The sequence below is a fragment of the Lepidochelys kempii genome, chromosome 14 (assembly GCF_965140285.1).
Source record: "Lepidochelys kempii isolate rLepKem1 chromosome 14, rLepKem1.hap1, whole genome shotgun sequence".
NCBI lineage: Eukaryota > Metazoa > Chordata > Testudines > Cheloniidae > Lepidochelys > Lepidochelys kempii.
The window spans coordinates 46710451-46849355 of record NC_136393.1 but is presented as its reverse complement, the minus strand read 5'-3'; the positions used below and the strand labels follow the sequence as shown (position 1 = coordinate 46849355).

Below are 138905 nucleotides of genomic sequence, written 5' to 3'. Positions count from 1 at the left end.
CCTGGTGGAGAACCAGTGGTCTACAGAATAGTTTACCAAAGGGGGCATGCGAGGTCTGTATCAAGGGCCAGTTTTAGGTGAAAAATGCCTTTTTTAGGTGAAAAATGCCAATTCAGCAGTTTGCGAATTCATGTCTGGTCTGCTGAATTGTTCACGTCCAGCCCTTCCCCCCAGTTCTTAAAAAGTCGAAGCATTTCGTTTAGACACTTTCCAAACAAACCATTTTGATTTTTCAGCTTGAAACAATTTTTTGTTTAAAAAAGTCCTTCAGTTTTATTTTAAAAATTCAAAAAGTTACAACCCTTGAAATGTTCCTGGGTCTTTTTTTTTTTTTTAAAGCTTTTCGGTTCATCAAAAACTTGGAAAAATTTTAGTTTTATTCAACCTGCTCTAGGGGCAGGTGAGGATTTTAGTGGTTTATATTTTGGGTCTCTGAGTCTCCTTGTTGCTCAAAGTTTTCTTACCGTAACAAATGTATTTGGGATGAGGGCAGGATGGGCAAAAGCTTCCTAAAAGTGGGGGGGCTGCTGGCACCCAAACTGTGGCCCAGCCCCTGTGCCAGCCCTTCTCCTCGAGGTCCTGCCCCCTCAAACTGCCCCTTTCCCTGAAGCCTCCCCCTCACGCCGCCTTTCTCCCTGAGCTCCCACTTCACGCTGCCCCTTGCCCCCAAAACACCGCCCCCCCGCTCCTTTCTCTCCCCCCTCATCCAGTCGCTCACACTTATGGCCAGTAAAAAGTGGTGGGCCCTGGTCTCCCATGCATGAGAGTGGGAGAGGATGAAATATTTCAAATATAACTCCCCCCACCTCACAAAAGCACAATTCGCCAGCAACAGCAAAACACGCACCTAACCAACCCGGGCCAGTCACGCTGTGTTATGTGTGACATTCCCGTCCTGGGGCGGTTTATGTCTTTGAGAATGTGAACCCTGCAGGCCTGGGTGTTTCTCTACGTAATGTGACCTCAGCGCTCCTGCTGAGAGCCATTGTTTGTAAATGTTTCAGTAGCAGACATATTTATCATTCATGGACAGACAGACATTTATTCATAATTAGAACTGGTCAAAAATAGCGGGGGTGGGGAGGGTCATGAAAATGGAAGAAGAAACCACTCTTCCCCCCCCACGATATTCTTCAAACTTATTTGCAAATGTTTTTAATGATCAAAGTTTTGTTTAGTTTTGGTGGGAAAAACTCCACGTTCTCTCTCAAGTGGGCAGAGAAATCCAAAATGTTTTTTTTAAAAAGGGAACTCTTTTCAAATGATCAATGTAATCCAAAGTGGCATTTCTAGTTAAAAGGTTGCATTGTGAGTGTAAAACCATTTTGAACCAGCTCTATTACTGTATAACAAGATGAGTTTATTTTTCATGCTGCATTGTTTGGGCCAAGTTGCAAGTGGTATTTCAGTTTTTGCACAGATCTTCTCTTCTTGCGTCTGCACCTCTCATAAGCTGTGGCCTTAATCTCGGCCCTGGAAACATTTACGTGCATGTTTAACTTTAATGACTGCTGTGAATAATTCCATTTCAATGGGACAACTCTGAGGTCGGGTTTAGGCTACAGCCCTATATCGGTGTAACTACGTCATTTATTTAATTTTCTTTCTTTTATATGTGAAAGTTCTTGAGAGGTTAAAGCAGGTAAAATACATGAACAGGTTCAGACAGTCCAAGTTTGTCAGTGCAAAGTGACAGCAGAGATGTGGTATCTGCTAGTTTTCCATAAGTCTCTCAGGGTCACCCAGGACAACTTTGGGGATCTCTGTCTTGCATCTGCAATGTTCCCTGAAAGTGTCCAAACAGCTCAGAGATACAGAACCATTCCCTGGATCCATTCTTACAGCTGTCTTCCCCGGAAAGCAGTCTGGCAAGTGTTCCTGTCAGCTCATTGCTAGGTTATCTGCCAAAACACTAGAGTTTTCAGGTGCCTAAATAGCCCCTGGAATCATGGTGAAATTATCCTCCCCGCCACCACCAAAATTTGAAATGGTGCCCTGAGTACACGGGACCCTACTGTGCTTCCCCCAGAGGAGCTGCATTAACAGGCAACTCTGCAAATTCTCTGCATGCCTCTGCCAGTGACCCCCATGCCTCTCCATTTCCTTGGCCACATGTATCCTGTCCCCTTGCTGGCGGCTAATCCAGAAAAAGAGGGAAAGAGCTCACCACTGCGACCACCTGAGGGATGTGTTGGGGTGAGATCAGCTGGTCAAAGCAGGCAATAGGGACAGAATCGGAGACTTGAAGCTCCTCGAGTGACCTCTGACCTTTCCAGACCTGCCCTTCAATCAGACACAGCGATTGTAAAGTTGAATGTGATAGTAACTAGACCCATTTTAAACCCTTCACCACACAAGACAAAGCCTGTAGGATTCATCATGAACTATTTATTTCTCCTCCCCTGGATTCCTGCAGCCACCAGCCACCTTGGAGCTTTCCCTCGTCTCTCCCAGGCTGGGCTCACTTGATTGCAGGAGCTCAGCGGAGGGTCCAGCTTTGCTCTTTCGCTTCCTTTCTTCACGTCTTTGGGTGGCTGCATTTGCAGCTGAGCAGCCTGATGGAAACACTGAGTCCTCTGTCTCGGCAGGCAGGCCCAGCCGCCAAAGCCAAAGACTCCCTGAGAACAGGGGCAGGTTCGCCTCAACTCTCAGGAGTGGAGGCTGGACCCATAGGGTAGGATTACCATATTTGAAATTTCAAAAAAGGGGACACTCTGGGGGGGAGGGAGTGGTAGCCCTGCCCCCTATCTACTCTCTCCCACTTCCTGCCCCCTGACTGCCCCCCACAGAACTGCCAACCCATCCAACCCGCCCTGCTCCTTGTCCCCTGATCACCCCCTCCCAGGACCCCGTCCTCTATCTAAGCCTTCCTTCTCCCTGTCTCCAACTGCCCTCTCCTTAGACCCCCCCAACCTAACTACCCCCCTAGAACTTCCCCCTCTACCTGTCCCCTGACTGCCCCGCCCCCTATCCGCACCCCTGCCCCCTGACAGACCCCCGGGTCTCCCACACCTATCCAACCACTCCCTGTCCTCTGACTGCCCCCGCAGAACCCCCGACCCATCTAACCCCCCCTGCTCCCTGCCCCTGACTTTGACCCCAAACCTCCGCCCCATCCAACCCCCCCTGCTCCCTGTCCCTTGTCTCCCCCAACCCCTCTCCATATGCCCACCCCCTGTCAGGCTCCCCCCAGAACCCCTGACCCATCCGACCTCTCCTGCTCCCTGTCCCCTGACTGCCCCTTGGGACCCCGTGCCCCTTCTCCAGCCCCCCGACCCCCTTACCCTGCTGCTCAGAGCAGTGTGTCTGGGGTGCGGAGCCAGACACAGAGCCACGCTCCCCCGCAGAGCGCACAGCTCCCCCCCCCCCCACTCCCAGAGTGCTGCATTGGGAGGGAAATCCCGGACCTTTGGAGAGTTTTACAAATTCCTCCCGGAGGGCGATTTAAAACCCAAAAAGCCGGACATGTCCGGGAAAATCCGGACGCATGGTAACCCGACCACAGGGACTCCAGGATCTGCAGCTGCTGCCACCTCTATGGTGAATCCTCCGACTCATCACCAACCAGCTCTTCCCCATTCTGCCAGCCGGCCCCACGGTCTGACCGTGCAGGAGAACAGAAACCCTTTGGGACAGCAGGAGAGTCTCCTCAATGCCGCATGCTTTGCATGGCTTCCCGCGGTCACCGGGAAACACAACTGCCCTGCCCCCAGGAGTCTCTCAAGGAGCTGCTGGCGCAGTCACTGGGCACCCACTCCTAATGGTCTCGGGCAGTGGCATTGCAGAGGGAGCTGAGCAGACCGTCCCTTCCGTGACTTCCTGAATTTCTGCCAGGGCGGACTCTCCTCTGCGCTAGGGAGAGTCCCCGAGGAAAAGCAGCCATTGGTGCGGGAGGGGGCAAGACAAGCTCCACCCCTGAGCCCTTGACTAGCAGGCAAGCAGGACTCTGGGAGCCAGGGATCGGTGTGTCTTGCTGGGAGAGAAGAGCTGGAGAGCAGAAAAGGGCACTGGAGGAACTGTAGAAAAGTCAGTGTGATGGCCAGGTCATGGGCAACCAGACCTAGTGGTCAGAGGCAGAGTCCACACTCACAAGACAGGAGTTGAGAGTCAGCTGGGTCAGGACACGGGAAGAGCAGAAGCAAAAGACCAAATTGTGTTCAGCACCTCAAGTCAGATGAGTCACCCCGAGTCCGCATGCCAGGAAATCAAGCCTGGGGACCGGGAGCAGGAACAGCCAACACGGTCCAGAGGGGGCGGGTGGGAGCTCGGGTGTTCAGACAGCTTCTTGTTCCTGCTGCTGGTTTAAGGAGGTCCTGGGGGCCGATTAGCTGCTCTGGGACTCCGCCAACAGAGCCTCAAACTGGGTCTGGACTTCATCAGTCCTAGGTAAGCAGTTTTTCGTAGGCTTCCAGGTGGCGTGCTGGAGGGTGGCTGCTCCCAGGAACCCTGCAGACCCGGGTTAATGACCCATGGGTCATGACAGTGACTGATCTCTCCCCGCCCAAACCTCCTGCACGAAACAGTCTGCAGGGTCCCGGACGCATCCTCTGAGAATAAAAAAACCACAGTCATGAGGACAAATAGGCTATGGAACAGGAGCCCCCTCTTTGTTGCAACAGCCCCAAGTGCCCAGAAGAGTGGACGGTTCTTACCTCCAGGAGATGCCTGGGATCTTCCATCTAAGCCTCATTGGGACCCCTGTTTCTTGGTCTGACAGGATGAGACCATCTGTCCCCCCTGCTCCCTGCGCTGGGCTGGCTACAGCACGCATCTGTGTAAGAGGCTGGGCCAGAGAGATGTTACAGTCAGGGTCCGGGCAGCCCAGAAGGAGAACAGAGGGTCTGAAACCAGAAGACGAAGCAATCAAATCAGCGGATTCGACAGAGAAGTTTTGTACCCTACAGGGACATCAAAGAAGGTCTGTTAGGAAAGCTGAGATGTTAGTCTGGAAACTGCTAAGGCAAAGATTGTGACTTGTTAACGTTCAGTTTAAGTCACTACAAAGTGTTTTTTGTTTTGTTTCTCTGTTTGAAATTTGTCTTTTTCTCTTGCTTAGTTTCACTTAAATCTCTTCTTTGTTACTGTGCTTCCCAAAGCACCTCAGTGTCGTGTGTTCGAGTGAAGTGTGAGTCTCCAGCCTACCCAACAGGCTGAGCTGTGCCCTGTCTCTCTGAAGGTAGCGAATAATTTCTGAGCGGTGCTGGGCCCAGAGTCCAAGGGCAGTTCACCAGACATCTCCTGTGAAGCCCAAAGGGACCAAAGGAGCAGGAGCGATTCAGGCCCCATTGACCCATGGGAACTTCTCACAGAAGAGGCCACACTGGGCTCCAGACACAGCCAGCAGGATCCCTCCCACAAGCTGGGCCATGTCCTTCCCCTTCCAGCCCCACAGCTTCCTCCTCACCCCAGCCTCAGAAACCCCTCCCACCTCCCTGCTCTCCCCAACCACTCTCCAATACCAGGCTGTTTCCAGAATGGAAGCAGGTGCGTACCAGAGTTCACTCACCGCTAGATGCTGGCCAGGCCTCGTGTCACCGCTTTCTCGCTGGGCTAGCAACCCCGCTGATACTCACGCTTGCAGTTTGTTGTCTGGGAACTCAGCCCTCCAACCAGGTGATTGGCCTTTAGTCTACCCCTTCCTGGAGTCGTGCTCCTTCCAAACAAAGTCCAAAAATGTCTTGAACAGAAACAAGGCCTTCCACCCTCGTGGGGAGTTCTTCCTCAGCCTGATTTTGGCTCGGCCTGCCCTTCTTGGGTTTCTATGGTCTTCTGTGTCCCCTTCCTTAGGGACGGTGAGAGAACCCAGTCCTACCCTGGACTCCAGGTTTTGGCCCAAGGCCGTCAACTGAACAGTTCCCTCTGCTTCTGTACTTTTGCTGCTGTTTCCCCTTGTTTCCTCTCAGGTGGGGCTCACTTGGTCATCAATTTGGCCTAGCCCCAGGCTAGGCAGCCATAGGCCAAGCCACCCTGTTAGATATCCTCCTCCTTCAAATCCGGTCCAGCCCGGCTGACAGGTTTGCTGAGGGGATGGTGAAACCCGATTGCTGATCAGAAGGAGGTCAGAGTCTTTTCTCTAGGAGCTGAAGGTCCGTTTGTCCTGCTGCGGGAAGTGGAACTGGAGAGCGGAGATGTTAGGTGAAAGAGACTGCATGATGGAGTTGGAGACTGAGGGACGGGAGCCTCCTCCCAGAAACGCTCCCAGGAGAACAGGTTTGAGGAGTTCTCTGGGGAGCCTCTTGCTAGGAAAAAAACAAGGGTGGCACATTGCTGGAGATGTCTCTGTCCCAGGGATGGGGGAAGCTCCCAGCCAGGCTATGCAGCAGGGATCCCATTTCTCCCCCAAGAAACCCATATGCCCAAAGAAGTCAATGGCTCTTACCTCCATGAGGGAGCAGGGTCTTCCCTCTCAGCCTCTTTGAGAACTACCACTGCTTGGTTTCCTCGGACAAGGGACCTGCCCCCACTGCTCCCTGAGGTGGTTCAGCTTCTGACTACACCCATCTGGGAGGCTGTCAGACGCTCCAGGGCCTAGAAGACATGGGCGGAGGAGGCTCCTCTTCATGTCAGACTCTGAGAGCCCATAGAGGGGCCAAAGGAAGAATAAAGGGCAGGAGATGAAGCTAGCCCTGAGCCTCTGTCCCATCCTCACCTCCTCAAATGTGGAGCTTCCTGAGCTTCAGTTGGGCAGACAGTCTGTAGCCCTGACCCAAAGGTCCTTCTGCGCCATATGGGGCAGGAAGATCTCTGCCTGGGAGCACGGGGAATGGGATGGGGGTGAGATCAAGGAAAGAGGGGAGGGGTATGGGTGTGAGGGAAAGAGCTCCTGCCCCAGATGAAGGAATTTGGGGGGCCAAGGGAAGGACTCGGCTCCACAGAGAGGGCAGAGAATTTCTGTGAGTGCCAGGGGCCTCCATTTCCGCTTCCACTAGCCCCGCATTTACAGTGAGACAGAGCAGTACCTGCAGCAGGGAGCGGGACTTGCTGAACAGGGAGGGGAACCTTTCAGAGCATCAGAGGAGCCACAGCCCTTGCAGCGCCTCGGGCATCTGGTGCAAGTGCCTGATGATGTGAAGCTGGCCCATGACCTTGGCTGTGACATCCTCGTGCTGCAGGGGAACGAGAACATGTCAGAGACGGAGACACTCCCCAGGAATCAGGGAGGATTAAGGGCACCTGGAACCAGCACCATCATTTCCACCCAGCAGCTGCTCATGTCTGAGTGGTGGATTCACCCTCCCGACCCCCAGGATGGAGGCTTGCTGTCCTCTCTAGTGACCTCCAGTGCCAACCCCCCTCCTTGTCGGGTGAGCTCCTGCCACCTCCCCATCAGTGCCCCTGACAGCTGTTCCACCTCCAACCCACCTGGGGACACCGCTCAAGTTCGTAGAACCCTCTCCTCCACCCCCACCTCCATCCCCACCCAGGTAGGGCAGGGAGGGGGCTCTAGCAGGGTGGTGGGGGGCAGGAGGGATTCTGGCAGCAGTAAAGTGGGATGGGGAGAGGTTGAGACCTTTCCCCAAGTCACCCCAGTGACAAAAGCTGAAGCCACAGGATGGCAGCCCTGGTGAACGAGGCAGGTCAGCAGCCCCTGCTGACTGAATCCTCCCAATCTCTCGAGAGCGGGTCCAGCCCTACCAGCAGCAAGATCAGCTTCCCACGCCCATGTGCCTCAGCTCTTCCTGGTCAGTCGCCATCACCAGTCAGTCCTTGGCCTCCCAGGCTGCCGGGAAAGGGAGCAACTCTCGATGGTGGCTCAGGTGACATGGACACTAGGCTATGGGGAAATGGGTGCAGCTCTGTGGGGCAGGAAAGGTTCCCAGAGGGCTCTTAGGGGACTCTCCTGTCCTTTCCAGGAGTGATAGCAGAGCACCACATCCTAAGAAGAGAAGTCCATGAAGTCCAGAAGTCCCCACTAGGCTCCTTGCCACCAGGCCAGCGAATGGCGATAAGATGGGAATGAGGCCCTGGCCTCCACCCCAAGCTCCTGAGTCGATTGCAGCTGCTTACCGTGACCCCCATCAGTTGCTGGGCTTCCCCCAGGAGGGAGTAGACGAGCACCAGCCCAGCCTGGCTGACACGTAGCACGGGGTCGTGGATAGCCAGCACTGCTGTCTGAAGGAAGGATCTTTTCTGACCGATGGAGAAGAATTTTCCAAAGACCTAAAACCAAGAGGACACGAGGCTCAAGCAGATTGGCCAGAGCCAGCCTCCAAGTCCTGGCCGTACAATGGCATCACCGTCTAGTGCCCCAAAGGGCGGGGAAGAGAGCTGCTGTGGCCAAGGCAGTTCATTCCCCAGGAGGCTTTCAGGGTCCCAGGGCTCAGGGAAGCCCCTTTATTAAAAGGTCGTAGATGCTGAGGGACCAAAGCCTCCAGTGGCTCTTCCGGGAGGGCAATTTCTGGCAGGGGCCAGGATGGGCTGGAAATGGATCTCTAATGTGTGTGAGCAGGCCCACTCTGCTGTGCAGGGCACCGAGATGACAGGGGACCCTGTGTTGCTTCCAGCAGAGAGATCTCCTGCACCTCAGCGGCTAGAGGAGTGTGTGTGTGTTGTGGGGGGCGAGGGGGTTGGAGCTGACAGACCAAAGGTCTCTTCACCCCAGCTTAGTGATTTCTCTCATTGCTGGGAATGGCCTCTGCATCTCCTTGGTTTCTTCAAGGGGAATCCAACCTGCAGCCTGACAAGGACAAGGAGACTCATGGCCCAGTCCCCATCCCAGACGCTCCTCGGAGACTTTTCTTCCGCTGCAGCAATTCAGCTTGTGGGAGGCGGGACAACCTCACACAGTCTCTCTCACGGGGCGTCTGTGGAGCAGCGTTCTGTCGATGCCCTTGTCGATCCAGGAGCCGCTCCAGGGCCTCCTCTGTGATGTTGTGGCAATCACCCATTTCACCTTTTACTCCAGGCTGGGGGCACTGTGTTACGGTGTGTTCGAAGGTTTGGATATTCTCACCACAGTTGTGAGATGGGGGCGGGGGGGTGTCTTTGATTTTCTACTTCTGCAGCAAGTAGCCGCAACTTGGGTCAGTGACAATGTGCTTCTTTGGAACAGTGGCTGAGGTCCAGATACTCTGCCATTCCCTGGCTGGGTCTGGAGATATGAGGGGGGCGCATGTGGTCCATATTGGCTCTGGAGCTCACTATGTCCCCTACCCAGTTCCCAGGTTGGGGCATTCTGCTTCCTAATCGGCAATGGAATTGGGCAAAGCCCACCTCCTTTCTCTGCTTCTACAGGATGCAGGGAATTAAACAAGGGTCTGATCAAGCAATCGTGACTGACTGACTCAGGGCTCTCCTCTCAGACACTTGGGGATCAGCCAGGGGGACAAGGAGCAGAGAGACACCCAGAGCCAAAATCCTATATTAACTCACCCACCCGGGGATCCTCCTTATGCTACGTAGCAATGCAGCCATGTAAGACACTCAAATCACGGCAACTAGCGAGGTTCCAATGTGGGACCTTTAGCACCAGCCTGTCCCACTGGTTGCTGGATGAGGAGCTCTGAGCTGGAAATAAGGAGCGGGCTCTTCTCCTGTCTCCAGGAGGCATCCACTGCAGGGAACCCAGCCAGCCCCACTCCCCGGGCTGTGTCATGCCCTGGCACAGTGCCCTTACCTCCCCCACTCTGGCTGTATTTTTGTAGCCCAAGAGCCTGCTGTCCTGGTGCCAGTCATAGCACCAGAGATCTTCTGCGTCATGTATGGTCAGGCCTGGAAGAGAGAGAGAGAGAGAGAGACTTTTCTCCTTCTGGTTGCAGTTTCTGTGTCCTTCCAACCCCATTGGTGGCTCCACAGTGGAGTGGAGAAGAACAGAGGCAGAGAGAGACTTGTCCTCCAGCTGGGGTCAGTCTGAGAGAAATGGTCTGGGGTCCCATTATCCACCTGTGGTCACTCTTAGTCCCCTATTGGGTTCCGTGTCCCAGCTGGGTTTCTTACCCCTCTGTTGGAGCAGCAGCTGGTAGAGCCGGTAAGTCCCCTCCCTGGCCTGCCGGCTGATGTCCTTGTCTGGATCGCTGACCAATAGAGCCAGCTGGGCCACATGGTGCCCCATCCTAGGGAACTCGGCTGAGATCTAATGGAAGGGAGAGGAGAGGGGACTCCATCAGCATATTCCTGTCAGCTCCCCTGGGCCAGAGGGCTCCTTCCCCTTAGCTCCTCTGCAGGAGATGCTGGGGGAGAGGAGCTTGAGATCGACCCTTCATTTGCTCTGCTGCCAAGGGAGCCTGGAGCTGCTTTGGGATGCCAAGCAGGGGTGGAGCATGGGCTCCTTAAAGGCCCAGGGACAACACTGAACCAGGACAAGAAGAACTTGACTCAAGCCTAGCTCAGTCCCTGCTCTGCCTCTGCCTCCCCATGAAGAACCCTCCTAAGCCACAGCCCCGGCCGCAGCAGATCCTGCAGCCCGCTGGAGCCAGCCCGTCTCCGCCTGGAGCCAGCAAGCTGGGATCGGAGGTCACTTACGTCAAACTCAGGGAGGGTGACCGTGTATCTCAGCAGGGCTGTGCTGCTCCTGATGGCCCTGGCTCGCTCCTGCGACACCCTGGACACGACCCACAAGTTGATATCCTGTGGGGAAAGGAGGCAGGTCAGACTCAGTGGCCAGGTGCACCTGCTTTGCAAATGATCCCCCCATGCCCCCAGCCCCAGGGGCCTGAGACATTCTGCACAGGGGGGAATATCTGAGGCCTTGATGGCAGATGGTCCCATCCTCCCAGAACTCCTGATTCCTGAACAGTTCACCAGAAAGGAGACTGAACCCTTGACCCTTCCCTGCTACGAAAATCCTTGGGGGGATGTAGGGACTGACTGAGAACACAATTCCCCCAGGAATTTCAGAGCAGATCAGAGGGAAGGGCTGATTCCCTGGGGTCCTCCTGTTTCTCTAGGAAGGAGTGTGTGCCTCTTCTCTGAGAACCATCTCTCGAATCTCATGGGGTGTGTGTGTTGGAGGGGTGGGGGAAGGGTGGGTTTTCAGACTCTCACTCCCCAAGACAGCCAGGAGCCCTGTGGTTAGTGCTCAGCAGAACCAGGCAGAGCTCTGGCTTGAAGTCCCAGCTCCTTCCTCTGTCCCTCAAGAAGGAAGGACCTGACACTGCATTGCACTGACCTCCCCAACCAAGGACGGCCCACTGGGGACCCAGCTAGGAGGACAGAGTGGAAAATGGATCTTCCAGTCTCTCCTTACCAGTCCCCCAAAGAGTTCAGGTGAAACGGGGCTCACCTCCAAGATGAAGTGGAGTCTGTCTGTGTCTGGGGACTCTGCCAGCAGGTTCCCCAGCATGGCATCCAGGACCTCTGGGATGACTTTATGCAGAGCCTGCAAAGCATGGGTCAGAGTTAGGGAACCTGGGCCTACACCTGCCACAGGATGGGAAGAGGGGTCGCTGGGAAGCACTGGGGAGACTCCAAACACATATCCTGGCCTCTCTCCTTCACATCCCACTGCAGGCAATTCGCAAGAATTGATGACCCCTGGACCTTTGATCCATGAGCTTAGGAGGTCTCTGCAGAGGGCCTTGTAGGCAGAAGAGTATGAAACAGCCAAGTTGCTATGGATGGAAGCTGGGATTCTGGGCAAAACACGGCTTATGGAAGAAAGAAAGAAAGAAAGAAAGAAAGAAAGAAAGAAAGAAAGAAAGAAAGAAAGAAAGAAAGAAAGAAAGAAAGAAAGAAATCTTGTGTTTGTGTTTCCCAGATTAACAGGATTTAGGTGGGAAGGCTATGACAGATTCAGAGGTGGCAGTGGGAGTGACCCATGTAGCAGATGACACAATGAAGATGACTGGATGTGGAAGCTGTGGTATGTACATGATCCTGGAGGGGGCACCTGGTAAGAGTTTTGTCTGCATGAAATGCCGTCTGATAGAGCTGATGGAGGAAAAGATCAGAGGTTTGGAGATGCAGGTGGAAAGTCTGGTAGAGTTTAGGAAGGGGTTTGAGCAGATTATGGAGCAAAGACATGAGGTATCTGAAGGGAAAAGCTCAGACTTGCAGATGGAAGCAGGACTAGGGAATTCTGAGGGGAGACTGGGTGAGGAAAGTGGTCAGTGGAAGCATGTGACTAAAAGAACTAGGCAGAGGAAAAGACGGGCTAGTGAAGGAGAAATAGAGCTTCAGAATAGGTTTGCAGAGTTGGAAAATGAAGAAGGGGCTCAGCAGGTAGTCACTGAAGGTGACAGGGCAAGGAAGAAGAGAAGAGCGGTTAGTCCTATAGGAAAAGGGGAAGAGTTAATGGAGATTACACCAAATATGAGCCCCAGGAGGATACAGGATGGGTTAAAAAGGATTACAAGGGAGAATGGGAATGGAAAAAACTTGCAGCCAGAGGGAACAGGGGATAGACTGGAGAATAGCACCGTCACTAGGAAAAGGCAGGTCTATGTGATTGGGGACTCTTTATTGAGAAGAATAGATAGGCCTGTAACCAGAGCTGATCCAGAAAATAGGAGGGTGTGCTGTCTTCCAGGTGCTAAGATACGGGATGTAGACCTGAGGTTAAAAAGGATTCTAAAGGGAGCGGGAAAGAATCCCCTAATTATCCTTCATGTGGGAACAAATGATACGGCTAGATTCTCACTGGAAAGTATTAAGGGAGACTATGTTAGGCTGGGGAGGACGCTTAAGGAAATTGAGGCTCAGGTGATCTTTAGTGGGATTCTGCCTGTTCCTAGAGAAGGGCAACAAAGGTGTGACAAGATTATGACTATCAATAGATGGCTTAGGCAGTGGTGCTATAAGGAGGGCTTTGGGATGTATGGCCATTGGGAGGCATTCATGGATAGAGGACAGTTCTCTCGGGATGGACTTCATCTGAGTAGGGAAGGAAATAGACTTCTAGGATGGAGGCTGGCACAACTGATTAAGAGAGCTTTAAACTAGGAATTTGGGGGAGATGGTTGGGAGATGTCCAGGTAATCTCCACGCCAGAATTTAGCATAGAGTGGAAAGAAAATGAAGTAAGAGTGGATACAGCTGTAGGTAGGAGGAAGGGCAGTGTAGATACAAGTCTAATAGGTTATACTGGTAGTAAAATAACCGTGCCTAATAGGGTACAGAATGTGAGTGAGGCCAAACAGCAAAAATTAAGATGTTTGTACACTAATGCAAGGAGCCTAGGTAATAAAATGGAGGAACTAGAGTTACTGGTGCAGGAAGTGAAACCAGATATTATAGGTATAACAGAGACCTGGTGGAATAGTAGTCATGACTGGGCTACAGGTATTGAAGGGTCTGTGCTGTTTAGGAAAGACCGAAATAAAGGTAAAGGTGGTGGAGTAGCACTGTATATCAATGATGAGATAGAATGTAAAGAAATAAGAAGCGATGAAATGGATATGACTGAGTCTGTCTGGGCAATAATTAAATTGGGGAAGAAAGCTATTAGAGCCTCCCCTGGGATAGTGCTTGGGGTGTGCTATAGACCGCCGGGATCTAATTTGGATATGGATAGAGCCCTTTTTAATGTTTTTAATAAAGTAAATACTAATGGAAACTGTGTGATCATGGGAGACTTTAACTTCCCAGATATAGACTGGAGGATGAGTGCTAGTAATAATAATAGGGCTCAGATTTTCCTAGATGCGATAGCTGATGGATTCCTTCAACAAGTAGTTGCTGAACCGACTAGAGGGGATGCCATTTTAGATTTGGTCTTGGCGAGTAATGAGGATCTCATAGAGGAAATGGTTGTAGGGGATAATCTTGGCTCAAGTGATCATGAGCTAATTCAGTTCAAACTGAATGGAAGGATTAACAAAAATAAATCTGCAACTAGGGTTTTTGATTTCAAAAGGGCTGACTTTCAAAAATTAAGGAAATTAGTTAGGGAAGTGGATTGGACTGAAGAATTTATGGGTTTAAAGGTAGAGGAGGCCTGGGATTATTTTAAATTAAAGCTGCAGAAGCTATCGGAAGCCTGCATCCCAAGAAAGGGGAAAAAATTCATAGGCAGGAGTTGTAGACCAAGCTGGATGAGCAAGCATCTTAGAGAGGTAATTAAGAAAAAGCAGAAAGCATATAGGGAGTGGAAGAAGGGAGGGATCAGTAAGGAAAGCTACCTTATTGAGGTCAGAATATGTAGGGATAAAGTGAGACAGGCTAAAAGTCAAGTAGAGTTGGACCTTGCAAAGGGAATTAAAACCAATAGTAAAAGGTTCTATAGTCATATAAATAGGAAGAAAACAAAGAAAGAAGAAGTGGGACCGCTAAAAACTGAGGATGGAGTGGAGGTCAAGGATAATCTAGGCATGGCCCAATATCTAAACAAATACTTTGCCTCAGTCTTTAATAAGACTAAAGAGGATCTTAGGGATAATGGTAGCATGATAAATGGGAATGAGGATATGGAGGTAGACATCACCATATCTGAGGTAGAAGCGAAACTCAAACAGCTTAATGGGGCTAAATCGGGGGGCCCAGATAATCTTCATCCAAGAATATTAAAAGAATTGGCACAAGAAATTGCAAGCCCATTAGCAAGAATTTTTAATGAATCTGTAAATTCAGGGGTTGTACCATATGATTGGAGAATTGCTAACATAGTTCCTATTTTTAAGAAAGGGAAAAAAAGTGATCCAAGTAATTATAGGCCTGTTAGTTTGACATCTGTAGTATGCAAGGTCTTGGAAAAAATTTTGAAGGAGAAGGTAGTTAAGGACATTGAAGTCAATGGTAAATGGGACAAAATACAACATGGTTTTACAAAAGGTAGATCGTGCCAAACCAACCTGATTTCCTTCTTTGAGAGAGTAACAGATTTTTTAGATAAAGGAAACGCAGTGGATCTAATTTATTTAGATTTTAGTAAGGCGTTTGATACTGTGCCACATGGGGAATTATTAGTTAAATTGGATAAGATGGGCATCAATAGGAAAATTGAAAGGTGGATAGGGAATTGGTTAAAGGGGAGACTACAACGGGTCCTACTGAAAGGTGAACTGTCAAGTTGGAGGGAGGTTACCAGTGGAGTTCCTCAAGGATCAGTTTTGGGACCAATCTTATTTAATCTTTTTATTACTGACCTGGGCACAAAAAGTGGGAGTGTGCTAATAAAGTTTGCAGATGATACAAAGCTGGGAGGTATTGCTAATTTAGAGAAGGACAGGGATACCCTACAGGAGGATCTGGATGACCTTGTAAACTGGAGTAATAGGAATAGGATGAAATTTAATAGTGAGAAGTGTAAGGTCATGCATTTAGGGATTAATAACAAGAATTTTAGTTATAAGCTAGGGACGCATCAACTAGAAGTAACGGAGGAGGAAAAGGACCTTGGAGTATTGGTTGACCATAGGTTGACTATGAGCTGCCAATGTGATATGGCTGTGAAAAAAGCTAATGTCGTCTTGGGATGCATCAGGAGAGGTATTTCCAGTAGGGATAAGGAGGTTTTAGTACCGTTATATAAGGCACTGGTGAGACCTCACCTGGAATACTGTGTGCAGTTCTGGTCTCCCATGTTTAAGAAGGATGAATTCAAACTGGAACAGGTACAGAGAAGGGCTACTAGGATGATCCGAGGAATGGAAAACTTGTCTTATGAAAGGAGACTCAGGGAGCTTGGCTTGTTTAGCCTAACTAAAAGAAGGTTGAGGGGAGATATGATTGCTCTCTATAAATATATCAGAGGGATAAATACCAGAGAGGGAGAGGAATTATTTAAACTCAGTACCAATGTGGACACAAGAACAAATGGATATAAACTGGCCACTAGGAAATTTAGATTAGAAATTAGACGAAGGTTTCTAACCATCAGAGGAGTGAAGTTTTGGAATAGCCTTCCGAGGGAAGTAGTGGGGGCAAAAGATCTATCTTGCTTTAAGATTAAACTCGATAAGTTTATGGAGGAGATGGTATGATGGGATAACATGGTTTTGGTAATTAAATATTCATGGTAAATAGGCCCAATGGCCTGTGATGGGTTTTTAGATGGGGTAAGATCCAAGTTACCCGGGAAAGAATTTTCTGTAGTATCTGGCTGATGAATCTTGCCCATATGCTCAGGGTTTAGCTGATCGCCATATTTGGGGTCGGGAAGGAATTTTCCTCCAGGGCAGATTGGAAGGCCCTGGAGGTTTTTCGCCTTCCTCTGTAGCATGGGGCATGGGTCACTTGCTGGAGGATTCTCTGCTCCTTGAGGTCTTCAAACTACAATTTGAGGACTTCAATAGCACAGATATAGGTGTGAGGTCTTTTTTAGGAGTGGTGGGTGAAGTTCTGTGGCCTGCGTTGTGCAGGAGGTCGGACTAGATGATCATAATGGTCCCTTCTGACCTAAATATCCATGAAAAAAAAAATCCCCCAGAGAGGGGTAATCTCTTCCCTGCTGGAGGGAAGAATCCAACCCTGCAGCTTGTTCCATCTCCGCTACCCCACCCCTAAATCTGGAGCTCCAGCGAATCAAGGGAGCAGGACCGAGGACCACTCTGGAAGAGGAGGAGGATGGAGGAGGAGGAGGTACCTGGATGTCGGTGGTGTCCTTCTCCGTGCCCAGGGTGAAGACGGAGTGAAGGGCAGCTCGCAAGAGGTGGGTCTCTAGGGCTGGCTCCAGGGCAGGTTTCATGGTGCTGGCAAGAGAGAGGAGCTGGGATTAGACTGTGCAGTATGGGGGTGGGACTGTCGCCAACACGGACACCAACCCACAGGGATAGAGGCACAGGCTGGCGAGAATGGAAACTGAGGCACTGAGCTCGGGAATGACAAGGCCAAGGCGTCCCAGACAGACAGTGGCAGGACAGGAATAGCTCCTGTTCCCTGGAGCCTGCGGCCGCTCCTGTATCTGAGCCCGGGAGTGAGCCCCTCCCCAAGGCCCCTGTCATGTTATGGGAGTGAAAAGAAGAGCCCCGCCAGGAGGGAGTGACCCTTCCCTCCCCACCATCTCTGCCAGAGGCGCCACTCTTGGGAGGTGACCTGGGTGGGACAGTGACGGTGACTCCCAGCCTTGGGCCTGAGCAGCACTGGGGTGAGGGGAGCCGGCGGGGTGGGGGGTGGGGCTGTCTCCGTACCAGAGGTTGCCCACTGCAGCCAGGGAGTGGGCGAGGACGGCGCTGGGTGACGAGTCGTCGGGAAGCTCCTCGATGAGCTCCTGTGAGACGCGAAGGAGACAAAGGAGCGTGTGAGATTCAGGCCCGACTGACACCTCCCAGTGAGGAGATGACACAGCCAGTGCCCCACATGGCCAGCAGGATCCCCCACCACCTCCCGCTCCCCCGATTCCTTCCTGCCCATCCAACTTGTCCCCCTTCCCGGATTCCTGCCCAGCTCACTCCCAATCCCCTTCTCTCCTCCTCCCTGTCAAAACTGCCCCCATTCAGCCCCATCCCGTTGACCGATCTGGGCCCATGGGATTCCTTGTCCCCCACTCTCAGCTGCCCTCAGCCCCACAATTCCCCCCCTGCCCACTACCCACCAATCTCAGAATTTCTCCCTTCTCTTCTCCCAAGTCTTCAGCCCCAGCAATCCCTGCCCTCTGCTGCCCCCTCCAACACCACCCAGCCCCCACCCATTAGCCTGGCCCTACCCCTGCCAATCCCATGTCTCTCTCCTCCCGCCAGCTGCCGTATGGCGTGTCTCACTCACCACGATCCTCTTCACCACAGCCGCCTTGCAGCAGCGCGGCTCCAGCGTGTCCTCCCCTCTCTCCCGTGCAGCCAGACAGGCGGGGTAGATGGCCTGAAGGAACAGGAGCTGCTGCCCCTCATCCTGGACCCACCAGGAGTGGGGGATAGCGAGAGAGAACCTGTTAGCGAGGGACCTTCCTGCCCCACCCACACCATCTCCAGGGCTCAGGCCTCAATGGGGGATTGTGGGGACCCGCCTATTCTCCAAATCCCCCCGCACTCCTACACAAGCAGGATCAGGAACCGGGACAGTGGCTGTGGGGGGAGACGACCTCGGCTGTTGTGGGACAAACACCCCCATCTGGGGGTCCCACATCATGGATGTAAAAGGGCCCCATTAGGGGTGGTGGATCAGGAGGGACAAGACCCTCGGCAGGGGGTGGGGATGCTGGGAAGGGACAGGGCCATCTTGGTTCCAGCCCAGGTGGGGAACATTTGTACCTTATCTCTGCACTGGAGCTGCTCTCGGATGACCTTGAGAGCAGCTTCATCTTTGGCCACGTCCACCCCTTCCTCCTGCTCCGAATCCAGGGGGCTCCCTGCACCCAGGAGAGAAGGGAACAGGGTGATGCCTGCTGCCACTTGGGGGGTGGACGGGGCGTGGTGGGCAGAGCAGGATTCAAGACCCCCCTTCCCACCTCAGGCACCCAGGGCAGATGGGGCCCCAGACCTCCCTCTCAGGGATGCCGTCAGCCCCCAACAGCTGCCGAAGCCCAGAGCAGAGCCCCCCTCCCCTGCCCAGGACCCCAGGGGAGGGGCCTGTTCCCCCCGCCCGGAGCAGCAAGGACCAAGGTGGCAGCAGCTCTTCACGCCCCCACCCCCAGGGCCCCGTGCGAAGGGGCAGCTGTGTGACGGCTGCTGCTGTCCGTGGGGTTCGCGGGGCTCAGGCCAGACACCTGGGCTGGGGACCCCCCCCCCCATATCCCTGGGAGAGCGTCTGGGCCCAGGGGGTTCACATCCCGTCCTCAGCCCTCCCGGAGCCCAGCCCGGCTCCTCACCTGGCACAAAGCCGTGGCGCCCGTCGGCCTGGCTGCTGCCAGAGGCCCAGGTGCTGCCGCGGTCCCAGGCTGAGCTGCCGGTGCTGGGCCAGGGACCTTCCCCGTCCTGGCCGGCGGGGGCTGGAAGGGCCTCAGAGACCGGGCAGGGCGATGCCTCCTGATGGGAAGGAGGGCTGGGCTCCTGGGGCCGCTGCTGCCCACACAACCAGCCCCAGAGCCACCCTGCCCGGCGCCCCTCCTGGGCTGGGTCCCGTCTGCAAAACCGCAGCCTGGGCCAGCTCCACCGGGGCCTGGTCGGGGCCGCTCCCAGCTCGGCGCCTGCGCCGGGAGCCGGGGTCCTTTTCCAGAAGGCCGGGCACTTCCGCCGTCTGGGCTGGACGGGACCTGCTTCCCCGCCAGCGGGGACGCAGGGCTTGCTCTGCCCCTCGGGAAGGCGGCAGCTGCTTCCCTCAGGCTCTGGGGTCACCTGCAGAGCCTTCCTCCGCAACATCCGCAGGAGCCTGGCCATCCTGGAACCGAGCGGGGAGCAGGGGTGAGTCTGGGCTCAAGGCAGCCTTTCACTCCTGGCCCTTTTCCGGCCCTCCTCCTCCCTGCTCCAACCACAGCCGCCCCCTCTGCCCCCACAGGAGTGCAGGGAGAGCCATCTACACACACGGGCAGGAGTTCGTTGCACGATCTGCTCCCAACGTTCCCCCTCGTAATCCCTGCTGCTGCAATAGCCAGGAAGTCTCATCCTTTTCCAGCAATGGGGTCAGTCCCAAAGACCATCGGTTACTCTGGACAAGCAGCCCCCTCCTGTCGTCCCAGGCCACTCTCCCACCCAGGCTAGAGAAGAAACAGAACCCAGGAGCCCGGACTTCTCCTGCGAAACCATTCTCCATGTCAAAGTCACAAAGACCCCAGGCACCGGAAGACCAGGGCCCTCCTCGTTCCCCATTGATTTCCAGGCTCAGCAGCTCACAGGGTCTGGCCCAGCTCAGAGACTCTCAGCCTGGGGAACAGTGTCCCACAAGGGAAGGGCTGGGAGCCCCATTGCTGGAACCTTTCCAAACACACTGGAGACCCCTCTGGAGAAGCCCCTGCCTGGCCTAAGAGTGAGGGGCTCTTGGGGGCTGTTTGCAAATGAAATCCCCCTTTGGAGATAGTCTCTCCCCCTGTTTCTCCTCTCCCCAGACAGACAGGGGAAGACACCGAGGAACACGAATGCCACTCACGTGCTCTCAGTGATGGTACGATGGATGGCGGATGTTCAGGGTCAGCAGACGTCCCTCGCCCTCCTCCTCACTCTCCAAGCCCAAGGCAGGCTGGAGAGGGTGATGACCTCAGGAGTTACCCTGCCCAGCCAGCAGGCAGGGTGATGACACGAGGGCGATCGACCGGCTGTGAAAACAAGAGTCTGTCTTATTGCCAAGGGACGGAGAAACTCAGCCAGCAGCAGGGGGGTGCAGAACACGGCCCTAGGGCAGAGGTGACACAGCGCCTCCAGGATCCTGACATCCCAGCACTTTACACACCTTCCTGGAGCCTCCCAACCCCGCTGGGCTGGAGCGATGGGACCCCAACCCTACTGATGGCAAACGGGCCTCAGCTACCAGCTCAGGGTCACACCGAGTGTCAGAGCCATGGATGGACCCCTTCACTAACCACTGCCGCACACTCCCTCCCACAGCTGGCAATTGCAACCAGGCCCTAATGTCTGGTCCCCCTGACTTTGAGAGGGAGGGTCACTTCTGCTTCCATTGCTGCCTCGTCATCTGTGGGACTTTGGGCAAGTTGCTCCCCCTCTCTATGGCTCTCTGGGACTCACATCCCTGAATGGGCTTTAAAAAAGACAATGGTTAAAGTTTGGCCCCAACTAGTTCTTCTTTCTCGAGACTAGCCATTTTAGCAAAGTTTAGAGTTCTTGACATTCAGCACCTGGAAACATCCCTTTCTCCTTCGCAGACGGCCTTAACATCCCTTATCTCACCCAGGCTCCCTGCTGCCTGGAGTTCGAGAATTGACCCTGTTCCCATTGGACCTACCCAAGGTGTCACACAGCAAAGCGGTGACGGAGCCAGAAAGAGAAGACAACAGTCCTGACTCCTGTTCTAACAGACAACAACCCCCCTGGAGGCAGTGATAAAGTCCAGGAAATAAGGTGTGAACATTTGCATGGAAACCGTTTTCTGTCAGAAAATCCATTCAGACGAAACCACTTTGTTTCTTGAAATCGTAACAAGTAGGATGAAAATTCTTTGCAAAAATATTTGTTTGCAAAACAAGAGCATCTCCTGTCCCTCACAGCGCATTAAACTGTCTCGTCGTACTCAAAGGGGAGACACGACGCTCTGGAAAATTAGACGAGATGCTTCAGTCTGAGCTAAGCAGTTGCTGCTTTTCACAATTTCAAAACAATAAAATACAAATTAAATCAAATATTAGGTCATAATCTGCTATGGCTCAGTGTGATAGGACAGCCCCTAGTCTGCACTGCTCCGAGTGACACTCTTCAGTGGATCCCCAGCATCCACCCATGGCGAGGTAGGTGGGAGAGGATTGTTATTCGTACTTGACAGAAGGAGAAACGAAGGCTGAGAAAGGAGCAGGGACTTGTCTTAGCTGATGCAGCCAGTCAGTAGCAGAGTTGCTCTCAAATTAGCTACAGACCAACAATTGTTCATAGTAATTATTCAGCAATTATTTCAGAAGAATTGGAATGTTCGAGAGGATCATGAACTGCTCCGAGACAATGAATGGAGAGCAGCATCCACATTGGTCAAACATCTAACTGGTTGTGACTTATTTGCTTGGTCAGAAAAGAGAACAACAAAGACCAGAGTTTCCTCCCTGTCAATAGCCCCCTCCTCAGCCAATCAAGGTTGGGACTTTGAGGGGTGGGAGGCTAAGGGTTCTCATCAAATAGCCCAAAGAATGGCCCTGGTCACCACCGAGGGGATCACTCTCGGAGCACTAGTCCAGCCTCACCTCTCTGTGAGGGCCTCCCACAGCCCCCCCCCCGGCCTCCGCTCCACCCACAGAACTCCTGGTGGTGGAAGGAGAGCAGAGGAAAAGGACAAAGGAAGCAAGAAGAGAAAGGTAGGAGGGACAGAGGAAAAGGGAAAACAAAAAGGAGAAACCCCAATGTCCCCAGTAATTCTAAGGGACAAAGTCCTAGGTCGGAAATAAAATGCTGCCCCCACAATCTAATGTTTTCCTTTCCTAAAAATCAGCCGGCACCTGATGGATCAGACTGAACAGGTTCCAAACCTCTCCGAGGCTCTTACCTTCTCTACAGGGACGTCTGTTTTCGAGCAAAACGACTAAAAGAAAAGGAGAAAACTCCGAAGAGGGTCCTCCTTGCGCTCGCGTACGTGAAAGTGAATGCTCTCTCAGTCCTCCAGGAGAGACCTCGAGAAGGAGACGTGCTGAAGCAAAGCCACAGGGATCTCCGAGGTGGCCCCTGTCCTGCACCCCTGTCCTGCCTGGCTGATGTCAAGATCTCTCTGTGAGGTCATCGCCTCCCCACCACCTTTGTCCAATAGGCTGAGGTCCTGCCAAAGGCCCTTGTGATCTCACTGCCACACCTACCCCTCCCCTGCAGTGCTGATGTCCTGCCCCTGTCCAGCCACATTGGATGTTTGAGCTGCTTCCCCTGGATCACCCCACTCAATGACTCTTCCTTGTGGGGTGACACCGACTACATAGTAGAACACAGAGGTTCTTCCCCAGGCCGCAATTAGGTTTTCACAAGTTAGTCGACTTTATGGCCAGAAGGAACTGTTCGAGCATTTAATCTGATCCCCTGCGTATCCTAAGGCCTCCTGTATGTCAGAAGAGCTGGGCTTTTCTTTTACTCAGACATTTTCCAGAAAGGCATCTAGTCTTTATTCAAAGAGATCAAGAGATGGAGAAGCCATCATTTCTCTTGGTACTTTGTGCCAATGACAAACCACCCTCTTACAAATCTGGATCTTATTGTCATTATGCTTTTTCTGATTTCTGCTTCCATCCATGGGGTCTTGTCATGCCTTTCTCTGCGACATAAAAGAGCCCTTTTATACTCAACATTTTCTCTCCATGAAGTCAAGCAACTCACTTCTCATTCTTCTCTTGTATATACTAAACAGATTGAGCTTTATCCATGCCTCATTATAGGGCATCATCCCCATCACTCAGTTATGAATCTTTTCTGCACCCTCTCCAGTTGTTTTAACATAATATTCAAAATGTGGACACAAGAACTGGATTCAACATTCCAGCATCAGTCTCACCAATGCTGTTTCTCTTCTCTTTCCATCCTCACTACTCTATCCAGCCAAGAATGGCTTGAACCTTTTTTAACACAGTTTCACATTGACAGATCATGTTGAGCAGCTTGTCCACTATGGCCCCAAAATCCTTTTCAGGGTCACTGCTTTCCAGCGGATTGTCCCCAATTCTGTAGGGTGCCGCCTGACTCCTTTGTTACTGGAGGTATGGGGTTGCATTTGGCTTTATTAAAACCTACTTATTTAGTAAGTATTTTAGAAGAACTAGCCCATTAGAGAGAGAATCGTGAATTACTCAAAGACAATGAATGGAGAAAAGCGGCAAGAGCAATCAAATACATGTTTGGTTACGACCTATTTCCTTGGTCTTAAAAGAGGGTAACAAGGACCTGAGCCTCCTCCCTCACAATAGCCCCAAGCTCCCCCAATCAGCATTGAGACTCTGAGAAGCAGAAAGCTGAGAGTTCTCACCAGATGACCCGGGTCACCACTGGAGGGAGTCACTCTTAGAGCACCATTCCAGCCACATGTCTTTGGGAGGGCCTCCCGCAATGCGAGTTGGAGTGCAACCCCCCATCCCCGCCCCCTCTCCATCCCCAACTCCACACGCACAAACAGGTCCTGGTGGTGAAAGGAAAGCAGGGGAAAAGGACAAAGATGCAAGAGAAGACGAGAAAGGAGGGAGAGACAGGAAAAGGGAAAACAAAAAGGAGAAACCCCAATGTCCCCAGTAATTCTAAGGGACAAAGTCCTAGGTCGGAAATAAAATGCTGCCCCCACAATCCAGTGTTTTCCATTCCTAAAAATCAGCCGGCACCTGATGGATCAGACTGAACAGGTTCCAAACCTCTCCAAGGCTCTTACCTTCTATACAGGGACGTCTGTTTTCAAGCAAAACCACTGAAAGAAAAGGAGAAAACTCCGAAGAGGGTCCTCCTTGCGCTCACGTACGTGCAAGTGAATGCTCTCTCAGTCCTCCAGGAGAGACCTCGAGAAGGAGACGTGCTGAAGCAAAGCCACAGGGATCTCCGAGGTGGCCCCTGTCCTGCCCCCCTGTCCTGCCTGGCTGATGTCAAGATCTCTCTGTGAGGTCATCGCCTCCCCACCACCTTTGTCCAATAGGCTGAGGTCCTGCCAAAGGCCCTTGTGATCTCACTGCCACACCCACCCCTCCCCTGCAGTGCTGATGTCCTGCCCCTGTCCAGCTACATTGGATGTTTGAGCTTAGATCCTGGGCAGAGAGGAGCAGGGGCCCAGCAGCAAACACCCACGCTAGAGCAATGACAGGGTGGGCAAAGGTTTTGTTACCTGTGAAGCATGAGCCAGAGATGTGCACACAGTGGCCCCAGAGATGGGAGTGACCAGCTCTGAGGACGGCTTTAACTCGGTGCACTTGTTGTTTAAAGAGGCACCCCTACCAGGCCAGGCAAGGGGCTCAGCAGAGAAACCCCAGGCAGCAACAGGGGTTAGTGACTCAGCTGTAACCAGAGACAGAGGGGAAGTTTGGACACCAGCTCCTCTATAAATAGTTTATGACCCAAGCACTGATCCAGAGAAGCTGGGGGTTGGGGGGAGTGAACATGAGTCGGACAGAGGTGGGGGGATGGTACACATGGAGCCGGGTGGGGGGGGAGAGGGCTGGGACCACCCCTGCCAGAGCGATGATGGGAGCCATCAAAGCTGCGTCTCGGCATCTCCGTGCGGCAGGAATCCCAGAAGCGCAGCTAGGCCAGTAGCCTGGAAGAGACGAGGCCGCGAGGGCACCTGGGGCAGCTGCAGTGGCTGGGGGACCGGAGTCCAAAGCTGCTGCCCGAGCACGTGGTGCAATGGCTCCTGTTATTAAATGACAAATTGGGCCATTGTTTTCCCCATCACTCCTGCTCTGACTCTCCTGGAGCCCCGAACCCGAGTGTGCCCGGGCCAGTGGTGCTCAGCTGAGAAAGGGTCTGACTCCCGCTGCAGTCTCTGCCCCCTGCATGGGGCCCAGACTCTGCCAGGGACTCGGCCCACATGCCCACCAGCCTGCCTTAGTCCAGACTGCTTCGGGACCCGCCGGGGGCGCTGGGCGAAGGACTCCCTGGCCCGCTGGTAGGAGGGGACGGCAGAATGTATTCAGGGCCAGAGGGGCACGGAAGTAGGGCTGCCAACTACGTAATATTTAAAAACCGGACATTCCAGCCGGAATGCCAGAACCTCTCCTGCCTCGCCCCTGCCCCGCCTCATCCCCTATAGGCCCCGCCCCTGCCCCGCCTCTTCTCCCCAAGTCTCCGCCCCCATTTGCTCCTCTTCCCCCCTCCCCGTCACTCACTGCTTTTCCCCTCTCCTCCCTCCCCTCCCCACCCCCTGGGTCAGGAGGGACTTGCCTGTGGAGCCAGGGCTGGGAGTTGCAGCCGGCCAAGGCAGGTAGGAAGCAGCCCCGGCTGAGTAGGGGCTGGTGCAGGTGCCTCCCCCACCCGCAGTAACTGGACTTTGGGTGTCCGGTCAGTAGCTCTGACCGGATACCATCAGGTCCCCTTTTCAACTGGACTTTCCAGTCGAAAACCAGACACCTGGCCGCCCTACGTGGAAGTGCCGCCCAGGTAGAGACGGCAGCTGCTTGCGGTCTGATAAAAGAAACCCTTTTTAGTTACAGCACAGATGCACTCGGTCGGGAGCACAGATTTTCCCACTCTCTGGAGTGCCTCACGACCTTGAGTGTCAACCTCAGGGCAGACTGTCAAAAGCAGGGCAGAGACCCCACACTGGTGGTACGTTCTGTGATTCAATTTCACCAACCCAGTGCCGAAGGTGAACTCCCAAAGTTTGACAATTGTCTTACAAGGGAGTCGCAGACAGCCTCCTTCGACACGCCAGGCTATCCTCCCACCCGGGCAAGCTGGACTGTGTGATCAACGGTTGCTTACACTGAAAATCACAAAATATTCCAGGTTACTCCCAGTCCCAAGAGACCACTCACTCCCCCAGCTCAATTTGCATCTCAGATCTCACACCAAAGACAACGCTGGTACCCAGTAGCATAACTAACTCAAGGTTTATTAGCCAAGTAAAAGGAATGAGAGTCACTGAGCGGTTAAAGCAAGTAAAAATATATGTAGAGGTGAGTCACGGTCTATAAATCCAAATGGTAGCAGAGATGTCGCCCTCGGGCACTTTCTCAAACCCTCTCAGGGCTCCCCAGAGGAACGCGGGGGATCTCCGTCTTTCCGTTCAGTTATTCGGCCCTCTGGAATCCAAACAGCCCAGAGATGAAGAATTGTAACTCGTGTCCGTACTTACAGCTTCTTCTCACGGAAAACAAGCCGACAGGGTCCCTACCCGCGTGGAGTCTTTCTTTGAGGGCTAAGAGAGAGGACTGCATTTAGAGTCTTTGATCTCCCGTCATCACCCACAACCATGACTTGCTTTGAAATTCGCACTGTCGCTGTTCGAGTTCTTCATTTGCGCGCCACACGGCGTCCGTCTCGTGCGATGGGCTATTTCGTGAGAGGGGTAGACACAGTGCGAATGTTGGCCGTTGCAGTCCGTCGGGATGCAGATAAGTGAACCCAGTGCATGCAGCATCCCCTTCGTTTTCATGATGTTTAAACACCAGATACACACTGATGCATTTGGTCTATATTAGTACCCAAGTGGATGGGCCGGCTCTTCCCAGCAGAGAACACCCCCATCTTTCTACCTGGTGCCCTTTCTTCTCCAGGACAGGATCCAGCTCTCTCCCAGGGCCAACTAGTCTCTGGCTTTGAGAGGCAGCAGGCAAGCCCTATGCTGCTCCCCTAGCGCTCCACCCTCTGGCTCCGTGTTCCCACCCCAACCCCATGGGGCTCAGCCCTCTGGCTCCATCTTCCTGGCCCATCCCCCCTGCTGCTCCGCCCTCTGGCTCCGTGTTCCCTGCCCAACCCCCCCACTGCTCCGCCTTCTGGCTCCATGTTCCCGGCCCAACCCCCCTGCTGCTCCATCCTCTGGCTCCATGTTCCCGGCCCAACCCCCCCTGCTGCTCCGCCCTCTGGCTCCATGTTCCCGGCCCAACCCCCCCACTGCTCCGCCCTCTGGCTCCGTGTTCCCGGCCCAACCCCCCTGCTGCTCCATCCTCTGGCTCCATGTTCCCGGCCCAACCCCCCCACTGCTCTGCCCTCTGGCTCCGTGTTCCCGGCCCAACCCCCCTGCTGCTCCATCCTCTGGCTCCATGTTCCCAGCCCAACCCCCCTGCTGCTCCGCCCTCTGGCTCTATGTTCCCTGCCCAACCCCCCCCTGCTGCTCCATCCTCTGGCTCCATGTTCTCGGCCCAACCCCCCTGCTGCTCTGCCCTCTGGCTCCGTGTATCCGGCCCAACCCCCCCTGCTGCTCCGCCCTCTGGCTCCGTGTTCCCGGCCCAACCCCCCTGCTGCTCTGCCCTCTGGCTCCATGTTCCCAACCCAACCCCCCTGCTGCTCTGCCCTCTGGCTACATCTTCCTGGCCCATTCCCCCTGCTGCTCTGCCCTCTGGCTCTGTGTTCCCTGACCAAACTCCCCTGCTGCTCCATCCTCTCGCTCCATGTTTCCGGTCCAACTTCTTGGTCAAGAACCTCCTGCTCTCTGCAGCCCCTGCCACAGCTTCCTCTCTCTGTTCCCCTCTGGGACCAGCTGCCCTCTCTCAGGTCCCACAGAGGTCAGGTGAGCTCAATTTGAGAGCCCATTGTTAAATATTTGTTCCCCATGTAGGTACTGACAGACTGTGATCAACTCACTCCTTCACCTTCTCTTTGTTAAGCTAAATAGTTTGAGCTCCTGGAGTCTATCACTATAAGGCAGGTTTTCTAATCTTTTTATCATTCTCGCGGCCCTTCTCTGAGCCCTCTGCAATTTATCAGCATCCTTCTGGAACTGCGGGCACCAGGACAGAATCCCAGCTGCGGTCACAGCAGGGCGAAATTCAGAGGTAAAATAACCGCCTGGCTCGAGATCCCCCTGTTTATACATCCCAGGATCACATTAGCTCTTCTGGTCACAGAATCACCCTGGGAGCTCATGTCCAGCGCGTTATCTGCCACAATTATCTGTCACTGCTTCCCAGGATAAAGTCCCCGGTCCTGTCAGCGTGGCCAATGTTCTTTGTTCAAGGGTGCCCGAGCCCCTGTCATTTTTGCAGTGTGGACGCAGTTCAAGCCACAGACAGGAGTCAGAAGGTCTGTGTGGTGCAGTACAGACTGGCTAGCAGTTGTCAGCCCAGGTTTACACTGCAAGCACAGGCTTGGAAACACCATGTCCACAAGGCCGGGGCCTACAGACCAGATCTGGGTTTACAATGCAGTGTGGACGCTCAAGTTCGGGTCCCACAGACCAGAGCCAGTTTACAATGCAGTGGGGATGCTAAAGCATGGGCTTGGAAACACCATGTCCACAAGGCTGGGTCCCACAGACTAGATCTGGGTTTACAATGCAGTGTGGATGCTCAAGGCTGGGTCCCACAGACCAGATCTGGGTTTACAATGCAGTGTGGATGCTCAAGGCTGGATCCCACAGACCAGATCTGGGTTTACAATGCAGTGTGGCTGCTCAAGGCTGGGTCCCACAGACCAGATCTGGGTTTACAATGCGGTGTGGCTGCTCAAGGCTGGGTCCCACAGACCAGATCTGGGTTTACAATGCAGTGTGGATGCTCAAGGCTGGGTCCCACAGACCAGATCTGGGTTTACAATGCAGTGTGGATGCTCAAGGCTGGGTCCCACAGACCAGATCTGGGTTTACAATGCAGTGTGGATGCTCAAGGCTGGGTCCCACAGACCAGATCTGGGTTTACAATGCAGTGTGGATGCTCAAGGCTGCGTCCCATAGACCAGATCTGGGTTTACAATGCAGTGTGGATGCTCAAGACCGGATCCCACAGACCAGATCTGGGTTTACAATGCAGCATGGATGCTCAAGGCCGGGTCCGACAGACTAGATCCGGGTTTACAATGCAGTGTAGACATACCCCCAGAGGCTCTGTTGTGATTAAGGCGTCCCTCTGGCTACGCTTGTGTCCCAGTAGGCTTCCCTCGATTCCCCAGCTCTCTTCCTACTGTACACTGATCACGGACCCTGCTGGGAGGGCAGGGTTTGGACCAGCCCACCATCCCCCAGCTTTAGCTCTGTCAGAGCAGGCCTCGGTCTCTGTTCCTATGTCAGTGCCCATATCCCTCCCCGCCAGCCCAGTCCCCGTCACTCTGCCACCTGCCACTCCATGACCAGCTGTCTCGTCCCAGATGAGGCACCGGCCCAGAAATAGCCCCCAGCGCCCTGTCCCATACCCGGCCTCCGTTTGTGGCTTGCTTGGATCTCGGGCTTTCCTGATACCTGGGAGCAGCAGCCCCCACCCCAGGTGAGTGAGCAGCCTGTTTGGCTTTACATTTCCCAGCCCAACTGGGACCCCAGCCACTAGGACCCCGGGCTGTTTGATGACAGTGGGAAGAGACAGAGCCTATTTTACCAGCCCCTTGAGCATTGCGGGGGCACAGGGCAGTCCTTTGGATGCAGGCTGGGGCCTGGGCTGGAAGGGTGGCTATGATGCACCTTGTCTAGCCATCCCATGCACCTGCGTTGGTGTGCAAATGAGATTTGAAGGGGGCTCCAGCCTTGGGCTGTCGTAACTTGCCGGGGAAGAGGATGCCCATCTGGTACCGTCTAACCAATGACCGATCCCCTCCCATTGAAATTCAGCCCCGCTGCACTTCTCTTTCCCGTCTAGGGTGACCAGATGTCCTGATTTTATAGGGACAGTCCCATTAGTTGGGGCTTTGTCTTATATAGGGACACCCCTATACCCCCCACTCCCGCCCCAATCTTTCACATTTGCTATCTGGTCACCCTATTCCCGTCCCATCCCCGCTCTGAGTCGGGAGCAGCAGAGAGCTCTTTGCTGAGCAATTGTCATTCACTGATGATTCTGGTCTCTCTAGCAACCCAGAAGCACTTTCCCCTGCGGGCCTATGGGGCAGAGTTTGCAGCCGGAGGCCTCCGGGGAGAGGAGTGGTAAGAGACACGGCATTAACAAACCTGACCATTCTGGGCCCTGATTCTGCATGGAGCCTTCTCTACATCAGCCAGTAACAATGGTTCACATCCTAGGGTCTCTCTTCAATTTAATGCATTTTTTTCTCCACACCCTCCCCCTTTCTTCCCTGAATCCGTCAGACTCACCCAGAACCCATCAACTCCACCCGGCACCCTCACCTACCACTTGCTATATTTGTATTAGAGAAACAGGTAGGTGACCCCACTGAGACCAGGGCCCCGTTGGGCCGGGCACTGCCCAGACAGTGAGAGACAGTCCCTGCCCCAGCTAAGATCAGGGCCCCATTGTGCCGGGCGCTGCCCAGACACACAGGGAGAGAGAGCAAGTCACTGCCCCAAGGAGTTTACAATCTAACTAGACAAGGGGAGGTCTGTTTTCCCCATTTCACAGCTGGGTTACTGAGGGCTAAGGAGATGAAGGTTCAGATGTGGAGCTGGGTGGGAAAATGTCAAGACAATGTGAGTTTGCAGGTCGATGTTAGAGCACGTAGAGTCACTGACCTTTAATCACAAGGTGATGCTCAACCATCACCATAGCAGAGCTGGGTCCCATCCATCTATCTGCCCCCTCTCCCGCAGCCATCCATCCCTCCCCCAGACCACAGCAGGTCTGGTGGCCCCAACAGCAGATACTCCCCAGCCTCCCAGCACATGGGTTCCTAGCTGAGGTCACTGGGGCTGGCGGGCCCACACTGACACCGTCTGCCTTTGCTTTGGAGGTGGAAGGAAGCCGGCTGAGACGGCTGGGGAGGGGTCTGAGCTGGAACGGGGCCTCTGTGTGATTGTGGACAGCTTCTACAGATATGCCGAGGGCCCACCTGGAGCGAAGGCGCTGGACCAGGTGGCTTTCCAGAACCTGCTCAGCAACGAGCTGAGCCATCAGCTCACGGTGAGACCCGGCTACTGGCTCCCCGAGGCAACCAGAGCCATAAGCCACGGACGGCTAGCAAAGGGGATCTGCTGATACCCCTCAGCCCTGCCCTCCAGCCTCCTGCTATCCCAGCCCTGAGCCTCCCCCGAGCTCTGCCAGTGTGCCTCAATCCCGATCTGCATCCCCCTGTTATCCCAGCCCTGGACTCTCCCCACCGTGTCCCCAAACTCTGTCGGTTCCCCTCAGTCCTGACCCAGAGACCCCTGCTAGCCCAGGACTTGGCTCCCCTCCCCACAGCTCTGCCATTGCCACTAAATCCTAATCCACTGACCCCTGCTATGCCAGCTCTGGCTCCCCACAGCCCTCACAGCTCTGCCAATGGGCCTTGAGCTTGTATCTCACCTCTCCTTCATACACACACGTGTATGGGGGGGAGCCCTGCCAGGTGGATCCTCTCCAGCAGGGGGTGGTATCGCTTCCATCCCGGCAGTAGAGCCCGTTGCTGATCCACGTGCCGGACGCTGCCCCGAGCGGTGACTCGCTGTTTCTTCGGTGTGTTTTAGAACACAGAGGTCGAGGCGGCCGTGATGCGCACCTTTGAGAAGTTAGATGCCAACAAAGATCAGAAGATCTCCTTCGACGAGTACTGGCAGCTCATCGCCTGGATTTGCCAAGTGATCCGGCGCCGCGATTATAACGAGTAGTGACCAGGGAGCTGTGGCTGGTGGGGAAACCGAGGCACGCACCTCATCGGGAAATGCCTCCAAATCCTTTGCCTTAAAGACTCAAAGCAAACCTGCACCTCCCCCGCGCTTGTAAACCCAGTGCCCTTAATCTATCTGCCTGCTGGGATCCCCCCACCCCCACCCCCGTTCTGCACGTCTCATGCTGCCCCCATCACCCTCTGCCAGGATCCCACCCTGAACACCCCTCGGCCTTTGCTCTCCATGCTGCCCATCTCCCCCACTGCTGGGATTCACCCTGTACACCCCGAATCCACCCTGGCCTGTGCTCCCCATGTCACCCACCTCCCCTGCTGCCAGGATCCCTCGCCATTAAACACCCCCTCCAGCCCTGGCACGGGACCTGCACCCCGCCCATCTCTCCATCAGCTGGGCTCCCACGCCAATCCCTGCCCCGTCGCTGGGATCTCTCCCCCACCCCCTACGGCCTGCTCTCCCAGCGCCACCCACCGCCCCGCTGTCACTCGGTAACACGGCTTGAATAAAGAGCCGGCTCTGAGCTCCGGCCACGCCTCTGTTCTTACTGCAGCCCAGATCCGACGGGTCGGTTCCGATGCGTGGACGCGCAGGACAGCGCACAGCCAGCAGAGGGCAGTGGGGCGCTCCCGGGCTGGGCACATCATTGTCACACTGCAGGGAGGACGTGGACAGGCCAAGTTCTGATGAAAAGTTCTGGGACCTTCTCAGCCGCCCTGGCCTCCTCCCCCCTGCCATCCTCTGGGTCCCAGCAGCAGGATCGGGGCTGCCCGCCCCAGGAGGGACCCAGGGGCTGGCCAGGCTGTTATATGGCGGGGCATGGGGCAGATCGGTGCAGCAAACAGAGTCAGAGCGGGAGGGGCCGCGTCTACACCAGAAGCACTTGCCTGGTGCGTCGTGCCAGCAAAGTGCTCCTAGGGTGCACGCAACTCCTGCTGGCAACGCCGTCGTCGTGGAGAGAGCCTGGAGCGCAGGGCCTGGGCTAAGACCCGAGGCCCTGCTGCGAACCAAACTTAGGCCCTGTGTCGAAGCAGGGGCCTACAAGTTCAGTATCCGGTACAGGAACTGGGCAGCAGTATCGCGAGTGCTGCTAAAACACAGGCGCCCCTCCGCCGTACGAGGTGCTGGGTGTTCCTCGGCACACGCTCCAGAGGCTAGGACAGGCCCAGCACAAAGCTAGGGCAGAAGCACAATCCTGACAGCTGGTACAGGCGCACACGACCCCAAGGAAAGAGGAGGCCAGGGTGATGGATGGGGCTGGCCACGGGTACAAGGCGCAGGGGAGTAACTAACCACGTCACGTGGGTTCTGCTGTGCCACTTGTTTGGATCTGGGGACCGAAGAGATCCAGAGGAGGGGGATCTTTGCCTGGCATAGGCGGCAGTGGAAAGTCCCGCCGCTGACCGAGCTGGTCCATTGCCACGGGCAGACACGCCTTAGAGCACCTGAGCACGGTACAGGCCACTCGTACCGTGCTCTGTCGGCAATAAACCTGGCCAGACACCTTCACCGCTGAACCGAGCGTGTGGCCGTTCAGGGCAGGCCGATGGAGGTCTGGCGCAGCAGACAGAGAGGGCAGACAGACACGCAGACAAAACTGACACCCCTGGAATGGCATTGCCCTGCTGCATGGTACACCAGCAATTGACGTAGATCCAGCTGTTTTCTTGCAGATGCTGCCTGCCAGAGAACCTACTGAATGGACAGTGACCAATTTATCAGGCATTGCGATCTCAGGATTTAATATTGGTACCCAGACACTGAACATGAGCGTTTTGAGGAACACGCGTCTGTTTGGAGGCAGTGTCATTGACCCCAGACTGGGACTGGGGCTAAGGGGGGATGTGTCCACACAATTTCTCGTCACTATGGCACTGCCCTCAGCAGTACAAATAGTTTCTTTCCCCCCTTGCCTTTATGTGGTTTGCAGCAGTGAGTTGGTTAATTTTTGCTTGCGTTTGGTGAAACAGTTCAGCGATGTCACGCGCACTGTAAGAGGGGTACGGCTTCTCCAGCAGCCAGCCCTTAATGCCGGGAATACCAGGCTTAGAGGGTTTCCCCCCTGCTGGTCACAATAGTGAATGTTCTGTTACGTACATGTATTTTTCCAAAAAGAAAAGGAGTACTTGTGGCACCTTAGAGACTAACCAATTAGTCTGTTTCCAATAGGCCTTCAGATCTGGATCATCTCGAAATGTAACCCATCATCCCATCTAGACTTTGGAGTCTGCTACTTGGAGAGATCCCAGACTGTGGAATAGTCTCTTACCCAGCCCCTTTGGCCTGGGCACAGTTCTGATAAGGGGCTAGTAGATCACGTCACAGAGATGTTTACAGCAATCATACAGTGCCTTTTACACTGTAGCCAAATGTATCCATATTTCAGCTAGAAACCACTTGCTGGGCCAGGTCTAACTGGTGTTTAAAGATGTATATTACTCAGCAAAGTGAGTTCCCGTGGCTGTGGTTTTAAATCTTTATCACTGAAATGAGGATAAATGTGGCTACAGTGTAAAAGCTACTGTTTGGTTAACTAACATTTTGCATAAGCAGGCATAGTATATATTGTTATACTTTTGACATCTTTGCTATAAATTTCTTATAATTATATTTGAAGGTGCAAACAAGTTTATAAAAACAAGGGCTGTCAATTAATCACAGTTAACTCATGCAATTAACTCAAAACTAATTAACTAGATTTAAAAAATGAATCATGATTAATCTCAGTTTTAATCACACTGTTAAACAATAATAGAATACCAATTTAAACGTCTTATAAATATTTTTGGATGTTTTCTACATTTTCAAATATATTGATTTCTATTACAACACAGAATACAAAGAGTAAAGTGCTCACTTTATATTAGTTTTGATTACAAATATTTGCACTGTAAAAAGAAACAAAAGAAATAGTATTTTTCAATTCACCTAATACAAGTACTGTAGTGCAATCTCTTTATCGTGAAAGTGTAACTTACAAATTCTACAAATGTAGAATTATTTGTTTTTTACATAACTGCACTCAAAAACTTTAGAGCCTACAAGTCCACTCAGTCCTACTTCTCGTTCAGCCAATCGCTAAGACAAACAAGTTTGTTTACATTTGTGGGAGATATTGCTGCCCCCTTCTTATTTACAATGTCACCTGAAAGTGAGAACAGGTATGCACATGGCACTGTTGTAGCCGGTGTTGCAAGGTATTTACGTGCCAGATATGCTCAACATTCATGTGCCCCTTCATGCTTCGAACACCATTCCAGAGGACATGCGTCCATGCTGATGACAGGTTCTGCTCGATAACGATCCAAAGCAGAGTGGACCGAGGCATGTTCACTTTCATCACCTGAGTCAGATGCCACCAGCAGAGGGTTGATTTTCTTTTTGGGGGATTTGGGTTCTGTAGTTCTCTAATTGGAGTGTTACTTTTTTAAGACTCTTGACAGCATGCTCCACACCTCCTCCTTCTCAGATTTTGGAAGGCACTTCAGGTCCTTGAACCTAGTGCTGTAGCTCGCTTTCATAGAATCATAGAATATCAGGGTTGGAAGGGACCTCAGGAGGTCATCTAGTCCAACCCCCTGCTCACCAATTCCCAATTTTTGCCCCACATCCCTAAATGGCCCCCTCAAGGATTGAACTCACAACCCTGGGTTTAGCAGGCCAATGCTCAAACCACTGAGCTATCCCTCACCCCTTTCCAAATCTTTCATTGGTACTTTCTTTGAGTTTGGTCAAATCTGCAATGAAAGTGTTCTTAAATTGAACAACATGTGCTGGGTCGTCATCTGAGACTGCTAGAACATGAAATATATACGTCAGAATGCGGATAAAACCATGGAGCAGGAGACATACACTTCTCCCCCAAGGAGTTGAGCCACAAATTAAGGCATTTTTTAAACAAGCATCCGCAGCGTGCCCTCTGGAATGGTGGCCGAAGCATGAAGGAGCACATGAATGGTATTCAATGATTGCTGAACAGTGCGATGAAAGCTGCGATTGATCACGATTCATTTTGTTAAGCGTTTGACAGCCCTAATAAAATAACCCCTGCCCCCCCCAAATTGACATTTTGCTCTTGTTACCTTTACATCAACACTGAGGTTTCCCCTTACATGGTTTCCTTTGAATAAAAAAGCTGTGATTAATAAAAAAGAGAATTCTTTTTGTTTGCAATTACATGACTTGTTGAGGCAAAAATATATACACATCTATTTATCACTCAGGCCTTTTTGCGCTTTGCAAACAAATGAATAGGTATGATAATAATTATATGCCAAACAGAGCGGTACCACGTCTGTTACAAAAAGTATAAAACTGACTTGTTGCAACACGTTTTTTTATTAATAGTCATATGACACAAACAACATACAACACAGGATAATATATACGACATGCAAAATGAACTTGCAATCGTTTTTAAAAATGCTATTACACGGAAATAAGACAAGGTCATGTTACAAATCTCAGTCCGTGTTTAGGATTAGAAGCAGGGTCTGCATTTCTGTTGCTTGGCAGCCCTATCTTCACAAAAGTTAGGAGTAATTCCAGCTGCTGCATTCCTGAAGGGTTAAAATAATTAATTCCCTGTGCTTATACACCTTGAATACGGCATGCAGATGTGGTCGCCCCATCTCAAAAAAGGAATCTTGGAACTGGAAAAGGTTCAGAAAAGGGCAACAAAAATTATTAGGGGTATAGAACAGCTTCCCTATGAGGAGAGATTAATAAGACTGGGACTTTTCAGCTTGGAAAAGAAGTGACTAAGGGGGAATATGATAGAGGTCTATAAAGTCATGCGTGGTCTAGAGAAAGTAAATAAGGAAGTGTTATTTACTCCTTCTCATAATACAAGAACAAGGGGCCACCAAATGAAATAGGTAGCAGGTTTAAAACAAACATAAGAAAGTATTTTTTCATGCAACGCACTGTCAACCTCTGGAACTCCTTGCCAGAGGGATTGTGAAGGCCAATACTATAACGGGGTTCAAAAGGGAGCTAGGTAGATTCATGGAGGATAGGTTCATCAATGGCTATGAACCAGGATGGGCAGGAATGGTGTCTGTAGCCTCTGTTTGCCAGAAGCTGGGATTGGATAACAAAGGATGGATCACTTGATGATAACCTGTCTGTTCATTCCCTTTGGGGCACCTGCCATTGGCCACTGTCAGAGGACAGGATACTGGGCTTGATGTACATTTGGTCTGACCCAGTATAGCTGTTCTTATGTACTTATTAAAAAGAAAGTTGTTAGCTTGTTTTCTTTGTTCGTTTGTTGTTTTGTTTTCAGTTGCTTCGTCTTTTTCAGCGAGGGAGGGTTCTGTAATAACTGTAACTTTTCACTTTTAAAAGGAGGAGAGGGCAGAAGTGAAGGGAGGCGGGGGGAACGGGCTGAGAAGCGACCTAGGAAGGGAGGGAGACCTGAGCCAAGGGCAATTAGTGAACTCTGTCACGTTGTCTTAAAGTACAGGCAGCAGCAGTGAGTTTAGCAAACGGAGAGAGGACATAAAGGAAAACTTAACCAGTATGGTAAAATCTTTGAGAATAAAGATTATATTATGAGCTGTGAGCAAGGAATGAGGCTCCGGGGGTGAAACACGTCGGGAACCCGCACCCCTGGTTTAGATCCTGGCTCTCAGCGGAGAGTGGGGGTTGTTGCCTGCTCTTGAAAAACTTGAGTTTGTTCCCCCAGTGTCTGTTGCTTTTGTCTGCCTGCCAACTGGATTGCAGGAGGGCCCTTGCCAGCTGCAGTTAACTGTTCCTGGGCACCTCCAGGCGTCAATGCGGCAATCCCAGGTGTTAACCCACTCACTCTCGGGTTTTCACTTGGAAGTTCTTTTTTATCACTCCCCTGCGATCAAATCACAGCTCCTGTCTCCTCAGGTGCTCTGTCACCTGGTCCATTTTTAACTTCATCTGATTTACCAACCCAGTGGCAGTATTGTTTGCTACTTCTCCCTCCTGGGCACTTACTGCTCCCGTTCGGTCTAGGTCTTGGTTCAGGTTTTACAGGAACCTGGCTCTTATCCTACGGGTGACCCCTGCCCGTGGCTTGTTAGGTGGCCGGTTTGGGTTATTCCCAATGTCCCCATTGCAGCACCCATTCCAATCATTCCATGTTCCAGCTTTTAATTCTGCTCTGGCCACCACGTTCCCTTTCTGTCCCCATTGTTCAGGCTCTACAAAAGAGCCCAAAGTGTGTCGCTGCCCAGCAAGACTCAGACCAGGGGGCGGCAGGTCTCTCTTTCGCAGTTTCTCTACAGCTGTTTCCACCCTTGTAGGCTGTTTTGGTGCTTGCCTTAAGGTATCATGTCTCTGCATTGCCTGCTTCCCAGCCTCTGCTCTTTCTCTTGTTTCTTTTAACTCTTTTTCTGTTCTTGTTACTAGCCCCCGGCATGTCGTCTTAACCATTTAACAGTCATGGCCATAGTTTGCATACTGTCCATTTCTAACTTACTACTTTTCAAGGCTACAGTCTCGGCCTGAGCCTTACAGGTTTGCCGAGCAGTCGTCAGGGTGCTCACACCCAATTCTCGTCTCTATAGCAAACCAGGAGCACTTTCCCCTGCGGGCCCATGGGGCAGAGTTTGCAGCCGGAGCCGTCCGGGGACAGGAGCGGTAAGAGACGCGTCGTTAACGAATCTCACCATTCTGGGCCCTGGGGAACTGGTTCGCTGAAGTTCTGCATGGAGCCTTCACCACACCAGCCAATAATAATGGCCCAAATCCTAGGGTCTCTCTTCAATTTAATGCAACATTTTCTCAACACCCGCCCCCTTTCCCCACAATTATCATCGTAGCAGAGCTGGGCCGCATCTGTCTCGCTAGCCCCACACACAGCGCCATCCACCCCACTCCCAGACTGCAGTAGGTCTGGTGTCCCCAGCAGCAGGTATTCCCCAGCCTTCCCAGGACATGGGCTCCTAGCTGAGGTCTCTGGGGCTGGTGGGCCCACAGTGACACCGTCTGCCTTTGCTTTGGAGGTGGGAGGAAGCCGGCCGAGATGGAGGGGGAGGGCTCTGAGCTGGAACGGGGCCTCCATGCCATCGTGGGCAGCTTCTACAGATACGCCGAGGGCTTCGAGGGAGCTAAGGAGCTGGACCAGGCGGCTTTCCAGACGTTGCTCAGCAATGAGCTGAGCCATCAGCTCACGGTGAGACCCGGCTACTGGCCCCCCAAGGCAACTGGAGACATCAACCACTGGCTCCTAGCAAAGGGGGGTCTGTCTGTGACCCTCAACCCTGCCCTCCAGTGCCCTTCTGTCCCAGCCCTAGGCTCCCCGCCAACTCCACTGGGGCCCCTCAATAGCAACCCACAGCCCCCTGCTCTCCCAGCCCTGGGCTCCCCCCACAACTCTGCTGGTGCCCCTCACTCCCCACTCAGAGACCCCAATTAGCTTAGCCCTGGCTCCCCACACACACAGCGCCCCGCTGGCACCCCTCAGTCCCGATCCACATCCCCCTGCTCTCCCAGGAGCTAGCTCTGCCAGTGCCACTAAATCCCGACCCACAGACCCCCCGCGATGCCAGCAGTGGGTCCCGACAGCCCTCACAGCTCTGCCAATGGGCCTCAAGCTTGACTTGTATCTCACTTCTCCTTCACACACCCTCACGTATGTCTGTGTGTGGGGAGCCCTGCTAGTCTGACCCCCTGCAGCAGGGGGCAGCAGCGTGCACACACTCACACAGACACACAAAGGGCAGCAAAGCCCCTTCCTGATCCAGGTGCCCGATGGTTCCCCAGCAGTGACTTGCTATCTCCCGGGTGCATTTTAGAGCTCCGAGGACCAGCAGGCAGCGCTGGACCTGTTTAAGAAGGTGGATGCCAACAACGATCAGAAGATCTCCTTCGACGAGTACTGGGATCTCATTGTAGAGATTTGCCGCGTGATCCGGCGCAGCACTTATAACGAGTAGCGACCGGGAAGCGGTGTCTGGTGGGGAAACTGAGGCACGCGCCTCATCGGGAAATGCCCCCAAACCCTTTGCCTGAAGCACTCAAAGCAAACCTGCACCTCCCCCACCACACCACGCCCCTGCTAAACCCAGCGACCTTAATCTGTCTGCCCACCCCCCATCCCCGTCCCCATCCTGCACGTCTCATGCTGCTGCAGCTGGCCCTGTCCCCCATGCCTAGATCCCATCCTGATCACCCCTTGGCCTTTGCTCCCCCTCACCCCCACTGCTGGGAGCCACCCTGTACACCCCGAATCCGCCCTGGCTTGTGCTCCCCATGTCACCCATCTCCCCTCCAGCCCTGGCATGGGAGCCCCACACTACCCAGCTCTCCATCAGCTGGGCTCCCCCGCCGATCCCGGCCCCATCACTGGGATCTCTCCCCCACCCCCTATGGCCTGTTCTCCCCGCGCCACCCACCGCCCCGCTGTCACTCGGTAACACAGCTTGAATAAAGAGCCCGCTCTGAGCTCCGGCCGCGCCTCTCCTCTTACTGCAGCCCGGACTGAATGGGTCGGTTCCGATGCGTGGACGCGCAGGACAGCGCACAGCCAGCAGAGGGCAGTGGGGCGCTCCCGGGCTGGGCACATCATTGTCACGCTGTGGACAGGCCAAGTTCTGATGAAAGGTTCTGGGACCTTCTCAGCCGCCCTGCCACCCTCCCAGCACCCGCCCTGCCATCCTCCCTGCCCTGCCGTCTCCACCCGCTCTGCTGTCTCCACCCGCTCTCTGACCTTCCCAACCTGTCTGCCACCCACACCTACTCTGTGACCTTCCCACGTGCTCCGTGACCTTCCCAACCTACTGAGATTGATGCAGTGCGAGTGTAGACCCTCTGTGACCTATGTCCGTCCTCCAGCAGCTGTCCCACAATGCCTGACAGGGACCACTCTGGTCACAACTGTGAACTCCACTGCCCAGGGGTCATGCAGACAGGAAACCCCCCCCCCGCCCCTGGCCCTTTAAAAATCCTGCATACTTTTTGAAATGTCTTTTCCTGATTGCCCACCGGTAATGGCCATATCACAAGTCTTTGCTTTGGGAGCTGGGGAAAGGAGAATCCATCACTCCTTTTGCACATGGATCAGTCCCTGTGGCCCATGGAAAGCAAGTTTTCTCAGAGCTGAAGGATAAGTGAGAATTAATAAGTGTGTATTAATGTTTCAATTTCAATTCAAATTTCCAAACAGTCACTAAATTGGCATGTAACTAGTTCACAAAACTACTCTCCTGCCTGAATACCCCCTCCCTCCCCGTGGAAAAATATCCCTCCCTCCCTGCTCAGAGCCCCCCCCCCCCTTTTTTTTGAGCTCCCAATGGAGGGACTTCTCTCCTCCATTCCTCACCCCCCCCATTAATCTACGCATACTCAGTTCTTTCCACCCCCCACCCAGTTCCATCCACCCACCCCTTGTCAGTTCTCTTTGTCTTTCCAGGTGTTAATGCTGTGCTCTACTGTCACAGCCCCTCACTGGAAAATTAAATAGGGGGTTCCTTGTCTTTCTCTGCTTCCCTCTCCTGTTGGGGTGGCCGACAAAGCTCCCTCTCATGGATTCAAACCGGACAGTTCTCCAGCCTGCAGGGGAGCTAGATTCCAGTGAATAAATCATGTGAACCAGCAGATTAGATCAGTGGCCAAAAAATCACCTGAGCATCATGACTAGAGAAGTCACTGATGTTCAGCCAGAATAGACGTTGATCATTCTGTGCTTGTGGCAAGGAGCGGAGAGATTCCCTTTCCTGCCATTCCACCTCTCTCTAGGGTACGTGACATCCTGCTCTGTGAAGAGCTTGGGGAAACAGCCTGGGATTCACCAAGGATTCGTAGTCCAAAAAGGAGACACCTCCTGCCTAGATCCCCCCCATATCCCCGCCAATACAGGAGTCACTGCACGCCCAGGCCCCTTGCTTCCCTGATTCCCCCAGTAGAACACCCTGGACCTCTTCCCTTTTCGATCCCCTTCCGTCCCTGAACCACCCCAGCCCAGTCGTTTACCTCAATGGATAGAATCCCCCAAACCTTCCAGTGGAGGAAGAACCTGCCTCCTGGACTCCCACTACAGGATCCTCCTCCATCGGGATCTCTCCCCACCCCCCCCCCCCGCCCCCGGAAACCTTCAAGGGAAAAGCTTCCGCCTGCCTGTTACCGGCGGTCCCGTCAAACCCAAAGCTCTCGGTAACTCTGCTCTCTACAAGGCGGTATCAGGAGGAAGGTATTCGGGGGGAGGGATAGCTCAGTGGTTTGAGCATTGGCCTGCTAAACCCAGGGTTGTGAGTTCAATCCTTGAGGGAGCCATTTACGGATCTGGGGCAAAAATTGAGGATTGGTCCTGCTTTGAGCAGGGGGTTGGACTAGATGATCTCCTGAGGTCCCTTCCAACCCTGATATTCTATGAGGGTGCCCCTGGGGGGAGGGTGCCCACCTCTCAAGTCACCCCCCCCCCCCGCTCTGCTGCCCTTGATTCACAGAACCAGGCTACCAACGCTTTGTTAATAACAGAGAGACCGGGGGGGGGATCCCCGCAGCAGCCAACGTGACCCTTGGGCAAGCGGCCCCGTGTGCCCCAGCCAAGGCGATCAGTCCCTTCCCACAGCTCCGCGCCAGGGGCCGGGGCCGAGCCCACGCGGACCCCGCCGACACGTGCGCTGCGTCTGGTCTCCCCGGGGCGCTGGGCAGCCCGGTGTGCGGGGGGGGGGTCGCTGAGGGGGTCCGCGCTGGGGCGGGCGAGGGGCGACGCTAGGGAGCGGGCCGGGCTCCTGCCAGCAGAACGTAGCGAGGGGCCCCCCTCGAGCCGGCCCCGCCCCAGCCGCCTCCTGCCCGTCACCCCCCCGGCCCCGCCCCCGCCGGGCCCTGTCAGCCAATCCCAGGCCGCCACTAGCTACAACTGCCGGCCGTTGGCCCCGCTCCAACCGCGCCCTCGGTGGGTTTGTGGTTAAGCTTCTGTCGCCATTTTGGCCGCCGCCCGAGCAGCAGGACGGTGAGTGTCTGTTACCCCCCCCCCCCCCCCCCGGCCGGGGCAAGGGGTGCGCGGGTCCGAGGGGAGAGACCCAGCCCCAGAGACCCCGGGGGGGGTGGCGGGGGGATAGTGGGGGGCAGGGGGAGACCCAGCCCCATAGACACCGGGGGGGCGGTGGGGGGATAGTGGGGGGCAGGGGGAGACCCAGCCCCATAGACCCCCGGGAGGGTGGCGGGGGGCAGGGGGAGACCCAGCCCCATAGACCCCCGGGGGGGATAGTGGGGGGCAGGGGGAGACCCAGCCCCATAGACCCCCGGGGGGGATAGTGGGGGGCAGGGGGAGACCCAGCCCCATAGACCCCCGGGGGGGATAGTGGGGGGCAGGGGGAGACCCAGCCCCATAGACCCCCGGGGGGGATAGTGGGGGGCAGGGGGAGACCCAGCCCCATAGACCCCCGGGGGGGATAGTGGGGGGCAGGGGGAGACCCAGCCCCATAGACCCCCGGGGGGGATAGTGGGGGGCAGGGGGAGACCCAGCCCCATAGACCCCCGGGGGGGATAGTGGGGGGCAGGGGGAGACCCAGCCCCATAGACCCCCGGGGGGGATAGTGGGGGGCAGGGGGAGCATGGGATTGGATCGGGGAAGGAGATCCCCACCCCCAGAGGCAGGGGATGTTTGGGGGGGAGGAGGGAGATCCAGTCCCATAGACCCGCAAGGGACAGGGAGATGTTGGGGTCAGGAGCAGAGAAGGGGGGGCTGGCAGTGACCCAGCCTGGGGTGCAGGGGAAATGGGGTGGGTTGCAAGGAACTGAGAAGAGAAGGGACACATGGTGGTGGTGGGGGTGCCACGTTGGTGACAGGGAAACTGACTCACTCCAAGTACATGGGGGTGGGGTGGAGGCAGATCCTGCAGGTCTCAGGATAATTTCTGGGGTTCCCCACTCGGCTGGGGACTGAGCTACCAGCATCTTCCCCAGGGTCCCCCAAACCCTGATGTAAGAGGCACTCTTTGCTGTTTGGTTTCTGAACCTTTCAGGAGGAATGAGGTCACATTTTCAATCCTCTGCATCCACTAGGGCTAGAAACTCAATTTAATTTTTTTTAAATGAAAGCTGAAGTTCTCATATAGCCATTGGATGTCAGCACCAAGAGTGGGCTCTTGGAAACCTCAAATACCATGAGACCCATGATAAAATCACGTGGTGGCAATATGGAGGCTGAGACTTTCCGAGCAGTCATTTAGTGATTTAGATGCGTAATTATCTGAATTGAAGAAATGCCTAGATTAGCAGTTCTCAAATGAATTTTTGCTCTGTCTGCCCACGCAGTCATAGCAAATTCAAAGTGGCCACAGTTTGAACAGTTAAAATATTACACTGACAGTTCAGTCACATGGTTATTTGGAAGTGTCATGCAAATACAATCATTTCAGTGTAAAGCATAAATTTCAGTGCTTCCTGTTAAATTTGATTCCAACAAAACTAAGGACTTTTCTTCCCACACACTAACTTACCCTCTTTATCGTGTAAGTCACTGCTGTGCTTTGCAAAAGGTAGTGCTGACAAGCCGGAGTTCCTTGGGTCACTCTTATTGAGTCTGGTGTAAGCTGGTCACTTTCCGTGCCTCTTTTTTAGCAAAAAAGTTTTGTCTATCCATTGTAGTGCACGCAAAATGTGAAGCAACTCTTGTGGTGCGGGCTGCCCTTGCTAGTGGGTTCCTCCCAACTGGAACCTTTGGGGAGACTGCTAGTGCCCATACACCAGGGTGCTCTGTGTGTTATGCTGCTGTTCTGGCTGGCCCTGGCCCTGCAGCAGTAACAGCCTGTATCCTCTCCCTGTTGGACCCATGCAGTCACTGCCGTGCCAGCCAGCCCTGGAGCTGCTTTTGGGGCTCAGCAGTGACCTATAGCCTCTCCCTGCTAGCATCTTCCTGCTTCTGCTTCCTCTTCTCATGCTGTATGATGAAGCAACAGCAGAGCAGAATCCTCCACTGGGTAACAGGCACCTGCTTCTGGCTGGCTGCTCCCCCTGAAAGCTGATTAGCTTAGAGCCATGGGCTCCCTTGATGAGTGACACTGCCCTCCTCCAATGGAGGTGAGCAGGGAAACAGGGGGGTCAGGCTAATCAGGGCCCTGCTGCTAGTGCCCCTTATGAATCAAGATAAGGCGGACATGGAGAGAGGGCTCATTCTGTCCCACATCCAGAAGCACCAGCAACCTTGCTACGCTCAGTGAAACATCCCTAGGCTCCCTGGGGCAGAGACTGTGGGAAGGAGCTCTGGGATCCCAAATGTTGTGGTGGCTGCTTGTGAAGTCTCTGGTAGCAGCACTTGAGAATCACTGGCCTAGATGTTCCAGCTGAGATGAGGGCCCTCTTGTGCACTTTTCGAGGTTCCTTCCCCACTTTGAACTCTAAGGTACAAATGTGGGGACCTGCATGAAAACCTCCTAAACTTACTTTACCAGCTTAGGTTAAAACTTCCCCAAGGTACAAACTATTTTACCCCTTGCCCTTGGTTTTCCACTGCCACCACCAAACATTTCTCTGGGTTCCTGAGAAAACGTTGTTTGGAAACGTCTTTCCCCCCAAAAATCCTCCCAACCCTTGCACCCCACTTCCTGGGAAAGGTTTGGTAAAAATCCTCACCAATTTGCATAGGTGACCACAGACCCAAGCCCTTGGATCTTAGAACAATGAAAAAAGCATTCAGTTCTTGAAAAGAAACATTTTAATAGAAGAAACAGTAAAAAGAAAAGGATCACCTCTGTAAGATCAGGATGGTAAATACCTTACAGGGTAATCAGATTCAAAACATAGAGAATCCCTCTAGGCAAAACCTTAGGTTACAAAAAAGAGACACAGACAGGAATATTCATTCTATTCAGCACAACTTCTTTTCTCAGCCATTTAAAGAAATCATAATCTAACGCATATCTAGCTAGATTACTTACTAAATTCTAAGACTCCATTCCTGTTCTGTCCCCAAAAAGCATCACACAGACCCTTTGAAGTTCTCCTCCTCCCAGCTTTTGAAAGTATCTTGTCTCCTCATTGGTCAGGTGCCAGCGAGGTTTATCCTAGCTTCTTAACCCTTTACAGGTGAAAGGAGTTTTCCTCTGGCCAGGAGGGATTTTAAAGGTGTTTACCCTTCCCTTTATATTTATGACAGCACTTCCTTTAATTTTAGTGGAAGATGTGACTGGGGTGGGGGGAGGGCATTAAAACCATGGATTTGGGATTTTTTGGAGGAGGGGGGAGGACTTCTGGAGCTATACCTCTTTCTGTCTTATTAGTGGCCAAGGTATCCCTACTCAATCCCTTTTTTCACTACATTTAAGTTTCTGGAGGGGGAATCACTCAAATTATATTTTCTGTGAGATGACATGGGGAAGATAAGCCTGAAGGAGCAGTGTTTATATTTTCCTTTTCCCCTGGGGAAAGATAGAGGAGAGCAAACTAAAATAATTTGACTTCTGCTCAAGTAGTTGCTTGATTGTCAGTGTGGCAGAGTTGCTGTTTCACTTCAGGTGATTTAAATGACATATGGGTCTCCACAGTGAGAGTGAGGACTTGGGCTCTGTTCTGGTTCCTGGGATGGGCATGAGGTCTAGCGGTTGGAGCACATACTTTATGCCCAGCTCAGGTTTGGGGCGTTCTACAATGGCTAAAGTAGAGGATGAGTGAGGATCTCAAATTCTAGTCCAAGGTTTGTGCTGGACATGGCCCACCTTGATTACCATGCACATTGTAGGGAGAGTGGTCACTTTGGATGAGCTATTACCAGCAGGAGAGTGAGTTTGTGTGTGGGGGGGGGTGGAGGGTGAGAGAACCTGGATTTGTGCTGGAAATGGCCCAACTTGATGATCACTTTCGATAAGCTATTACCAGCAGGACAGTGGGGTGGGAGGAGGTATTGTTTTATGATCTCTGTGTGTATATAAAGTCTGCTGCAGTTTCCACGGTATGCATCCGATGAAGTGAGCTGTAGCTCACGAAAGCTCATGCTCAAATAAATTGGTTAGTCTCTAAGGTGCCACAAGTCCTCCTTTTCTTTTTGCGAATACAGACTAACACGGCTGTTACTCTGAAACCACTCCAATGTCTGTTACTGCATTAATTATGTGAAGATGGCAGGGGGTTGGTTACTGCTTCTACCTTAAATTTCACCCTCTGGGAAATGGATGAAAGCATGCTCACGTTATCCAGACATCTCAACATGGTTCTGTTTAAGTGAAAGTAGAGATAATCTATTAGTGTTGTAAAGCCATTGGCACTCCTCAGATGAAGTTATATAAAAAGCTAATTCTGGCCTTGATTAACAAGAAGGGAATGTAATGCTGACACCTAGTGGAGTTTTACAGCATTGCAGCAGAGTGATGAGGGCCGAGGCAGTACAGACCAGATGTCACTCCTGCCATCAAGAAAAGCTAACTGGAGAGGAAATAAGCAGGAAGAGCAAGCCTTCGATGTAGTTAATGGGCTGTACTGGCCAGCTGTAGGCCCTGAGAATGGAGCTAGGGTTGCACATACCTTACGGAGCTCCAGCTGTTCTTCAGGCAAGCCCAGTTGGCTCAGTATTGCCCATGAGCTCATCCTACAGACTAATCCAGAGGAGTTAATAAGAAAAGAGTAAAAATGGGACCAAGGGCTACAGAATGGGGCAGCAGCAACAGGGACCAGAGTTAAAATATTGTAAACTGAAGAATTATGTATTTCAGAGTAGCAGCCGTGTTAGTCTGTATTCGCAAAAAGAAAAGGAGGACTTGTGGCACCTTAGAGACTAACCAATTTATTTGAGCATAAGCTTTTGTGAGCTACAGCTCACTTCATCGGATGCATAAAGTGGAAAATACAGTGAGGATGTTTTTATACACACAGACCATGAAAAAATGGTTGTTTAAATTGGTTAGTCTCTAGGGTGCCACAAGTACTCCTTTTCTTTTTGTGAATATTTTATTTGGTTGCTTCAGTGTATAAAGGGAAACATCTTAAATTCCTTCTTCTTTTCATGAAGATTGAGTATAGGATATACTGGCTCTTCATCCATCTCTTCCTGGACAACAACTTTTTACAGCCAAGTAATGACTGTTAAAACAATCGGAATGAGTAACAGAGCCCACCAAACTGGATCTGAAATCAAGCCAAACAGAACAGGAGTCAGATTAAACCATTTAGAGAACAGGTTTATATACACACAGCCACCTCTGCCTTCATTTGGTTGGAAGGCTGCAAAATACCAGTATTCATGTGGGTTAACATGGCTCCATAACTAATCTTCTTGTGCAATATTACGGGGACAGGGAGGATTTCCTGCTGGATTTTCAGTTAGCTAGTAATCGGCCTTGACTCTGGAGTCAGCACTTAAATTTAGCTGATGTCACTGCACTTCAGATAAGACCTTTGAATCCAAGGTAGTTGCTTGAGGAGTATTGACCGGGGAATGTTGTGTGGGAGTTTTACTGGGACTGTCTGCATTGGTAGTGGGATATCAGGGTGTGACTTCACTTGAGGGATGATACCTGAGCATATAATCTGAGCCCAGGATGGGGCTGGGGCCAGGTGACACCTTCTGCCTGGGGAAACTGGACAAAGGCTGGAATAGCCAGGGTGTGTGGCTGGCTGAGACTGCTGGAGGGGTTTTTTCAGTTTTGGACCTGGCTGGGGAAACGGAGGGAGGCCCAGGACTGGGGTCTAGGCTCCCTGCTCCCAAGATGACTGACAGGGTCCTGTTGTCTGTACCTACAACGCTCTGTTTAGGATTGTGTTCCTGTCATCTAATAAACCTTCTGTTTTACTGGCTGGCTGAGAGTCACAGTGAATCGCAGGAAGTGGGGGATGCAGGGCCCTGACTCCCCCACACTCTGAGACAAGTTCCACAGGTTGCTTTTTTTAAAAAAAAAAAAAATGTACTGTAAAATGAGCAGTTTGACATTACAGTAGATCAGTATCCACCCGAGTAATTATTTGCTGGTAGGTGGGCCATGAGGGACTTGCTGACAGGAGCTGTGCAAAAATGAGCAGTGAGCATGCCTGAAGGGATTTTAAAAAAATCCTTCATGTGTTTGCAAGATTGCCTGTGACTCCAAAAGGACTTCAAATTTGAATCACTAACCCTGCCCGGCACACCAAATTTTAAGAAGATCCAGGTATGCATGTGGATTTTAGAGCACTAAGAGGAATCTTCCTTTAAACAGCAAAGTCTTCTCACTCTTAACTGTACCAGAGCTGGCGTTCCATTATAATACTGTATTAGATTAATCATCACCGACTGCTTTGTTCTATCCAGATCCCCAGCACAGGATGATGCTGAAAGGGAGACATATTAGGAAGGATAGAGGTAGGATGGGGAGAAGGGGCTGATCTCAATATGACACATTCAGCTGAATGAGAACACCCCAGGGAGGAGAATACAGCCTGAAACAACAGCTCGGAGACTAACTGCCCCCTGGGTGTTCCAATCTCCCTTTCCCCAGTGTTGGAGACCTGTGATAGGCATCAAGCACGCCCATCCTCAGCGCCTCTCCCCAGTGTCAGTGGTGTGTTCTTGCTGCATGCTCCCAGCATGCCTGTTGATACTCAGCACATTATCCAGGGGGAAGGACTGCTCCAGATCCTGGCTTACGTGAGGGAGCCAGGGATAACTGTCAGGCCCCACAGCTGGAACCTCCAGATCTCAGCACACATACAACAGAAGGGGGAAACACTCAATTCCCAATCCTCCAACCTCCCCTCCCACACACACACTCCTCCAGATCCTTAGGTGCATGCACAGCAGGGAAGACTGTTGGGCTGACAGGCACACCTGCTACCAGGTTCCCCTTCCCAATGTCAGTCCATTTCCACTAGCCCTAACCTGAGCTCCCCAACCCCTCTCTTTCCCTACCTTCCCCTGGCTGCAGTCCCAAAACTCTGTCACCAGTGTGCCCTGACTGGCCACTATACCAGTGGTAATGAAGGCTATGACTACATGAGCACATTTTTGTCAGTCAGGGGTGTGAAAAACACCACCCCAACGGACATAAATTTCACTGACCGAAGTACCAGTGTGTGCAGTGCTAGAGCTGAGCTTTAGGAAAAGAATGAGTGCTTACGTGCGGCAGGAGCTTGGTTCCCAGCTATAACCGATGGAGGTGCCGCTTCAGCTGGAAGATAGAGGAGATCAGGGTGAGGATTTAAAGCACCTTGCAGGAAAGGGAAATGCTGCAGACTCTCCCACTTGCCACAAGGCTTCTTCCAGGAGTGTCCATACAAGTGGGCAGCTATTCTCAATACAGTGCAGCCCCTCAACTGATCACTGCTTTTAGCCATCCCCCCTTCAGGAGGCCTTGGAAATGCACGACATTCTGCCCCATCCCAGGGGTGGGAGTGTGGTGCAGCTGGAGATTTGTCATTTGCTAGCACATGCTAGCTGGTCCATTACTTCATCAAAGCAAACCTTCATACCCACTGCTAAGCCGTGGCGTTCATGGCTCTTCATCTGCAAAGTGCCTCACAATCACTAATGTGACACATGAAGTTAGGGCTCTAGGGCAGTGGTCCCCAAACTTTGATTGTGCCCCTCCCCCATTCTTCCCCACTCACCCCTCCACCCAGGGCAGGGTGGGAGAGAGAGAGCTTGGATCAGGTAAGGGGGGTGCAATCAAAAATCTGGGGACCACTGCCCTAGAGTCAATTGGGGTTATCAGGGGATCAATGTGGAACTTACCCTGCACTGTCAGATTTATAAGAACCACACATCCTGTAGACAGGGACCAGGTAACACTGTAAAGTCCTTGTAAAACTCTGCTTGCGTTCTTCACTATGAAATACCCCTGGGATACAGTGAACTGATCTGTGAACTTGCTATTGAAAAGATGAGACTTTCCATTGTTGATAAAAAGAACCAATTCCCAGCTGGAATTGGCAGAATTCCATTTCTCCACCTTCATCTGCGCTGATGTGTTGAGTGGAACAGCCACCTCCTGTCCTTCAGTTGCTAATTTGGAGATATTGAAACAGTCTTTGAAATCTAAAGAACACCAGAATAGATTTAGTTTGGCTCAGGGAGGCCTGGTCATGTCAGACACGAAGAAACTGATAAGAAGGGGTGGCAGCAAGTAGTGTTCAGGGTACCTGGACCGCACACCGTATTTGTGACATAGCTATTCGTTCTGCCTTCCTGTCCCTCACACTCTACCACCCTCTGAGGAAGCTCTCAGATGGATCCCGTGTCAGCTCCTCTTGTTGTGAGCATATGAGGCTGTTGAAAAGACTAGCAGAGACATAGGTTGTGGTGATGACTCATAGCCTTATATCCAACCAGAACAGTCACTTGTACTGGTCATTGTTTGGACGAGATTGCAGCATGGATAAGAGAGCTGACTGCCTGTGACTTAACCTGGATGAGACTGAGGTGGTGATGGTTGAGGGAAGCCTCTGGAAGTGTCGGGGTCAGTGTGCCATTTGATGCTTAAGTATGCAATCTGAGGAGGGGGGTATCTTGTCAGACACCCAGCTGCTTGCTGAAGATCAGGTGGCAGGAAGAGTAAAGTTGGCTCTATTAGTGATGTACAGCCACGATTTTACAACTGTTTCTTTATCCTCTATGCCATGGTCACCTTGCAGCTAGACCATCCCAACATGCTCTGCTGGGGGCCATAAAACCATTTGGAAATTTAAGATGGTGTAGAATTTAGCAGCTAAGCCCACTTGGCAAGCTTCTTTGTTTGTTTTTTTGGGGGGGGGGAATGGGGGATACCTTAAAACTCAGGCTCTACAGTCTGCACTAGCTGCCTATCAGCTTCCAGGTTGATTAAGGTGTTGGTTTTGACCTATAAAGACCTAAATGGCCTGGGACCTGCCTAAGAAACTCTCTCTCTTTGCTGTATTGCTATCATGTAGTCTGGGGGCACCTACGCTGGAGTCCCTTGAGCGTAAATCAGGGGACTGTCCGCAGTGTTTTGTTAGCTGCAAGCCTTGAGAATTCTCTTTTCGCCCCCCACATCCTGGTCTCTGACAGCCCAACTCTGTTCCTTTTTAGGGCATGCTCTAGGGCGCACCCTGTTCTCCCTGCCTGTGGGGAGTGGGTCAGGCTGACTCGTAGTGGGGATTCCGCTGAGTGGGGTAAATGAACAGTTTTGTTGGTATTCTGATCAGGTAGACTCTAGTCTAGAGTTTCTGTTGAAGTATTTTTTTTTAAACAGTTTGTGAAGGGCTGCCCAGAGCTTCAGATGGTCTTTGGTTGTAGATTGTAAAAGAGCATTTATTGCTATTTGTACTAAGGGATCTAAAGCTGAGCCTGGGAATCACACAATAAGTTTCAGGCCTTACACACAGCATCCCACTGCTAATCTTTGTAGTTTCAATCTCATTTTCCTATTTATAAATATTTTTCTTGTCATTGAGACCCCTAAGGTTGTCTGCAGGATAAAGGTGCACTACTGTAATATAAATCAGCTTTTAAACCTGCGTTTTCTTCCCCCCGCCCCATTATCAGCAGAGCCATCCTCACCTCAGGGCTGCTCCCCACACCCAAACTCCATACTGCCACCACATGTCTCCTACAAATCAGCTCCCCTCAACCTCTCACTAGGGATAGCACAAGCCTCACTCTCACTCCCTGACCTCACTTCTCGCTACTGACCTAAGGAACCCCATGCCCACACTTGCTACAGACTCTACACCCCTTTGCCCCACTCACTGTGGACCCCAGCACCCTACAGGTCCCTCCCTTCCCCCCCCATGGCTGTAGTGCCCTCCCCATAACACTGCCCCAGCCCCCCCTTGCTCCCATCCTTGCAGCCCCAGTCCCCCCACTCTGGCTACAATCACCTCAGCACAAGCCTGCACCCTATGGTCACCACTGCAAGCTCCCCTGCAATGGCTGTAGAAGGTGGGGGATCCCTCTTAGCAACCCCTCACCCACAGCACCTCCCTGAGCAACAGCCCCCTCAGACTCTCAATGCCATGCCCCCCCAAATTTTTTTCCCCTTGCAATGGCCATGGTGTCATCCAGCTCACCCCCCATATTAGCCTTTAGTGTCCCCATTCACAGTCCCTCCTCAAGGGCTGTGGTGCTGCCATCCAGCCCACTTCCAGTCACTATAGTCGTGGGGCAACCTCACAGCGACCACTGGATCCCAGACCTTGCCTCCAGGAAACTGGCTTTGGCACCCCAGGGCCCCACTTGCTATGGAGCCCCCCCTCCCCAAAGTCCACCAGACAAGTCTGAGACCCACCAGGCCCCCACTCCTACAGCCTCAGCATCCCACTTGGTCAGACCTGGGGCTCCCAGTCCCGCCCCAACGCCCCCCCCACTGTTCTCCTTCCCCTCCCCCAGTTCCTCCCTCGCCGCACACCCCCGGGGTTACACCTCGAGCACCGCGCCGCGCCCCCCCCCCGCAAAGGCCAGGCCCGGCCTTCTGTCCGCAGCCACCCCCCACTCCGGTCCGGCCTCCCCCGTGTCGGAACCGGACAGTTGCCCCAGGTCCGGGGCGGGGGGGGGGAGGCAGCCGCGAGAGGCCCCCCCCATCCCTGGGGGTAGCAACAAGCCCCCCCGCCCCTTACCAGCCTCGGCCTGGGTCTCCGGGGGGGCCGCCGCCAGCAAGCACAGGGCGAGAGCGAACCCCGCGGCCTGGGGCCCCATGTTTTGCGTCTGAAGAGCGTGGGCCGGGCACGCTTCCGGGTTCGCCGCGCTCCCTGGACTACATCTCCCAGGGAGCTTCGCCGCCGGCTCCACCAGGCAGCCCCCCGAGTGGGAGAGGCCGCCCGAGCCGGGCGCGGCGGCTGGTCACCAGTGAACTACAACTCCCGTTAGGCCCTGCGGCAAAATGGCGATGGGGCGGGCCAATCAATCGCAAGCTGTTGCTTTGCGACAGCCCCCTCCTCCCCCCCCGCTGTCCCTGTGCCCGCATGGCCACCCAGCATCCGCCCTGCAACAGCCCTGAGCCCAGTACCACGGAGCCCCGGTCCATAGAGCCCCCAGCACAGGCCCCCACCCGGCATCCGCCCCCAGCCACCCCTTGCAACAGCCCTGTTCCCCACTTCCCAACAGAAACGCAGGCACCCCCTTGCTGTGACCAGCCCTGGACCACCACCCTCCTTGCAGAGTATCTCTCCCCCCCCCCAGCAACAGGCTCATCCAAACCCCTCTCACTGTGGAGCCCCCCTCCTGATAATCCCTGCCGCGGGGAACATTTATATCAATAACAATTTAAAAAAGCTTAAAAAGGAGCATTGGTGTTGAGCACCTTTAACCTCAGCCTGACCCTGCTGCGCTACTGAATCCAAATAAATCAGTGAAGAGCCTCTAACCCCGCCCCCCCCCCGCTGATAGCTCAGCAGCCCCCAGCTCTGTGTTTGCTTGTATAGAACTAGGCTTATTGTGATTCTCTAACTCAGGGAGACTCAGAGCTCAGTGGTTCCGGAGCCCAATTAGCCACCAGCATCACCCAAAAGAGCCACAGGCAGGGGAATATTTAGTTTTTAAATTATTCTCACAGCAAATAAGTTAATTGGTTAATAACATAGTACAAGCATCCTGATTGGTTAATAACAGATTGGTTAATTAAATCACACAGTGTTTTAATATCATGTGCTGCAAAAAGTCACAGGAGACACATTAAAGAGGCACTTGCAGCTCGCACCTCAGTCTAAGTTATCACTGCTTTCATTTATAATATTCTATTTCTAAATGTTTGGGTTGGTGTTTTTTTTTTTTTTCTCCTATAGCATGAGCTCCTTTGTTGTCTTGTGACCTGAAGGATTTCTGGTTTCTTGGCTTGTCAGCACAACTTCTCCTTGGTGGAGCATTTTGCCTCTCACTCCTGCACGTCAGTGCTTTCTTCACGTCCCCACCGACGAGCACAGCTTGCGTCCCAAAAATTCATGCAGGTTACCATACTGTCTTCTTTGAAATTCCACCCTGCTGGAATTTTTACAAAACACAGATGTGTGCATTTGTCCACTTAGACACACATGCCATTGATATCAGTGGGAATAGTCACATAGCTTAAGGTAAGCACTTGTTCAATTTTTTTTTTTCTGGATAAAGGCTTTAGTTTACAAGGCAGCATTAGAATAATTGATTCACTGTTGCTTCTACCAAAGAATCCCTATCTCCCCCAATGTCAATATATTCCTATAATATTTTTACCAGTTTGGACTTCCAGTGATAAGTAATCTTGTTTATCTTTTACAAAGAAACTCCTCCTCCTCATCACTTCTTTAGCGAATTTCCCCATCCTGCAAACACTGAAGCACGTTTCTCCTCAATTCTTTTCCTTGATTGTGTGTATGATATTAGTACCGAAGAGCCCCAAGTCATGGCCACTGTGCTTGGTGCTGTACAAACGGGGACCAAAAAGATTTTTTTCTACTGCAATGTTGATTTCTAATTGGATAGTTTATTTTCTTAACGTTTCCTCAGTGCTAAGTGTTTTTGTTCAGACATTTTATAAAAGGTGTCCTTCATTCTGATAAGTGTCCTTTTCTCTAACAAAGCCAATAAAGATTTTTTTAATAAAGTTACTCGTTTGCATTAGTGTCAAAGCAAATTCTATTCCTCTACCATAGTAAAAAAAAAAAGGCCCATAATTCCAATCCAGATCAATTCTGTTCACAGTAGCACACTTCCACAGTATGGAACACAGGCTACAGACATCCTCAGTGACTAATATTCATGAGTTCCTTTACTTCAGTGTCAGTTGCATTTTTCAATCCCCAGGTTTGATTGAAATCAGCACAAAGCAACCAGATTACACCAAAAGCCTGACTCCTGCAGCCTGAAGCTATGACTCTGATGCTAAAGCACAATTAATTTTAAGGGATTAACCCTGACACTGCTACTCTCGTGGCTACCAAGGCTCCTTTCCCATTAGACATATTTGCATATGATTGTCTACAGTCTGATCTACACTAATTATACTGCTATAGCTATGGTGGTCAGGGGTGTGATTTCCCCCCACCAATACAGTTATACACCACAGCCCCAATCTGGATGAAGCTGTACCAGGATAACGGTGCCTCATACCAATGAAACTTATTTCCCTTCCAGCGTAAAGAATAGACGCACCAGAAAGCAAATGGCTGAGGATAAAATTAATTTTACTGACAACCTAATTTTCCAGTCAAAAAAATGTCAGGGTGGAAAATTTCTCACCAGTCCCCATTGACACAGTTAGACCACAAGAAAAGCAAAAGGTAAGCGACAGACAGTGAATAACAGAAGATCGCTCCTTTGCATCCCTTTAGGGTGAGTAACCTTTCCTTCATCCATGTTCTGCCATGAGCTGTCAGGGCAAGGATGGTAGGATTCCAGGAGTCCGTGCCTGGAAGTCCTCCCAATCACCAGGGCCTTGACTTGTCTGAAAAAGTTTTGTGCAGTCCAGGCACAATGTGTATGTAATTAGTCCACATACCCATAATAGAAGGCCTGCTTTCCAAAAACAGGTCCAACTGAGGCCTCTATTTGTGGCCTCTACAGCTGTCTTGGTCAGCATGACGGGTCAAGGAAATAAGGACGTCCTTAACATTTCATGGGAACTGGCCATAGACTTTACACAATTAGCGTCTCCGGCAGTAGGCTCCGTCGGTCGGTGGGTTCCATTGTTGGCACACCTTCCATTTCTAGACGGCTTTAATACACCATCCCGACATCAACAGGAGCCCTATGGACAAGTTGTTACTTACTTTACAAAGAAGGGGCCCTGATGGGCTCTTAGCCATGTAAGCTAGTTTCCTGGACCTCCAGCCCCTCTGGTTTTTCACATGGTATTTAGTCGTAGGCATTTCTATGGCATTCAGCTGAGGACCTCAAAAGTAGTAAGGGATTTCGATTGCACCCTTGTCATCAATTATATTGCTGGTTTACACTGGCTAAATGGAAGTGCAGAGAGGCCCAGGGACAGCACCTCTCACCAAACTTTCTCCTTTTCCCGGCCACAAAAGTCCCTTTTTAGACCTGAGGTGAGCGCTGGCCTCTGGTGGGGGACAGAGGGACTAAGAACAGGCTCTCCAAGCCGAGATGTTTGTTGGGGTGAAAGTTTTACATTCTGCGTTGGCTTTTCCGTGGCCCGAGCCCCTCCACCAGGGGGTGCCCTTTAGCGTCTAACATAATGGACTTGTTGATATCCCCCTGGGTGCAGGGAAAGTCAAGTCAGGGCTCCCCTGCTACACCATGCCCGCCTGCAGGGGCTACCCTGTGTCAGCCAGGAATGACAACAGCCAGCCAGCAAATACAAAACTTTCCAATGGGAGCTTTATTCAGTCCTCTCTAAAACAGTTAGAAAAGCCTATTTACAGGTGTTGGATTCTCCTGTTCCCCTCATGTAAATCCAGAGACACCCCTGGAGCCAGGCCTGGAAGCTGAGTGCAGTATCAATCCAGAGTAGCCCATCAATGACAGAGTCAAGGCTGGATTCTGATCTGGTTGGCCAGTGTGAATCAGGTCACTCCAATTCCGTTCATGGAGTTGCCACCGGTTCAGATCAGGTGTGACTCCTAATTTACACCAGATGAGAGGGGAATCAGCCGCACTAAGGCCAGTGGGGTTACTCATTTACACCCAACAGGAAAAGCAGGCTCAAGTCACTTTGTCTCTGTCCCCTGGCCTAGGGCAGGATAGGAGCTGGCGCCCCCTAGAGGAGAAAGGCCCCAGAAGAATCTCCTCCTCCAGCTGCTGGAAAGCATCAAGCCAGGGTTGGGGGCAGGGGGGGCTGAGGAGTATAACCCAGCCCTGGATCACCCCACAGACATCAGGGTGCAGACCCACGCACACCTACCCCCCAAAATGCTTCTAACATGATCACAACCTTAAGTCACATCTTGGAAGGTGCATCCAACTCCACCCCCAGCCAGGGGTTCCAGGGTAATCAGCAAAGTAGCCCCTCAAAAACTGATGCAGAGGGACAGGACCAGTTAGCCCCCCCTCCACCACAGGAGGGAAGGGGAGCGTGTCATCATGTAACCTCTTTGCTGCTGGAAAGAAATCTGCCAAAGGAGAGATCCAGTTCGGGGGAAGGAGGTGCTGCAATTTAACCCCTTCCCTGCTGGAGATCCACTGAGCTTCCTGATATAACTGCTGGACACTCAGTGCAGTGGGCTCTCCCCCCACATCGGATGGTGGGGAGCAGCAGTCCACTCCTCGGGGCTGGGCACGGGGTCCCCTCAGGAGCTCTGCTTCTGTCTCTTCCAGAAGCGCTTGACATCGGAGTGGCCGGCAGGCGTCACCACCATGAGGCGCTTGGCCGGGTTCTCGAAGACCAGCACGCCCAGGTCCCGGGCATGGTTCCGCAGCAACTCAAAGTCCACCTGGGACAGGAACTGGTTGTACAGCACGCCTGCACGGGGGAAAGGGAGGGAGGGAGGGATGGAAGGAAAAGTGGGAGACGTGGATAGATGGAATAGGGCAGAGAGGAAGGAAGGATGGATGGAAAGAAAAGGGGGAGACATGGAGAGATGGAACGAGGGGGAGAGGAAGGATGGATTGATAGAAGGATGGAAAAGTGGGAGAGATGGAAGGAGAGGGAATGGGGCAGAGGGGAAGGAAGGATGGATGGAAGGAAAAGTGGGAGACATGGAGAGACGGAAGGAGAGGGGATGGGGCAGAAAAGGGGAATGAAGGATGGATGGATGAATAGAGGGGAAGGGGCAGAGTGGGGGATGGAGAGAGGGATGAAAAGATGTGTGGAGGAATGGAGATGTCAGAGATGGATGGAGGAGGAAGAGGAGGCCAAGACAGATGGATAAGTAGAAGGGGAGGATGGAGGGAGAATGAGGCAGGGGAGATGAATGATGGATAAGTGGGATGGAGGAGAGAGATGGATAGAGGACGGATGGAGAGATGGGTAAGTGGAATGGAGGGAGGGAACAGAGGCGAATGGGGCAGAGAGGGAGGAAAAAACCCATCAGGCTCCATCAGGGCACCACCCCTCCCCTGCTGCGGCCCCCCCAGCATCCAGCCCTCCCCCCAAGACACTCACCCTCGGAGAAGCGCAGCCGGTCGCGCTCCAGCTCCCAGAGCCGGATCTGATCCGTGATGGTCGGGGGCAGCACAGGGGTCTGCGGGGGGAGCAGACGAGGAGTCACTCAGCAGCTACCAGCCCCACGACCCACCCACAGCTCCCAAGGATGGAGACCATCTCGGCACTCATAGGGCCCTGATCTCTATGGTACCTGCCCCCTCCCCTCTGCCCACTGGGTCTCTGGAACCTCCCCCATCTCGAACCTGCCTCCTTCACCGGCCCTGCACCGTCAGTGATCAGCTTTTCTTCTAGCCCAGCCCCTTTCATCTCTGCCCTGGCTAGTTCACTCCAGCCCCGAGGAGTTAGAGAAATACTGTCATCAATGCTATACAGATTGGGGACCCAGGAGTCCTGGCTCCCAGCCCCCCAGCTCCTCACCTGTCTCAGCATCACGGGGTGCGCTCTGGTCCGTAGGAAGTGGATGATCTGCAGGCAAAGAGGACATTGTAACCAGCCGGCGCCCCCTAGCAGCCACCCACAGCCTGTCCCTCCCCCCAGGGCTGCGGGTACAACCCCACCTTGGATGATCCGTCCCCGTAACCAGACTGTCCCCTCGGGGGGTGAGTGCGGGTCCATATGATGCCTCAGAGACAAACCCCACCCCCCCCCAGCTCTAACCACTAGACCCCACTCCCTTCCCAGAGCTGGGGACAAAACCCAGGAGTCCTGGCTCCCAGCGCCCCCTGCTCTAACCCACTATATCCCACTCACCTCCCAGAACTGGGAATAGAACTTAGGAGTCCTGCCTCCTGGTGGGGGTGCAGAGAAGGGGACTGGGTTATCCAAAGCAGGAAATGTTTGATTCGTTTCTCCCCGCAAGGGGCAGGCTGGGAGCCCCACTGCTTGGGATCAGGGGCGATCCCATCCCAGGTGGGAGCCCTCACGGGGTCTCTGTGATCCCATGTGTCCCCTGGCTCTCACCTGCTCGGCTGTGATGCCGTTCGCGATGGCCTGCTGGACGCTCTCGCGGGTCACGTGGGCCACCACCAGGTTGGGGAAGCGATACTGCATCTCGGAGAAGAGTGCGATGAGCGCGATCTGCAGCTCCGAGTCTGGGGCGGGGCGGGGCAGTGGATAGGAGACAAACAATCAGGTTGTGGCCTTATCTAAGGAAGCCCCACCCCCTGGAGGCATGACCAGCACCATCCCATGGAATCAGTGTCCCCCAGAGAGTCACCATCCTTCGCAGCGTATGGGGGATCCCACCCATAGATCTCCCTGCCTGTACACACAGGGATCAGGATCACCGACCCTGTGTCAGAGGGGGAAACCGAGGCACAATCTGGGAATGGAACCCAGGAGTCCTGACTCCCAGCCCCTGTCTGCTCTGACCCATTAGACCCCACTCTCTTCCCAGAGCTGGATAGAACCCATCCCCCCTCCTCTAACCACAACATCCTACTCCCCTTCCAGAGCAGAGTATAGAACCCAGGAGTCCTGACTCTCCCCCCTCCCCGCTGGGTCCCATGATTCTGGCCTGTTAGGCAGCAGTTGCTGCTCTCATTTACCCCTGCACTCCCCATGTGCCGGGGCCGCAGCGAGGAGGGGATAGGGGACTGGAGACTAGCCATGTGGGCGACCCCTGGCCCTTGACCTCTGACCTGTGTACGCATAGACCCTGTAATTGGTCTCTACGACGATGAAGCCCTGGTTGTGGGTGTCCGTGGTGGTGCCGGAGATTCCTGAGGACAGGTTAATGGCCAGGCGGGTGGGGTAATAGCGCCGCGACTTCCTCTGCAAGGGGGGGAAACACGGGGTGTCTGCGGAGACCCTCATCCCACGCGTAGCTCTGCCGGTGCCCCTCAACCCCGACCCGCAGCCCCCAGCTCCGCCGGTGCCCCCCAACCCCGACCCGCAGCCCCCAGCTCCGCCGGTGCCCCTCAACCCCGACCCGCAGCCCCCAGCTCCGCCGGTGCCCCTCAACCCCGACCCACAGCCCCCAGCTCCCCCCAGCTCCGCCGGTGCCCCTCAACCCCGACCCGCAGCCCCCAGCTCCGCCGGTGCCCCTCAACCCCGACCCGCCGCCCCCAGCTCCCCCGGTGCCCCTCAACCCCGGCCCGCAGCCCCCAGCTCCCCCCAGCTCCGCCGGTGCCCCTCAACCCCGACCCGCAGCCCCCAGCTCCGCCGGTGCCCCCCAATCCCGACCCGCAGCCCCCAGCTCCCCCCAGCTCCGCCGGTGCCCCTCAACCCCGACCCACAGCCCCCAGTTCCCCCCAGCTCCGCCGGTGCCCCTCAACCCTGACCCGCAGCCCCCAGCTCCGCCGGTGCCCCTCAACCCCGACCCGCAGCCCCCAGCTCCGCCGGTGCCCCTCAACCCTGACCCGCAGCCTCCTGCTAGCCCAGCCCTGAGCTCCCCCCACCCAGGCTCTGCCAATGCCCCCCCAGTCCTTCTCCACTTACCTTTCTCTGGAAGACCAGACCAAATTCCCGAAGGTGTTGAAGAAAATTGAGCAACGAGTCACTCATTCCCTCCACCGAGTAATCCTGGGAGGGGGCGAAAGCAAAGACGCTTTGTTTCCAGACATAAGGAAGCCCCAGTGCGGCTCCCATATTATCAGTCCCCTCAGAATCGCTCCCCATAGCTCTGCCCTGTCTGATCCTACATGTTCCCAGCCACGGGGCTCCCAGCCCTGCCCCCTGGGGGGCAAACACCCAACACAATTCTCTCCCCACAGCCTGAAATTGACCAGTAGGGTCAATTTCACGCAGCTCCCCCCTTAACCTCCCTCCTCTCCTCTCAGCAGCAGCCATGTCCCTGTAGATGTTTTCTACCATGTGTTGCAGGAGCAAAAGGAAGGAGGGTCTAGTGGTTTGGGCTCTGCGCTGGAGCTCAGGAGATCTGGTCTCAATTCCCTGACTCCCTGCGTGATCTGGAGCAAGCTGCTTCATTGCTCCGTGCCTCAGTTTCCCCAGCTGCGCAATGGGCGCAATACCCTTTCCCTGTGAGGCTCTCTGACGCTATGATTGTAAAGGGAACGAACAGCCAGCCAGTCTCCCATGGAGAGGTTCATGATAGAACTTACTGTGTTTGCCTTCCTGCCTTGTACAGCTGATCCAAACCCAGTTAAATCAATTTGCTCAGGAGCGGGGGCTGGGAGCCAGGATTCCTGGGTTCTATCCCCAGCTCTGGGAGGGGAGTGGGATCTAGTGGGTTGGAGCGGGAGGAGGGCTGGGAGCCAGGACTCCTGGGTTCTAGCCTTGGCTCTGGGAGGGGAGTGCGGTCCAGTAGTTAGAGCAGGAGGTTCCCAGCCATACCTTGCCAAGGGTGGAGAAGCTGAGCTGGAAGAGGAAGGACAGGATCTCCACTAGGTCCATGCCTCTGGTCTGCAGGGGAGATAACGAGGGGTTAAAACAGCCCCGGGGAGGGGGGGGGGTGGGAGGCTGGGATGCAAGAGGCGGAGCTTCTGGGAAGTGGGGAGGTAGCTGGGGGGGGGCAGACAGTGGGGGAGGGAGGATAGTGGGGGGAAGGGAACTACTCCAACAGCAGACAGAGGGGGGACTCTATGGCCTGAGGGGGAAGAGAGAAAGGGGGGAGGCACTAGGGGTTGGGGAGGAGATCTCACCTCTGCGGACTGCAGGTACTGCAGCATGAAGTACCAGAGCTGGGAGGACGTGTCCAGCAGCAGGAACTGGAAGCCGGCGGAGGTGATGCAGGGGGGCTCTCCGGGTTCACTGCTGAGGGGGTTTGGGGGAGACAGGGATCAGGACTCAGCACGCCCTGCAACTGCAGGCTGGGTTACTACAGCAGCCACTAGGGGGCAGAGAAGAGCTGGGGGTCCCCGGCCTGTCCAGCCCTCGGTCTTCCTCCTTAGGTGACCAGAGACGGGGGCTGGTTGCAGGGGAAAGGCCCCACATCCCAGTCTCCCCACCAAGCCAGCCAGTCCCCGGCCCTGGGGCTGGATCGGAGCCGGCGCCCCCTAGAGGGAAAGGCCCGGTGTCCCCACTCACCTCTTCATGAGCCCGGCTTGGATGAGGAGCTGGGCTAGATCCTGGCTGACGGCGGCGCTGGGGGAGCCCACCATGAAATGCAGGATCACCTGGGCCAGCAGGAGATGGACATATGGACAGGTCAGCAACCCAGAACGCTCCAGACACGCACCCCATTTGCAGGTGCTGCCCTTTTCTGCCACCAGAGGGCCTCTCAACCCTGTTCCCCTAGTCAGTGGCAAAAATCCCTCCTGGAACCCAGCCGCCCCGCCCCGCCCCAGAGGTGGCTGCATCTCAGTGTGTGAGTGAAAGGATGTGAAGCATGCAAAGTGCTTTGGGATACTTTGTACTGGAGGTGTTTGGGAAATGTTTATGGCGTTATCTTAGTACAGAAGTGTCCACCCAGTTGAGTCAATTGGGGTCTAGTGGTTAGAGCAGGGGGGGCTGGGAGCCAGGACTCCTGGGTTCTATCCCCAGCTCCGGGAGGGGAGAGGGGTCTAGTGCTAAGAACAGGGTGGTGGCTGGGAGCCTGTACTCCTGGGTCCTCTCGGGGTCAGCGCAGGGGTTTACCAGCACTCACCTCCCATCTCTCCTCGGCGTATTTATCCAGTGACGGGACGTCCCGCGCATGCTTGTCTGGTCCCAGCTGGCTGGTGTCATCGGACCAGGCCTTGCCCCTAAAACCGGAAACGAGACACAAAATGGATCAGGGTCAGAACAGGCCACCTGTTGGACCTGTGATCCAATGGGCACTGGCTCTTTAAACCCGCACCGCGCCCTTGGAGTTACCCAGCCTGGCATGAACAGAAGCCTTCTGCTGACTTCGCTGAGCAGCAGCGCCACTAGGTGGCCACAGGTGTGAACTGCAGGTGCCTTTTTATGGCAACTCGCCCCAGGTTACCCAGCAAGGCGGGTGGTACAGATGAGGATAGAACCCAGGAGTCCTGACTCCTCGCCCCACCTGCTCTAACCTACTAGACCTCACTTCCCTCCCAGAGCTGGGAACAGAACCCAGGAGTCCTGACTCCCAGCCTCGCCGCTCTAACCGACTAGACCCCACTACGCCCAATCCAAGGTATGCAGAGAACCCCGAAGTCCTGGTTCCCCACCCTTCCCCCCCACCCTACCTACTGGACTACACTACTAAATAAGTCTAATTGGCATAGAGACCAGATCCAAGTAATTAAGTATTCTGATCTCAGTGATCCATCAGGACACCTGGGTTCTATCCCCAACTCTGGGCTAGGACGCAGGACACCTGGGTTCTTTCCCCAGTTGTGGGAGGCAAGTGGTGTCTAGTGGGTTGGAGGGGGAGAGGGAAAGAGGCTGGGAGCCAGGACTCCTGGGTTGTGTCTCTGGGAGGGCAGTAGGGCCCAGTGGGTTAGAACAAGGGGGCTGGGAGTCAGGACTCCTGGGTTCTGTTCCCAGTCCTGATAATGATTTATATTGTCATGAGCGGATCCGGTCCCCTCTCTGTGCCTCATTTTCCCCCTCTGGGCAGTGAGGCTAGCGACTGCCTTGTGGGGGCGCTGCACTGCTCACGGCTGGGGTTTCCAGGGGGACCTAAAGGAATCAGGTATCCAGCACCGGCAGTCCAAGGGGGTCAGTCAATAGAAAGAAGGCACCTAACTCCCTCAGAAACTCCCAGCCCTCCTGCGCAGGGTGCCTGGGCATCCATACAGTGGCTCCCCACCCCCCATCCTCAGGTTCTCACCCGCCCAGCAAGGCGATGCGCAGGTTCTCCTTGAAGATGGGGTTCAGGACCAGCCCCTGCAGGCCCCCCGGGAGCAGCTGGGTGTGCCAGAGCCGCAGCCCCAGCAGGACGTCAGAGCTCTCCTCCTGCTCCCTGTGGCGAGACCAAAGCGCGAGTGAGCCGAGAGCCTGCGGCCACCTCCAGGCTGCAGGGAAAGGGCTGGGACCCCAGCCGGGGGGGTCAGGAAGGGATCTGGGACCATGGGGTGACTGTGCACAATGAGGTGCATTATGGGAAGTTTATGACCTCCTCTGGTGCTGGTCACACAACTGGGGAACTGGCTGACTCATAGGATACGGGGCCGTTCTCCTCTAGGGGGTGCTGGCTCCGATCCTGCTCCAGGGCAGAGGACTGGCTGGCTTGGAGGGCAGGGAGTAGGACATGGGGCCTTTCCCCTCAAGGGGGTGCTGACTCCAATCCAGGGCAGGGGGACTGGCTGGCTCAGGGAGGTGGGGAATGGGCCTTTCCCCTCTAGGGGGCGCCAACCCTGATCCAGCTCCTGGCCAGGGGGACTGGCTGGCTTGGGGGACTGGTTGGTAGTGACCCCAGATCAGTATTCAAAGTTCCAGCTATCCCACCCAGGCCACCTCAAAGGCCCTCCAGCCCCCAGACTCACTTGACGTATTCCTTCTTTACCCACAATGCCACAGCCGCCTGGGGGAGGGGCTGCTCCAGAAAGAGCATCCGCATCACGTAGTTCTTCGCCAGTCCCGGCAGCTCACTGTGAAACACAAAGCACAAGGACAGGCCCCCAGGGGCACTCAACAGGACAGCTCGACTTGGGCATGCCCGGGCTAGACAAGCCCATGGGTCCAACCTCATCTGGCATTGCAGGAAGGCAGGATACCAGACTAGATGGGCCCATGGGCCTGATCTGGAATAGTAGAGAGCAGGCAGGATACTGGGCTAGATGGGCCCAGGGGTCTGATCTGTAGTGGTTGGGGAGCAGGCGGGATACCAGGCTAGATGGCGGGGGAGGGATAGCTCAGTGGTTTGAGCATTGGCCTGCTAAACCCAAGGTTGTGAGTTCAATCCTTGAGGGGGCCATTTGGGATCTGGGGCAAAAACTGGGGATTGGTCCTACTTTGAGCAGGGGGTTGGACTAGATGACCTCCTGAGGTCCCTTCCAACCCTGATATTCTATGATTCTATGGGCCGGGTGCAGGGTGATAGGATATCAGGCTAGATCCAGGCCAACAATTCCTCCATCTCTCAGAATTAGCCAACGATTCTTGATACCCAACCTAAGAAACGGCCCCAATCCCCATCCCTATATGGGAACCCCAGGCTAGAACAGAGCCCCTCCAGCCCAAACTCCTCTCTCAGGGCCAAGACACCCCCTAGTGGACAGTGCTGGAACAGTCCTCCCAGTCTGTCCCTTCCCCGCCTCAGACCCAGCTGTCCCGCCGGCGGGAGGGGCCAGCCCACGCACCGGAACACAGCCAGGCAGGTGGCGGGGTGGTTGTAGAGACGATCCAGGATTCCCGGGCTCAGCCCCCGCAGGAATTCGTGTAGGTTCTTGCATTTCAGCTGCACCCTCTGCAGCTTCATCACGGAGTCCATCCCCTGGAAGGCAGCAGGGCAGAGCAAGCATGAGCAGGGAGCCTAGAAACGTATTGGCCACAGGAAAAAATGCACAAGCACCTTCTCTGGTGGTTGATTTTTGAACAGACACAGCTAAACAGACTCCGAGAAACTGCCTCCGGTGTCGAGAGGTTATCCAAGGGCATACAGGGGTTCGGGTTTTCCTGCAGCTCAAATTCCACTTCAGCCTCCCGCTGTGAGGAATTAAAGTTCTGAAAAGACGCCAGAAAATTTAAAAAATCCCCCCTAAAGACCGTGCCACTGAGCTCGGAAAGGACAAATTTCACGGTGATGGAAATGGCAAGGCTGCAGATGGCGTTCGAAGGCCGACTACTGTAGAATACGTAGAAAGCGCTGAACGTAAACGGAAAGAAAAGGAACAAAAACGGGGGTGAACCAGCCAGGCCATCGACAACGGGAAAGGAACAATAAACTGAGTGGATCGTTTCAGGGTTTCACTACTGTAAATATATCAGTAAAATGCTGTGTTCAACGGATACCGAGATATCCTCTGGCTTGGGAAACTGAAGTTCAGCGTTCCATTGTAATCCCGGAAAAACAGATTTTTATGGTTTGGTTTTGTTTTTTTTTAATTGGAGAACGTTGGGGTTTTTATTACGGAAAACTAGGATCCTTGATCATGACGAAGGGGATCTGTGCCAGGTAACCCACCTTTACCTACCGTGTACTCCTTCTCCCTCTAGTGGCAGAACCCCAGTGAGGTTTCCGACTCCCCCAGCACCTCTGTGGTCTGGGATCTGCCCTCTAGCTGGGGTGCGACATTAGTTTGGCTCCACTCCCTTGTGATTTGTGAATAGAGGCTAATCTGCACCAGGTATGAGTGGATATTTAGCACTGGCACTTGATGTTGGGAGCTCCAGCTGATAAGCTCCTAGGCCTGATTTCTAAAAGGAGTGTTATTATATGCATTACGGTAGCGCTCAGACAGGCGAAGCCCAATTGTGTTAGGTGCTGTACACACATGCAAGGCAGCTGCAGCTCCAAAGAGCTGAAAATCTCCAGCTAGGGTCACTGGTTTATTGTTATTATTTATTATCTGTAGTCCAGTAGCACCTAGGAGCCCAGACATAGACCAAGCCCTACAGTGACAGGCACTGCACAAACATAGAAGAAAAAGACGGTCTCTGCCCCACAGAGCCGACAATCTAAGCATTAAGACAAGAAACAGACGGGCAGGGAGCACATGGGAAGAATGAGACAGTGTCGCTCGGCAGCTGTAACACACCAGCAGCCAAACAATTACAGGTGTGACAAAGTGGGCATATTCCACGGTTTTGATTAAGCCAACGACCGTGCCTCAGTTTCCCTCTGTACTCTTCATTGCTGCTGATTGGGGGCAAAAGAGTTACGTCTGCTCTTGGGGCAGAACAGGACACACATGGAACGTGTGTTGTCTGGCTTTCTGGGGCAGACTGAAGGGGTTGTTAAAGGCTGACCCGTACCAGTGGAAAACCCAAGACGATGATGGAAGCCGTGACGGGGAGGGGGATGAGGAGCCGGCTTTCAGGAGAGGCCGGGCTGCTCTCACCTGGGACTGGGAGAAGGACTAGATTGGAGTTCACAGCAGCCTGGCCAGCTGGATTATGTCTTAACCTTCATTGCGCCAGTTCTAACCTAAGGACTTCTAGTCAATTACTAAACCCTGCTCCGCTTCAAAAAGGCTGCCGGGTGTCCCTGCAAACACAGGCTGGTTTGCACTGGTCCCTAAAGAGGGTACAAGTCTCTACAGGAGTCTAGTTGGGCAGAGCTCACAGGATGAAGCAGGAGGGCTGGAGCCCAGAGGGTCAGTCTCGGAGGAAGAGTGGGACCCCTTGGGGGTCTGGCCCACTGACAGGGTTCCCCCAAGGGCCTGGGTAAAAGCTGGGGGCACTGACATGGTGGATCCGCGGCAGCAGGGGCCATGACCAAGGAGAGCGTGAAGGACGACGATGGGGGAGCTCTGTGGACATGGTTGGGGCAGCGGGGGAGAAAGCACAAAGGGGCCTGTCCGAAAATGTACCAAAGCGATGGAGGCTGGGATTGAGGGCTGACGGGAGGCAAGAGCTGAGATCTCCATGGGGAATAAGAGATGATTGGGTGGGGCCAAGCCAGGGGTTCTCACAACACATTTTTTGCTGGCCTCAGAATGCGGCCACCAACTCTTGCTGGCGGCCACTCTGACAACGTTTCCTAAAATACTTAATTAACTTTAGGAAAAACAAATAAATATGCACAGATATTGGTGTTCACACCTCAGCTGTGACAGGAGGGCCTCATCCTCCCTGATTGAACTAACCTCGTTATCCCTAGCCTGATTCTTGCTTGCATATTTACACCTGCCTCTGGAAAGTTCCACTGCATGCATCTGACGAAGTGGGTATTCGCCCACGAAAGCTTATGCTCCAATATGTTTGTTAGTCTATAAGGTGCCACAGGACTCATTTATTTATGTTGGGTTTTTTGGGGTTTTTTTTGCAGACGTAATAATAAAAGTAACGTCCAGTTGTCTCTATTCTTTACTGGACCTACACAGGATAGAAACACAAATAAGGTGCTTTGCACATTCTTGTCTTTTTGTGCTGGTGTTTCTTTGGCTTTTTTTGGTTGCTTTTTTTTTTTTTTTTTTTTTTAAAAAGAGATCTGCTAGGTAGTAAGTCTGTTCCTGTGAAAAAGTGATGCTTGTTAATACCGCTCTTCGGAGCGGCAGACTTGCTAGCTAGCCAGGAGGCTGTGAAAAGCGATATTAACAAACATACAAATATCAATTCTCGCAGCAGACTTACTCAGCCCTGGATGGGGAGGTGGGCAGGGAGACAGCGGGGGGCCAGGGGAGATGGATGGGGGGCTGGAAAGGCAGCAGGGGTTGAGCCAAGAGCTAGCACTTGCTGCCGTGCAGCCGGGATCCAGGGCCGGAGCCTGCTGCCCGCCACCTCAGGGCTGAAGCCCGAAGCCCGAGCCTCACTGCCCCTGGGAAGGTGGGGAATTCACTGGCAGCCTGCTCCTCTGACATTTGTGGTTCCAGAGAGGGGCACAGCCCAATCCCTGCTGGTGGCCCTGGGGCAGGGCCCAACGCTTTGCACCCCCCAGTCACTGCCCAGCAAGCTGTGGCCACGAGAAAAGCTCCAGGTGGCCGCATTTGAGAAACAGGGGGCTAGGGCGTGAACGGCTTTGGAGGCGAGGCAGCAAGACTTAATGGACAGACACTCCAGAGAACTAAGTTCTAGTCCAGGCTCTGTCACTAGCCTGCTAAGGGACCTTGGGCAAGTCACCGCTTTGTGCCTCAGTTTCTCCCCCAACCAGGAAAATGGGGATTGTCATAGAGTCATAGAAATGTAGGGCAGGAAGGAACTTCAAGAGCTCATCCAGCCCCGCCCCCAAGGACACTGACCTCCTTTGTACAAGGCCTTGAGATCTGCATAAGGGATCCCCCCCCATGTCCCCTAATTCCCACCTTCTACTGCAAAGTGGCCCCCTCTGCCCCCCCACAAATATCTTACCAACTCCCCAATTCACCCCTGCCCCCTACCCCCCAATTTCCCAGCCATCCACCCCCCCACACACCACAACTGGGAGGGAGGCTGCTGCTGATCCACCCCCCAGGTATCCCCCCATTGGGCCCCCATTACCTAGCAATGCCCCCATCCACCTCACGGGTTCCCCATTCTGCCTCCCTCAGTTCCCTAGCAATCTCCCCACTGCCCCACCCTGCTACTAGAGGGGATTCCTTTCTGCCCCTACCTATATCCCTAAGGTCTGCCCTCCCCCTCCCCCCGAGGGCTCCCCTCTCTGCTCCCCCCAATCTCCCCCTCCCCTCTCTGCTCGCCCCAACCTTCCCCCCCACCGTGAGGGCTCCCCTCTCTGCCCCCAACCTTCCCCCCCACCGTGAGGGCTCCCTCTCTGCCCCCCCAATCTCCCCCTCCCCCCCAAGGGCTTCCCCTCTCTGCCCCCAACCTTCCCCCCACCGTGAGGGCTTCCCCTCTCTGCCCCCAACCTTCCCCCCACCGTGAGGGCTTCCCCTCTCTGCCCCCAACCTTCCCCCCACCGTGAGGGCTCCCTCTCTGCCCCCCCAATCTCCCCCTCCCCCCCAAGGGCTTCCCCTCTGCCCCCAACCTTCCCCCCCACCGTGAGGGCTCCCCTCTCTGCCCCCAACCTTCCCCCCCACCGTGAGGGCTTCCCCTCTCTGCTCGCCCCAACCTTCCCCCCCACCGTGAGGGCTTCCCCTCTCTGCCCCCAACCTTCCCCCCCACCGTGAGGGCTTCCCCTCTCTGCCCCCAACCTTCCCCCCCACCGTGAGGGCTTCCCCTCTCTGCCCCCAACCTTCCCCCCCACCGTGAGGGCTCCCCTCTCTGCCCCCCCAATCTCCCCCTCCCCCCCAAGGGCTTCCCCTCTGCCCCCCCCAACCTCTCCGTCCCCCCCGAGGGCTCCCCTCTCAGCTCCCCCCAACCTCTCCGTCCCCCCCGAGGGCTCCCCTCTCAGCTCCCCCCAACCTTCCCCTCCCCCCGAGGGCTCCCCTCTCTGCCCCCCCCCCCCCAGCCCGGGGGAACCCACCTTCTCTCACGCCTGGGCCGCTGCCCCGGGGATAAGAGGCCGCGGGCTCCCTCCAGTGCCGTGCCCGCGGCCCCATGCGCAGCCACCCGCCCCCCAACTCAGTCCTCCAAATTCCCATCATGCATCTCACCCCCCCCCCATCGTGTGGTGGAGGGGCGGGTAGGAAATGAGCACAGCGCCTGGGCTCCGCCTTTCTCCGCTGATTGGCGGGCGCGGGTGAGGTCACAATGGCCGGGTACGGGGCTCGAAGTTGCAACGTGAGGACGAGGGGGGAGAGCGCCGGGGGCGGGGGGGATGGGGTCAGGACTCCTGGGTTCCCTTCGCAGCTCTGGGGGGCGGGGGGTCTGGTGGGTTAGAGCAGGGGGGGGGGCTGGGAGCCAGGACTCCTGGGTTCTCTCCCCAGTTCTGGGAGGGAAGGGGGGGTCTGGTGGGTTAGAGCAGGGAGCCAGGACTCCTGGGTTCTCCCCGGCTCAGGCAGGCAGGTGGGGGGGGGGGGGTCTAGTGGTTAGAGCGGAGGGGGAGCCTGGGAGCTAGGACTCCTGGGTTCTCTCTCCAGCTCGGGCAGGGAAGGGGAGTGGGGTCTAGTGGGTTAGAGCAGAAGGGGCTGGCAGCCAGGACTCCTGGGTTCTCCCCAGTTCTGGGAGGGGAGGGAAGGGAAGGGGGGGTCTGGTGGGTTAGAGCAGTGGGGGTTGGGAGCCAGGACTCCTGGGTTCTCCCCGGCTCAGGCAGGCAGGCAGGTGGGGGGGGTCTAGTGGTTAGAGCGGAGGGGGAGCCTGGGAGCTAGGACTCCTGGGTTCTCTCTCCAGCTCGGGCAGGGAAGGGGAGTGGGGTCTAGTGGGTTAGAGCAGAAGGGGCTGGCAGCCAGGACTCCTGGGTTCTCCCCAGTTCTGGGAGGGGAGTGGGGGATTCAGGTCACTGGAGGCAGATAGCACCAGTCCCTGTGTCTCAAGTCCTGTCCCCTTATCTTTGCCCTCCCCAGCACCTTGCCACCGCCGTGCCAGCACCGGTGTGGGGTGTGAGCCGCCAGGAGACGGGGACTCCCCCATTATTGTGCAGGCAATCAGAATCACCCATGCCCGGACATGGCACCAAACTGGATTGGATCTGGCACCGGTCGGACTCTGAGCTCCCTCCGCCAGCTGCTCCTCCAGGCTGGGCCCTGGCACGTCCCCTGCGGGTGGAGAACCTCCTCCCAGGCTAGCAAATCCGACCCCGAGGGGCTGGGGTGGAAAAGGACCCAGCTCAAGAACAAGGCAGAGAAGCGGAGGAGACAGCGGGAGAGGCTGGAGTCCATTGAAGCTGGAGTGGCCCGGAGGCAGGAGGTAGGGGGTGCTCTCCCCTGGCAGTTAGTGCTGGCCCCAGTGTAGTGCTAGGGGGCGCTGTGCTGCAGGGAATGGGGCGGGGGCTCAGTAGGGGGTTCTTTCCCCTCTCAGTCGGTGCTGACCCCAATGCCCTGTCTTGGGTGAAACTAAAGACCCCCTTTTAACTCCAGGAGAGGACATTGTTTTTCCTTTTCTGTGACCCTGCTTTGCAGAGTTGCTGGGCGCCTTCTATGCAGCTGCCCCACCCCAGAAGTGGCTGCATTTCAGCACTATGAGCGCAATACCTGCACAGTGTTGCTGTGGACTGTTTTCCCCTGGCAGCTCTACCCCAGAGGCGGCTGCATTTCAGTGCTACAAGATCAACCCCTGTGCAGTGTTGCTGGGGGCTGTTCCCCAGCTGCCCCACCCAAGAGATAGCTGCATTTCAGTTCAGAGCGACCTCCCCTATAAGTCTCCTCCGTGATAAATGTTGTTCTGTAGCGTGGCAAAGCCAGATCTATGCAATCATTCCTAGTATGGAACCTGGTTCATATCCCAGCATCCTCTTGGGTGTATTTGGTTTTTCCCCAGGTACCTCAGGGGCAGGCTAAGGTGTGGGCTCCGAAAGATGTGGTTCTGTATGACATCCCGATGGCCGCCGGTCAGAAGAAAGGTATGATGGGAAAATGTAAGCCCTCATGGACCCCCTCTGCCCCACAGCTGGCGTGAGAGCGTTCTGTGCAGGGTCCATCCGTCTGCAGCCTTGCTGTGTCTCTCCATTTCTTAGACCAGACACTGCCCCTGCCCCTATAGAGACTTTGTTAGGGGCCTCTCTGTTCGTGGCTAACTGTATGCTGGGTCTCTCCCTAGACACTTCCGTGCCCCTGCCGGCTGCTTACAGCCCCCGCTACGTAGAAGCCGCGTGGTACGGGTGGTGGGAGAAGGAAGGATTCTTCAAACCAGAATATCAGGTAAAAACGTCCCACGGAATCAGAGTCCCACCCTTGACATGAGTGGTGACAGGGCTCAAAGCTGCACCAGGGGGCGCTGTGCTGCACGGAGCGGGGTAGGGGGGCTCAGCAGGGGGCACTCCCCCCTCACAGTGCTGACCCCAATGCAGCACTAGGGGGTGTTGTGCTACAGGGAACAGGGCGGGGGGCTCAGCAGGGTGGGGTCCCCCCTCACAGTGCTGGCCCCAGCTGTGCAGTCGGGGGCGCCGTGCTGGTTAAAACACCCTCTCTCTGTGTCTCAGAGCCGGCAGCCCCATAGGAAACCAGAAACCTTCTCCCTCTGCATCCCCCCACCCAACGTTACGGGGTCCCTGCACCTGGGCCATGCCCTCACGGTTGCCATCGAGGACTCGCTGGTGCGATGGTGAGTAGGGGCTCAGGGGGGTGGGGAATGGGCTATGGGGCCTTTCCCCTCTGGCCCCGGGGCGGGGCACTGGCTGGCTCTCCTACTTGTGTTGCAGGCGCAGGATGCAGGGCTGCCAGGTGCTGTGGGTGCCGGGATCGGATCATGCTGGAATTGCCACTCAGGTGAGACCAGAGGGGAAAGGGACCGGGCGCGTCTACATTGCTGGGGTCTGGCGCCTCCCTGAGCAGCCGCAGAGAGGGCAATGGAAGCATTAGTCCACCGGCATGGCTGTGTCGGCATGAGGGGTCAGGTCGGCAGAGCTACAGTGCTCCGGGGCATGGGATTTTCACACCCCTGAATGATGGAACTAAGTAAGCCAAAATTGTAGGTCGGGTTATGGTGGGTGTGTGCTGGAGGGAATCAACGCTGTGCATGGTGCTGAAATGCAGCCACCTCTGGGGTGAGGCAACGGGGAGGGGGGACGGACAGCCCCCAGCAACACTGCACAGGGATTGCTCTTGTAGCACTGACATGCAGCCACCTCTGGGGTAGGGCAGCTGGGGGTCTCGTGCTGTGTGTGTTCCTGCTCTGTGTGTGTCTCCCTCTCTCTGGTGACGCTCCCTTCTCCCCCGGCAGGCGGTGGTGGAGCGCAAGCTGTGGAAGGAGCGGGGCGCCCTACGGCAGGACCTGACGCGAGGGGAATTCCTCGCCGAGGTCTGGAAATGGAAAGAGGAGTGAGTACAGCTATGGCGTCGCCGGCCTGAGTCCGTGCTGGGCTTGGCGGGGGCAATCGGGGGCGCTGGGCTTCAGAGAGCGAGACGGGCTCGGTGGGGGGCGCTGGCCCCAGTGCCCCTGTGTGGCGCTAGGGGGCGCTGTGCTGCAGGGAGCAGGGCTGGGGCTCAGGAGGGGGCGCTCTCCCCTGGCAGCTCGTGCTGACCCCAATGACCGAGTGCGGCACTAGGGGGCGCTGTGCTGCAGAGAGCGGGCTGGCACTTTCCCTTGGCAGTCAGTGCTGTAAATCAGTGTTTCTTTCTCTGATCAGGAAAGGGGACGAGATCTTCCGACAGCTCAAGGCTCTGGGGGCATCTCTGGACTGGGACCGAGTCTGCTTCACCATGGACGCTGTGAGTGTCTGATGTGCAAAGATGCCACTGTTCATGATCCAGGACTCCGGGGTTCTCTCCCCAGCTCTGGGAGGGGAGCGGGGTCTCTCTGGTTGGTCCCGAGACATGCCCACGCGAATGCAATTCCCTTCGCCCACCCAGGGGTTCTCAGCGGCTGTGGCAGAGGCGTTCGTGCGATTGCACGAGGACGGGCTGGTGTACCGCGAGCAGTGCCTGGTGAACTGGTCGTGCACCCTGCGCTCCGCCATCTCCGACGTAGAGGTGAGTGCGTGGTCTGGGGGGCAGTGCTGGGGATTGGGGGTGAGTTGTATCTTGGAGGGCTGTAGTTGGAGGAGACCAGTATGGTCCCACCACGAGTCTCGTGACGCAGTCTCTCCCCGGCAGGTGGAGACCCGGCAGCTCCGGGGTCGGACTCTGCTCCCTGTGCCCGGCTGCTCAGCCCCGGTGCCCTTTGGATTGATGTTCACCTTTTCCTACAAAGTGGATGGACAGGAGGGTGAGTTTCCAAGCTCAATACAGGTGGGTATGGCAGGTGTTCCCCAGCTGCCCCACCCCAGAGGTGGCTGCATTTCAGCGCTGGGTGAGCGATCCCTGTGCAGTGTTGCTGTGTGGGTTCCTCAGCAGCCCCGCCCCAGAGGTGGCTGCATCTCAGTGCCGGTAGGTGAGTGATCCCTGTGCTGTGTTGCTGTGTGACTCTTCCGCAGCGGCCCCACCCCAGAGGTGGCTGTGGTTTTTTTCATGGTAATAATCCAGCCCCATACGGTCACCCTCTTTCTGTCTCTCCCTTGCCCTGTCTCCGTTCTGGGGAAGACGAGGAGCTCCCCGTGGCCACCACCCGCCCAGAGACGATGCTGGGGGACGTGGCTGTGGCCGTCCATCCCGACGACCCACGGTTCATGGTAAGGGGTGGAGAGGGGGGGTGTCGGGGATGAAGGGGGCAGGGTGTCTCGCAGGTGAGAGGTCATCTCCATGGAGACAGGGTGGAGCCACTTTGGGGCAGAGGAGAATAAGTTGTCTCCTTGGAGAAAGGGGGTAGGGTTTGGGGGGAAGGCGGCATCCTCTCCATGGTGACAGGGAGTGGGTCTCATGGGGCAGAAGGGTGAAAAGTCATCTCCATGGAGACAGACTGGTGTCTCCTGAGAGACAGGGGCAGGGTCTCTTTGGGAGGAAAAAGGAGCTCATGGCTGTGGAGAAGAGGGTGTGGGCTCATGGGGAGGAAGGCAGAGTCATCACTACGGAGATGAAGTTCTTCATCATGGAGACTGTCGTCTCTGGAGTTGGGGCAGGCTCTCTGGAGGAGAAGGGAGGGTCATTGCCGTGGAGTTGGGGGAGTGGGGTATCCATGGAGTTTAAAGTGGGGGATCACTGGAAGTGTCGGGGCATAATGGATCTTGGCTTTGATTCTCCCTTTTTATTTTGACAGCACCTGCACGGCAAGTGGCTCCGGCACCCATTCACTGGGCGCCTCCTGGCCATCATCACGGACCCCCTGGTGGAGCGAGACGTGGGCACAGGTAAGCACCAGGCCCCTCAGCCTTATCAGGTCTCCGAGTTGTGCACTGGCTGGAAGGTGGCTATATTGGTGTCAGAAGTGGGATCCAGGTCTCAGAGGTTCTTTCCTGTCCACTGTGCCCTCTGCAGGAGCCGTGAAGGTGACACCGGCTCACAGCCATGCCGACTACGAGCTGGGCAAGCAGCATGGGCTGCCCCTGGTCTCTGTGATCGGGGAGGATGGGGCCATGACAGCTGAGTGTGGAGACTGGCTCCAGGTAATGACACCCCTCAATCCTGACCCACAGCCCCCTGCTGTCCCAGCCCTGGACTCCCTCCCCCCCCCCCTCATTTCTACTTGTGCCCCTCAGTCCCAAACCACAGCCCCTCTGTTTTACCCCTACTGCTCTGTTCCTTTCCAGGGCCTGAATCGCTTCATGGCTCGTGAGAAAGTGGTGTCTGCCTTGAAGGAGAGAGGCCTGTACCGGGGTATGAAGGATCATGCCATGGTGCTGCCCCTCTGCAGGTAGTACACCCCCTTACCAATGGAGCATGGTGCTGGAAAGCGGAGGGGGTTCCGTAGGGGATGCCCTCCCCTTGCTGTCAGTGTTATCCCCAATGCCCCAGTGTGGCGCTCGGGGGCGCTGTGCTGCAGGGAGGGGGTAGGAAGTACCAGGATATTACAAATGGATCTATTTCTCTTTTTCCATCCTACAGTCGCTCCGGGGATGTGATTGAGAACCTGCTGAAGAGCCAGTGGTTTCTCCGGTGTGAGGGAATGGCCCAGAGAGCCCTGGAGGTGAGGGGTCCCCTAATGGCCGCTCCCGCATGGCCACCACTTAGCACAGGGAGTCCTGACTCCCAGCCCTCCCCTGCTCTAACCACTAGTTCACCTGACCTTGATTTAAGCCGTGATGGTGCCTTCTTATTGGACTGTACAAATCCCTGAGGCATAGGCTGTAAGAGTTAATCTTGCTCTGGATGGGATTTACAGAAGAATCTCCTGATGGTGTTTGGTGGCAGTAGTGGGATACAGGATTCTATCCTGAGAACTTCCCTAGTTCTGGGAGCTGTAGTGCAGCTTGGTCTGTCTGCCCTCTTGGAGGTTCTGCTGTCTAAGACAGGTTAGCTCAGGGGTGGGCAAACTTTTTGGCCCGAGGGCCACATCTGGGTGGGGAAATTGCTTGCAGGGCTGGGGCAGGGGGGCGGAGTGCGGGGTGTGGGAGGGGGTGTGGTGTGCAGGAAGGGGCTCAGGGCAAGGGGTTGGGGAAGAGGAGGGGTGTGGGGTGCAGCAGGGGGCTCAGGGCAGGGGTTTCGGGTAGATCAGGGGGCTCAGGACAGGGAGTTGGGGTGCAGCAGGGGGCTTAGGGCAGGGAGTTGGGGTGCAGAAGGGGTTCAGGCTCCGGCCTGGCGCCGCTTACCTGGAGCTGCTCCGGGGTGACAGCAGTGCCCACCGGGCCCAGGGCAGGCTCCCTGCCTGCTGGCCCCGGCCCCGGCCCCGCACCGCTCCGGGAAGCGGCCGGCACCACGTCCCTGCGTGGCCCCTGGGGGTGGCAGGGTGTAGAAGGCTTCGCGTGTTTCCCTCTCCTGTGGGTACCTCCCCCGAAGCTCCCATTGGCCGTGGTAATCTGTTCCTGGCCAATGGGAACTTTGGGGGAGGTACTCACAGGCAAGAGCAGCCTGCGGAGCTCTTTGCCGCCCCACCCCCAGGGGCTGCAGGGACGTGGTGTGGCCACTTCCCAGAGCGGCACAGCGCCACGGGGGTGGCAATCCCACGGGCTGGATCCAGAGCCCCGAGGGGCCAGATCCGGCCCGCGGGCCGTAGTTTGCCCACCCCTGGGTTAGCTCATCCGTCTCTGTCTCGCCCCTCAGGCCGTGGAGTCAGGGCGTCTGAAACTCACCCCGAAATTTCATGAGAAGAACTGGAGGACGTGGCTGTCCAACATCAGGTGAGGGGAGTTCTGCCCCACTCTAATCATTAGACCCTCCTCCCCCTCCAGAGCTGCAGATAGAACCCAGGAGTCCTGGTGTCCACCCCTACCTGCTGTTACCCACTAGACCCCATTCCTCTCCCAGAGTGGGGATAGAACCCAGGAGTCCTGGTGTCCACCCCTACCCGCTGTTACCCACTAGACCCCATTCCTCTCCCAGAGTGGGGATAGAACCCAGGAGTCCTGGTGTCCACCCCTACCCGCTGTTACCCACTAGACCCCATTCCTCTCCCAGAGTGGGGATAGAACCCAGGAGTCCTGGTGTCCACCCCTACCTGCTGTTACCCACTAGACCCCATTCCTCTCCCAGAGTGGGGATAGAACCCAGGAGTCCTGATTCCCAGGCTTCGCGCCTCTCCTTTCTGGAGCAGGATCCATGTTTGTCTAGTTTGTGAGCAACCCTACAATAACAAACTGGCTTGTCAATAATTCAAGGGGAAGGCTGGCTCCTTAGCTCAATCTGGAATGGCTCTCTATCACCCCTTGTGGCCAACTGGGGAACTGGCATGAAACAAAACAACTTTATTGGCTTTGTTGTTTGCTTTCTTGTAGCGATTGGTGCATTTCCCGACAGCTGTGGTGGGGCCATCAGATTCCAGCCTATCAGGCCTCTGTCTCAGGGTCATGTGACTTAGGCAAGGTGAGATATTTGCTTATCTGGCATGTTGTTGGCTGTGGGGGGAAGCTCCTGGCTATGCCAGCCCCAGCCTCTCCCAGCAGGGGGCGCTGTGGGGAGTCGGGGAGGGACGCTGGCTGTCGGGGAAGCTCCTGGTTACTCAACAGGGGGGACTTTAGCTCACTTACTCGCATCTCTTGTCACGCATTTATTAACAGGATGGGAGTGATGCATTGTGGGTAGTGGGCAGGACAGAGGCGGAAGCCCGCAGAAAAGCATCAGGGATTTTGAAGAAACCGGAAGAGGAAATGGAGCTGGTGAGAGGTGAAGAGAAGGGCCTCTAGGGGATGACTCTGGCAAGGAAGGAGGGGGTAAAGCCTCAAGTAACAAAAACTTCTCACTTCCCCCGTGCACTCACTTTTCACCCCTGTCTGCTTCAGGACCTTCTTTTGGTGGTTGCAGTGGGATACACAAAATTTCAACCATTTGCATAGGCTGTTACCCAGAATGCTTGGCTTATTCCAGAGCAGGCCTTGGTGTCTCCATTCTGGAATCGGGGGAATGCCCTGTAATTTTGGGGGTGCTCCTGAGGGCAGATAAACCCTGAGTTGTTTCCTGTAGTGACCCCAACTTGTTTCATACCCAGAGAAATTGGGGTAGTGCCCTACCCTAAGGGAGGCAGGCGAGACCATGCAGAGATAAAGGAAACTACCCAATACTGAGGAAGTCGTTTGTATTGTAGGGTCCCCAGGGTGCTGCTTCCTTTGCTAACCTACCAAGTCGCTCATTGGCCGATGCTCTGTGTTTGTGTCTCCAGATGCTGATGTCCTGGATACCTGGTTCTCTTCTGCTCTCTTCCCCTTCGCGGCCCTGGGCTGGCCCCGTAAGGTGAGCAACACAGAGAGCAAAGGGGACAGGTGGGATGCCGGGCTCGATGGGCCCATTGCTCTGCTCAGGGTTGGCTCACTCCTTCTCTTCCTCCCCCCGCAGGTTGGAGACCTCCAGGAATTCTACCCCAGCAGCCTCTTGGAGACGGGCAGCGACCTGCTCTTCTTCTGGGTGGCTCGGATGGTGATGCTGGGGGAGCAGCTGACTGGAGAGCTGCCGTTCTCCCAGGTATGCGGGGCAGGGACAGCCCAGGGCTGAGATAACAGGGGGGCTGTGGGTTGGGATCAAGGAGCGCCGGCAGAGCTATGGGGGGAATCCATGCCTGGGATAATGGGGTCTGCGGTTCTCTCTCTTTCCAGGTTTTCCTGCACTCCCTAGTGCGTGATGCCCATGGCCGGAAGATGAGTAAATCGTTGGGGAATGTTGTAGACCCACTGGACGTCATTCACGGGGCCTCCCTGCAGGTACCGCACCCGCCTCCCTCCCCGAGAGGCCCTACAACAACAAACTGACCCCTGCAGCATGCCAACAGAGCCCCAGAGAGACCCTGTGATGACAAACTGGGCCCTGCATCTCGTCCCCCACCCCAAGAGACCCTACAATAACAAACAAGAACCTGCATTTCCCGCCCCCCTCAAGAGAGACCCTACTATAACAAACTGGACCCTGCATTCCACCCCCAGAGAGACTCTGCAATGAAAAACAGGGCCCTGCATTTACCCGCCCCCCCACACTCTCCCGCCAAGAGAGACCCTACAATAACTGGCCCCTGCATATCTCTCCCCACCACCCCTACCATTCAGAAAAAACCAAACAACACAACATCCGTGCTCCAGGCACCCCTATAATACCAAACTGGCTCTCCCAGCCCCTCCAGGAGACCCTACAGTAACAAACTGACCTACACTCACCACAGACCCTACAAAAACACATCCCTCCCCGTCACGCCTGCCCCTGATGAGGCTCTCTCCTCGTTGCAGGATTTGCAGGGGAGGCTGCGAGATGGGAACCTGGACCCCCGAGAGGTGGCCATCGCTGTGGAGGGACAGGTGGGTCCTTCCCCTCCATCGTCCTGCCCCACTGACCCCCTTCCCCCATTCCCGTCAGTCAACTCCTCCCCTTCATATCATCACCCTTCCATTCCAGAGACGAGACTTCCCCCAGGGGATCCCCGAATGCGGCACTGACGCCTTGAGATTCGCGCTGTGCTCCCATCGAGTCCAAGGTGAGGGCAGGTGCCTTTCCCCTCTAGGGGGCGCTAGCTCTGACTCTGCCTCGGGTTGGGGGACTGGCTTGCTCAGAGAATGGGACATGGGGCCTTTCTCCTCTAGGGGGCACTGGCTCTGATCCAGCCCCAGGGCAGGGCACTGGCTGGATCGGGGCCTGGGATCAGGGCTTTTCCCTACTTCTCTATGTTGCCCCCAGGGGACGACATTAACCTGGACGTGGCCACGGTGCTGAGCTCCCGGCACTTCTGCAACAAGGTGTGGAACGCCGTTCGATTTACTCTGGGGGCCCTGGGAGAAGGGTTTGCCCCACGGACCCCGGAGGAGGTAATGGGGTGTTTCGGGGGTGGGGAGGAGTTACAAGCAGCATTGGTTCCCTCTGCTGGCTGTGGGTGGAACTCCAGGGGTCAGTATAATGGGGAGGAGGGGGCACAGGGTACCAATGGCTCCTTCTGCTGGGCACATGTGGTATTGCAGGGGGTAGTATAACGGGTGAACATGGATGTATCTGGCACGGTCTGCTGGGTACAAGGTGCATGGCAGGGAGGTGGGGAAATACTGGGTCTATGTGGTGCCCTCTGCTGGGCGTGGGTGGTATTGCAGGGAGGCAGCAATGAGCCCCAGAGATTTCTGTAACTCGGGCTGGAGTCAATCCTCTATCCCTGCCAGGTCTGCCCCAGCTCCCCCATGGACCGATGGATCCTTAGCCGTCTCTACCACACTGCAGTGGACTGCGGCCAGAGGTTCGGGGAGTACGAGCTGCATTTGGTCACATCCACCATCCACCACTTCTGGCTGCACAACTTCTGTGATGTCTACTTGGTGAGTGAGTGTCTGTTCTCCTCTGGTCTGGATGGGAATCCTGCCTGCCCGGCTCTGCGTAGGGAGTTTTGTTCAATCTCGCCCTAGCCCCTGTTTCTGCCTGTTTATAAAAATTTATGCTCAAAAAGAAGCAGATCAGGATTGAGGGGCCTGGGAGGCCTGTGGGTCAGGATTGAGGGGTACAGGTAGACCGGGGGAGGGGGGGGATACCAAATGAGATGTCCCAGTGTCTTGGTCCCATCTATGAGATCCTTTGTTTATCCTTCCAACCTACCTATCTCACCCATCATCCAGTCTTCCACCCAACTTTCTAACATACCCACCCCAACGTAGCCATCCGACCGTCCGTCCAACCCAATGTAGCCATCTGACCATCCGTCCAACACAGGCCAACCCATCATGTCCAACCACCTGTCCCACCTATCTAACCCATCCATCCAACACAACCTATCCACCCCACCGCCTAAGTTATCACCACCCCGATATACGGCCTCTCCCTCCCTTGGCAGGAGTCGGTGAAGCCCGTGTTGCGGAGCAAGGATCAATCCCGGATCCTGCAGACCCACCAGACGCTCCTCAGCTGTGCCGACCTGGGCCTGCGCCTCCTCTCGCCCTTCATGCCCTACCTGGCGGAGGAGCTGTGGCAACGGCTCCCCAAGCCGGATGCGGACTCTGCTCCCAGCATCTGCGTGGCCAGATACCCCAGTGCTGAGCAGCTGGTGGGTGAGCTCTGGGCGCCGAACGGGAAGGGGTGGCTCAGTGGAGAGGGGGTTGGGACCTGGGGGTTCTGAGTTCAGTTCCCAGCCCTGCCACTGCCTGCCTGTGTCCTCATGGGCAAGTCACTGAATCTTTCTGGGCCTCTGTGAAACAGGAATAGTAATAATAATAACCCTCCCCTTGTCTAGTAGACAGTGAGCTCTGTGGGGCAGGGACTGTCTCTCCCTGCGTGTCTGGCCAGCGCCCGGCCCAACGGGGCCCTGATCTCAGCTGGGGCAGGGACTGTCTCTCCCTGTGTGTCTGGGCAGCGCCGGCCCAACGGGGCCCTGATCTCAGCTGGGACTTTTCTATGTTACTGTAACACAATAATTAACAACAGCATCACAAGTGAGGGGTCACTGCTTCGTTACTGTAGCTTTGATTATAAACCCATGGTCTTTGCTAGCAGTAGGTATAAAGAGGCTGGGGTGTTTGGGCGTGGGGGCGAAACACTGGTTTGTTTTTGTGGGGTTGCTTATAACACTTGATATTTACTATCAGTAGATCCACAGAGCTATGAGCTGGCACTGGTTGGTTATTGTAAAGTTGCCAGGCACGTGTAGATCCGCAGAAGTAGGAGCCAATGCTGGTTTGTTATTGTAGGGTTGACCATAATCTCCTGGACTTTAAGAGCTGGAGAGAGCGCTTTGGGGGTGAGAGGTGCTGGTTTGTTACTGTAGGGTTGCTCATGAACAGTCAGCCCTGGACTCCAGTAGGACTTGTGGGAAGCAGCCTTAGGCAGTGCTGCTTCCTGGTGGGGCATGTCGGAAACCACTGAATTTCCTTCTCTTCGCTGCAGGCCCATTGGTGTCACCCCGCGGATGAGGACGACTTCCTGCTGGCGCAGGAAGTGGTGCGGGTGGCGCGCGCCCTGAGGGTGACCTACCGGCTGACGAGAGCCCGGCCACCCGGTGAGCAGGGGGGATCCCTGCCCATAGGGGCAGGAGGGAGTTCATTCCCCATGGCCTCTGTGCTGAGCTTGCCAATGACAGGCACTGGTTAGTGCCACCTGGGCTGGGTGTTTAGGAACCTGGCTAAATTGCCTTGTCCCTACAGGACACGGGGGTGGGGGTGTGTTGGGGTGCAGCCCATAGGGGACTTCAATTCCCAGCATGCACTGGGAGAGCAGCCTCATCCCATTGGCTGCCACCCTGGCTCTAGCACAGGGGTTCTCATTACATGGGGGGGTTGCGAGCTGTCCTCCTCCACCCTAAAGTCCGCTTTGCATCCAGCATTGATAATGGTGTTGAATATATAAAAAAGTGTTTTTAATTTATGAGGGGGGTCGCACTCAGAGGTTTGCTGTGTGAAAGGGGTCACCAGTACAAACGTTTGAGGACTACTGCCCTAGCACCATCATGTCCACCTGATGTGATGGGTGTGGCCTGTGGGGGGACTACAATTCCCAGAATGCACTGGGAGGAGAGCCTTAGCTCCATTGGTTCTAGCCTTATCTTGTGAGGTTGCCCCATATGGGTAAGATGGTGGCTGTGCCCCACTGGGGGAGACTGCAATTCCCCAGCATGCACTGGGAGAGCAACCTTTCTACATTGGCCGCCAACCTGGCTCTAGCCCTGTTTGGTCCCTCCAACGCGGTGGGTATGGCCAATCAGGACTACAATTCCCAGCATGCCCTGAGAGGGCTGCCCTGCCCCATTGGCTGATGGGCTCTCTCTCTCTCTCTGTCCCTGCAGTCTACCTGGTGTGCTCAGAGCCAGCTGCCCACAGGGTGTACGAGGAATATAGGGAGCCCCTGCAAACCCTGTCCCTGGCTGGCTCTCTGGAGCTTCGCCCCTCCTCCAAGGGGGCGGAGCCTCCTGTAGGCTGCGTGCGGGGGAGAGTGAACGACCACACTGAGATCTATATGGACCTGCAGGTAAGAGCCAGACACAAACTTCAGGCATCAGGGCAGGTGGGATGGAGGGCAGGGGGTCAGGACTGGATAGTGTTGCTCAGTGAGATGCATTGTGGGAGAGGTTATGGCTTCCTCTGGCCATTGCAACAGGTGGGATACTGGGCTAGATGGGCCCGTGGCTCTAATCTGGGGTGGCAGGGAAGGATCCCAGGCTAGATGGGTCCCTGGGACCTTGCGTTTGGTGATGGGTCAGAGGAGGCCGGGGAGCAGTGTTCAGAGATCAGGGGCCCGTTGGGGAGAAGGCACAGAGCTGGTCAGGAATGTCCTGATGGTGAGACAACTCAGGCTCCAGTTCCCATTGCCTAGGGGGTTAACTAGGCTCTTGGCTTGAGGTTGCACCACATCCCTCAAGGAAATTATTTCCCTAGTGGGACTGTGGCTAATTGCCGTAATGGGTATACTCTGAGATTGAACCTGGGACCTGAAAAATCCATCCTCAAGCCCTTCTGCTAAAGGACTCCTCCCCGCACACCACTAAACTGTGGTGTTGGCAGCAGGATGCTATACCCACTGTCACCTCTAGAGGATGACATGGTCACACATTAACCAGGGTGTCCGTCCTATTCCTGGAAGGGTCTGTTATACCCAGTGTCACCACTAGAGGGTGACATGATCACACACGTTTAACGCTTGTATTACTCTACACCTGGCCGTTTCTTATCCTTTCCTGACAATCCCAGGGCCTGGTTGACCCCAAGGCAGAGCTCCCCAGGCTAGCGTCCCGTAAGAAGAAGCTGGAGCACCAGATCTTGGAGCTCACAGCACGGACCCAGGCATCTGGCTACCAGGAGAAGGTCTCGCCGAGAGCCCGGGCAGAGTGTCAGCAGAAGGTGATGGATGGCAGTGGCTGGTGGGGTTTATGTCTGGTTGAAATGCTTTTAAAATATTTATTCAATGGGGAAAAAAAGCCTTTTTCCTACATTCACATTTTCGATTATTATTTTGTGACTATTGGGGGGGCGAGGGAGTTAAATTTTTTAAAGCAAAACATTTTTCCTGAAAATTTTGCTTATCTTTAATCAAAACTTTCTCTTTGCTTTCCCCAAGTTTCAAAAGTAACAATTTTTTTTTTGATACCCATTTGTTTTAAATATTTCCAGTGGATTTTTTTTTAACCCCACCCTGTGATTTCAACGGACTCAGATTAATAAAAGAAACCATTTGAGAGATTTCTTAGGAAATGAGAAACAAACACATTCGATTTTAAACCAGGCAAAAAGGGCAAGAAAAACCATTTTTGAATTTTCAAAATTTCTTAGGCAACCGTTTTTCTTCTGTATGTATGAGAGAGAGAGAGAGAGAGAGGCTTGATCCAGCTGTTGGGGTGTGTGTTGCGAGCGCATATATTCCTCTGTGTGTGTATACGTGTGTACATATTTTACCGTGTGTATGCGTAAGTGTATTTTCCATTCCGGCACTAGAGGGGAGTGTGTGATGCCTATTTTAGCCACTGGGGGGTGACCTTGAGAGAGAATTTGGAAGGGTGTCCATGCGCCCATGTACAAATAACAGGTGAATTTGGAGGTAGGGTGGATATGGGTGTATGTGTGTGAATAGATCCCCATGAAGAGTGAATTTGGAGGTGGGGGGGTGTCAGGGTTTGGGGGGGCGGGTGTCAGCGATGGAGGACGTGACTACGTTGGTCAGATCTGGATTCCCCTCTCCCTCCCCCCGGTAGATTTCCTCTCTCCGGACTGAGCTGGTGCAGCTGAATCAGGCCCTGGAGAGCTTCGGCCGCATGGCAGCAGGGTTGGGAACACCTCCATCAGCGGCTGTTGAATGAGTCACCTCTGGGCAAACTGGATCCATCACTGCTGGATGTGGAAGGGACCCAGGCGATCGGGCAGCCAGAGGCCGGGCTCTAATGCTGAGGATCAACGTGGCTGAGATGCGAAGAGTCTTGAAGGCCTGTAGGGGGCCAGCTGCAGGGGGTCACTCGTGCTGCAGAGCAGGACTGTGGGTGCGAAGTACCAGAGCACAGGTGCAGACTACTCTCCCCTGGCCACCAGGGGTCACACTCGTGCCACGGATGGTGCAAACAAGCCAATTTCTAAGGGGCAGAGGAAACTGCCCTGTCTGGGTGCATGGAACATCCCTTGTCCCCCTCTAACCTCAGGGCAGGGCTCACTTACCTCTAGGTAAGTGCCGTGACCCTCAGGCTCTGCTGCTCTCCCCCCTCCCCCCCCAGGGCAATTCAGACTGAATGACCTCTGGGCTTGGATTTCCCACAGGATCCACCCCAGAATCAGCTTCTGTTTGTCAAACCAGGCGCATCCCGGTGGGCAGATGTCACGGATCTATAGCACATTCATCTCTAATGGCTCTGGCTTTTATGGAAATGAGGCGGGGCCCCTCGGGCTTCTGGGAAAATAAGCCAGCGGATCGGTGGGGAAGTTGGGTCACCCATTAAAACTGATGGGGAACTAATCTGCTCTCTGAGGTCTGAGCTGCTTTTATAGCGTAGCCTGAAGACACAAGCCTGTGTGTGTGTTGTGGTTGTCACCTGGGCTTTTGATTGTGTATGTATTATATTGATGAGATCACCCCATTTCAAAAAAGATATATTGGAACTGGAAAAGGTACAGAGAAGGGGCAACAAAAATGATTAGGGGTATGGAACAGCTTCCATCAGAGGAGAGATTAATAAGACTTGGACTTTTTAGCTTGGGAAAGAAATGACTAAGGGGGGGGATATGACTGAGGTTAATAAAATCGTGACTCATGTAGAGAAAGTAAATAAGGAAGTGTTATTTACTCCTTCTCATAGCACAAGAACAAGGGGTCACCTAATGACATTAATAGGCAGCAGGTTTAAAACAAACAAAAGGAAGTATTTCTTCACACAACGCACAGTCAACCTGTGGAACTCCTTGCCAGAGGATGTTGTGAAGGCCAAGACTTTAACATGGTTCAAAAAAGAACTAGATAAGTTCATGGAGAACAGGTCCATCGATGGCTATTAGCCAGGATGGGCAGGGATGGTGGCCCTAGCCTCTGTTCGCCAGAGACTGAGAGTGGCCGACAGGGGATGGATCACTTGATGATTCCCTATTCTGTTCATTCCCTCCGGGGCATCTGGCATTGGCCCTGTTGGAAGACAGGATCCTGGGCTAGATGGACCTTTGGTTTGACCCACTGTGGCTGTTCTTATGCCGAGACCTGCAGGCTACAGTGCGGGGGGGGGGACGCGCTACCTCTTCAGACAGCAGCACGATATAATTATCGTTGTGTATGAAAGGGGGTGTGTCTCCTTATGGGTTGCCACCTAGCTGCTGCCCCTGTGTACAGCATACTAGACCCACCACTAGGAGAGGATCCCCATTAGGTCAAACAGAGATGTGGGAGTTCTGGCTTGGAAGCATCAGGATTCTAATCCTGGCTCCCCAGTCCAAGGTTGTTACAGATGGGGAAAGTGAGGCACAGAGTGGCTAAAGGACATGCCCATGGTCACACAGGGAGTCGGTGGAAGAGTGGGGATTGAACCTGGGTCTCTGGAGTCTCAGCCTAGCAGGGCAACTGCACTGGGTAAATAGGTGTGAGCTGGAGAAGTAATATAAGTGTCAGTGGGCTAATAGGACAAGGATGGGTTTGGAGTTAAGGCACTTGAGTGGGATTCAGAAGATCTGGGTTCAATTCCCACCTTTGGCAGTGTGTGTGTCTGAGTCACTGCATTGCTCTGTGCCTGAATTTCCCCTGCCTCTTTGTGGCAGGGACTGTCTCGCGCTATTTGTCTCTGGGCAGCGCCCGGCACACCGGTGCCCTGATTTCAGCTGGGACCTCTGGGTGCTACCATAATACACACAAGAATATTGGATGAAACTGATTCAACACAGTATATCCTCCTAGCAATGGCTCTTTCCAGACCAGATCCAAGGCCCCTTGGCAGGGAGTGTTGTGGGGGCTGACTTGGCTCTGGGAATATACTCGGGGTTGCTCATCTGGAGGTCGGCTCTTGGCACTTAGAAAGGCAATGAGTTAATTAGAAGGGCAACAGCCAGATTCACAGAGGATTCAGGACTCCTGGGCTCCACTCAGAGGGGAGTGGGGGCTACTGGGTTAGGGCAGGGGACTTGAGGGTTATGAGATCAGGCCACTGGCTTATGACGTGGTGGGAAGCAGAGTTGCTAATGATCGTGTTTGAAACTGTGATCAGTAGACTGGAGAGATTGACCTGGATATCTATTCTGGAGCAGCTCCCTGAGTCGGCAGTAATCTGGAATAAAAATCATTTTATACTGGAATAATTACAGTGCTCAAACTCCTACTAATGCAACCATTACAATACCCACAAACACACTGATGCTCTAACCCAGTGGTTCTCAACCTGTTTATCATTGTGGGCTGCATGTGTTACCTGGACCACAGGTTGAGAACCATAGCGTGCTCCCCTCAACCTGCCCCACAGACCCCTATGCCCAGCGCCTCCCACCCAGAGACCCCTCCACAGCGTGGGGCCAGAAGCAGAGCCCTGGGCAGGGGACCGGGCAGCAGGAAACCTGGAACCCGCCATGCGGGGCCGAGCAGCAGCCCTGACCCTGGACCTAGGGAAGCCCTGTGGCAGCCCCGGACCCCCGACCTTGCTGGGCCGGCTGGCAGCCTTTAACACAGAGCTGGGCTGCAGCTGTGTGCTCACTGGGTCTCGGGTTGAGAACCACTGCTCTAACCACTCCCCTCCCAGAGCCAGGGGTGGAACCCAGGAGTCCTGGACACCCCCTCACCCCGCACTGCTGCTCTTGGTTTATCTTTATTAATCTAAACAGGCTGATTTGCAGACGTAACTCCACCTGCAAGATTCCAGGAAGTGGCTGGGCCTGAAGGAGCTCAGCCCTCTTGCAAGTTTCTGTTTCTCTTGTGCGCCATGGCAGTTGTTCACCCCGTGGAAGCTCTGGAAGATCATAGAATATCAGGGTTGGAAGGGACCCCAGAAGGTCATCTAGTCCAACCCCCTGATCTAGTCCAACCCCAGATGACCTGGCCTGTCCCATCTGCTTGGATTCCTTCCAAGACCCCGTACTCCTGACCTGTGGGCACAATTTCTGCCAGGCCTGCATCACCCAGGTCTGGAAAGGACTGGAAGAAAACGTCTCCTGTCCCAAGTGCGGGAAGAGATTCCAGGAGAGGCATTGGCACCCAAACCCCCAGTTGGGGAAGGTGGTGGAGAAAGCCAGGAAGCTGAGGTGGGGGGCAGAGGGCAGCATGTGCCAGAGGCACAAGGAGAGGCTCAAGCTGTACTGCGAGGAGGATCAGGCCCTGATCCGCGTGGTGTGTGACAGATCGAGGGAGCACAGGGCTCACAGGGTGGCTCCCCTCGAGGAGGCCGCCCAGGAGTACAAGGTAACGGGCTCGAACACAGGGCACTTGGAGCAGTGGGGCTGGGAGGGGAGAGGCCTCCATGAATGGCAGGGAGGGGAGTGCGGGGGTAGAACCCAGGAGTCCTGACTCCCAGTCCCCACTGCTCTAACCCACTAGACCCCACTCCCCTCCCAGAGGAGTCCTGAATCCTCTCTCCGTGAGCCAAACCCTGATTTCCTACTCCCAGCTTACCCCTCCACCACAAGCCATCCTTTCGCCGTTGTTGATAGGGCCAATTTCAAAGGCACCTGCAGATTCTGAAAGATGAGAGCTTCAGCCAGGAGGCCTTCACCATCAGCGAAGGGAGAAGGCTGGATACGCTGCTGGTAAGTTCTCTTTCCCCATCTCCTGGGCTTCCCTTGGGGTTCCCCTGCACTTTGCTGATGCAACACCATCTCATGTCCCCCTCTAGTGGCTGGTCCTCATAGAAGGCAATAACCTACTACTGCTTATCGGTACTACAGCCAGAGCTACAGAGTCAGTCTCTCTCTTTCTGGCCCAATAACTATTTATTTATGCCAGAAGTTCTCAACTGTGTTCTGTGGACCACCAGCGGTCCGCAAGCTCCATTCAGGTGGTCCATGGATAGTTTTCCTCTAAGGTGCACACCTGGAAAGCCGCACACGAGAGAATGAAGGGCCACCCACCTAATTAGTGGAGCCGCAATGTCACTTTGGCTTGTTCAAAGCAGCGTTTGGGAATCCCCCATTCTGTGGGGAATTTCAGAACACTAGTTTTTGTTTTGATTTGGAAATAATTTTCTTTTTTAATTTTGGAATTTCTCGTGCAACAGGAATTCCAGTTCTGGCCACTTCCTAGGGTGTGGACTGATTCTGAATGGCATCAGGACTGTTCTACTGGATAGGGACGGGCTCTGAAGGGGAAGGGGGATGTTGTGCTGTCAACCGATTGGCTATGAAGGGGAAGGAGCCCTTGTGCTGTCCGTGGACTAGCTCTGAAGGAGGAGGGGGCTGTTATGCTGTATATGGACTGGGTCTGAAGGGAAGGGGACTGTTGTTCTGTATATAGACTGGCTCTGAAAGCAAAGGGGGCTGTTGTGTTGTGTATGGACTTACTTCAATTCTCCCCTGCCCCTGCAGAGATCCTGACCCTGGATGCCGCCTCTGGTCACCCTGGCCTGGTGGTGTCCCCAGACCGGCACAGCGTGTGGCATGGGAACAGCTGGGGCTGCCCGCCCAGCAACCACCGCAGATTCTTCCCGGCCCCCTGCATCCTGGGCTCTGAGGGCTTCTCCTCCGGCCAGCACCGCGTGGAGGTGGGGGGTGAGGATGGCTGGGCGGTGGGGGTGGCGAGGGAGTCCGTGAGCAGGAGGGACCCCACGGAGCTGCAGCCCCAGCACGGGGTGTGGGCTGTGGAGCTGGGACGGTACGTGCTCTGTCCCCTGTTCCGATGGTCACCAGCCCCGAGCCAAAGGCCCCACAGGATCCAGGTTTGTCTGGACTATGAAGGGGGGCGGGTGGCATTCTACGACGCTGAGAACCTGACCCCACTGTTCACTTTCATGGCCTCCTTCACCGAGATGCTCTTCCCCTTCTTCTGGCTCTGGGCCCCCAGCACCCGCATCACTCTGTGCCCCTGAGGGAGACAGAAAACCCACCCTGCCAGGACCACGGCCTGAGTGCTAGGTAACAGGGATGCATCCCATACACCTGGCCCCACCAGTCAGGTTGCTAGGCGAGGGGGATACAGACTGTAAACCCAGTCTGGTTGTTGGGCAATGGGCTAGGGACACTTCAGAGCATGGTTTTGTATTCCTGCCCATTCTGGCTAATAGGCATTGATGGACCTCCATAAAATTCTTATTGGAACCCTGTTATAGTCTTGGCCTTCACAACATCCTGTGGCAAAGAGTTCCACAGGTTAACTGGGCGTTGTGTGACGAAATACTTCCTTTTGTTTGTTTTGACCCTGCTGCTGCCTGTTAATTTCATTGGATGACCCCTCATTCTTGTGTAATGTACTTCTGCATGCTTATCACTCCTAAATCCTAATCAGACTTATATTTCTGTGACCTTACAACTTAAATCTACTTAGCATACATATAATTAATGTAACAGTGTATAAATCATAACATCACACCCCACAACAATAAATGGATAATAAAAGGAACTAATGGGTTACAAATCCCCCATACTTGACCCCACCCGGTAACAGGGACACAGCCCATAACCCCAGCCCTCTCTGTGACCCGTCTGTGGCAGAAGGCCAGAGGGGGGTACGAGTTCCCGGGCCGCCATGGGTCTGCTCTCTCTATCCTAGCTTGCCAAAAGGTGCCATGTAAGGTATCTACAGGAAGCCAGCGTCACACTGCTCCTCATAAGCACCGAGAGACACCTGGATGGCTCACACAGCAGGAGCTGTGGATGCAACCTGGACATCCCCCATGAGCAGCAGGTATTGCAGGCCATGGGCTGCTGAGCCTCCCCAAAGAGCCAAGCGTGGCCCTTCCCACGCTCCACCCCGAGCCCCCCTCCTGCTTCCTGCTCTTCCCCTGTGGCCCCAGCCAGGGCTGTTTCTCTTCCCCAAAGCAGCCAGGGGCTGGGGCTGGGGCTAGGGCGGGCCGGCCAGTAGCCCGGGACTCGGAGCGGCTGGGGCCAGTCCTCGGGCTGCCCGGCGCTGGGGCGACCCAGCCTTCCAGGGCTGGGGGTGGTCAAGCAGCCCAGCTGGGGCAGGGAGGCTGGTGGCTGGGGCTGTCCGGCAGGCTGGGGCTCTGGGCGGCTGGGGCAGGGGCTCCTCTGGCCGCAGTGGGGGGCTCCCAGGGCTCCGGCTGGGTCTCGGGCAGAAGGGGCGGGGCCGGGGGCTAGCCTCCCCAAACAGGAGGGTCATGCGCCACCCATGACATCCCCTTCTCTAGGGCTGGGAAGTGGGGCAGGCGGCCACCAGAAGCTGACAAACGCTGCCCACCTGAGAAAAATTGGTTTGGCTGTTGGTCGGTCTGCGTGTAACCCGCACATGGCTCCAAGCGAGAGGGACCAGCCGGGAAGAAAGACAGCCGCAAGGGGGACAGAGACACACACGGCGTCCTCCCCCCACAAGGGAGGGTCCCAGCTGGCTGGGCTGTTAAACGCTGGGAGAACTTGAGGGGAAGACGACCCCCAAGAGACCCCTCCTGGCTAACACAATTGAAGTCTAGGCGTCAGGGGGCAGGGGCTGTTTTTTTTTATATGAGCTCCTTTCCGCCCGCTGTTTCCCCTTCCGAACCTCCCCTTGCTTCTACTGTGACCAAACTCAACCCTTATATAGACCTAACCCCTGGTGTAGACAGCGCCGTGTCGAGGGGAGGGCTTCTCTCAGGGAGAGGTGCCTCTCAGCGAGGAGGCGGGAGAAGCCCTCCCAGCGGCGTAGGTAGATCTTCGCTAAGCACTGCAGCGGGACTGCTGCAGAAATCTGTGTCAACAAACCCCTAGAGATATCCTAGTTCTTCCATCTCGATGCCTGTCGCTGTAGTAATTGATCGCCTCGTTATTATTACTGTTTATGTTACCATAGCACCTATATGACCTATCGGAGATCAAGGCCCCGTTGGGCCGGGCGCTGCCCAGACACACAGGGAGAGACAGCCCCTGGCCCAGCTGAGATCAGGGCCCCGTTGGGCCGGGCGCTGCCCAGACACACAGGGAGAGACAGCCCCTGGCCCAGCTGAGATCAGGGCCCCGTTGGGCCGGACGCTGCCCAGACACACAGGGAGAGACAGCCCCTGGCCCAGCTGAGATCAGGGCCCCGTTGGGCCAGGCGCTGCCCAGACACACAGGGAGAGACAGGCCCTTCTCCAAACTACTCAAGTGTAAATAGACAAATGATGGATTATCACCACCATTTTTAGGTGGGGAAACTGAGTCGCGGAGAGATCCAGTGACTTGCCCATGGTCACAGAGGGAGTCGGTGGCAAAGCTGGGATTGGAGTTCAGGGATCCTGAGTCCCAGCACTGTGAGAGAACTCTCCGCACCCAGCTGTGGGAAGAGACCCCAGGAGTCCTGACTCCTAGCCCCTCCTCACCCTGCTGTAAGCTGGAGACCCCACTCCCCTTCCAGAGCCTAGAGCAGAACCCGGGAATTCTGTCTCCCAGCTTTCATTTCCCAAAGACACTTGCATTCAGCGGGAAGCCCCACCTCAGCTCTTTGCAGTATAGAGCTTATGGCAAACAGCTGCGTGCATTTCCCATTCCGTCCTGCAGGTGGCAGCACTAAGCAAAGTGCTTCGACTGGCCTGGGGCTGGGACGTCAATGGAAATTCTGCCGGTACCAGTATTAGGAGGTGGTAATGCCCTCTAGGGCGTATGGCAGGGAATTTAACCCCTCATGGATGGACAGGGTCTGGGCCCCTTTGCTGCGTGGCGGCAGGGAGCTGGGAATGGTTATTCCATACTGCAAAGTCCATTAATAACAAAGACAGCTTGATCTGGGCTCAGTGAGCCCCGGGAAAGGGGAAGAGCCCGTGGCAAGGAAATCGCGGCTTTCCTGTATTACAGCTTGTTGCCAAAAAAGGCCCTGACCCAGACTGGGGTGGACTGGGTACAGCTTTACAGGACTCATTTGCCCAGTGCTCAGATGCCCCAGCCCAGAGGTGGCTGCAACTGGATGCCAGCCACACAGAGATTGCTCGCCCAGCGCTGAGATGCAGCAGCCTCTGGGGTGGGGCAACTGGGTAACAGCTGCACAGAGACTGCTGTCCTGGCAATGAAATGCAGCCACCTCAGGGGGTGACTTAGCTGGGTAAGAGCCGCACAGCGAGGCTGCTGAGGGATCGCTCAGGCAGGGCTGAAATGCAGCCACCTCTGGGGTAACAGCACAGTCAGCCAGCCCTGATATGTGACCACCTCTGGAATGGGGCAGGTGGACAACAGCCGTACAGCAATGCTGCATGGGGATCACTTACCCAGCACTGAGATGCAGCCACCTCTGGGGTGTGGCAGCTGGATAACAGCCACACAGCAGCATGGCATGTAGTCTTGGTAACGAAGTGCAGCTGCTTCTGGAGTAGGACACGACGGCACTATGTTAAGGCACTTGGGACCATGTCTGCACACATGCAGTACGTTCACCAGCAGGATTCGAACCTCTGACCTTTAGCACAATCCCCTATTGCTTGAGTGACAAGAATATAATAAGGGCTGGATTTCCAAAGCTATTTAGGCACCTAAAGATGCAGATGTCCCCTAGAGCAGTGGTTTTCAAAGTGTGGGTCTTGAGCCAGTACTGGATTGTGGAATGTAAGGCACTGGGTCGCGGTGGCTCTGGTCAGCACTGCAGAACGGGCCATTAAAAGTCCCATTGGTGGTGCTGTCTGGCTAAGGCAGGCTAGTCCCTAGCTGTTCTGACACCACTCTGCGCCCCGGAAGCAGCCAGCAGCAGGTCCGTCTCCTAGGCGGAGGGACCACAGGTCTCCACGCGCTGCCCTCACCCTGAGCACCGGCGCTGCACTCCCATTGGCTGGGAAGCCTGCCTTAGCACTCCCGCTGTGCCACTGACCCGGAGCCGCCCAAGGTAAGCCTGTGCCCTAACCCCAATCCCCTGTCCCAGCCCTGAGCCCCCGCCAAATCCAGAGCCCCTTTCTGCACCCCAAACCCCTCATCCCTGGCCCCACGCCAGAGTCTTCACCCCCAGCCCAGAGCCCTGGCCCCCTCCTGCAACACAACAACCTGCCCCAGCCCAGAGCCCCCTCCCACACACTGAAAACCTCATTCCAAGCCCTACCCCACAGCCCTCACTCCCACACCCCAAACCTCTGCCCCAGCCCTGAGCCCCTCCCACACCCCAAACCCCTCATCCCCAGCTCCGTGGGTCACGGGCATCAACAATTTTCTTCGCTGCCCTAGAGGACTTTCAAAAGCAATCTTGTAGTTGCGGGGACCACCACCAGGGGGAGACGCTCTCACATGTGGGTTACAGCCACCCAGCATTTACTCCTGTATCCATCAGAGCCAGTATTTGGCCAGGACACCCGAGCTAAAAGCGGGGGGGGGGGCAGGAACAATTTGTACAGTGCGGGGTGCTGAGCACCACTGAACCAAACTGCAAACCCTGGAAGTGATGGAAACCACTTCAAGCCAGGGGTGCAGCCTCACCCCTAATTCCAGCACCTATGGTAGGGGCATGGGCAAAGGGGGGGCCTCCAATCAGTGGGGGCATAGAACTGTGCACCCCCCGACCTATGGTTAAAAGCAGCAGCCAAGCAATGACCATCCCCGTGCATGTAGCCGATCTGTGTCTGCTAGCCGCAAATATCCCCCAATGGCCGGTGATGGGATGCTAGCTGGGGAAGGCTCTGAGTTACTACAGAGAATTCTTTCCCGGGCGTCTGGCTGGTGGGTCTCGCCCACGTGCTCAGGGACTAACTGTTCACCCCATTTGGGCTCAGGAAGGAATTTTCCCCACGTCAGATTGGCAGAGACCATGGTTGTTGGGGTTTTTTTCCTGTCTCCCTCTACAGCATGGAGCACGGGTCACTTGCAAGTTTAAACCAGTGTCAGCGGTGGGTTCTCTGTACTTTGAGGTCTTTAAATCATGATTCAAGGACCAGTAACTCAGCCAGAGGTTAGGGGTCTATCACAGGAGTAGCTGGGCGCGATTCTGTGGCCTGGGATGGGCCGGAGGTTCGACTGGATGATCACGATGGTCTCGTCTGGCCTTAAAGTCTGTGAGTCCTGCCACCACAGAATAGAATATCACCGAATATCAGGGGTGGGAGGGACCTTAGGAGGGGCTCACAGCAACTGGGGAGCTGCTCTGAAATGAACATGACTCCCCAGGCCCGACACACTGTAAACCCCTGGGTCTCCCATCCAAGCTTCAAACAGGCCTGGTAGTGCTTAGCTGAGAGGAGGAAGCAATTGCCGCGGAGGGAAGGGGAGGCCGCCTTTGTTAATAAGAGCCTTGGTGATGATGGTAATTGGCAATTAAGGGATTAGTCAGGGCAGCTGCAGCGTGGGTTTATTTCATTTTTACTGCTACAGGAAGATTAATGCCAATGGCAACCACAAATATCCTGGATAACAGCGTGATGATGGACTTTGTTGGGTAGGGAATGGGATATGGGGCTTTCCCTTCCAGGGGGCACCGGGTCTGCTCCTGCCCCAGATGGGTATTGGCTGGCTCAGGAGGGTAGGGAATGGGATACAGGGTCTTCAGCCTTGCGAGGGTGCGAACTCTGATCTAGCCCCATATCACAGGGCCCAGAGAGCTTAGCGGGGGTGGGGAATGAGAGATGGGGCTTTTCTCCTCTAGAGGGCGCCAGCTCCAATTTGGAAACTAGCTGCTGCAGGAAGGTTGGGTGACCTGTGTGACATGAGCTGCAAGTTCTCAGCACCGACAGGACGAGAGCAGCATTGCGGTGCAGCTGGTAAACTTGCAGCTCACGCCAGAAGTGGCTGGATTAGCCATACTTTTGCTGCGCAGCGATGAATTAAGTGCTGTGCCCCACCCCAGAAGTGGCTGCATCTCAGGGTCCAGTGAGGGATTCCTCTGCAGTGTTGCTGTCCGGCTGTTACCCAGCTGCCCTGCCCCCAGAGGTGGCTGCATTTCAATGACTGTCAGATGAGCCTGAGCAGCATCGCTGTGCAGCTGCTAAATTGCTGTCCCACACCAGAGGTGGCCGCATCTCAGCGCTGGCTGAGCGATCTCTGTGGAGTGCAGCTGTTCAAAAGCAGCTGCGTCCTACCCCAGAGGTGGCTGCCTCTTGGCAGTGGGCGAGTGATCGCTGTGTAGTGCGGCTGTTAAGCAGCACCACACCCCAGAGACAGCTGCATTTCTGCAATGAGATGACAGAAAAAGCATCGATTCAAACCTGAAACTATAAAGAGCCACCAGACAAGCACCAGCTTATTCTGCCTTCATGTCTCAGGCAGGTTTCCACCCCATCAGGGAGGGAAACGGCATTTTAATTTGTTTGCTTCGTTCGGGACATTTTGCTCGCCTTCCAGCATCACCTGGTTGGTTTATGTGTAACTACCCCAGTGTATCAATTTTTAGCAGGGACACACCTGTGTGGCGTGGCCAAATTTCCCTCCATCCTATAAAATCTTTAGTCAAGTCGTTCTCTCTCCAGGAGTCAGCAGCAGGCAAAAAGTACAGCAAGCCGCACAGTCCAATTCTCCTGGTGGTCCTGCACCTTCGAGAGACACTGAGTCCCCTGTGCTAAGTGTCTGGAAGGACTGGCCCTGACCCAGAGCCCAGGGAACTCAATAGAAAGCTGCCCATTGGTGTGCAGAGGCCAGGGATCCAGCCGGGTCTGGGGCAGCCGCTCTTGCTTTCCCCACCTGTGAAGGGGGAGAAGGGTGTCAAATTGCTCCCCTGCAGGGCTGTCGGGGGGATGCCATTCGTCAGGGTTTGTGTAGACAGGCGGATTCTGCTCTTGCTCTGTCTGGGGCAACACCATTGAATCTGCCATGAATCACAGCTCCAGCCATCCAGCCAGAGCGCCCTCTGTCTATCTATCCACGCCACAGCTCCCTTTATCCATAGCTCCCTCCATCCATCTACCCATAGCTCCTCCCTCTATCCATCCATCCCTCTATCAGTCCATCCATCCCTAGTTCCCTCCATCCATCGACCATTGCTCTTCCATCCATTCATCCCTCTAGCCATAGCTCCCTCCATCCATCTACCATAGCTCAGTCCCTCCATCCAGCCATCCACAGCTCCCGAGCACCCCCCCAGCTATAACCAGTAGACCCCACTCCCATTTCAGAACAGGGATAGAGCCCCCACCCCTACAACCTACTCCCTCTCCTTGCCAGGTACCGACAGCCCCCAGGGCTGGCTGTCACTTCAGCTGGCCCCATCCCCAATATCATTCGCTCCAAAAAGGAGAGGGTTATTTCTTCCGTCCTTGACAGGGACATTGGGACAAAAAGCAGGATCCTGGAGATAATTGGTTTAACGTCCCCCTGACGAGCAAGTTTGATTTAAATAGTAACGAGGCAGGCACAATCGACTAGCTCCTAGTGACACAGCCCAGAGACTGCCCTACTTCCCCAGCTCCGCTGGACTGAACGCCAGAGGGAAACGGAAAGTATCTATTGCCAGATCTTAATGTTATCTGTCACTGTCCCTCCATCTATGTATCCCCCCTCTATGTTTCCCCCTTCTGTTCCTATCCATTTGTCTGTCCAAGTCCTCTAGGCCCTGCTAGACTCCTGTCTGTCTGTCTAATCACCCTGGATCCAAATATACTGTTGTCTGTCTGATCTCCCCTGGATCTGAATATACTTTGTCTGGTTGTCTGTCCCCCTAGATCCTAATATACTCTGGTCTGTCTGTCTGTCTGTCTAACCCCACCTCCCCCTGGATCCTAATATACTTGTGTCTGTCTGTCCATTCCCCCTGGATCCTGATTTAATCAAGCTAGTTAGCTAGCTTTCCATCTTTTCATTCCACTTAGATTCTATCTATCTATCTATCTATCTATCTATCTATCTATCTATCTATCTATCTATCTATCTATCTATCTATCTATCTATCTATCCCCATACACCCCCTTTCTTTCTATCTATCTATCTATCTATCTATCTATCTATCTATCTATCTATCTATCTATCCCCCACGCCCCATCTATCTATCCCCATACACCCCATCTATCTATCTATCTATCTAACTAGCTAGCTAGGTAGCTATCCCCCCACACCCCATCTATCTATCCCCATACACTATCTATCTATCTATCTATCTATCTATCTATCTATCTATCTATCTATCTATCTATCCCCTATACCCCATCTATCTATCCCCATACACCCCCTTTCTATCTATCTATCTATCTATCTATCTATCTATCTATCTATCTATCTATCTATCAACCCCCCAAGCCCCATCTATCTATCCCCATATACCCCCTTTCTATCTATCTATCTATCTATCTATCTATCTATCTATCTATCTATCTATCCATCCCCATACACCCCATCCATCTATCTATCTAACTAGCTAGCTAGGTAGCTACCCCCCCACACCCCATCTATCTATCCCCATACACCATCCATCTATCTATCTAACTAGCTAGCTAGGTAGCTACCCCCCCACACGCCATCTATCTATCCCCATACACCATCTATCTATCTATCTATCTATCTATCTATCTATCTATCTATCTATCTATCTATCTATCTACCCCCTGTACCCCATCTATCTATCCCCATACACCCCCTTTCTATCTATCTATCTATCTACCCCCCACGCCCCATCTATCTATCCCCATATACCCCCTTTCTATCTATCTATCTATCTATCTATCTATCTATCTATCTATCTATCCCCACGCCCCATCTATCTATCCCCATACACCATCCATCCATCTATCTATCTATCTATCTATCTATCTATCTATCTATCTATCTATCTATCTATCCCCATCCACCCCATCTCTCTATCTCTCTATCTATCTATGTATCACTGTAGTGTCTGGGCACTTCCTTATTATTTAAAATTAAAAATCGGAGTATATAATCCAACTCTTTCTCTCTGTGTCTGTGTATGTGCATCTGCTCTTAAGACACACTGTTATGGGGCGAAACTTTCCCCTTTTCTGGGATTCACCATTATTGCTAATTTAAATAACATAAATCTCCTCCCATGTACTGGAATTGTCTGTTCCTTGCTTTTATTTATTTTTCCTTGTTATATTCCTGCTGGGAGGTAATGAATTGATAAATAATAGAATGCCCCTGGTCTGATACCAGGCTGAATCAGCGAGAAAGAGCTACACAGCTCTATGCAGAGTTCTGTATGACACAGGCATTTTGCCCTTCATACGTTCCTACAACTCTTCATTATTGGTGGTTTGAAATGAGTAGGACCAGTCGAAATATTTCATTTAAAAAGATCTTTTTGTGATCTAAAGAGTGCTCCTTTTGTAAACAAAATTTTTCGCACAAAATCTTCGACACTTTGTTTTTCACTAGGACAAAATTCTTCTTTTTTTTTAAAAACCAAAAACGTTTTCTCGAAAAATTTGAAAGAAAACAGCATCAGTCATCAGCTATCCGTAAGAGCCCTTTTAAAACCGGTGATCAGCTGAAAAAATGGCCTATTCTGAAACCATTTAATAATGTACTCAAAGGAAAAACTGGTCCATGTTGAAACTTTTTCAGGGACAAATTCAAGACATCAAAATGGCAATGAAAGTCATTTTTTATTTTTATTTGTTTCCTAACCCTAGAAGTTAGGCGCATGTTAATTCAATTCCTGGTCACAAATTTTCCAGCTGAACTGTTTTTTAAATAGAAAATTGAGTTTTAACTTTTGTTACATTTTTTATAGATACATGTGTAAACAAACGCAAACAAACTTTACCTAAACTTCTCCTAATGTGTTAACTGTTTGCTGCCTAACTTTCACTGTATTTGAAATGGTTGATTCAATACAATATGAATGGTTTGAGACTTTTCTTGGGTGTTTCTGTTACAGTTCTTTCCGTGGTGGTTAAGCTCAAGATGTCTATGCTCCGATTTGTAACTGCTGGTTGCTTTGTGGATTTCCATTTTTGTAGCTCGAGTCTTTTAGCAATTATTAGTGCTCCGCTGAGGCAAAGTTTTGAAAACGGAGTTTTCGATTAAATGAATAGATTTTTTGGCCAAAAGTGTCTTTTTTTCTGCAGAGTTCAGATTTTTCACCAAAAATACCAAACTTCTGAAAACTGAAAGATTTTGGCCCCAAAACTGTAATATTTTGGTATTTGAATTTGTGCTGAAAAGTGGGTATGTTTCCTAAGACAGGTTTCAGAGTAACAGCCGTGTTAGTCTGTATTCGCAAAAAGAAAAGGAGGACTTTTGGCACCTTAGAGACTAACCAATTTATTTGAGTATGAGCTTTCGTGAGCACAGCTGTAGCTCACGAAAGCTCATACTCAAATAAATTGGTGAGTCTCTAAGGTGCCACAAGTCCTCCTTTTCTTTTTATGTTTCCTAACCAGCTCTCGAGCTGAGGCCAACCCCAACGCTGGCAGGACTAACCAGTGCCCAAGGCTGGGATATGGTACAAGAATGTTTCCCACCATGACCTGACTTCTTCTGCATTTTGTTATTGTTCCACTGCAGTCCCATCGCTGCTGAGCAAGGTCTGACTCACAGGACCATGGACGCAGCTGGTAGATTGGGGAGGTACGTCCATGCTGGGAGAGACAGCCTTCCTCATGGTGTGAACGGGGCAGTGAGCTTTGGGGATGGCGCTACGGCTGATGGGACCACCGACCTCGGGGACCCCACTGCTAAGCCCAGGGAGACCACCTCCCATGGGGACCCTACAGCTCCTGGGGATGGTACAATCATACCTGGAGATGCAGACGCTGCCATGCTCCAACCTGAAGACAATGATGCTTCCAGTGCCACTGAAGACAATGTCACCATCACCGTCACCCCCGGAGATGATGACAGCGCCAGCACCGACGGACGCATCAGCTCCATCCCTGGAGACGATGACTCTGCCTCTGGAGACGGACACATCAGCCCTGTCCTCGGAGATGGAGATGCCACTGTCGCCCCCGGAGACGATGACAGCTCCAGCACCGACGGAAGCATCAGTCCCATCCCTGGAGACGATGGTGCCACTCCCAACAACAGAGTCACAGCCGTCGACCCCAGAGACACAACCATTGCCCCTGGAGATGCCACCGTTACCCCTGGAGATGCCGCTGTCATCCCCGGAGACACAGCCATCGCCCCCGGAGACACAGCCATCGCCCCCGGAGACATAGCCATCGCCTCTGGAGATGTCACCATTGCTCCTGAAGATTCCACCATCGCCCCCGGAGATGCCACTGTTGCCCCCGGAGATGCCACTGTTGCCCCTGGAGGTGATAATGTCACTGTCCCCGGAGACACCAGCCCCGGCCCCAGAGACGCTGCCCCTGGAGATGTCACCGCCGCTCTGAGGGACACCATCACTGGAGACCTCACCGGTGCTGCAGCTCCTGGAGACACCATCACCTCTCCCTCTGAGGCCACCCCTATGCCTGGAGGGACGGTTATCTCTAGTGAGACCACTGTCCCCAGTGAGACCAGCATCCTTATCCAGACAGCAACCCCTTGTATGGCTGACCTCTTTTGGAGCAGCAATACCCCGGCCAAGCCAACTGCTCCCAGCCAGCCCAGTCCTCTGGGGCAGCCTGGCACCCCTAGGGACAGCAGCATCCCCAGGAAGACCACCACCTCCACTGTGGCCATCAGCCCTGAGGCCAGCGCGACCCATGGTCGGACCACTCCCTTTGGGGGCACAGAGACCCCAGGCCGGGGCACTGCCTCAGCAGCTGAGGGCACTCAAGGGAGCCTCAGTGTTTCCAGAGAGACCACCACAGCCCCTGGAGATGCCACCGGCACCGGAGACATCATGGCTGTCACCTGTATCTCAAGAGACACCGTTGCTTCCGCCACCCTTGGAGACAACATCACCGTTCCTGGAGGAGACGCCGACACCATCGCTGCCTGCCCTGGAGATGCCGCTAATGCCCCCAGAGATGCCACCAATGCCCCTGGAGACATTTCCGATGCTCCAGGAAACACCACTGCCCCTGGAGACACTTGCACCTACACCCGTACCCCTGGAGATGCGGACGTCCCTGCCTCTGCCCCTGGAGATGCCAACACCTCCGTTGCCACCCCCGAGGACACCACCGCCTCTGGCGATGCCAACACCTCCATTGCCACCCCCGAGGACACCACCGCCTCTGGAGACGCCAACACCTCCGTTGCCACCCCTGAGGACACCACCGCCTCTGGAGACGCCAACACCTCCATTGACACCGCCGAGGACACCACCGCCTCTGGAGACACCGATACTGCTGCCCCTGGAGACGCGGACGTCACTGCCTCTGCCCCTGGCGACGCCAACACCTCCATTGCCACCCCCGAGGACACCACTGCCTCTGGAGATGCCAACACCTCCGTTGCCACCCCCGAGGACACCACCGCCTCTGGAGACGCCAACACATCCATTGCCACCCCTGAGGATACCACCGCCTCTGGAGATGCCAACACCTCCATTGACACCGCCGAGGACACCACCGCCTCTGGAGACACCGATACTGCTGCCCCTGGAGACGCCAACACCTCAATTGCCACCCCCAAGGACACCACCGCCTCTGGAGACACCAACACCTCCATTGACACCGCCAAGGACACCACTGCCCCTCGAGACACCAACACCCCTGAAGACAGCATAGTCTCTGGAGACATCACGATCAACACCACGAACCCTGGAGATGCTATCGTCCCTAGAGACCCCATCACTGCCCCCAGCACTGCCCCTGGAGATGCTACAGTCTCTGGAGATACCACCACTGCCACCCCTGGAGATGCCGAAGTCCCTGAAGACTTCAAAGTCCCTGGAGAAACCACAACCACCACCCGTGGAGGCACCACACACCCTGGAGATACCACTGCCACTACTGCTTCCCCTGGAGACACCACCGCCCCTGGAGACACCATACACCCTGGAGACACCACCACCACCGCCACCCCTGGAGACGCGGCAGTCCCTAGAGACACCATCACCGCCACTGCTGAAGATGCAGCAGTCTCTGGAGACTCCATCATCACCACCAACACTGCCCCTGGAGACACCGTCACCATCACCGCTGCCCTTGGAGATGCGGCAGTCCCTGGAGACACCACCACCCTGGGAGACACTGCAGTCCCTGGAGACACCACCACCACCGTCACCCCTGGAGACGCGGCAGTCCCTAGAGACACCACCACCGCCACTGCTGAAGATGCGGCAGTCTCTGGAGACTCCATCATCACCACCAACACTGCCCCTGGAGACACCATCACCATCACCATCACCGCTGCCCTTGGAGATGCGGCAGTCCCTGGAGACACCACCACCCTGGGAGACACTGCAGTCCCTGGAGACACCACCACCACCGTCACCCCTGGAGATGCGGCAGTCCCCGGAGACACCACCGCCACCCCTGGAGATGCAACTGCCCCTGGAGACGCCATCACCATCACTGCCACTGCTGAAGATGCGGCAGTCTCTGGAGACCCCATCATCACCACCAACACTGCCCCTGGAGACACCATCACCATCACCATCACCGCTGCCCTTGGAGATGCGGCAGTCCCTGGAGACACCACCACCACTCTTGCCCCTGGAGATGCAGCAATCCCTGGAGACACCACAACCCCGGGAGACACTGCAGTCCCTGGAGGCACCACCACCACCGTCACCCCTGGAGATGCGGCAGTCCCTAGAGACACCACCACCACCACCGCCACTTCTGAAGATGCGGCAGTCTCTGGAGACCCCATCATCACCACCAACACTGCCCCTGGAGACACCCTCACCTCTGCCCCTGGAGACGCTGCAGTCCCTGGAGACACCACCACTGCTGCCCCTGGAGACATCATCACCATCACCGTCACTGCTGCCCCTGGAGATGCGGCAATCCCTGGAGACACCACCACCGTCACCCCTGGAGATGTGGCAGTCCCTGGAGACACCACCACCCCGGGAGACGCTGCAGTCCTTGGAGACACCATCACCACCACCCCTGGAGATGCAACTGCCCCTGGAGACGCCATCACCATCACTGCCACTGCTGAAGATGCGGCAGTCTCTGGAGACCCCATCATCACCACCAACACTGCCCCTGGAGACACCGTCACCATCACCACTGCCCTTGGAGATGCGGCATTCCCTGGAGACACCACCACCCCGGGAGACACTGCAGTCCCTGGAGACACCACCACTGTCACCCCTGGAGATGCGGCAGTCCCTGGAGACACCACCACCATCACCCCTGGAGATGCGGCAGTCCCTGGAGACACCACCACCACCCCTGGAGATGCAACTGCCCCTGGAGACACCATCACCGTCACTGCGACTGCTGAAGATGCGGCAGTCTCTGGAGACCCCATCATCACCACCAACACTGCCCCTGGAGACACCGTCACCGCTGCCCCTGGAGACATCATCACCATCACCGTCACTGCTGCCCCGGGAGACACTGCAGTCCCTGGAGACACCACCACCACCGTCACCCCTGGAGATGCGGCAGTCCCTGGAGACACCACAACCCCGGGAGACACTGCAGTCCCTGGAGACACCACCACCACCGCCACCCCTGGAGACGCCATCACCATCACCGCCACTGCTGAAGATGCGGCAGTCTCTGGAGACCCCATCATCACCACCAACACTGCCCCTGGAGACACCGTCACCGCTGCCCCTGGAGACGCTGCAGTCCCTGGAGACACCACCACTGCTGCCCCTGGAGATGCCACCTCCGTAACCACCACCGCTGGAGATGCAGCGGTCCCTGGAGACACCACCCCCACCACGGCCACCCCTCGAGACAGCACAGACTCTGGAGATGCTACCACCTCCGCTGAGTCCGGAGACTCTGCGGTTCCTAGAGTCATCACCACCCCCACTGACCCTGGAAACATCACCACCACGACCATATCTGGAGACACTGATGCCCCTGGATATGACAATGACTCTGCTGACACGCCTGAAGACACCGCCATCACCACTGCCCCTGTAGATACCACAGTTCCTGGAGTCGCCCATGGAGACACCCCCACGGTCCTCGGAGACACCACCACCAACGGCCCGGGAGGGGCCACCGCCCCTGGAGATGACCGTGTTGGCCCAGGAGACACCAGCGCCCCTGCAGAGTCCACCACCCCCGGTAAGTAGCCGCAAAGCCCACAAGCCGGCTGCCCTAGGGGGAGAGAGGGAGGGAAATCAATTGCCTCCCTGTCCCAGTGCCATGATAGCTACTGTCTCCTGGGAGATACCCTGTTGCTATGGTGGCGGGCATCACTGTAGGGATTTAGCTGGGCGGGGAAGCCACGCATGAGCCCAAGGGCAGCCCAGCCCCTGGCCAGGGCGCTGATACCTCGGCTTCCACCCATCTGGGGAAGGAACCTCTCACCCATTCTGCTGTCTCCTTCTGCAGCGCCCCGGACCCCCTGGCCATACCGGTCCATGGAGCTCATCAGCTTGCTCTGTCTCTTCGTCACCGTGGGCCTGCTCACCGGGATTGTCGCGGTAAGGGCCACGCGGGGCCACTTGATGCCTTGGAAGCCAACCTGGCCCTCAGTGTCTGGATCTGGGGAATGCCCTGTCTGAGCCCCTTTCCCTACCCCAGCTCCCATGCTTACTGCTGACTCAGGACTCCTGGGTTGTATCCCCAGCTCTGAGAGGGGAGTGGGGTCTAGTGGTTAGAGCAGGGGCGCTGGGTGTCAAGACTCCTGGGTTCTCTCTCCAGCTCTGGACTGGGAGGGGAGTGAGGTCTAGTGGTTAGAGAGTGTGTGTGTGGGGGGGAGGGGCTGGGAGTCAGGACTCCTGGGTTCTATCCGCAGCTCTGGGAGGGAGGTGGAGTCTAGTCTTGATTACCCAGGCTGTACCACTGACATCCTTGTGTCTCTTCCAGGTTGTCTGCTATGTGAAGGTCATTACCATCAGCTCTGCCACCTTAACGGAGTCAGTGGCAAGTTCATTCCCTTGAGGTCCTTCTCTGTGGTGGGTACCCCCAGATCCCCAGTGTGCCACCTCGGGAGGGAGGCAGACTCGGGGTGAGATGCCCATATAGGCTGCAATAGAGTATGAGGAAGACACTCATCTAGACGCTTCCCTCTTTAATAGTGGAGGTAATCAGTTTCCAGAGGGCACTGTCCTTGGGAAGACCGCAGCATTGCGGTGTGTCAGGAACTGGACGAAGGAGATTGGAAAGTATATGGGACCGGTCTATCTAATCTCAAATGCCACCTCTGGTCCATACAGAATCGGAGCAATGGTCCATTTAATCTGGGGTCCCATCATCTGCCCTTGCCAGTTTAGATTAACAGCCCAGCTAATGCCACCTCTGGCGCATATATGGGAGCGGACCGATGGGTTCATCCTTCATTGGATTGGAACAACGGGCCCCCTCTAGCCCAGTACTGCGTCCTGCATCTGCCAGAGCAGACTATCAGTGCAGCGAGTCCTATACCTGATGTGCAGCATTGCTTTGTGGCTGTTAATTGGCTTCCACGAACCCACCCCAGAGGTGGCTGCAGTTAAGCACCGGGCGAGCAAGCCCCATGCCGCCTCACTGTGTGGGTGTTACCCAGCTGTCCCACCCCAGAAGCAGCCACAAGGGCTTCATGACAGTTTGTCAAACTTTTGAGCTGAACCCCGTCGTTGTAAATAATCAATAAGAAGACGTTCTTTCCTTACCAGTTCCCCTAGGGAACTATGGTTCTGTTAGCTGGCTGCTTCTTGCATAATACAAATCATCACAGCACCCAAAAACCCTCGTCTCTCTGTTCTCCTAATGCTTATAAGAAAGAGGTTTCCTCTGGGCTGCCAAGGTTTAAGGCTAAAGGTGTTAGACGTCAGGGTATGAGTTTTATGCCCACTTCTGCCCACTAGAAGAAGGGAGCCTCTGAGATCCCCTGAAGCGAGCTCTGCGGTATTAGGTTGGAATGAGACCGGCTGGAAGCCCAGAAGCAGCTCCAGGGTTTTCAGTGCATTTGCATAGACACTGGGAACAAGGCTGGCCAGAATGAGGGCTAGTGGTTAGAGCAGGAGGGGCTGGGAGCCAGGACTCCTGGGTTCTATCCCCAGCTCTGGGAGGGGAGTGGGGGCTAGTGGTTAGAGCCGCTAGGGCCTAGGAGCCAGGATACCTGGGTTCCATTCCCTGGTTTATTTCCGAGTTTAAAAATCACACAAGGTGCGAAAAGAAAATGAACTCAAGCGGCTGTGAATGGCCAGTCTTGGAACGATTCCCAGAGTCCTGATTAAAGCATCGCTCCTTTGTGACTCCCTCCAGAAGCCGGACTCTCTGTTTAGGAATGCAACCGAACCATCCAGATTTCTGCTTCCGCACTGGCTGAGATCACAGAGGGGTTATAAAAAGTGTGCCGTTCCCTTTGCAAGTTCCTCCGGTTAGTACCTGGCCTGTAATTAAACCAGTGACTGTGCCTGGCAGGAGCCACCATCATTAAGTGTCAAGGGACAAAGTGTCTTTTCCTGCCTTGACTCTGTGTGATGTGTAGCGGGGGAGGGGTTAGCACTGACTGCCGGGGGAGAGCGACCCCTACTGATCCTGCTCCACGCAGCACAGAGCCCCCTAGCACTGTACGGGGGCGTCGGGCTCCGCGCTGATTGCCAGGGAAGAGCACCCCATAATGAGCCGGCTCCGTGCAGGTCAGCGCCCCCTAGTGCCACAATGGAGCACTGGGGTCAGCGCTGACTGTGAGGGCAAAGTGCCTTCTCTGGACCCCCCACCCTTTCAGCACAGCTCCCCCTAGCACCGAACTGGGACACTGCAATAAGCACCAACTGTGAGGGCAGAGCGCCCCCTGCTGAGCCCCCACCCTGCTTCTGGCAGCACAGCGCCCCCTAGTGCTGCACCGGGGCGTTGGGGTCAACGCTGACTTCCAAGGGAGAGCGAGCCCCCTGCTGAGCCCCACCCCTACCCCCTCCCTGCAGCAAAGGTAACACAACCGTCCTCCTTGCATCTCAGAATAAGAGGACACCCGGGGGGTAGCATGCAGGAGGGAGAGGGCAGACACACAGGTGGTAGCCTGCGATGCACTGGCCATTGCACTGGGCGTGGTAGCCACACCGTGTGTCCTGGACCCATTGGCGGAGAACCCAGGAGGAGGGGACGGGGCATCACCCGCTCCCGCGTTGTCTCGCGCCCGGTGGGACTTTCATAGCAAGCCCCAGATGGGATCAGACCCATGGTCCACGTAGCCCAGTCGCCTCTCGGACAGCTCGCCAGCATCAGTTGCTTAAGAGGAAGGGGCACCACATGCCCCCTCATGGTAATTTGTGGAATAACCAGCTCATAAGGGAGACGTTTCCTCCTGACCCCTAATAACTAGCGGCTGGGGTGTTAATTCATTATTATCATTTTATATGATGTATTTTTTGTATTTTTGTAGCCACACATAATTGTTCTCATTCTCTGTGTCAAGGTTCACATTTACTGTTGTCTCCTGCCAAGCGCTTGGCCTCAGTGCAATCATGTAGCAGTGAGTTCCACAGGTTCACCAGGACTTCTGTGAACAAAGACTTTCCCATGCTGGTGGCCTCTTGCATGCAGGGAATCTCAAAAGCACTTCACAAATAGGAATTCAGCGCAGGGAGAGGTGAGGGTGGTTGTTGTTATCTTGGTTTTGCAGGTGGGGAAACCGAGGCCCAGAGCACTAGGGTGACGTGGCAAGTCAGCAACAGAGCCAAATCAGAACACAGGCATTTGCAATCACAGCACTCACCATTTATCCACCTCCCCTCACAGACTCAGCAATAGAACCCAGGACTCCCAACCTAGCCATCACTCCCGAGAGCTGGGAAGAGAACCCAGGAGTCCTGACTCCCAGCCCCACTACTGTAACCCCTAGACTCCACTCCCCTCCCGGAGCTGGGAAGAGAACCCAGGAATCCTGGCTCCCAGCCCCCCTGGTGTAACCCCTAGACCCCACTCCCCTCCCGGAGCTGGGAAGAGAACCCAGGATTCCTGGCCCCCAGCCCCCCTGGTCAAACCACTAACCCCCACTCCCCTCTCAGAGCTGAAAATGGAACCCAGGAGTCTTAACTCCCAGCCCCCCCACCCCCCACCCACTAGACCACCTTGGTGGAGTAACACCGGGGTAGATGTAAGGAGACTGGGACCTTACATTCCACCTTTATCCCATCCATCACATTCACCCTCATTGTCTCATCCTCGTTACTCCCCCGTGTCCCCGTCCTAACCTGTCCTGCGCTAAGCACCCGCGTGGCCGGAGAAAGTCCATGATCAGAGGCTCCAACCTCGTCATTTCGTGACAAAAATAAACTGCTCCAGAGGGAGTTGTTCCAGTCCTCACCCTCGAACCTGAAATGCTACATCACTGCATCCTATAATAAACTGTCATCTCCCTCCATGACGGGGTGACTTATAGGTCGAGGCAGGACAATACTTAAACCGCCTGCAACCGGGACGTGCCTGGAAGATGCCTGAGGATTTGAAGCATTCGGCTAAGTACAGTGTTCAGCATGCAGTGGTGGTGAGACTCACCCCAGGCTGTGCTCAGGCTAATCCCGGTGCTGATTTTAGTTCTACACTTCCCAGGTAAGGGTGGGTTTTGTTTACATTCGAAGGCAGCGTGTCCCAAAGTTCAGAACCTCTCTCGTTTGCTGGCCAGGGTCTTCAGCTTTCAGTTCAGACACAAAGGAAGTCTCCAGCTGTTATAGCTGGGGAGATAACCTTGAAAACGCGCCGGAGTGTAACCGACGTCTGACTGAGTTTGCAGAGAGCCTGAGCCCATCGCTCTGGGGGGCGGGGGACTGCCCCATGCATCTGAATGGTTGCTGATTTGGATGCCAAGGAGGATCATTTAAATCTCAGCATTGCTCGTTATTTCTCTGCTCTTGCCAGAAGGGAGAGAGAGGATGATAGCGGGAAGACCTACACAGTCTGCTCTGAGTGGCAGCTCGTTTTGAGCAGGGTCTTTAGGAAACATGGCGTCTGTAGTGGGGACCCGACTGCTTTCCTTTCCTTGACTCAGGGAGCTCATCTTTTTAGAGTCTGGAAATCACGGCTCTGCTGGCAGATGAGATGGTGCTGGAGGGAGTCGGGTCCCTGGGCTCCATGCTGGACTCACTGGGAGGAATTCCCCAGCCTGTGAGAGGCAGGACACCTATTGGGTAGAGCCGAGGAACCCCAGTCATGGACCAGGAGCCCGTTGTGCTAATACTGAGCACTTACGGCAGACAAGTCGCTGCATCTCTCTGTGAGTCTGTCCCCACCTGTAAAATGGGGATAATATTAATTCCCTTGTCTGTTACCATTATTATTAAATATCTGGTCTACTTAATTTGTAAGATCTTTGGGGCAGGGCCAGACTCTCACTGTGTGTCTGGGCAGCGCCTGGCACAACGGGGCCCTGATCTCAGCTGGGGCAGGGACTGTCTCTCCCTGTGTGTCTGGGCAGCGCCTGGCACAACGGGGCCCTGATCTCAGCTGGGGCAGGGACTGTCTCTCCCTGTGTGTCTGGGCAGCGCCAGGCACAATGGGGCCTTGATCTCAGCCGGGGAAGGGACTGTCTCTCCCTGTGTGTCTGGGCAGCGCCCGGCACAACGGGGCCCTGATCTCTGTTTGGGTGATGTCATGATTTCCCCGAGGTCACTCAGGCAGAACTGGGACTAAAACCTGGCTCACCTATGTCCCACTGCCTTAAAGATAAGATCAGCCTGCCCTAAACCAGCCCTGCCTTTATTCTTTCTAGGAGGAAACCAGGACTGTCAATCTCACCCAGCCCTCTGTTTAGCTGTTTATCTCCAAGACAGTTAGAAACAGATCATCACACAGCGTCATCCAGGGCAGGAAAGCCGTACACGCAATTACCCCAGAAACCGTGCAAGGCGCGATTCACAGAGCAGGACACCGCCAGGGATTTATGACCAGAATTAGTGTCATAGTGTAGGAAGCGGTTGGGGGCAGGGAACTGTCCTTATGTGCAGTGTTTGGACAGTACCTAGCGCCCCGGGGTCCTGGGCTGTGAGGAGGGCTCCTGGGGGACTATAATAATACAAATCAAGACTAATAATAGACCCAGCCGTGACTGCTCCGGGGCAGGAGTCAGGGATCCCTTGGCGATGTGGGGTGACACAGGCTGGGAGGAGACCCGGGGCGGGGTGGGAGTGGGGGGGGGGGGTAGCCAAGGCCAGCAGCCCTGGCAGAGAACCTGCCTTGCTATTCATGGCAGCTCCGGGCCTGGCTCTGAGCTCCAGTGAAAGACGCAGCAGCCGTCAGTCATCCCCTGTTTTCTCCCCTATAGGCTGTGAAATCTAGACCAGAACCCTGATGGGAACCTGGGGCTGGCCCCAGGGTCCAAGGCCGGGACAGTGGAGCTGTGCAATACTGAACACAGGAAAGAAGGGGAGTGGGGAGGGGAGATGGGCGGCTGCAGGGAGCAGGGTACGGGCGCCCTCCCCTCACCGTCAGTGCTGGTGCCAATGCTCCAGAGCGGCACTAGGTGGCGCCATACTGCAGGGCATGGGGCAGTGGGCTCAGCGGGGGGCACTGTCCCCTGGCCGGTGGGGCTTGCCCCAGCCCCCCAGCAGAACCCTGTTAACCCTTACAACAGACAGAAATTGAGTCACAGATAGGCAGAGAGTCCTGCCTACAGTCACACAAGCCCTGCTCTAACCCACCAGCCCCACCCCCATCCCAGAGCTGGGGATAGAACCCAGGAGTCCTGACTCCTGGCCCCACCTTCTCTTACCCACGAGATCCCACTCCCCTCCCAGAGCTGGGAGAGAACCCTCCAGTCCTGACTCCCAATCCCCCCTGCTCTAACCACTAGACCCCACTCCTTTCCCACAGGAGAGACTAGAATCCAGGAGTCCGGCTACCCACCCCGCCGCTGTTCTAACCATTGGACAGTAACGCTAAGATGAAGGGATGATGCCATAAGGGGGAACCCAGAACATGGTCTCGTAGGGGGAGGGGGGCTTCAGATGCTCAGACGGAAGATCGAGCCCTCCCGACGATTTTCCACACATCCGCGGTGAGTGGCCTAGTCGCTGTACGGGTAGCCATGCTCCAGCCGGGGCGGATTTCAGTATTTCTACAAGGGGAAACACAGCTCCAGTGGGCAGAGCTGAGACCAGCCGGGCCAGCAGGGCACTGACCCGGTGGCGGGGAGGGGCGTGCACCGGTGGGGACGCCAGCAGGGAGGAGGGGGCTGTATTTACACAAGTCACTCTCGTTATCTTCCCTGTCTAGCACATTCCCAGGAAGACATCCCAGGAGTTATGTCTGCTGCTGAGACCCCCCGCAACCGGAGATGCCACGTCCCCTCCCCCGGGCACGGCGACCGGAGATGCCACGTCCCCTCCCCCGGGCACGGCGACCGGAGATGCCACGTCCCCTCCCCCGGGCACGGCGACCGGAGATGCCACGTCCCCTCCCCCGGGCACGGCGACCGGAGATGCCACGTCCCCTCCCCCGGGCACGGCGACCGGAGATGCCACGTCCCCTCCCCCGGGCATGGCGACCGGAGATGCCACGTCCCCTCCCCCGGGCATGGCGAACGGAGATGCCACGTCCCCTCCCCCGGGCACGGAGACCGGAGCCGCCATGTCCCCTCCCCCGGGCACGGAGACCGGAGATGCCATGTCCCGTCCCCCAGGCACAGCGACCGGAGATGCCATGTCCCGTCCCCCAGGCACAGCGACCGGAGATGCCACGTCCCCTCCCCCGGGCACGGAGACTGGAGATGCCACGTCCCCTCCCCCGGGCACGGCGAATGGAGATGCCACGTCCCCTCTCCCGGGCACAGAGACCGGAGCCGCCACGTCCCCTCCCCCGGGCACGGAGACTGGAGATGCCATGTCCTGTCCCCCGGGCACTGCGACCGGAGATGCCACGTCCCGTCCCCCGGGCACTGCGACCGGAGATGCCATGTCCCCTCCCCCGGGCACGGCGACCGGAGATGCCACGTCCCGTCCCCCGGGCACTGCGACCGGAGATGCCATGTCCCCTCCCCCGGGCACGGCGACCGGAGATGCCACGTCCCGTCCCCCGGGCACGGAGACCGGAGATGCCACGTCCCCTCCCCCGGGCACGGAGACCGGAGATGCCACGTCCCGTCCCCCGGGCACGGCGACCGGAGATGCCACGTCCCCTCCCCCGGGCACGGCGACCGGAGATGCCACGTCCCGTCCCCCGGGCACGGCGACCGGAGATGCCACGTCCCGTCCCCCGGGCACGGCGACCGGAGATGCCACGTCCCCTCCCCCGGGCACGGCGACCGGAGATGCCACGTCCCCTCCCCCGGGCATGGCGACCGGAGATGCCACGTCCCCTCCCCCGGGCATGGCGAACGGAGATGCCACGTCCCCTCCCCCGGGCACGGAGACCGGAGCTGCCATGTCCCCTCCCCCGGGCACGGAGACCGGAGATGCCATGTCCTGTCCCCCAGGCACAGCGACCGGAGATGCCACGTCCCCTCCCCCGGGCACGGAGACTGGAGATGCCACGTCCCCTCCCCCGGGCACGGCGAATGGAGATGCCACGTCCCCTCTCCCGGGCACAGAGACCGGAGCCGCCACGTCCCCTCCCCCGGGCACGGAGACCGGAGATGCCATGTCCTGTCCCCCGGGCACTGCGACCGGAGATGCCACGTCCCGTCCCCCGGGCACTGCGACTGGAGATGCCATGTCCCCTCCCCCGGGCACGGCGACCGGAGATGCCACGTCCCGTCCCCCGGGCACGGAGACCGGAGATGCCACGTCCCCTCCCCCGGGCACGGAGACCGGAGATGCCATGTCCTGTCCCCCAGGCACGGCGACCGGAGATGCCACGTCCCCTCCCCCGGGCACGGCGACCGGAGATGCCACGTCCCGTCCCCCGGGCACGGCGACCGGAGATGCCACGTCCCGTCCCCCGGGCACGGTGACCGGAGATGCCACGTCCTGTCCCCCGGGCACGGCGACCGGAGATGCCACGTCCCCTCCCCCGGGCACGGAGACCGGAGATGCCACGTCCCGTCCCCCGTGCACGGCGACCGGAGATGCCACGTCCCGTCCCCCGGGCACGGCGACCGGAGATGCCACGTCCCGTCCCCCGGGCACGGCGACCGGAGATGCCACGTCCCCTCCCCTGGGCACGGCGACCGGAGATGCCACGTCCCCTCCCCCGGGCACGGAGACTGGAGATGCCACGTCCCCTCCCCCGGGCACGGCGACCGGAGATGCCACTTCCCCTCCCCCGGGCACGGCGACTGGAGATGCCACGTCCCCTCCCCCGGGCACGGCGACCGGAGATGCCACTTCCCCTCCCCCGGGCACGGCGACTGGAGATGCCACGTCCCCTGCCGACTCCACTTCAACTGCTCTGGCTCTCACCACTCGAGCCATCGCTATGTCTGCAGTTGCCACCACGACCCCCTCAGCTCCCAGCACCCCTGATGCCAGCACATCCCCAGCCCCCAGAACCACAGCTCCCCCCAGCACCAGTACGGGGACAGCCTGGGCACAATTAGGAAGCGCACGGTGACATGACAGAGAGAGGGCACAGCCTCCCACCGCAGCTCCCCTGCCTACGGTGCGGTGTGGAGCCCCGTCCCGTCTCTCAGACACGGCCTCCGCCACACCTCCCGGGCCCTCCCGGAGCGGCTCAGCTCAGACACGGGTGGGGCAACGGGTGAAAATATCCTCTGTGTCCTCGTCAAACAGCTGGTGTGAATCCGCCACAGCTCCATGGAGTCAATGGGACCAGAGTGACCCCCATTGACATCAACGGAGTCAGGGCTGGATTCTGATCTTAGTGACTCAGCTATAAATCCGGAGTGACGCCCATTGACATCAATGGAGTTGGGACCAGATTCTTAGCTCAGCGACTCTGCCGTATATCCAGAGTAACGTCAGCACGTCAGCAGGTCAATAGCGTTACTCTGGGTATATCCTGGAGTAACTGAGATAAAGAAGCCGGGGCTTAAAGAAGTTGGTTTTGAACTACATCTTGAAACACCTGGCCAGCCCGCAGAGTATCTTTAAAAAGAAGGACTCCGGCATCCTAGGGGAAGGGTCCAAAAATAGACTTCACAGTATATGTTACTGCAGGACTAGAATGGTTGAGTCCTGCATTTTTAACTGGGCAGCTGCTTCTATACACGCCTGTCATGAGTAGGATTTGAACCTTGGCCTGCTAGCAGTACAGCCCCATGCTACCATTTGTGCTAAAGGAACCACTTCATCAGCAGTTGGCAGTTGTAGACTGTTATCCTGTAATGGGTGAGTCACCAGTAGGTGCCGTGACTTACAGTTTACCAACTTCTTCCCTTTTCTTTTGCTGAGCAGTGATTATAGAGCAACTGTTGCTGGTTTCACTATACAAAATTTCTCTCCCTGTTTTCCCCAGCCCTGGCCGCCAGCAGTCTGCCATATTGGGCCATCATCCTCATCTGTCTGGCTGCTGTGTTTGTCCTCCTTGTCCTGCTCTGCCTCCTGTGCGTTGTGAGTATCTGAGCTACAATGGGGGGTGGGATTCACACTGTAAGGTCTTCAGGGCAAAGACTGTCACCCCGGGTATGTTTGTACAGCTCCTAGCATGAATGGGGCCTGATGGGGCTGAGATTTCTAGGGGCTACCGCAATGTTCAATATGAAAATGATAATCCCCACCCAGTCATTCAACTGTTAAGGGCTGGGTTCTGATGTAAATTAGATTAAGGTAAATCCAGAGGGACGCCACCGCAGCCAAGATTCTGATCTGAGTGACTCTGGTGTGAATCTGGAGCGACTCCACTGAGGTCGATGGAGTCAGGGCTGGATTCTGATGTAAATTATGCTGGGGTAAATCCAGAGGAACCCCTACACAGCCAATGGAGTCAGAGTTGGATTCTGATCTCAGTTACACCAAAATCCACTGACTCTAATGGAGATATTACATTTTATTGCATTATAGCTGGCATAAAGGACAGATTATAGCCCATAATCACTGTCTTTATAGACCAGGGGTGGAATACTGATTTTAGTTTTACCTATGTAAATACACTAATTTCTTTGTAGCCACTCCAAATTTGCACTGGGGTTACTGAGATCAGAATCTGCCCCTGACTCCATTGATTGCAATGGAGATCAAAGTCCAGTCCCCGACTCCATTGACGTCAGTGGGATCACTCCAGATTCACACCGGGGTCACTGTGATCAGAACCCAGCCCCGACTCCATTGACTTCCTTAGCCCCTGGCCCCATTAAAGAACCATGTCTCCCCTTCTTGTTTCAGGTCCCAGGATGCCTGCTGAGGAGACGCACCCAGCCAACCACCTACTTTCTGCACAGCAGACACAGGGCAACTGACTCTGGCATAGAGCTGGAGAGCTCATGAGGAACTAGAGACGTAGGAGAGAGGAGGAAGGGGGAGCCCTGGGGAAAGAGAGAGGGGTGAGTGGCAATGCAGAGACCTGCTGACCCTGCACTTGGGAAATCAACTCTGAGCTCCCCCCACACAGACTCATTTCTCCAGTTATGGGGGGGTCAACATATTTAAAGACACGCACCTCCCATTCAGATCAATCAGAGTTTGGTGTCTAAAGCCCTTATGTACTAGAGATTACAGATTGGGGAGTAAAATGAATGGGCGTCATGCATCCAAATCCCTTAGCGATTGGGATTGAAAGTAATGGGTGAAATGTGTTTAAATCCATTACACATTAGGGATTAGAAATTTGGGATTGAAATGAATGCGTGTCATGTGTCTAGAGTCCTTAAAAACTGGGAAAAGGGACGAGTGAATAAAATTAATGAGAGTATGTGTCCAAATCCCTTAGACACAAGGAACTAAAATTAATGGGCGTTATGCATCCAAAAATGGTAGATATTAGGGAGTGAAATTAGTGATGTTATGGGTCCAAATCCCTTAGATATTAGGGATTGAAATGAATGGTTACGTGTCTAAACCCCTTAGAGAGTCGGGTTTATATATTAGGTATGATAAGATTAGAGGTTTATGGCAATAATGTGTCTAAATCCTTTAGTGATTAGAAAGTAGCAATTAAGAATGAGTGATTAAAAGTAATAGGAGGATGTGTCTAGACCAGTGATTCTCAAACTTTTGTACTGATGACCCCTTTCACATAGCAAGCCTCTGAGTGCGACCCCCCCCCTTATGAATTAAAAACACTTTTTAATATATTTAATACCATTATAAATGCTCGAGGCAAGACGGGGTTTGGGGTGGAAGCTGAAAGCTTGCGACCCCCCAGTAATAACCTCATGACCCCCCGAGGGGTACCGACTCCCTGTTTGAGAACCCCGGTCTAGACACCCTGGAGATTAGCAATTCGAGCTAGGTGATTTAAAATTAACAGGTTCGTGTATCTAAACTCTTTAGACATTAGACATTAATAATTAGGTCTGAGCAATGAAAATGAATGGGCATTATGTGTCTAAATCCCTTGGCCATCTATGAAAATCTCAACCTCGTACTTTCGTCAAGCATGGAGACATTTACCTACGCAGCAACTGCAGGAATTGTAGGAATGCCAGTCAATGGCTTAGAATGTTAAACATTAGGGGCAGTGTCATCTAGCAGATTAGAGCAGGTGGGCTGGGAGCCAGGACTCCCGGGTTCTCTCTCCCATTCTGGGTAGGAAGTATTGGCTAAAGTCAAGCATGTTATTATTTAGCTTCTCCTTTTGTGAAACGGGTATTGGCCTTACCTACTTCATAAAGGAGCTGTAAGGATTCTTAAGGGAATGAGTGTTTGTAAAGCTCTCTGAATGCCAAGGAAAGGAATTTATCCGAGGACAAAGGATGACGCAGGAGAGTTTGCCGGCACCTGACACATCATGGCATTTCTTGGGTGCTCCTGTTAACCCCCCGGGAGCAAGGCTGAACTGGAAAATGGGGGATCGGACCCACCTACAGGACACGGGTGACTTTGCAGGGAAGAAAATTGCATGATCTTTGTCGCAAAGGACAGACACGCAGCCAGGATCGAACTTGCAACCCATAGTACCACTGATGCAAAGTAACCGCTTGGTGCACAAGAAACGTGCTGGTTACAGGACAGCAGCTGTCTGGGAATGTGTTGCTTTATTCAGTTTCGGATCACTGTCGGGGGAGAAGGGAGGGAACCACCCCCTAGCTAAAGAGGACATAAGCGGGGGTAGAGCATGGACCATCCTATCATGCTCTGGGTAACCTGAGTAACCCCACAGTTACCACTTTACTACTCCTAACACTTGCGCTGAAAGCGTAATTCTCTTGGGTGGGTGAGCTATAGGGGGAGACGTTCACACACGCTAACCCAGTGGAGCGTTACAGAGGCTTGTTTGGCAGTGAAGGCTGTGGGCTGGGAATCGGGAAATCTCCCTTTGTTACCTTGGGCACATCAATTTATATCTCTGTGCCTCAGTTCCTCCATTTATAAAACGGGGGGTGAATAAGTCTGTCTCTTTAGACTGTAAACTCTTTGGGGCAGGGACTGTCTCTCTCTGTATCTGTGCAGCACCTGGCACAATGGGGCCCTGATCTCAGCTGGGGCAGGGACTGTCTCTCCCTGTATGTCTGTGCAGCGCCCGGCACAGTGGGACCCCAGTCTTGGTTGAGGCCTGTAGACGTCACCATAACACACTCCCTTTTTCTCAAAAAAGTGGGTGATCGGATCATTACAGACAACAACGCCTTTAAACGTGACACTGATGGATCATTTTTGGATTTTAATGGGATGAGAAGTCACTAAAGAAACCCAGACCACTCTGAGAAAGATGGTGTGCAAAAATGAACATTCCAAGGCAGATTCTAAAATGGTGCAAATCAAATCCCTAATCTCTACTGCCTAGTTTAATCTGTAATCCATAATGTCAACTATCTGTCTCTAATCCTTCTAATCTTCCACCTCTAATCCCTGCTACTCAATATATAATCCCTCATTTTTAATCTCTGATCCATAATATCTCCCATCTAATCCTTTACTTTAAAGCCTTCTACTTTTCTAGCTCTAAACACTCTCTAATCTCTCATCCCGTAACACTTATCCCTAATCTTTCACCTCTAATACCCAATCTCCCCAGGGTGCTCTTTGGCCTGCAGCACTGCTGGGAATCTTCCACCCAGCCTTAGCCCTGAGCCTTTCAGCTCCCTAAAACAGGTCCGGTGAGGGCATCCCCAGAAGGCGACATTATGGCCATCATCCGCAGTCCCTGCATCGGGGGTTCTTCCCCCCTCTGGACCTGGCCGTTGCTGTGGTCCTTGTACCAGCCACGCATGGAGGGGAGTCGGGGTAAAGATCTCACCTTAATTTCTAAATTCTAATCCCTAAATTTTAGTATTGGATCCCAAAGCTCTACTTTATATAACCTAATAGATATTTATATATAATCTAATCATTAGTCCCCAGTCCCTACCTCCTAACCACATTTAGGGCCAAAGCCAAAACCCACTGAAATGAATGGGAACCTTTCTGTTGGCTTTTGGATCAGTTTAGAAACCCCTCATCATGGCAGCTGGTGCCAGGAGACTGGTGTTACGGACTCCATCATCAAGACAGGGATCTGGAAGGGTTGGCATTACTCCATCATCTAGCTTTGGATCCAGAGGGAGTCCGGGAATATTTCTGACATTGGGGCAGTCTCAGGAACGAATCCCACAAGGGAAAGAGTTGATGGGGTCAGCTTGCCCCCAGCACCGGAGCTGCTAATCCGGAGTGACTGTGGAGTCACTGGAGTCGGGGCTGGATTCTGATCTCAGTGACCCCTGTGTCAATCCAGAGTGATCCCGCTGATGTCAACAGAGTCAGGGCTGGATTCTGACCGGAGTGACCCCCATATAAATCCAGAGTGACTCCCCTCCCACCCATTTATACTAGAGTGGAGTTTGGGGCACGTTGCCAGATTTCCCTCCTCTGAAGGGCAAGAGCTCAGTGAGATGAAAAGAGGACAGTGAGGAATCCTGTTAGAGACAGAGGCTAAGCAGAGGGGAGCTGATGCCCCGTTAGACAGAAGGAACTAGAAGGGTTTGGTCTAGGTTTTTTGGCTGGGTTTTGGTTTCTATTCCCTCCGTTTAACTCTCCTGCACAGATTAGCATCTGCTGGTTTCACGGCTCTTTCACATCAAACTCACATGTGCACACACACCTGTACTCTCCCCCCTGCACGGCTGCCCTCTCCCCTACCTGGCTCCCAACCGTCCTGCTCACTGTACCTTAAAGAGCAAGGTCTCTGAAATCCAGGCATGCACAGGCCCCTCCCCGTGACCAAAATAGCCCCAGGTCAGCGGGCTGAGTAGGCGTGGGTGGGGCCCAGGCATCCCATTGCAGAAGTGAGCAGCATCAACTTTGCTGTCCTCTGGCCACGTGGACAGGACGAGAGCCAGCTGCCTTCGTGATTCATTCAGAAATATTAATCACAGGCTGCACCACTTGCGGGCCTCTATCTTCTCCCTCTTCCCTGCTCTGGCTCTGGCTCTGGCTCAGCCCCGGTTTGCTTATCCCATTGCCATGCCAATAAAACATTTCAATCCAAATTGGTTTGAGTCACACACGCACACGCGCATTTATCTGTAGTTATATAACCCTATAACTTAACCCTATGTTCCTACCTCCCTGCCCGTGGGTTTAACAGCGGAGCCTTTCAAATCTAAAGTTAGGGGCCCAACTCTCCATGAAAATCAATACGTTTAATTCCTTTTGGATCCTTTAAAAACGCCCAGGTGTACAAGTAATATACATGTAATTATCCTGTAATCAAACACAAAGGAAAAGGCAGAGAGTGATGCAAAAAGGAAGGAAGAATTAAACTGACCAAGAAAGAAAGAATTAATCTGATGAAGAAAGCAGCTACCGCTGACAGTAACCTAATCCCTCAGTAACTTGATTCACCTTGTTTTTAAGTCATATTTTTATTTATAGTAACTAAACAGAGACTGTTCATTTCAAGCCATGTATTAACACACACACACACATTTCCTGATCTAAGTCACTTAAAGGATTAAAACTGAGAACAATTAAAATATCTAACTGATTCCTTCTTATATCCCCTGTTTTGTTTTGGTTTTCATTTTTCTTCATTTCATTCAGACTGGACAGTGAAAACAGACTAACCAGTCAGATCCAGCTCTTCAGCGGGTGGAAATCAATGTAGGTTTCGGGCTACGCTATTCATTCACACCAGCTGAGGATCTGGGCCGAGGAGTCAAATTCTCCATCGTGTGACTGTTTTGATTTCAGGACAATGAGATGAATGGAGTTGCATGGCACAAATATGGGGCAATGCATTGATCAATAAACCCCTGAATTTCTAGTCCATTTCATTTTAACCCTTGGTCAATTTCAGTTTTAACCCCCTTGTCAATCAGAGATTTGAGGCCAAATTTTCAAAGGCATTTTGATCCCTAAAGATGCAGATGGATGCCTAGTAGGACAGGTGCCTAAACACCTCTTGAAAATCTGGCCTGTTGATTTCCAGCCAGTTGCTGGCAGAGCTGGGCTAGTCATGGGAAAAGCTATTCCTAGACTTTTGCAAATGCTCAGGCCAGTTTTCTCTTTGATCCACATTGCATTCCCGAGAGCCAAGTTTTGCTTATGCAAAACTTTTGCAAACATCCAATAATGTTTGGGCCCATGGGTGGTGCGTGAACCGCCGGCTGGGGGAGGCTAGCCCCCAGCCCAGCCCCTTTCGTCTGAGGCCCTGCTTTTGCACCCCTGCTGAAGCCCAAAGTTCCCCCACACCACAACTACCTACCCTGAATCCTGCTTCAGGCTAGCCCCCCCCCAACCCCAAAGGAGTGCCAGGAGGACGGGCGGCGCATGGCCACAGCCTCCCCAGCCCCAGAGCACCGGGAAGGCGGGTAGCACAGGGCTGTAGCCCCCACAGCCCTGGCCAGAGCACAGGGGGACTGAAGGAGCCGCACACATGCAGAGCGGTGGTAAGCAGGACGGGGGCCTGGGCACGGTGGAGCATGGGCAGGATTACACCTGGCTGTTGGGTTATGGGACCCACCGCCCATGTTCGGGCCCACCACTGAAGTCCGTATAGCACCAGAACATTACACATATCTGGTAACTAATCACATATCTGGTGACTAATTGTTTCAGAAGGAAGCCGTTTATAAAGGTCAGATCATTCAAATCAGGGGACAGAAATAGCAGCAGGTGACGTAAAATTACACGCCTAGCTGTTATCCTTGCTATGCATACCTTCACTTTTCTATTTATCCATCCATCCATCATCTGTCTGTTTGACTGTAGTATCTAGCTATCCAAGCACCTGTGCCCTGCATATCTCACTAAAACACTTAGTCAAACACTGCTCATTCTTTCCACCGGCCTTTTTGTGCACCATCACACTACACTTGATCTCTGCCGAACCAGCGGGGCATAAAAACAAATAAATCACTCTGCTTCTCTTCAGTGTTCTCATAATCACTTCCACTCCCTTTCCCTGATAAGGATTTTTGTCTGCCTTCCTCACTGAGTGCCTGACCAAGCAGCTCAGGGATGTTAATAACGTTAGTTACCATTTCCAGCCCTGCCCCTTAGGTACACGCTGTAGTATTGGGGGAAAGATCAACACGACACTCAAGGGAAGGAACACCAGAAAGGTGTGTTCTGATTACATGCCGTTAGAAAGCATCACCTTTGGAATGACGTCTGCAGGACTTAATAAGACATCAGAAAGCCTTTAAAAAGCAGAGCTTTGCCCCAAATGCCATCAATCTCACTTTCGACTGCACCGCGATGGGTCATGCACGGACGGCAACCGGCATTCCTTTGTGGATTTTCTTGGGGTTCATGGTTTTTTCTCTCCCCGTGACAGGTAAGGGCTTACGGCATTCCTTAATAGTAAGAATGAGCCAGATCCTCAGCTGGAGTCGATTTATGCCCGCTGGAGACCAGGCCTGATTGACTCCAATGGAGCGTTGGCCAATTCACACCAGATGGGGATCTGGCCCCATTGACTCCAGCTGAGGCATGTCTGATTCACACCCGCTGGGGAATCTAGTCCAGTAATGAGACTTCAGGCTATATAAGGTCTTTGATCTGAGCATCACAAAATGGGTCATTATTATTATCCATACTGCATAGAATGGGGAAACTGAGGCACAGAGAGGACCCATGACCAGGCCAGAGGCAGAGGTAGGAGTAGAACCCACCAGGAGTCCTGGCTCCCTAGTCCCTGATCTAACTCCTATCTATGAGACCTGAAACACTGAGACAGAGGATGGCCTTATGGCGAAGGCACTGGTCTGAATTGGGGTCAATTCCCCGGCTGTAACATGGAGTTAATTATCCTTCCTTCGTCTATTTTGTTTTTTTTAGTTTTGGGGCAGTATCTCTCCTACCTACCTGCTTGTGGGTTTAACAGCTGAGACTTTCAAATCTAACATTAGGAGCCCAACTTTCAGTGAAAGTCAATACTTTTAATTCCTTTTGGATCCTTTAAAAACGCCCAGGGGATGCTATAATACACATGCTAACCACAGGTTTCAGAGTAGCAGCCGTGTTAGACTGTATTCGCAAAAAGAAAAGGAGGACTTGTGGCACCTTAGAGACTAACCAATGTATTTAAGCATAAGCTTTCGTGAACTACAGCTCACTTCATCGGATCCATTCAGTGGTGAGCTGTAGCTCAGGAAAGCTTATGCTCAAATACATTGGTTAGTCTCTAAGGTGCCACAAGTACTCCTTTTCTTTATGCTAACCACAGAATTTCTTTCGCAGACTAACTTTCCCTGGAGTTGACAATAGAACCCACCACTCCCAGCCCCGCTTCCTAAGTTTATTGAGAGGAGAGATAAGCCCCAGGTGCTCACATCGCTGCTTGAGCTAGATCTAGATCCGAATTTTGGAAACCTTTAAGGTTCCGGGGTTGTTTGGATCTGGGGTTTTACTAAAGTGACCCAGTAAATCTCGGGGGAGTTAAGTTGAACAAGATTTATGAAAAGATCCTCCTTTCCCAATGAGCCTCCACAAAGGGCTCGGTTAGTTTTACAATGATGTTCTTGTGGGTAACATACAGGAGTTGGAGTCACAACTCCTGGCTTCCATTCCCAGCTCCGGGAGGAGAATAGGATCTAGTGGTTAGAGCAGGGGGTGCTTTGCTTCTAGTCTCAGATTCAAGGCTGAAAGTCATCAGTTCCTGCCTGTCCTGCTTCTCTGTATGAACTTGGCCAAGGAAATTCCCCGCTTTCTTTCCCCCGCTGGAATATGGGGCTAATTATACTTACTTGCCTCACCAGGGGCTTGTGCAGAGGAACTCATTTGTAAAAAACTTTGATAACATTGGATGGGGGGGGGAATAGACACCGCAAAGGATTAGTTAATCCGTTGGTTTGAAACTGAATGAATTACTATAATCTGATGAATAGTTCCTCCGTCACGCACAGCTGAAACTGCGTATATATTTTTGTTAGAATTTCACCCATGACTGGTCAGTAAATAAAGGCTTTGTTTCTGATCTCTTGGTTTACTGCCAGTTCTTGTATTCCTATAGCACCTGCCAATCCCAGCTGAGATCAGGGCCCCGTTGTGCTGGGTGCTGCCCAGACACACAGGGAGAGACAGGCCCTGCCCCAGCTGAGATCAGGGCCCCGTTGTGCCAGGCGCTGTACAAACAAGGAACAACGAGATTGTCCCAGCCCCAAGATAAGACCAGTGACAAACACCCATCCATTTTCATGGGTCTTGCTGGGCCTCACTGCGTTTTGAAACATTTTTTTAAGCAAAAATTACAGTTAGAAATGAGAGAATAAAAGCCGGGAGAGGGTGGCCTGAGAGTTCTGAAACAGGGCATCACTGGGGGGAACAGGTTCCATTGGCAGATGGTTTACGGAAAGTGAAATAATGTACGTTGTGATGAATAAAAGGGCTTGATCATCTGAAAATTGATCGGAACCAGAAGTGGGGTATGGGGCCTTTTATCTCAAGGGTGCTGGCTACATGCCCACCCTAGGCGGGGGGCACTGGCTGGCTAGGTGGGTGGGGAATGTGATATGGGGCCTTTCCCCTCTAGTGGGCACCAGCTCTGATTCAGTTCCAGAGCAAGGGGATCAAGGAAGGAGAAATGGCTTTGGGGGCACCAATTCCATTCCAGTGCAGGAGAGCAGCTGCCAAGAAATATGCTACTGATGGCACCATCAGCAATAGGGAAGTGGCGAGCAACGCAGGAGCTTTCCCCCTTCGTTTCTGAGCTGTCTGCTTGTCCAGTGTGGGTGGTGGGCTGCACGTACTGAACGGCCACTGCGCATGGTCTTTGGATGTGTTCTTGGTGGAGATGTCTCCTTGTTCCTGGAAATGCCTCTCAGCCCCATCAGCGGGGCAGGGGCAGGGAGGAATCAGGAGAATGCCGATGTAGGGAGGCAGATGGCTGGGTCCTCTGCACGGACTGGACTCGTGGCTGTGCAATGTAAGCAGCACAGGGTCCAGACAGAGGCTTTAGCTCAGGAGCAGAGCCTTCAAAAGCGAAGTCCACTGCAGCCACTACAGGGCAACACCAAGCACCGCTGGGAGAGCGATTTGCGTTACCCGGCTGCTGTATAAACTGCTGCTATTCTTCCTTTCCCCAGGGGCAACTTCCGCCACGACAGTTATGAGTCAGAGCCAAAGCATGTCCAGCATCACCTCTGCTGGGGCCATCATGACCTCCAGCTCTGCTCCCACCATGAGCCCCAGCTCCACTGCCACCTCGAACGCCAGCTCCCCTGACACCTCGACCACCAACTCTGCTCCCACCGTGAGCCCCAGCTCCACTCCAACTGAGATTCCCAGCTCCTCTGACACCTCGACCTCCAACTCTGCTCCCACCGTGAGCCCCAGCTCCACTCCAACTCAGATTCCCAGCTCCCCTGATACCTCGACCTCCAACTCTGCTCCCACCATGAGCCCCAGCTCCACTCCAACTGAGATTCCCAGCTCCCCTGATACCTCGACCTCCAACTCTGCTCCCACCATGAGCCCCAGCTCCACTCCAACTGAGATTCCGAGCTCCTCTGACACCTCGACCTCCAACTCTGCTCCCACCGTGAGCCCCAGCTCCACTCCAACTGAGATTCCCAGCTCCTCTGACACCTCGACCTCCAACTCTGCTCCCACCGTGAGCCCCAGCTCCCCTCCAGCTGAGATTCCCAGCTCCCCTGATACCTCGACCTCCAACTCTGCTCCCACCGTGAGCCCCAGCTCCACTCCAAATGAGATTCCCAGCTCCCCTGATACCTCGACCTCCAACTCTGCTCCCACCGTGAGCCCCAGCTCCACTCCAACTGAGATTCCCAGCTCCCCTGATACCTCGACCTCCAACTCTGCTCCCACCGTGAGCCCCAGCTCCCCTCCAGCTGAGATTCCCAGCTCCCCTGATACCTCGACCTCCAACTCTGCTCCCACCGTGAGCCCCAGCTCCACTCCAATTGAGATTCCCAGCTCCCCTGATACCTCGACCACCCACTCTGCTCCCACCGTGAGCCCCAGCTCCACTCCAACTGAGATTCCCAGCTCCTCTGACAACTCGACCTCCAACTCTGCTCCCACCATGAGCCCCAGCTCCACTCCAACTGAGATTCCCAGCTCCTCTGACACCTCGACTTCCAACTCTGCTCCCACCGTGAGCCCCAGCTCCACTCCAACTGAGATTCCCAGCTCCCCTGATACCTCGACCACCCACTCTGCTCCCACCGTGAGCCCCAGCTCCACTCCAACTGAGATTCCCAGCTCCCCTGATACCTCGACCACCCACTCTGCTCCCACCGTGAGCCCCAGCTCCACTCCAACTGAGATTCCCAGCTCCTCTGACACCTCGACCTCCAACTCTGCTCCCACTGTGAGCCCCAGCTCCACTCCAACTGAGATTCCCAGCTCCTCTGACACCTCGACCTCCAACTCTGCTCCCACCATGAGCCTCAGCTCCACTCCAGCTGAGATTCCCAGCTCCTCTGACACCTCGACCTCCAACTCTGCTCCCACCGTGAGCCCCAGCTCCACTCCAAATGAGATTCCCAGCTCCCCTGATACCTCGACCTCCAACTCTGCTCCCACCGTGAGCCCCAGCTCCACTCCAAATGAGATTCCCAGCTCCCCTGATACCTCGACCTCCAACTCTGCTCCCACCGTGAGCCCCAGCTCCACTCCAACTGAGATTCCCAGCTCCTCTGACACCTCGACCACCCACTCTGCTCCCACCGTGAGCCCCAGCTCCACTCCAACTGAGATTCCCAGCTCCCCTGATACCTCGACCTCCAACTCTGCTCCCACCGTGAGCCCCAGCTCCCCTCCAGCTGAGATTCCCAGCTCCCCTGATACCTCGACCTCCAACTCTGCTCCCACCGTGAGCCCCAGCTCCACTCCAAATGAGATTCCCAGCTCCCCTGATACCTCGACCTCCAACTCTGCTCCCACCGTGAGCCCCAGCTCCACTCCAAATGAGATTCCCAGCTCCCCTGATACCTCGACCACCCACTCTGCTCCCACCGTGAGCCCCAGCTCCACTCCAACTGAGATTCCCAGCTCCCCTGATACCTCGACCACCCACTCTGCTCCCACCGTGAGCCCCAGCTCCACTCCAACTGAGATTCCCAGCTCCTCTGACACCTCGACCTCCAACTCTGCTCCCACCATGAGCCCCAGCTCCACTCCAACTGAGATTCCCAGCTCCTCTGACACCTCGACCACCCACTCTGCTCCCACCATGAGCCACAGCTCCACTCCAACTGAGATTCCCAGCTCCTCTGACACCTCGACCTCCAACTCTGCTCCCACTGTGAGCCCCAGCTCCACTCCAGCTGAGATTCCCAGCTCCTCTGACACCTCGACCTCCAACTCTGCTCCCACCGTGAGCCCCAGCTCCACTCCAAATGAGATTCCCAGCTCCCCTGATACCTCGACCTCCAACTCTGCTCCCACCGTGAGCCCCAGCTCCACTCCAAATGAGATTCCCAGCTCCCCTGATACCTCGACCTCCAACTCTGCTCCCACCGTGAGCCCCAGCTCCACTCCAATTGAGATTCCCAGCTCCCCTGATACCTCGACCACCCACTCTGCTCCCACCGTGAGCCCCAGCTCCACTCCAACTGAGATTCCCAGCTCCTCTGACACCTCGACCTCCAACTCTGCTCCCACCATGAGCCCCAGCTCCACTCCAACTGAGATTCCCAGCTCCTCTGACACCTCGACCACCCACTCTGCTCCCACCATGAGCCACAGCTCCACTCCAACTGAGATTCCCAGCTCCTCTGACACCTCGACCTCCAACTCTGCTCCCACCGTGAGCCCCAGCTCCACTCCAAATGAGATTCCCAGCTCCCCTGATACCTCGACCTCCAACTCTGCTCCCACCGTGAGCCCCAGCTCCACTCCAAATGAGATTCCCAGCTCCCCTGATACCTCGACCTCCAACTCTGCTCCCACCATGAGCCCCAGCTCCACTCCAACTGAGATTCCCAGCTCCTCTGACACCTCGACCACCCACTCTGCTCCCACCGTGAGCCCCAGCTCCACTCCAACTGAGATTCCCAGCTCCCCTGATACCTCGACCTCCAACTCTGCTCCCACCGTGAGCCCCAGCTCCCCTCCAGCTGAGATTCCCAGCTCCCCTGATACCTCGACCTCCAACTCTGCTCCCACCGTGAGCCCCAGCTCCACTCCAACTGAGATTCCCAGCTCCCCTGATACCTCGACCACCCACTCTGCTCCCACTGTGAGCCCCAGCTCCACTCCAACTGAGATTCCCAGCTCCTCTGATACCTCGACCTCCAACTCTGCTCCCACCGTGAGCCCCAGCTCCACTCCAATTGAGATTCCCAGCTCCCCTGATACCTCGACCACCCACTCTGCTCCCACCGTGAGCCCCAGCTCCACTCCAACTGAGATTCCCAGCTCCTCTGACACCTCGACCTCCAACTCTGCTCCCACCATGAGCCCCAGCTCCACTCCAACTGAGATTCCCAGCTCCTCTGACACCTCGACCTCCAACTCTGCTCCCACCGTGAGCCCCAGCTCCACTCCAACTGAGATTCCCAGCTCCTCTGACACCTCGACCACCCACTCTGCTCCCACCGTGAGCCTCAGCTCCACTCCAACTGAGATTCCCAGCTCCTCTGACACCTCGACCTCCAACTCTGCTCCCACCGTGAGCCCCAGCTCCACTCCAACTGAGATTCCCAGCTCCTCTGACACCTCGACCTCCAACTCTGCTCCCACCATGAGCCTCAGCTCCACTCCAACTGAGATTCCCAGCTCCTCTGACACCTCGACCTCCAACTCTGCTCCCACCGTGAGCCCCAGCTCCACTCCAACTGAGATTCCCAGCTCCCCTGATACCTCGACCACCCACTCTGCTCCCACCGTGAGCCTCAGCTCCACTCCAACTGAGATTCCCAGCTCCTCTGACACCTCGACCTCCAACTCTGCTCCCACCGTGAGCCCCAGCTCCACTCCAACTGAGATTCCCAGCTCCTCTGACACCTCGACCTCCAACTCTGCTCCCACCATGAGCCTCAGCTCCACTCCAACTGAGATTCCCAGCTCCTCTGACACCTCGACCACCCACTCTGCTCCCACTGTGAGCCCCAGCTCCACTCCAAATGAGATTCCCAGCTCCCCTGATACCTCGACCTCCAACTCTGCTCCCACCGTGAGCCCCAGCTCCACTCCAAATGAGATTCCCAGCTCCCCTGATACCTCGACCTCCAACTCTGCTCCCACCGTGAGCCCCAGCTCCACTCCAAATGAGATTCCCAGCTCCCCTGATACCTCGACCTCCAACTCTGCTCCCACCGTGAGCCCCAGCTCCACTCCAACTGAGATTCCCAGCTCCTCTGACACCTCGACCTCCAACTCTGCTCCCACCGTGAGCCCCAGCTCCACTCCAACTGAGATTCCCAGCTCCTCTGACACCTCGACCTCCAACTCTGCTCCCACCGTGAGCCCCAGCTCCCCTCCAAATGAGATTCCCAGCTCCCCTGATACCTCGACCTCCAACTCTGCTCCCACCGTGAGCCCCAGCTCCACTCCAACTGAGATTCCCAGCTCCTCTGACACCTCGACCTCCAACTCTGCTCCCACCATGAGCCCCAGCTCCACTCCAACTGAGATTCCCAGCTCCCCTGATACCTCGACCACCCACTCTGCTCCCACCGTGAGCCCCAGCTCCACTCCAACTGAGATTCCCAGCTCCTCTGACACCTCGACCTCCAACTCTGCTCCCACCGTGAGCCCCAGCTCCACTCCCACCTCAACCCCCAGCTTCACTGCCCCCAGGACCAACAACTCCACCTCAACAAGTCCCACAACCCCCAACTCCACCTCCACCATGACCCCCAACTCTGCTGCAATCATGAACCCCAGCTCACCTGACACTTCAACCCCCACCTCAACTCCCACCTCAGCCCCCAGTTCCACGTCCGCCATGACCCCCAACTCTGCTGCAGTTATGAACCCCAGCTCACCTGACACTTCAACCCCCAGCGCCTCTGACACCTCGACTTCCAGCTCCCCTGACAACTCGACCCCCAGCTCTGCTGCCACCTCAACCCGCAGCTCCCATGTCACCTTGACCCCGAGCTCCCCTGACACCTTGACCCACAGCTCCACTGTCATTGGGACCCCCAGCTTCACAGGCACCTCACCCCCCAATTCTGCTGCCACCTTGACCCCCAGCTCCCACGTCACCTTCACCCCCAGCTCCACAGTCACTGGGACCCCCAGCTTCACAGGCACCTCACCCCCCAATTCTGCTGCCACCTTGACCCCCAGCTCCCACGTCACCTTCACCCCCAGCTCCACAGTCACTGGGACCCCCAGCTTCACAGGCACCTCACCCCCCAATTCTGCTGCCACCTTGACCCCCAGCTTCACAGGCACCTCACCCCCCAATTCTGCTGCCACCCCGACCCCCAGCTCCCATGTCACCTTCACCCCCAGCTCCACAGTCACTGGGACCCCCAGCTTCACAGGCACCTCACCCCCCAATTCTGCTGCCACCTTGACCCCCAGCTTCACAGGCACCTCACCCCCCAATTCTGCTGCCACCTTGACCCCCAGCTCTGGTGCCACCTTGACCCCCAGCTCTGCTTCCAGAGCTACAAGCTCTGCTACAATCTCTCCACAATCTACATCCAAGAATACTGGGCATCCTACTTCTTCTGGGTCTCCTGCAGTCTCACCCACCCCAGCTGTCATCAGCTCTGCAAGTTCACCTAGCTCCAGCGCTTCTGGCATCCCAGCCTCATCTGTTCCCACCCGGGGTATGTTTACTTCACATTTGGTGTGTTCAGGTGGCCCTGAAGGGCCCCCATGTGCCAGGTGCTGTACATCCAACCCAGCAATACCAACCCTGAAACCACCTACCAAAGTAGCACATAGATCTGCACCCCTGGGCTTCCCCAAGTAGCACACGCCAGGTTGAATGCTCATGGGTCCGGGGGGAGGGGGTTGGATGCGCCAACAGGGTCATTGATGGAGGGGCACAGAAAGTGTATGGTGCACTCTCATCCTATGAGATGGCCCTACCTTGATGAACCTTGGTGAGTTTCTTACTCAGAGAAACTTCCCAGGCAGCTGTGTCTAGATAGGGGCTGAGCAGCCGCCTACACAGTTCACCTCCATGATCAAGCCTTGCTGGGAATGGGCGACAGGGGATGGATCACTTGAGGATTACGTGGTCTGTTCATTCCCTCTGAAGCATCTGGCACTGGCCACTGTCGGATAACAGGACACTGGGCTAGATGGACCTTTGGTCTGACCCAGTCTGGCCACTTTTATCTTCTTATGACTTGTGGCCATTTTAATCCCCCAGGTTCCATCCCAACTCACGGAGATACGACTTCTTCTGGCCCACCTGGGACTCGACCAGCCACCTCTCCCCGTCTACCTGAATCCATGACACCTTCAGGGTCTGGCGCTACCAGTTCATCGCTTGGGCCCGTTCCTGTCACCTCACAGACCACGGGTGAGGTTATTTGCTTGTTAAATAGCAGGACTGGTCAAAGGAATTCTGTTGAGCGGTTTTGGCTGATGGGCGACGGGGGGCTTTGACCCAATGAACATTTTCACGGAAAAGGGCCACTTGCTGCGAAAATTGTTCATATTTCATCAGCAAACTGCAAATCAAAGCTTTTCAGCTGAAAAACAAAAAGGTCCCAGGGTTTGGCTTACAATTTGGGTGGCGGTTGCTTAAATTTTTTTATCTGCGGGTGGTTTAGAGCTGAAATTTAAGGCTTTTTTTTTCTTCCAGTTTTGGACCGATTTTTGCTTTGTTTCATCTTCAGTTTAAAAATGGGTAGTTATTAACCAGTCTTTTCGTGGGGTTGGCTTAACATTTGAGGGGGGTTGGTCAAACAATTTCCCAGGTTTGATTTTTCAGTTAACACAATATTTTCTGTGGAAAGTTTTGATGACGATGGGTTTTGGGTTTTTTTTGGTCCTCTTTCTTTTCATTGAAATTCTCCAAGGAAAAAGAAACCCCTTTTCTGACCCCCTGTATTAAAGAGGGAAAGGGTTTGTTCCAGTGGATCAGGACTGAGATTTAGGTGCCCTGGGCTCCAGTCCTGGCCCTGCCACTGGCCTGTTGGGCAAGTCACAGTGCCGCTCTCTGCCTCAGTTTCCCCCTGTAAAATAGGGATATGACACGGACCTCCTTTGTGGAGAGCTCTTTGAGATCTACTGATGAGAAAAGCTATCTAAATTAGATTCCTACTGCTATTATTTCTTTGTATTACACAAGAACCTAGAAGCGTTCTTTGGTTAAAAAACTCCAAGTTTTTTGCACTAAATAAATAAAAATGTAAAATAAATCAGACAATTTTATCATACACGTTTCTGATTGGAAAAAAAGCCCCCAGCCATTTCCCCACCAAAATAAAAATGTCAAGCCGCACTATGAGCCCCATTTCGCAGATGGGAAAACTGAGGCTTAGAAAGACAAGGAGACTTGCCCAATGTCACGCAGAAAGAGACCGCAGGCTGAGCCAGGAACTGACTCTGTTGAGTCTCAGACTGGTTTATAGAGTAGAATCGTTCCCAGAAGCTGCATTCAGACAGGGTCTCATCTAACTGATGAGGCCAGCCCGACGCTCAGAGAGCTAAAATGAATCATGCCAGATGAAGCTTGCAACCCCCGGGAGGAAATGTAACAGGATTTGGGAGGCCAATCCACTCTGATCCCGCCTGGATCTTTGCCCCCCTCTAGTGGTGACACTACGGCTCAATTTGAGAGTCTGCTAGTGCCCCCGAACGAATGAGCGTGAACATTTTAAGTCCAGAAAGGCTGGCGAGATCACGGATAACACAAGCCTTCTGCAGCAAGCCCTGAACTTCTGCGGGAGCCGGAGCGCTGCACTTTCAAGTGGCCAGTGTCTCAAAGCACTCTAAAATCCACCCGCCTGCTCAGACGGTCGTGAAATTTGCTGGGCCTCATCAGGGCACCGGGTAGGACGCCTGGTTCCAATTTGAGGTCATTTGCTCAAGGGGTCCCCGGGTCTGGGTTCTCTTGCAAGTTGCTCCGGCTTATCCAGACGTGACCCTGTCGCTGAAGCATGGGGCTCTAATGCTTGGATCAGAGACGGCCGCACAGGTGACAGGACAGGCCCAGGGGGTTGGGTGGGCTCGTACACAGGTGGTTAACCCAAGCCACCATGGCCACGCTGGTTTTAGCATGGGAGCTCCCCTTTACTTCACCACCAGGGGGAGCTGTGCTCCCTCGACACCCCCTGACTGTAAAGATGGCCCATTATGCTTTCACCCTGGCCTGACCTCCCTCCTCTCGCTCCCTCGCCCCCTCCCTCCTCTCGTCCCCGCAGCCTCTCCGGATAGCGGCGCCCTCCCGTACTGGGCCATCATCCTCATCTGCCTGGCCGCATTGAGCTTGCTGAGCTTCTGCTTTCTGGTAAGGATCCCGGCGAGAGGGTGCAGGTCTGCGGGGCGGGGCGTAGATGGGTGGCGGGCTGCAGCGTGGCAGCTCAGTCCTCTCCGCCTTGAGCTAAAAGGCGTGTGGCTGCAGTAGTAGGTTGTTATTCTCTCTGCAGGGCAGCCGCTAGAGGGCAATATGGCACCCACTTTGGGGGTGCATGGCAGAAGGTGGCGTAAGAAATACCACCCTGTGTGCGCGTGGGACAGCCAGCCCCCTGCATACACTACAGGATTCCTGGGTTCTATTCCCAACTCTGGGAGAGGCAGGGGAGAGGCAGAGTGGGGGGCAGAGGGGAGTCAGGACTCCTGGGTTCTATCCCCAGTGCTGGGAGGGCCATACTGTTTAGAGCACGGGGATTGGGGGTCAGGACTCCTGGGTTCTCTCTCCAGCTTTGGGAGGAGAGTGGCGTTTAGTGGTTAGAACACACAGACACACACAAACACACACATATTCTCTGTATCTCTTTCCCCTGCCATTCACCCTCCGTCTCTGTCTCCTACAGCTGGCGTTTTTCCTAAAGTCGAGGCTGGCTGGTGCCGCCTCCTACTCTGTCCAGAAGGCTCATCAGTTCCTCCAGAACCGGAGCTGATGCGATCACAGCTGAGGGAAGAATGGGCCATCCAGAACCTCCGCCTACAGCCACCCATACTGGGGCTGCTCTGATCCGGCACTCCTGGGCTAACCCAGAGCCACTATAGTCAGTATTGAGCCGAGAAAGCCAGTATTAACCCTTAGCTGCCAGATGAACATAGGCTCCCCTCTGGGGGCAGCGGTGGGATGGCGCTTTGGTCCCCTTCCGGGGACGGGGAACACAGATCGGTGGAATCTGCACTGAGAACCCAGACATCATATGTTCGGCTACATCCATTGGGTGGAACCCAGAAGAAAGAAACAGGGACACTAAAAAGGAGATGGATGGCTATCGAATGGGCTGGATGGTGGTTGGATTGTCCAGTGGTTAGAGCAAAGGACTCCTGGCTTCTATCTCCAGCTGTGGGAGTGAAATGGGGTCTAGTCGGTTCGAGCAGGGGGAGCTGGGAGCCAGGACACCCGGTTCTATTCCTCCTCCTGTTGACTGCACAGCATCTATTTAACAGATATTTTCTTTGCTGGTCTGCACTACTGTATTTGGCTAACTTAGACTGTGACCTCTTCAAGGCAGGGCCTGTCTCTCCCTGTGTGTCTGGGCAGCGCCAGGCACAATGGGGCCCTGATCTCAGCTGGGGCAGGGACTGTCTCTCCCTGTGTGTCTGGGCAGTGCCCGGCAGAACGGGGCCCTGATCCTGAGTAGGAACTGATACTCTGCCATTCTCTCCCTATCACAATCACTGAGGCTTGAGTCAATATACTGGAAGTTTTGTCCCTGGTGAAAATATGTACATTGGCCAGGTGCGACAGCTGTAAATTTTGTATCAAAGATTTTATTGCAAAATTGTATATTTTACTCTTGTTTCAAGTTTGCACATTTGTACCGCATTGGGTTAATTAACCCTGCCTTTGTCTATACCTCATGTATTTATCTATGGATTGTTATTCTAATTTATATATATATATATATTATATGTAATAAATATAAAATATTTCACCCGTGCCATTCCATTAAATTATATTGTCTCTTCCCAGTATGTCACATTATTGCTGGCTCATACCAAGGGACCCCATCTAGGCTGGTATCCCCATGGTTCAGACCAGTGAGCCCTACCTAGGCTGGTATCCCCACCCCCACTCCATCCTCACCACGGTTCAGACCAATGGGCCCCACCTGGGCTGGTATCCCCACCCCCGTCCATTCTCACCATGGTTCAGACCAGTGGGCCCCACCTAGGCTGGTATCCCCATCCCGACTCCACGCTCACCATGGTTCAGACCAATGGGCCCATCTAACCCGGCATCCCCCCTCCCTGCACCCAACCCATGCTACACAATGGGAATAATCATTAACATGGGCCTCCATGCGCTGCAATGCCACAGTGGCCACTAGGTTTCAGCCTTGCCCCTGTGCACACAGCCTGGCTCTCGGGCTAAGCAGGGCAATCAGACACTAGGGTAGCAGGGCCTGTATCTCTGGGGAAACTAAAGCTGCTCCAATGGCCTGTTCCTGGGTCCCAGGCTCTGCTGGGGGCAGAAGAAAGAGGGCTACAGGAATCCCCACTTTTATCACGCTTGAGTCAGGCTCCAAAAAAAAAAAAATCACAATTTTTTTTATTTAAAAGCTAATATATGGGGGAGAGGTTTTTTCTGGTGACTGCTGGGCTCTGAGCCCCAAGGGGTCGTGTTTGCCATCTTTACTCCACAACAGTCGGGGCTAAATGTTTACCTTGTTTCCAAAAAATGAGAGCTGAGTGCCTCATCTACTCCCATGACTCCAGAAGCTGGGGCTTTGGGGGGGGAAGCCATACACAAATCACAAGTGTTTTCAGTGCTGGAGCCCAGGTTGCCTGCTCTCTCTGGCACTGCAGAGCCTGGGCAATGGAGGGCAAAGAAAGAAACGGATGGGCCTATTGATCTGATCTAGGGCAGCAGGGACCAGGCAGGATACTGGGCTAGATGAGCCTGTGAGTCTGACCCAAGTGTAGAAGCTGATACATCTGGGCTCGGCCTAGCACGGGGAGCACCCGCACTAGGTGGGACTGGCTGATAATCCCAGGGGAAATACGCAACCCGGCCGAATCGCGCAGGGGCAGCTCAGGGACTGGATCATCCGGTGCGTATAGTGCTGGGGACCCGGCTCTTCCCCAGTGCTACTGCAGGGCCCCTCCGGTGCACCCCTTAAGCCAGCCCATCTGGAAAGACAGGACAGTAGCCCTGAGTCACTTCCCCAGCCTGTCCCACTCACTGATTGATTCTTCCTGCCGGCTCTGAGCCAGAGCCAGCCTGGTTCCTTATACACCAAACCAGTGCATGGGAACAGGCTCCCAATGATCCTGCTGCCGGTGCCCCTTAATCCCACCCCAAAGCCCCCCCTGCTATCCCAGCCCAGAGCACTCCCCCCCCAGCTCTGTCAATGCCCCTAACTCCCCATCTGCAGCCCCCCTGCCATCCAGTCCTGTGTTATCATGTCTCCCCCTAGTGGCTGCACAGGAGAGAGGGTAAAAGCCATTCTATAGCAGTGCCAGTCAGCAGCTGCATGTCAGCACCGGGTGAGCCATCCCGGTGCTGTTCCCCAGCTGCCCCGCACCAGAGGCGGCTGCATGTCAGCCCCGGCTGAAGCGATCGCTGTATGTCCCGGTGTTGGGATCCCCTCCAACATCTGTCACCGGTGTTAATCCGGCTCTTTATGTGGAAATGGAGATGACATGTTCTGATACTATATTCGTTTGGCCGTTTCCTCCTCTTCTAGGTGTATGCGGGGAATCAGGAGAGACACACCTTAGAGAAAACCTATGGGGTAATGTAGGCACGGCTATCTTAGGAACACACCACAACGGTCCCAGAGCCCTTACAAATAGAGCAGGGCTGCCAGCCTGCCGGGACAGAACCCAGGGGCACAGTGCATCCCGAAGGAAGCCGATCTCTGCCCCCTGGAACAATGCTACCATGTTTCTTTGCTCTGTGGCTCCGTTTAGCAGGTAGGTCGCTCAGGTGCCAGGCTGGGATGGGTGAGACGGGGCAAGGTAGCCAGTGGGGAGGATTATTAATTGCATCCTGCTGTCAGGAGTGTTCTGAAGGTGGGGACCGTAAGGCACAGAAAGGGGTGGGATTTGGTCGCACAGAGAAAGAGAGAGAACCCAGGCATCCTGACGGCCAGGCTCACGCCCCTCCTCTAGCAACTGGACCCAGTAGTCCTAACTCCAAGCCCCCCTTCTCTAACCCACTAGACCCTACTCGCCTCCCAGAGCCAGGGAAAGAACCCAGGAGTCCTGACTCCCAGCCCTTTCCCCTCCCTCCCCGGCTCTAACCCACTAGACCCCCACTCCCCTCCCAGAGCTAGGAACAGAGTCCAGGACTCCTGGACTCCAAGCCCATCTGCTCCTATGTCCACTGCCCCACCTGTCTGCACCCAGAGAATAGAACCCAGGAGTCCTGGCTGGAATCTAAACACTCCTGAAGCAGTGGGATGAGATTGGATATGTTTCCCGGCTGGATCAGACATTTCCCAAGCGGGTGGGAGATCTGTTAGCGTGTGGAGTTTTCTCCCCGAGGGAGGAACAGCAGGAACCCTGGAGAACGGATTGCATGGGCTGGTGATGTATTGGTGTGAAAACGGTGACATATCCAGTCACTCCTTTCTATGTCAGGTTTCAGAGTAGCAGCCGTGTTAGTCTGTATCCGCAAAAAGAAAAGGAGGACTTGTGGCACCTTAGAGACTAACAAATTTATTTGAGCATAAGCTTTCGTGAGCTACAGCTCACTTCATCGGATGCAGTGAGCTGTAGCTTATGAAAGCTTATGCTCAAATAAATTTGCTAGTCTCTAAGGTGCCACAAGTCCTCCTTTCCTTTCTATGTGTCACTCCAGGGTGGGAAGGGAGGGAGAGGCAGGAATTTCTGACCTTCCCCTGCACCAGAAACCTCACCTTGTTGCTAT

The 138905-nt window shown here is 54.6% G+C and overlaps 6 protein-coding genes and 1 long non-coding RNA gene across 16 annotated transcripts; 5 read left to right on the top strand and 2 right to left on the bottom strand.

Annotated features, from left to right (window-relative positions):
• The first annotated feature begins 37669 nt into the window (after positions 1-37669).
• LOC140897926 (protein S100-A16) lies at positions 37670-39906 on the top strand. The gene is made up of 3 exons (XM_073311225.1): positions 37670-38100; positions 38466-38635; positions 39258-39906. The coding sequence occupies exons 1-3, from the start codon at positions 38058-38060 to the stop codon at positions 39396-39398; spliced, it is 354 nt and encodes a 117-aa protein (XP_073167326.1). The 5' UTR covers positions 37670-38057; the 3' UTR covers positions 39399-39906.
• Positions 39907-42351: 2445 nt separating this feature from the next.
• LOC140897935 (uncharacterized) lies at positions 42352-54896 on the top strand. Its single transcript, XR_012154882.2, has 2 exons — positions 42352-42415; positions 54103-54896. It is a non-coding gene; the product is annotated as an uncharacterized LOC140897935 (long non-coding RNA).
• Positions 47213-53188, bottom strand: LOC144929327 (uncharacterized). 4 transcript variants are annotated; one of them, XM_078848610.1, is made up of 5 exons: positions 52939-53188; positions 50099-50401; positions 49485-49535; positions 48659-48699; positions 47213-47523 (listed from the first exon to the last, which is right to left on the bottom strand). In XM_078848610.1, exons 1-5 carry the CDS (start codon positions 53015-53017, stop codon positions 47482-47484), a joined length of 516 nt encoding a protein of 171 aa, XP_078704736.1. In that variant the 5' UTR covers positions 53018-53188; the 3' UTR covers positions 47213-47481. The 4 variants fall into 4 exon arrangements, 3 of the variants coding, with proteins under 3 accessions (XP_078704736.1, XP_078704735.1, XP_078704738.1); XM_078848609.1 differs by having other exon boundaries at positions 47213-48699; XM_078848612.1 differs by lacking the exon at positions 48659-48699.
• A 1715-nt stretch (positions 54897-56611) lies between the features above and the next one.
• Positions 56612-70338, bottom strand: GTF2H4 (general transcription factor IIH subunit 4). 2 transcript variants are annotated; one of them, XM_073311165.2, is made up of 14 exons: positions 70207-70338; positions 65507-65640; positions 64691-64795; positions 64036-64167; positions 62902-62998; positions 62343-62431; positions 61958-62066; positions 61650-61718; positions 60795-60878; positions 59996-60128; positions 59316-59446; positions 58773-58820; positions 58353-58431; positions 56612-57710 (listed from the first exon to the last, which is right to left on the bottom strand). In XM_073311165.2, the coding sequence occupies exons 2-14, from the start codon at positions 65635-65637 to the stop codon at positions 57538-57540; spliced, it is 1380 nt and encodes a 459-aa protein (XP_073167266.1). In that variant the 5' UTR covers positions 65638-65640; positions 70207-70338; the 3' UTR covers positions 56612-57537. The 2 variants fall into 2 exon arrangements, with proteins under 2 accessions (XP_073167266.1, XP_073167264.1); XM_073311163.2 differs by having other exon boundaries at positions 61958-62069; positions 70207-70337.
• Positions 57560-87936, top strand: VARS2 (valyl-tRNA synthetase 2, mitochondrial). 6 transcript variants are annotated; one of them, XM_073311114.2, is made up of 30 exons: positions 57560-58954; positions 71186-71528; positions 72099-72180; positions 72378-72478; positions 72760-72881; positions 72979-73045; positions 73500-73597; positions 73906-73987; positions 74129-74248; positions 74372-74483; positions 74798-74886; positions 75411-75501; positions 75629-75756; positions 75901-76004; positions 76196-76277; positions 77351-77427; positions 78022-78109; positions 78304-78409; positions 78903-78973; positions 79076-79201; positions 79333-79437; positions 79954-80022; positions 80120-80198; positions 80399-80526; positions 80869-81021; positions 81531-81740; positions 82577-82688; positions 83472-83653; positions 84373-84522; positions 85371-87936. In XM_073311114.2, the coding sequence occupies exons 2-30, from the start codon at positions 71289-71291 to the stop codon at positions 85473-85475; spliced, it is 3279 nt and encodes a 1092-aa protein (XP_073167215.2). In that variant the 5' UTR covers positions 57560-58954; positions 71186-71288; the 3' UTR covers positions 85476-87936. The 6 variants fall into 6 exon arrangements, with proteins under 6 accessions (XP_073167215.2, XP_073167212.2, XP_073167211.2 ...); XM_073311111.2 differs by lacking the exon at positions 57560-58954 and adding an exon at positions 70377-70441; XM_073311110.2 differs by lacking the exon at positions 57560-58954 and adding an exon at positions 70386-70463.
• A 13195-nt stretch (positions 87937-101131) lies between these two features.
• On the top strand, positions 101132-107296 carry LOC140897535 (uncharacterized). The gene is made up of 3 exons (XM_073310249.2): positions 101132-105689; positions 105960-106051; positions 106437-107296. Exons 1-3 carry the CDS (start codon positions 101132-101134, stop codon positions 106509-106511), a joined length of 4725 nt encoding a protein of 1574 aa, XP_073166350.2. The 3' UTR covers positions 106512-107296.
• Positions 107297-130535: 23239 nt separating this feature from the next.
• MUC21 (mucin 21, cell surface associated) lies at positions 130536-135898 on the top strand. The gene is made up of 4 exons (XM_078848377.1): positions 130536-131715; positions 132267-132419; positions 134269-134354; positions 134881-135898. Exons 1-4 carry the CDS (start codon positions 130536-130538, stop codon positions 134965-134967), a joined length of 1506 nt encoding a protein of 501 aa, XP_078704503.1. The 3' UTR covers positions 134968-135898.
• Positions 135899-138905: the final 3007 nt, after the last annotated feature.

Coding starts and splice junctions, on each gene's coding strand:
- LOC140897926 (XM_073311225.1), top strand. CDS start 38,058: ATGGGGCAGAGTTTGCAGCCGGAGCCGTCCGGGGACAGGAGCG. Junction 38,101..38,465: donor GCCGTCCGGGGACAGGAGCG/GTAAGAGACGCG, acceptor TTTGCTTTGGAG/GTGGGAGGAAGCCGGCCGAG. Junction 38,636..39,257: donor AGCTGAGCCATCAGCTCACG/GTGAGACCCGGC, acceptor GGTGCATTTTAG/AGCTCCGAGGACCAGCAGGC.
- LOC144929327 (XM_078848609.1), bottom strand. CDS start 53,017: ATGGGGCCCCAGGCCGCGGGGTTCGCTCTCGCCCTGTGCTTGCTGGCG. Junction 50,402..52,938: donor GGAGACCCAGGCCGAGGCTG/GTAAGGGGCGGG, acceptor GGTGTTCTTTAG/ATTTCAAAGACTGTTTCAAT. Junction 48,700..49,484: donor GAACCAAGCTCCTGCCGCAC/GTAAGCACTCAT, acceptor TCTCCCTTTCAG/CATCATCCTGTGCTGGGGAT.
- GTF2H4 (XM_073311163.2), bottom strand. CDS start 65,637: ATGGACTCCGTGATGAAGCTGCAGAGGGTGCAGCTGAAATGCAAGAAC. Junction 64,796..65,506: donor ACCTGCCTGGCTGTGTTCCG/GTGCGTGGGCTG, acceptor TGTGTTTCACAG/TGAGCTGCCGGGACTGGCGA. Junction 62,070..62,342: donor CAAGCCGGGCTCATGAAGAG/GTGAGTGGGGAC, acceptor AAACCCCCTCAG/CAGTGAACCCGGAGAGCCCC.
- VARS2 (XM_073311114.2), top strand. CDS start 71,289: ATGGCACCAAACTGGATTGGATCTGGCACCGGTCGGACTCTGAGCTCC. Junction 76,278..77,350: donor TGGCCCAGAGAGCCCTGGAG/GTGAGGGGTCCC, acceptor CTCGCCCCTCAG/GCCGTGGAGTCAGGGCGTCT. Junction 80,199..80,398: donor GTGCTCCCATCGAGTCCAAG/GTGAGGGCAGGT, acceptor TGTTGCCCCCAG/GGGACGACATTAACCTGGAC.
- LOC140897535 (XM_073310249.2), top strand. CDS start 101,132: ATGGACGCAGCTGGTAGATTGGGGAGGTACGTCCATGCTGGGAGAGAC. Junction 105,690..105,959: donor TGCAGAGTCCACCACCCCCG/GTAAGTAGCCGC, acceptor CTCCTTCTGCAG/CGCCCCGGACCCCCTGGCCA. Junction 106,052..106,436: donor TGCTCACCGGGATTGTCGCG/GTAAGGGCCACG, acceptor TGTCTCTTCCAG/GTTGTCTGCTATGTGAAGGT.
- MUC21 (XM_078848377.1), top strand. CDS start 130,536: ATGAGCCCCAGCTCCACTCCAACTGAGATTCCCAGCTCCCCTGATACC. Junction 131,716..132,266: donor CTCATCTGTTCCCACCCGGG/GTATGTTTACTT, acceptor TTAATCCCCCAG/GTTCCATCCCAACTCACGGA. Junction 134,355..134,880: donor TGCTGAGCTTCTGCTTTCTG/GTAAGGATCCCG, acceptor TGTCTCCTACAG/CTGGCGTTTTTCCTAAAGTC.